Source organism: Toxorhynchites rutilus, chromosome 2, assembly GCF_029784135.1.
Source record: "Toxorhynchites rutilus septentrionalis strain SRP chromosome 2, ASM2978413v1, whole genome shotgun sequence".
NCBI classification, from domain to species: domain Eukaryota; kingdom Metazoa; phylum Arthropoda; class Insecta; order Diptera; family Culicidae; genus Toxorhynchites; species Toxorhynchites rutilus.
The window spans coordinates 145,971,696-146,115,874 of record NC_073745.1 but is presented as its reverse complement, the minus strand read 5'-3'; the positions used below and the strand labels follow the sequence as shown (position 1 = coordinate 146,115,874).

At 40.6% G+C, this 144,179-nt stretch overlaps 7 protein-coding genes and 1 long non-coding RNA gene across 9 annotated transcripts; 4 read left to right on the top strand and 4 right to left on the bottom strand.

The window, feature by feature from the left end:
- Positions 1-1,239: 1,239 nt before the first annotated feature.
- On the bottom strand, positions 1,240-3,366 carry LOC129767233 (T-complex protein 1 subunit theta). The gene is made up of 2 exons (XM_055767913.1): positions 3,174-3,366; positions 1,240-3,055 (listed from the first exon to the last, which is right to left on the bottom strand). The coding sequence occupies exons 1-2, from the start codon at positions 3,231-3,233 to the stop codon at positions 1,475-1,477; spliced, it is 1,641 nt and encodes a 546-aa protein (XP_055623888.1). The 5' UTR covers positions 3,234-3,366; the 3' UTR covers positions 1,240-1,474.
- Positions 3,367-29,427: 26,061 nt separating this feature from the next.
- On the top strand, positions 29,428-30,444 carry LOC129768240 (guanine nucleotide-binding protein subunit gamma-1). Its single transcript, XM_055769739.1, has one exon. The coding sequence runs from the start codon at positions 29,716-29,718 to the stop codon at positions 29,926-29,928; it is 213 nt and encodes a 70-aa protein (XP_055625714.1). The 5' UTR covers positions 29,428-29,715; the 3' UTR covers positions 29,929-30,444.
- A 23,087-nt stretch (positions 30,445-53,531) lies between these two features.
- Positions 53,532-61,180, bottom strand: LOC129771186 (uncharacterized). Its single transcript, XR_008742307.1, has 3 exons — positions 60,771-61,180; positions 60,499-60,713; positions 53,532-53,736 (listed from the first exon to the last, which is right to left on the bottom strand). It is a non-coding gene; the product is annotated as an uncharacterized LOC129771186 (long non-coding RNA).
- On the top strand, positions 57,019-89,489 carry LOC129771165 (zinc finger protein ZFP2-like). The gene is made up of 6 exons (XM_055774576.1): positions 57,019-57,359; positions 57,722-57,860; positions 57,930-58,932; positions 73,281-73,843; positions 87,477-87,675; positions 87,741-89,489. Exons 1-6 carry the CDS (start codon positions 57,325-57,327, stop codon positions 87,947-87,949), a joined length of 2,148 nt encoding a protein of 715 aa, XP_055630551.1. The 5' UTR covers positions 57,019-57,324; the 3' UTR covers positions 87,950-89,489.
- Positions 85,365-86,915, bottom strand: LOC129771168 (uncharacterized). The gene is made up of 2 exons (XM_055774582.1): positions 86,725-86,915; positions 85,365-86,666 (listed from the first exon to the last, which is right to left on the bottom strand). Exon 2 carries the CDS (start codon positions 86,620-86,622, stop codon positions 85,366-85,368), a length of 1,257 nt encoding a protein of 418 aa, XP_055630557.1. The 5' UTR covers positions 86,623-86,666; positions 86,725-86,915; the 3' UTR covers position 85,365.
- A 9,974-nt stretch (positions 89,490-99,463) lies between the features above and the next one.
- On the bottom strand, positions 99,464-100,354 carry LOC129766209 (uncharacterized). Its single transcript, XM_055766721.1, has one exon. The coding sequence runs from the start codon at positions 100,352-100,354 to the stop codon at positions 99,464-99,466; it is 891 nt and encodes a 296-aa protein (XP_055622696.1).
- Positions 100,355-111,135: 10,781 nt separating this feature from the next.
- On the top strand, positions 111,136-112,155 carry LOC129771178 (protein krueppel-like). Of its 2 annotated transcripts, XM_055774592.1 has the most exons (3): positions 111,136-111,345; positions 111,415-111,641; positions 111,707-112,155. In XM_055774592.1, exons 2-3 carry the CDS (start codon positions 111,512-111,514, stop codon positions 111,913-111,915), a joined length of 339 nt encoding a protein of 112 aa, XP_055630567.1. In that variant the 5' UTR covers positions 111,136-111,345; positions 111,415-111,511; the 3' UTR covers positions 111,916-112,155. The 2 variants fall into 2 exon arrangements, with proteins under 2 accessions (XP_055630567.1, XP_055630568.1); XM_055774593.1 differs by having other exon boundaries at positions 111,136-111,641.
- Positions 112,156-112,854: 699 nt separating this feature from the next.
- Positions 112,855-113,981, top strand: LOC129766208 (uncharacterized). Its single transcript, XM_055766720.1, has 4 exons — positions 112,855-113,006; positions 113,067-113,408; positions 113,477-113,751; positions 113,811-113,981. Exons 1-4 carry the CDS (start codon positions 112,997-112,999, stop codon positions 113,979-113,981), a joined length of 798 nt encoding a protein of 265 aa, XP_055622695.1. The 5' UTR covers positions 112,855-112,996.
- Positions 113,982-144,179: the final 30,198 nt, after the last annotated feature.

Sequence of the window (144,179 nt, the reverse complement as noted above, 5' to 3'; positions counted from 1 at the left end):
ACAAAAGCGCAACTCTTTTCGTTTGGTGGTTATCGAGTTAACATTAACCACCGGCGGGCATCGAGAAGAATCCCGAAAAAGATATCACCGTTGCTGAAAAATAATCTGCCACTTTCCCTTGGAATCTAAAATTACATTCAAGCGAAAGAGTTTATTTTAATGTTTTCTATTCATGTAATACTGCGATCAAATCAATTTCCTTTTCTGAATTTTCAATCAAGTGCAATTAACAGGAAAGCTTCTGAAGATTATTCTTCCCTATCAGTAGGTTCGTAACGTTCTCGTTTTCGAATTCCCTCAAACCCCCCTCGCTTATAAAATCCTTAAACATTTCCCAGTTTACTGATGGAAAATGAATAGGATTTTTCGAAAAACACAGATTCACGCTGCTTAGAATGTCGTAATGCGCTAAAACACATACAGTCACATTTTAGAGCGCCGAAAAAAACATTGAACAAAAAAATTCCGACTTCGTGAAGCAATTCCCGACCTTTTTCCGATGGATTTTGATTCCCCACATTTCCCGAATGGGTGGCCACCCTGAATACGATACCCCTACCTTCTCTAAAATGGAGAGAGAGGGTTCCATAGAAATAATAAACATACTCCAACCAAACGTGACATTTAAAAATTTTCGGAAAACTGAAGGAAAATGAGAAAATTCGAAAAATTCAATTCGCAAATAACATATTGACAAGCGTTGTTAGTCTATTTGATGTGTGCGGTAACGAAATTGATCATCGTTCGAAAGTTGAATTGAATTTTAATGTGAAAAAACGCTCTCCTATGTCGTCTTCTATCTATATAAATAAAAATGGATCGCCGAATGTGTTGATAGAGCAAAACTCGAGAAAAAAAATTGTCCGATTTAGGGCTGTCTTCATTCTATCATATTATCTGTATCAAACATTTATTCCATGTAACGGAGAAACATGTTATTTGCAAGTGGATGAAAAATCTTGCACGAGAATTGTGTCTGAAAATAATCTGATATTAGAATGTCAAGTTTTGGTAGAAGTACTGAAATTTTATAGGGTAGATTAGAAGATCAATCAATGAACAGTTCTGCGATTGGACCCATGAACATGTGCTTAGTAAGAAAACATGGATGTGATAACGAAAAATAAATTTTGGGTGGAACGAAGTTTGTCGGGTCGGCTAGTTATGAATCAAAGAAAAACAATTTACATTCAATCGTCATGAAATTTCGGATGATAACAAAATCATTCGACATCTATATTAAATGATTCCCAACACAATGAAAAAACGTGTATTTCTTATACAACTGGTTGGTACGAGAAGCAGTAAGAAATGTGCTAATTAGGTTTTCAGATGTTAGATAAAATTAATCTTAAAAATTTCAGCGTTTGTTCTTGCTTAGTTTTGATGATAGCGTGAAAATGTGAATATTATTACAAAAAATCGTAATGTAAGATCGTTCGTTATACTAACATGTAGTGATTATATTTCAAGCTTATGATTCATCATCGCTATTCGCACCACCCTGCCGAGGCTTAGGTCCACCGGCTCTCTTTGCCATGATGATTTGATCCACCTTTAGGATCGTGCAAGCAGCTCCAACGGCGTATTTCAAGGCCCAGTATTTGGTCTGGAACAAGTCGAAGATTTTAGAGCTCGTGACATCGATCGTCGATGGCAACTCAGCATCAATATCGAATCCTTCATTTTTCTTGCCCTCTTTGTGAGCTAGATAGAGTTTATTCAATACGTCAGTAGCATTGACACCACTGTTCTCAGCCAGAGCCTTGGGGAAAGCCTCCAATGCCACAGCAAATTTGCGGACGGCATATTGCTCCAAGCCTGGTAATGTATCGGCATACTCGGCCAATTGTTGTGCAAGTTCGACTTCGGTAGCACCTGCTCCAGGCAGGAAACGACCGTCACGGGAGAGTCCCTTAAAGGTGTTGACACCATCATCGATTGCACGTTCAATATCATCCATGTAATTGTCGGTCGACCCGCGGATTACAATTGTAGCGATTCTACTATCGGCACCTTCAGATTTGAAAATACAAACCGAAGTATCTCCAACCTCGTTAACAAATACTTTGTCACAATATCCAAGTTCCTCCGAGCTTGGTGGGGTTAGACGCGGCAGGACGGTTCCGTTGACAGCTTTGCTCAAACGTCGCAAATCAAATTTAGAATTCAGTCGAACTGCCATCAGACCGTATTTGTTCATGTAGTGAAGAGCCATATCGCCAAATTTTCCTCCAGCTACAATTACCTTTGCACCAGTATCAGCGATAGCTTTAATCTGGGTTTCCAGTAGATTCTCCTCACCTTGGCTGAAACTCTTCAACTCCTCAGCAGACTTAATCAACACAGTTCCTTTGGTTTCAGTTTGGATAATGTCCACCGGGCATGAGTACAGAGCAATCTTTGCATCATTTGCGGAAGAAACCTCTCCCTCAACAAATCTTTTGAACACCATTCCGTGAACGACTTCTGAGGTGTGTAGTCCACTGCCCAAAATCTTGCAGACACGAACGTTATCAACGTTGAAAGTGGTCTTCTCCGGCAGAATTGATACACAAGCCTTTGTGATTAATTCTGAGATAAAATCTTCGAAGCCCAATTGCTTCGACATGACCGATGCTCTGATCGTTTCCTTCACTTGTTCCTCGTTTCTGAAATCTTTGACCTCGTGACAAACGAGTTTCGGCAGGATCTCTAGAGCTTTGTCCAAGGCTTTTTCATAACCTTCAGTTATGTCACTGGTGGTTACTCCGAGTCGCAGAAGTTCCTCTGCAACCTCCAGTAAAGCACCACAGAACACAACAACGAAGTTTGTGCCATCACCTACTTCTGCTTCTTGCATTTGACTTGCCTGAATCATAAGTTTTGCTGCCGGGTGTTCTACATCAAGCTCACGCATGATGGTTCCCGCATCAGATGTGACAAATTGTTTTTCAATGTGGTTTATGATCATCTTATTCATGCCGTTTGGTCCGTAAGCAGATCGCACAGAACTGGCAAACTCTTTACATGCGTTAATATTACGGTAAACCGCCTCCTCAAGACCGGAATATGCCTAAAAAGGAGCATACCCAAAAACTTCACGTGAGTCATTGACTGTGTATCTTAATGTAAAAAATGTGTTTTTTCCCAAAGTCAAAACTTTTTACGTTGCTGTCATTATTTATACTTACACGAGCTCCTTCCTTGAGCATGGAAGCAAAACCGGGTGCTTTTGGTACGTGGAGGGCCATTTTTCTACACAGATTTAGATTCGGGAAACCGCAAAGGTACACAACCTCAAAAACAGGAAAAACTTAAACGATGAAACAAGTCTTGCTTGAGCGATCGCTGGTTTCGTTCTGCTCCCACATTGGTGTGTGGAAATCACATCTTCCTTTTTTGACAATTATGGACATTTGTAGTTGTAAAATAAATGTTCTATTTTATCGTTTTTATGTCAAATATATGTAAACAAAATGATAGGAATATTCCAGATCTGGTAATAGAGTTTTAGTGCGATTCACATACACATCCACGACACGTTACGTTACGTCAATTATAGTGCTCTTGCTACCAGGGCCCGAAATCTTCGAAGGTAAAAAATTAAGACCGACTCTACTCTCAGTAGCTTCGCTCCGACTAGAACTGCTTCGGCAGTCGTCGTCAACAAAATATAAATTGACGAGAAAATGAATTGACTAGCGTTGACTAGCGAGGATGACTGATGAACTAGTCCAGTTAGTGATGAACTACCCAGCTAACATTAAATCGTATAATTTTGCACGTGCCAAGTCTTACAAGAAATCCGAATAAATCATAATCGCATATAATATCAATCAAAGTATGTATCGTGTATATTTGAAATCGCATAAAATGTGAAAAGTCGATTTTATGTACCATTATCAAATTAAGTCGCAATTAGGTATAATAAACATCAATTTTATGATGTACATTGTCGTAAAATATATTTAATCCGCATCATATGCGTATATTACGCTGATGCAGTTTGTGTGTAGTATAAGCGTATAATTTAAATCGATTCAGTACTGTAGTGAATCGGGTTGCATGCTGAAGAAAATCATGTAACAGTGAATCATATTAGATCCTAATAAAGAACATATTACATCATATTGAAATGTCAATGAAATGCTGATGCACTCGAAAGTTTTAACCGCTGTTGAATTAAATATCAGATAGCCGCGCGAGATAGCTGGTGGATGATAATCCAGACGACCGGAGTTCGAACCCACATCGGAGCAGTTTTCACCAAACATCAATCTGTGCCATTTTAAACATTCATATTCCACTCCCAACACAAGTCAATCAAACAATTATTATTTCTGCAAACATAAATACTCATATATAAAAATGGCGATTCGTGAGGCTATAATAAACATTTCACGAAAATATTTTGCGCCATTTGTTTTTTTTTTCTATGTCTGTAATAAATCGTATATGAGTATGGCAAAAGTCGCTATTATAGCCGGTCAAAGTTGCATATTCATCCAAACAAATTCGGTAAGCATTTGCCATGTATGTATATGGCCTCCACTTTTGCATGCATATGCCAGTTAGGTGCATTATATGCCAACTAAATTTTAGGGCATATGATGTTATATACACGCTTGTTATGCGATTTAATGTTTGCTGGGTAGTATCATCTTCGTGAACTCAAACCAACGAACTTAGATATTTATCAAGTATGCTGAAACGGTACTGGCGTTAATATTAGTAAATAGCGTGCAAAATAGCGCACACACACTGGATGCTATTTTATACGTGTGAGTAATTTTCGTGTAGAATACAAAAAAATCTAGCTCACCTGTAGCGTATATCAAACCAAGTTGAACTCAAACATCGATGCATGCATACATGACACATGGGGGAGAGAGAGGAACGAATTCTCGCGTAACTTTTGAAAACGTCCTAAGTAACAAATGTAAACAAATCGAGTTAATGGATGCACACTATTAGTTATGCATTGCATGCATGCATGCATGCATTGAGAAAACACTCGTTCAAGTATCTATCCTTTTCACCTTTTTATCGCCGATACAAAAAATGAGCAATGTACAGATTCGAATTTTAAGCACTCGACTGTTACTTCGGACACCACTTTCCTCTGACGCTCGATACATCCGAAGTAACAAAGCAACCAATACAACACGAAATCGCACTTCGGTCATTTTGAGTTTTTGTTATTATCGGGTGTTGATATCGTTTTTAGTTCAATTCAACGAGTTATAACAATAATGATCTGCTTTTAGCACGAAATGCAAGTATTTTGATCGTTGTTTAGTAGTTATTTTCAGATTCTCATCGTGCAACGTTATTTGTCCAATGTACAAAGCGGGCAGTCAAAACGTCCAATGTAACATTTTTCGCTCGAAGGCTTGAATTTCTAACTAAAATCACATAACAACAGCTACGATTGGTTTTTCAGAGTTATTATTGACTGCTAGTGGTAAAAGTAGTGATAAAGATCGATTCCTTTTGAAACAATTCGCGGAACAATATTCCGATCTTCAACTCCGTTTTTCTCGAGTTGATGTGAATGTTACATAGGACCTTTTCAAAAGTTACGCGAGAATTCATCTTGGGGGATTTTTTTCTCTATTATAGTGACTTTCAACACATTTCGGCTGGTTTGTCACTTTTACTTCCATTTTTTGGAAGAATGTTGGGAGTGAGAATTGAACTCGCGATCTCTGCGTGAAAATTATGGATGTTACCATTTCGACAGATCGCCTCCACATTTTGGGGCTTCCCCCCACTTCAAAATGCAATGAAGACAATTTGACTGGGAAGAATGAAATGATTAGTCGAGTTGGTAGAGGGAGATAGCGACAAAACGCCAGACTGTTTAGTCGTTTGGGTGGAGAAACTGCGTGAAGAAGCCAAAAGTCATTTCCGACTGAATACGGATATAGTCAGGTAGTCTATCCTCAGTAACTATGACTATGCCGAGCCCTACTTGCTACACATACATGAAGAGCATCTGTTGGGCAAACATCGCTCGTTTACATTTGTATTTTTTTTTTCAGCAGGAGCGGAGTTATCATTAATAATTAATGTTTTTGATTTAAATATAAATACGGTATTTTTACTAACGAATTTTTTAGCAAAACTAACATTAACTTTGTGAAATAGCTATTACCTAAACAAGAGTCTTTGTGTGATGCATAATACTCAATTTACTAGCACGCATTTCGCATTGAGTGACTTTACAGGCAGATAAGAATTATCAACATGTTCGGATCAAGATCAAAGTCATAGATGCTCACGTTCGAATGCTTCCTTGTATATATGTATTGCGGAACTAACTCCGATTAAGGATGACTACACGACTACACGATTGTTCATTATAGTCTACCTCTTCACGAGACCAGCATTCCAGGGCAAAAAACACAAAACCTACACGGGAACATATTCACCTAATCCGACTATACAATCACAATATGAAGTTTGCATTGTTCTTTTGGTTTTTTCTTAAATAATCAATCTGCTTCCATTGATGTGGATTTTTCTCCGTGTATATTGCTTTGACGCTAAAGATATATTTTTTAATGTAAAGACACACATGCTCGCATGTTAGTAATATAGAGTTGCACGTATTTTTGTAACTATTTCGCTAAAATGAAAGAAAGCTGAATCTTGTCGATCCATATAAATCCTATGCATTGATCACTTTTGCCTGCCCAACAGATTACTAATACATATGCACGCTGCAAGTGCTCCATTCTCTCATGCATTTCTTATGGAAGCATTCACATACACCAGCAACGGTAAGTTCGTCGTCGGCAAAATAAATCCAAGAAAATAGTTGATATAACGGTGTAGAGTTTTTTTATCTGTATTATAGTGATTTTCAACTCATTTGTCACTTTTACTTCCATTTTTGGAAGAATGTCGGAAGTGAGAATTTAACTCGTGACCTTTAGCGTGAGAGGCATGGATGTTACCACTACGCCAGATCGCCTCTGGTGTTGATTTTCCCCTAATTTTTTCTTTCTATTTTGCAACATGATCTTTCATGGAACCTACATCTAGTTCTAACAGAAAAATTGCACATATTCTGAGCGAATCAAATTACATATACATATACTATTGTCGGCTGATAAACATTTTTTGACGTAGGATTGCGTCTTTCGGGAACATATTGGGGTACAAATTGAAAATCGAAAATCGAGCACATCATGAAAATTGTCCAATTTCAAACGCTTATTGCTCAGTCATTTCACGATGGATTGATGAAATTTTTGCGTCAATTGATTTCGGCACTCCGTAACAATTTTTTATATTGAAGAAAATAATATATGTCATGAAACTAACTATCGGACGAGTGAAAAATCTCGACCCTATCCTAACGGAAATATCCACTTCTGATTGGTCGAAATTGACGACACATGCTCCGGGTCCTTAACAGAGACATCATAACCAAGCTGCCTCGGGGAAATCAGCATTGAAAATACATGAATGTAGGAGGAGTTTTTGTTCCTACAGAAATGTGTTCCCTAACAGATACATCAGAACCAAGCTGCCTAGGGGAAATCGGCATTGCAAATACATGCAAGTCGGGGGCATTTTTTATTGCAAGTAAGGTGAGTGATACGATTGATTCTAGCTAACAAAATTGAAATTTGGAACTTTCATGTTGGTTGCTTCGTGAAATTTCATATCAATGACCGATCATGCATTGTGAAAAAAATAGCACAAGTGTAGGTGTAAAATTGTATATGGTAGCAGTTGTGTTAAAAATGACATGATATATGAAACGATTTATTTCAATTTTCATAAATAAAAACCAAGGTGTGTTCCCGCTTGAGAACGGGTCGTTTGGTTTAAGCTGTCTGTTTTGTTGTGTTTATTTTCACCCAAGGAAAGTTTATACGGCGAGAAAAATTGGAAAAGTGAAGAAATATTAGAAAAAGTGATTTCCCATTTGCTCTACATATAGTTTTACGTGTTGTTAGTCCAATTAAAATTAAAACTGGGTTGAATAAACACTCAAAAAGTATAAATTATAAAAGAAAATTACCTTTTCCATTTCAAATATGTTTTCTGTATATTAAAGTAACAAATATAACATCCCAAATCGGCCATGATTAGTTCTCGAGTTATGCAGAAGTTCGTGTTTCGTTTCTATGGCAGCCCCCCTTAGAGTGGGGGAAATGAGTGTATTCACCATAGAAACGTTTCGTGCCCCGTAAAATCTTCACATGCCAAATTTGGATCCATTTGCTTAATTAGTTTTCAAGTTATGAAGAAATTTGTATTTCATTTGTATGACAGCTCACCCTTAGAGAGCGGGTGGAGTGTCTCACTACCGTAAAAACATTTATTGCACCCTAAAACCTCCACATGCCAAATTTGGTTTTATTTGCTTGATTAATTCTCGTGTAATGCAGAAATTTGTGTTTCATTTGTATGGCATCCCCCCCTAAGAGAGAGGGGAGGGGTATCTAACCATCATAAAAACATTTATTGCACTCTAATACCTCAATATGCCTAATTTGGTTTCATTTGCTTGAATAATTCTCGAGTAATGCAGAAATTTGTGATTCATTTGTATGGTAGCCGCCCCCCTTAGAGAGGGGACAGGGGTTTCAAACTATCACGAAAACCTTCCCCGGCCCCAAAAACCCTTACATACCAATTTTCATGTTGATCAGTTCAGTAGTTTCCGAGTCCATAAAAATCAGACAGACAGACAGACAGACAGAAATTCATTTATATATAGATTGGTTTTTTCTTTATTTCATCCATACATAACACAGGAGGCATCTCGTCTAGGATCACAGAGGGCGGTTTTCTCAATCTCGTTCCACTTCGGTATCTTTTATCTGATTCGCACCATCCAACGACTGTTTACCATCTTTATGTCATCATCAGTCGGTAAACATTGTTGGAGTGAACAAAATACCCAACAACAAAACGGCCCTTTTCAGGATCACCAAATCATTATCAAAGAGTTTAACGATGCAGTTCTTCAAACATATCCATAATCAACAGACAGCCTAACGGAATCCCACGTTCAGAGGCGAACCAGCCCAGGAGGCTGAAAGCCTCTCAAAAAAAAGAATAAAATTAAAAAAAAAAAAAATCCCACGTCAACTATGCGGTTCATTCAGCTCGCGCAGTCCGAAGACATCGGTCGCAAATTTGTTCGCGTCTATTATAAAGTGGAGATTATACCGTTATCAGTTCGTGGCTGGTGAAGTTATTTCGCCCTAACGGGGTTCTCTTTATTGCGCGAGTGAGGAGAGCAGCAATCACTACCAGCGTGAGGAAGAAGTCCTCCACGGCGGACGCGGTGCGTGTGCCGTATCATCGCTGTGTGTGCTTTAGCATCGTCATCGATTCAATCATCGTGTTGTGGTGCGATATACCGTTGCATCTGTGCCGAGCGATTGCCACGCGGTTCGATTGGGACACCGTTTCATTTCATTCGCATTGGTGTGAGATTTAGGTATAATATATATATTAGGTTTAGAAATACAAAAAAAATAAGAATTATATTATTTTATATCTGCCGTAATGGCAGAAGGTCATGTTGACATGGAGATTGAAACTACTGTTTCCTCCTCACTAGCTACAACGAGGGCTGGGAAGTCGCTTAAACGCGTTCCCCCCTCAGAAGATGTCTCTTCAGAGAAAGAGGTAATCTACCTTAACAAGCCCCCCTCAAGAAAATTGGCAAACTTTTCCTCTTCGCCCCCTCAATCTCCCGCTCCCGCTTCCGCTCTACTACCGAACTTGCCTCCCAGCCCTACTGATACCGCTCCCGTTCAACAATCGACCTCGTCCTCCCCCTCAGTTGTTTCCTCTCCTCGTGTCAAGGTCTATCCAGACGATGCACTTGGAGCTGGTCCATGGGTTGTTTTTTTCCGGCCTAAACCAAAAGGAAAGGCAATTAATGTCATTCAGGTTTCGAAAGATCTGGCAAGATTATATTCCTCCGTGGTCGAAATCTCTAAGGTTAGACCGAACAAACTGCGTGTTGTCGTGAGTGATCGGAAACACGCGAATGCAATTGTGATCGACGAGAGATTCTCCCTAGAGTATCGCGTCTACGTGCCCTCCCATGACGTAGAAATCTCGGGGGTGGTAACTGAAACTGGTCTGACGTGCGAAATGATAAAAGAAGGAGTTGGTAAATTTAAAAGACTCCCGTTGGTGGGTGTTAAAATTTTGGACAGCCGCCAACTAGGAAAAGTATCCCAAGAAGAGGGAAAAACTAAATTCACGCCGTCAGACTCGTTTCGAGAAACTTTTGCTGGTTCCGCTCTACCTGACTACGTCATGGTGGGCAAATTGAGATTGCCTGTGTGACTCTTCGTGCCAAAGCCCATGACTTGCCAAAAATGCAAGTCAGTTGGTCACACTTCAGATTATTGTGCCAACAAGGAGCGCTGTGCCACTTGCGGAGAGCAACATGAGGGGAAATCCTGCAGTGCGACTGAGCATAAATGTCCATATTGCGGGGGATCCCCACACGAGCTCTCAGTTTGTGAAACTTACAAGAGTCGCTGGGAGAAACAGAAGCGCTCTTTGAAGGAACGCTCGAAACGCACTTTTGCGGATATTTTAAAGGGCGCTTCGCCACTGGCCCAACAACAACAACCAATCAACACACAAAATGTTTTCGCCACGTTGCCCGTTGACGAAATAGAAGCGGACACAGCTAACGGGGGCACACCGTTCATTTTCCAAGGGAATCCCCGGCGCAAAAATGTGACCACTCCCAAAGTTCAAGGACAAGCCCCTCCGGTGATACCCCCTGTTAGCATGCCTAAAAAATCGAGTGCAGCGGACAAGCAAAATCAGGTTCCTCCTGGTTTCCGTGGGAATAATTCACCTTCGAATGGCCCAGCACTCGAGGGGACATCAAAAACCCCAACTGTCCCTGTTTTTCCGTCCAGTTCAACTTCCCAATCGGGATTTATAAAGTTGTCTGACCTTTTGGACCAAATCTTCAAGTGTTTTAATGTTTCCGACTCCATCAGAACCATTGTCATTTCAATGCTTCCAGTATTAAAGACAATTTTGCAACAATTGATGCAAACATGGCCCCTCCTTGCAATGATTATCTCTCTTGATGTCTAATTTAAATAGAGAGGTCGGAGATATCACTGTTTTACAGTGGAATTGTCGTAGTCTTATCCCTAAATTGGATACATTCAAATTTTTAATTCATAAGTTCAATTGTGATGTTTTTGCTCTGTCCGAAACTTGGCTTTCTTCGCGAGATGATCTCTCTTTCCACAATTTTAATATCATACGCTTGGACCGTGATGACAGATACGGAGGGGTGCTATTGGGTATCAATAAGTGCCACTCATTTTTTCGAATTGACCTTCCACCTATTGGAGGGATCGAAGCTGTTGCTTGTCATGCAAACATCAGAGGCAAAGACCTCTGTATTGTCAGCTTGTATTGACCTCCGAGAGCTGCGGTTAGCCGCAATCAACTTGTTGACATGTGCTCACTCCTTCCTGAGCCACGATTGATCTTGGGAGACTTCAACTCTCACGGAACTGCCTGGGGGGAACAGTACGACGACAATCGTTCATTGTTGATATATGACCTTTGTAACAGCTTCAATATGACCGTTTTGAACACTGGGGAAACAACACGTGTACCTAAACCTCCTGCTAACCCAAGTGCTCTTGACCTCTCGCTTTGCTCGAATTCACTATCGTTAGATTGCAAGTGGAATGTAATCCAGGACCCCAACGGCAGTGACCACTTGCCAATCAAAATTTCCATCACCATTGGTTTGAATTCTTCTGAATCTATAAACATGGCATATGACCTCACAAGACACATTGACTGGAAAAAATATGCGGACGCAATTGCTCTAGCCATCAATTCCAGAGATGGTTTGCCTCCATTGGAGGAGTATAACTTCCTTTCTCGTTTGATATATGACAGTGCGGTTCGCGCTCAAACGAAACCCATCCCAGGCTCCACTTTTCGTCAAAGGCCTCCCAATCCATGGTGGGATAGCCAATGTTCCAAGCTTTATCAGGATAAATCGAACGCATTTAAAGCTTTTCGGAAACGTGGAACCATTGAGAGTTTTCAAACGTATTTGCACCTTGAAAATCAGTTCAAAAATTTGATCAAAGGGAAAAAACGTGCTTATTGGCGAAATTTCGTGGGAGGTTTGTCACGAGAAACGTCAATGAAAAAATTATGGAAAGTGGCTCGAAACATGAGAAATCGCTCTTCAACGAATGAAAGCGAAGAATATTCACATCGATGGATTTTTAATTTTGCACGGAAGGTTTGTCCCGATTCCGCTCCCGTGCAGAAAATTGTTCGAGATATACCACGAGATAGGTGCGATCTTGATTCTGAGTTTTCGATGGTAGAATTCTCTCTTGCTCTCCTTTCATGTAACAATTCTGCTCCAGGAACGGATAGAATTAAGTTCAACTTGTTAAAAAAACCTCCCTGATGTGGCGAAACATCGCTTGTTTAATTTATTCAATCGGTTTCTGGAGCATAATATTGTTCCAGATGATTGGAGACAAGTGCGAATTATAGCTATTCAAAAACCCGGAAAACCCGCGTCCGACTTCAATTCGTACCGCCCAATAGCAATGCTGTCTTGTATACGGAAATTGTTGGAGAAAATGATCTTGTTTCGCCTTGATCATTGGGTTGAAACGAATGGCTTACTCTCAGATACACAATATGGGTTCCGCAGGGGCAAGGGGACGAATGATTGTCTTGCGTTGCTTTCTTCAGAAATTCAAATGGCTTACGCCGAAAAAAAACAAATGGCTTCAGTATTCTTGGACATAAAGGGGGCCTTTGATTCTGTTTCAATAGAGGTTTTGTCAGACAAATTACACTCTCGGGGTCTGCCGCCTCTGTTGAATAATATGTTATATAACTTGCTTTGTGAGAAACAGTTGAATTTTTCTCACGGGGATTCGACAGTAAATCGGGTCTCCTACATGGGCCTCCCCCAGGGCTCATGTTTAAGCCCCCTTTTGTACAACTTCTATGTAAGCGACATCGACAATTGCCTTACACAAAATTGCAGCCTAAGACAACTTGCAGATGATGGAGTGGTGTCTGTCGTAGGATCAAACGAATCCGACCTGCAAGGACCCTTACAAGATACTTTGAACAATTTTTCAACCTGGGCCATTGGGCTAGGGATCGAATTCTCCACGGAGAAAACAGAGATGGTGGTTTTTTCTAGGAAGCATAGACCAGCAAAACCAAAGCTTCAACTTTTGGGTAAACCGATCACTCATGCTATGTCATTCAAGTATCTTGGGGTCTGGTTCGACTCCAAATGTACTTGGGGGGCCCATATTAGGTATCTGAGTTAAAAATTCCAACAAAGAATAAACTTTCTCCGTACAATTACCGGCACATGGTGGGGAGCCCATCCCGAAGATCTTATAATGTTGTATCGAACAACTATTCTCTCAGTGATGGAGTATGGCAGTTTCTGTTTTCAATCAGCTGCCAAAACACATCTCATTAAACTCGAGCGAATTCAGTATCTTTGTCTCCGTATTGCGTTGGGATGTATGCCCTCAACGCATACCATGAGTCTCGAGGTTTTGGCAGGCGTACTCCCACTAAAAGATCGCTTCAATTTATTATCTCTTCGGTTCCTCATCCGGTGTAAGGTTATGAACCCATTGGTGATCGGAAATTTTGAGCAGCTTATCGAGCTAAATTTTCATTCAGGATTCATGAGCTCATATCATGAATTCATCTCCATGCAGGTTGATCCTTCTACGTATACTCCCAATCGTATTTGTTTTCCTGACTACATCAATTCCTCTGTACATTTTGATCTGTTCATGAAGGAGAAAATCCATGGAATTCCAGATTATCATCGATCGGGGATCATTCCTACGATCTTCAATGCAAAGTATGGGCGTGTCAATTGTGATAATATGTACTTTACTGATGGGTCCTCTATGAATGAGTCCACAGGATTTGGAGTGTTCAACGAAATTTTTAGCACCTCCCACAGTCTTCAGAATCCTTGCTCTGTGTATATTGCTGAATTGGCAGCAATACATTGGGCGCTGGACAGCGTCGCCTCACGACCTGTTGAACACTATTACATTGTAACGGATAGTCTTAGCTCTGTCGAAGCTATCCGTTCAGTGAGGCCGGAAAAGCACTCGCCGTACTTCCTTGAGAGAATACGAGAAATTTTGAGTGCTTTATCCAGACGCTGTTATGTCATTACCTTTGTCTGGGTCCCTTCACATTGCTCAATTCCGGGTAACGAGAGGGCTGACTCATTGGCAAAGGTAGGTGCAATTGAAGGCGATATTTATCAGCGTCAAATCGCTTTCAATGAATTTTATTCTTTAGTCCGTAAAAATACCATCGCTAACTGGCAACGTAAATGGAACGAAGATGAATTGGGCCGGTGGTTTCACTCGATTATCCCTAAGGTTAGCCTCAAACCATGGTTCAAAAGTCTGGACTTAAGTCGGGACTTTATTCGCACCTTCTCTCGACTCATGTCCAATCACTGTTCGTTAGACGCGCTACTCTTTCGTTTTAATCTTGCCGATGGCAATATCTGTGCTTGTGGCCAAGGTTACCACGACATCGAACACGTTGTTTGGTCGTGCGAGGAGTATCTTGTTGACAGATCGAATTTAGAAAACTCTCTTCGGGCTAGAGGAAGGCAGCCCAATGTGCCGGTGAGAGATGTGTTAGCTGGTTTAGACCTTGATTACATGTCCCAAATATATGTCTTCCTAAAAGCTATCAATCTTCGTGTGTGATTGTCCTTATATCCTTATATTCTCCTTTTCCTTTCCCTTCGCGAGAAATCAAATCCCTTCTTACTAACAATAGAATAAGGTGAAATGTAAATACATGTTAGATATAAGATAGGCTTAAGAATTGAGTATGATGAATGTGAGTGCGAATGTGAGTGTGAACATTGTCAACATATCCTTATATCCCATCCTTTTCCTGAAACAAAATGTCACCCTTCTAAACTCGAGCAATCCGCGAGTAATCGGTTCTCTACTTCATTAACATTAGAATTAATAAAAAATGTTTATATATACTTGTAACTATACAAATAGGAGTTTGGCTCCTTTAAACTTATGTAACTGAGCCTGTAAAAATAAACAATTTAATTAAAAAAAAAAAACTATGCGGTTGTGTCTCGGATACAACCCTCCTGTGACTTTTTACAAACAGTTTACGACTTCTAAGGAAGAAGCACTGTGGGGGCACTACATCACTGCCAGCACTTTCATTCTTTCAAAACACAACTGAGCGCACTTTCCTTCAGGCCCCACATTGGGCACCATATTCAGGATTTAATATTACTTCGAAGACCAAAATGTAAGTTTGTTACCAACATCATTACTGTAATTTGTTCAAATAAATTTAAATTACAGCTTTTGAGCTACGCCACTAAAAACGGTTTGCTGAAAAGGGGTCCGAAAATTGTACACCTGTCCCAACAAGCACCTTTCTCCCGTGATTTAAAAAAAAATTCCATAGAAATCAAAAAAATTATATGAGGTTGTGTCCAAGATACGACCACATTGTTGACGTAGAACTACACTGTTATTTTATATAAGTCGCTTGTTCATACTGTTCCGTCTGCTGGGAACTAGGGGTGGACTGTATTTAGAAGGTTGCTCCCCTCGTGGAGACAACCGGGGCGTGGAAGGAACCCTTGTGTTCCTCACGCCTTGTTCAATGGGTGGGAGCCCCTTGTGGCTCCGCTCCAATGCTCTGAAAAGAGCATGTAACTCTTTTGGAATGTGCGAATGCGCCACTCTTCTGCTGCTGCTTATGTTGTTGTTGCTTGCGGCTGCTCCTATTATCGCACTCTTGCGATGATTAGTTGGCGGCTTCTTGAGTTTGTTCGTTCCTTTTATTGTTTGTTGTTGCACTCTTGCACTTGTTGCTTGTTGGATGGTTGGATGAAAACTAATCCTCCGCACAATCGGGTGGCTCGTTTTATACCCTCGCACCTCCTTGTCGAAAGAGGAGGGGAAGTGCTAAAGACGTCATTTATTTTCCCCTTCCGTACGCTTCGCGGACGGAACACATACCTTCGGATATTATTCTATGATGTTGTGAAATTTTAGAAACAACTGCTTAGTAGTATAATCTCTGAAATGAATTTTTCATTGTAGAATCAGTTGACGATAATTGATTGATGATTCATCCATGCCCTCGCAAAACAATATACTAGCTGATCGTATGTCGCAATTTATTTCATACCTCGAACGCTATTCTGGTGGCCTTTTTCGCAATTGAAATAGACTCGATTATATACATGTTGCACCAGCACCATTATTCCACATCTCATGAATACATCAATATATCTTTGGCACCGCATGGAAACAACAACAATGACAACACTTGCAAGTATCAAATATCATCCTACATGTTATTTAGTATTGCCTCAAAGGAATCGCACCTCTATCATCGTTCGTACAACGTAAACCAAGCGCCAAACAAGCGTTTGCCATAGCATGCATACAGAGCCATACATTGGTGGCTTGAAACTTATAGGAATATAAATACTTCTCATCATTTTACGCTATTCTCAAAAGAATATTACTATTAATATTACTGGCATCGAAAAAAGTTGCATTACTTTCTCATGCTCGAGAGAAGCGCAGCTGTCACCCTTAGTGGAGGAAGTTTTGCTACTGGCATGCGGAACCTAATCACATACAAAATTCCAAAACGTCATTCACTTTCTTGGTGACTAAACAAGTGAAATAAACTCTGTTTGTTAATAACAACCTTTCCGAGTAGTAGCAGTAGCAATGCTTCATTATGGTCAATATTAGCACAAATGCAATCCTAGTTGAAGGCTGTTTTGCGACTGGCACGTGAACCCAAATAAAGGCTGATTTAGACGATGCCAGTCAGCGCTCTAGTTGAAGTATCCAGTGAACAGAGAACAGACACTCTGTTCAAGTTACTTTTACCAGTATCGAACAATTAATTGGCCTCTAACTTGAACAGAGTGTCTGTTCTCTATTCACTGGATGATTCAACTAGAGCGCTGACTGGCATCGTCTAAATCAGCGTAACCTATAACATTCCAGTAAGACATTCAAGATGCTTGGTATTCCCCAAATAATTTTTCGTCACACAACTTTAACGCTTGCTTCGCCATAACGCGAACATTCTGCGCACCTTCATGAACAATCCTTCCAACATTTTTTCGTCAAGTTCTTGACAGTAACTTTGATCAATATTTTACCACCTAATTTGACGCATTAGGTGGTAAAATATTGATCAACAAAATAATACTGAACAAATTTCGGCGTTCGCCTTTTAAATAAGGAACGTTAGAGCAAAATATCCATATGGACGACGCGCACTTTTTCCAACTCAACGCTTTTGATATGATTTCCTTTTATAATTTATCTGTTGAATTTGTCTCAATCTCCTCTAATGAAAATAAAGTCAACCTGGATGGTATCGCTTTATACTGGACCCCCTTATCATTTTTAATTTTTCAACTCACAACATCAAAGAGGATGTTTTATTACTTGAAGAGAATTCTATCAAAGTGGACTGGCGCAGATTGCTTTTCCATAGTCACGAGTGAATAGCCAGAATAACATTAAAGTTCTTGAAAATAATTTTCTGACTTTTTGCACTTTTTGCACCATCTTGATGATTGCGCATTGAAATAACTCCGAATAGGTTGTTCGAATTGATTGAGAACGCAGGACTTTCTTCTCATTTCAGGGCCTTGAACCACTGCGGCCATTGGTATGGTCTATTATAGTGAAAGAAGGACATACACATTATAAACTATTTGTTATTCATTGATGGTATTTTTTGTAAATAAGTGTAAAATTTCCGCTTGGTTCTGTAGTTATGAAAGTTTATAAAGCTAAATTTATATTTTTTATTCTTTATTGGAGAGGTTTTCAGCCACCTGGACTGATTTGTCTCTTCTTCTTCTGTAGGAGCATTGTACCACTGCAACCAATAGTTGATCTATTGTAGTGCACTCCAGTTTGCTATGTATGCAGTGTCAGTTGGTTCCATCACTCAGGGAATAAGTGATAGTTGCACCAGGACTATGCATATCCCCCCACGAAGGTATGACTTCCTTTATGAAGTTCCTTACCTTTTTTGGTTCAGCGGACCAAATCTCGTTAGACATAGAAATGCCTTTTCCAAGAATGCGCAGTCATCGCTGAATTAGTGTGCTAAATTGACACAGTAAATGTTCCGAAGTTTCAGCTTCGATATTGCAGAAACGACAGTTATCATCTGTCACTTTTCCGATATTTTTAGGGTGATACCGATATTTTTAGGGTGATTGAGATTTTTAAATCTGTGACGTCACAGATTTTGTTTATGTGTGTTACTTTTCTTATAATAGTGCACTGCATAGGAAAAGTATTGTTATTAAAAGTAAAAATAATCAGATGAAATGAACGAACTAGTTTTTTTTCTAAAATTATTGTAGCGTTCAAAATTATTAGGGCCCAACTGACATTTTAGCAAACTGAAACTTCTGTACTATTGAGATGTTTTAAACTTAATTACAATTCAGTTTACTTCTAGTCAAATTTTAACTCTAGAATTATATTATTTGAACTTCTTCTTTCATTAAACAGCTAAAATACAAATTACACAAACTACAGCGTTAATTTTTTTGAAGTTCATTCAAAAGAGAAAGAAGTCACAGGAGGGCTGTGTCCGAGACACGACCGCATAGTTGACGTAGGATTCCGTTAGGCTATCTGTTGATTTTGGAAATGTTTGAAGAATTATGTCGTTAATCTCTTCGATAGTGATTTGGTTTGAATGTCTCTGTTAAGGAACACATTTCGGCACGAACAAAAATTCCTCCTACTTCCATGTATTTGCAATCTTCTTCTTTTTTTCCTTCGTTTACGGAGACTTTAAATCTAGTGATTCATTCGTCTCCGGATTTGCAATGTTGATTTCCCCCAGGCAGCTTGGTTTTGAAGCCTCTGTTAGGGAACATATTTCGGTGGGAACAAAAGCTCCTCCTACTTTCATGTATTTGCAATGCCGATTTCCCCCAGGCAGCTTGATTTTGATGTCTCTGTTTGGGACCCGCCGCATGTGTCGTCAATTTCGACCAATCAGAAGTGGGTACTTCCGTTAGGATAGGGGTGGAGATTTTTCAATTGTTCGATAGTTAGTTTCATGACATATATTATTTTCTTCAATATAAAAAATTGTTACGGAGTGCCAAGATCGATTGACGCAAAATTTTTATCAATCCATCATGAAATGACTGAGCAATAAGCGTTTGAAATTGGACAATTTTCACGATGTGCTCGGTTTTCGATTTTCAATTTGTACCCCAATTTGTTCCCGAAAGACGTAAACCTACGTCAAAAAACAAGAAACCGACAAGGATTTTTAATATTTTGGATAACATTTCCTGAATTTTCGATAACTTCGTCTCTCAGCTGCATGTAGGAAGATTCTAACGTCACAAAGTAATGCGACAATTCTGCAGAAAAATAAATGTAAATGAACAAAGTCACAGAATCGTTTGTTGTGACGGAGAAATATTTGACTGGTATGCCCGGTAGGTGAACTTCCGATCTTCCTGGCTACTAACACAATCAAAGTTTAACACAACCAAAACCGGTGAATCTTCCCACCTTCTATGCTTCATCTCGCGGTAAATGTACTCAAATCTGCCTTGTTCAAGCCAAGGCGTTGTACTATAGGTGGACCGCAATGTCAAAATTGCTGTTCGGCCATTGCTCGTGAAAAAACAAATTTGTTTACAAAACAAGTCGTATCTTTTGGTGACAAATGCATTCGTTGGCAAAATAGCTGCTCGCGCTTTAAGGCCCATTTATACGTTGCTAGTAGCTGACTTCACAACGAGCAGCTACTGACCCGGTGAACTCGCTTGACAAATGGTTGACTCGCCTTGTCCGTTCACACAATGTGAGCTGCTGACAAGAAACTAGATACTAAGTACGGGTTTACCAGAGATGCCAGACGATTTTTCAAATGTCCATCAAATAGTCAGAAACAGCAATCAGGTCCGAATTTGACAGATGATTGATCCGAAATCAACTTATTTATTGGCTGTTTTCGGCTTAGGTTTTCAGTTGAATTTATCATTACACAATTTTAAATTTTATCGCGAGACACACGCTGGCCGTGTTTACAAATACTTTGTGCTGAATTTCTTTGAACTGAGGGTACTATCCGAAAAAAGCAGAAAGAAAAAAGGATTCGGGCCAGGAATTGGATGCAAAGAAAAGGAGTAACATATACAATACTGGAGTAACTCCACGATGATGATCCCCGAGAGTACAGAGCAGTGTTGGAAATAACACCTGAAAAAGTGAAAAAACTGTTGGATTTAATTGCTCCACAAATACAACGCCAATATACACTCATGAGTGAAACTAGAAATGATGTGCCTTTCTTCTGGAATATGGAATATATATCAGATTATTGTCGCTATTTTTTAGAACCTCGAAAGCATCCATAGCTTAATTAATTCCGAAAGTATGTGGTGCTACAAATGGCAGTCTAAAAGATTTTTCAAAATTTGATTTACTTCGCGTTGACAGCAGCTTCGTGTACCAATTTGTGAAATGAAAATGATAGTAGATTCGCCGGAGGAATAAATACGTCTCAAAAACTAAAATAATGAATGAAAATATACTTTTTTCAAATCGAATATGTATTCTGTTTCTTAGAACAATACTTTTTTTTGCAAGTTGTGAGTGAATTTTGAATGAAAATTGTGCCCGATGATGATTTTATATTTAGATTCCCAATAAAACTGTCTCAATAAGAAAACGTGCCCCGCCAGTGTGCCAAACAAAATAACAACGATTCCGTTTAGAAACTATTAGGGTTTTATTTGTTTTTCCAATATTTTTCAAGTCTATAAATATCTTCGCATATTTTCAAATATCTTAAAAATAGAGACATTTGTTTACATTTGGCATCCCTGATTCGAACGCTAAATTCTGTTTTTTGACGTTTTGAGGGATGCGAGTGCGAGTAAATTCAAAAAACTTTGAAGTAGCTCGCACGCCGAATCACACATGACACTAACTGGCATGATGTGTTCACACGGTGTGAGTAGCTGCACTGCAGTAACTGACTAGATCGACTCGTATGCTTACTCGCACCGTCTGAACCCGGCTTTATTGTCGAATCATAACAGTGCAGAAGGATGTTTTAATCTAGGTAGTGCGGACTGAATCAAAACGGCTGTCAAAAAAGATCCAATTGAAATGTCAAAAGAGATATCAACGATCAGGAGTGTTATTTTTCTTATGATAATCAACACTATAAAAGAGGTATTGTTGTCAGGGGCAAAAATAATTCAAACAATAAAATGAACGAACTACATTTTTCCGTAAATTGTTTAATTAACCATTGCATCTCTGGAAGAGCATCTCAGCCTTTCACTGAGCTACGCCTTTTTAATGTCCCCTCTCTTTGACATAACGTTTTTCCGAACGAAATAAAAACAAACGAAGTTAGAGTCACGTAAATGTTTACTCGTGCTATTTGAAAATATTCCATAAAAAGTGGAAGGAAGAGATGCCAGATGATTTTTAAAAAAAGTCTGTAAAAACATGTGAATGTCTGTTAAAAATGTGGAAAAGTCTGTAAAAGTGTGCAGATCTATAGAAATGTCTTTTAACGTTAATTTTCACATATTCATTAATACTTTGTACATCGTGATGCACGTAAGATTGTATTTTGTATATATATACAGCCATTCCATGCCAAACCAATATAGTGGTTCTCAGATCTTCGTCAAAAGTGGTAATGTTGTACTTTATCGCAAAACATTAGACTCGTATTTTTTTATTTTTTCATTGGGGTGCCCATTTCCATTTTAGGGTGATCCAAAAAATCATTTTTTTCCACTTTTTCCCAAAATGACTTTTTTTTAAAAATTTATAACTTTCGATCCACTTAACCGATTTAGATGATCGACATATCAAATTGAAGCCAATGAGCTTTAATTGAGAAATATTGAACTTGCAGATAACATGGATTCTATTTTCGTAATTATTGATTGTACTCGTTTTTTAATGTTTTCATGGCTTTGGACTAGGGGCGCTATTTTTTTTTATATTTTTTCTTGAAACGTGAGAATTTTTTACATAAAATATCTCGATATCAGAGATGCTATTTTTTTCGTTTTTGAAATATGATTTTTCAAAACTAATCGATGGTTTGAAAAACAAATTTTACCCATTTTTCCCACTACAAAAACATAACTCTTGAACTATTGGACCGACATGATCAAATTGAAGCTTACGAGCTATTTTTCTTTGGAAAAATGTTACTTTTGCGAAAAAAATTAATTCTTGTTTTTGTAATTATTGATTGAGTTATTTTTTCATAGTTTTCTCGTTTAAAGATAGGAGCGCTATATTTTTTTTATATTTTTTATGGAAAGCTGAGGATTATTTACCTAACATATCTCGATATCGGAGATGTTATAATTATCGCTTTTAAGTTATAAATTTGTAAATTTAACATGTTTTAAGTCTTCGATCAATATTCATATGTGACTAAACTAGAACTATGCTACTAATATCCGTCCCGCAAGTGTGATATTTTTTCAAATTTTGCTTATTGGCTTCCATTTAATACATCGATCATCAAAACCGGTTCAGTAGTTCAAATGTTATGATTTTTTGCAGAAAGTTATTTTTGGATAAAGGGGAAAAATGATTTTTCGAACCACCGGATTACTTTGAAACATCATATCTAAAAAAAACAAAAAATAGCATCTCTGATATCGAGATATGTTATGTAAAAAATCCTCAGTTTTCAAGGAAAAATATAAAAATATAGCGCCCTCTAGTCCAAAGTCACAAAAAAAAATAAAAAACGACTACGATCAATAATTACTAAAATATAATTATTTTTTTCGCAAGTTAAATATTTTTTAATAAAAGGCTAAGTCATTAGTTTCAATTTTATATGTCGATCATCTAAATCGATTCAGTGATTCAAAAGTTTTTAATTTTCATTTGTCATTTTTGGGAAAAAGTGGAAAAAATTTATTTTTCGGACCACTTAATAACTTATGTGTTGTAAGTGTGTTTAAATGTTTCAACGATCTACACATACATACATACACATACATACGCGTTGTTAATTTTTATAAAAATCGGTATTTCTTCGTTGATATATTGGACATCCACCAAGGTTTGCGGTCTTGTCGTTGATGAAACTTATAAGAAAATACAGTGTATATTTTCCATCCGCCATGCAAGGCTATACAAGTTTTAGATCCCCACTTAGCCATGAACTATGTCTGTGGTAACAATATCGAACAGTAACCCATTTTTCGTCATAAGCAGGCCCGAAAGCGAATGTAAATTGTTGAGAATAGAATGAAAATTTCTATTCGATTTTGTTTTAATACTAAGAAGACATAGTCCTGACCCTAGCCTTACTATTTTTCAATAAATCTCCTTGCATTTCAGCAAAACAATCTTATCTAGAACAAAAAATTATTATCAGAGACAATTTTCGTTCAAGATTTTTCGTTACCTGCAGAGAATGCAATTTTTCATTAATTGTGAATAACCGTATCCTCTCTTTCGTCTGCAATGATGTCAGGGCAAAAGTACGGGTTCCAAACTTCATACACACCAGATGGGCTAACCAGAAAGACTGCCGGGCCGCAGGTTGAGAATAGCTGGTCTAACGTCATGTGTATTGATATAAACTAAATATAATAACTTTTCTGTATTAAAACTGTGGAAAATGTCATATGGTGAGTCGAATATTTTTGATGTGATGAATAAAGCCCTTTTATTTTTCAAAAACCTGTGAAATATTGTTATATCCAAAAAGTCTACAACAAAAACAAAAAGTGTTTTACAGACATGTCTGTAAATTTACAAACATATTTGTAAATCTGGCATCTCTGGTGGTCTAAGAATTTATTGCAAGAAATCGCTTGAAAACATGCATGAATTTGCTTGAAAATGAAGTGGATTGAGTCTGCACCACTTAGGTTTTAATATATCTTTTCGCCTTTCTTTCCAAGCAAAATGTACTTCTGTTTGGCTCCCATCGGCGGGGAAAAGAGTACTATCAGTTTACGGCGATGGTGACAAAAAATAACGCTGATTGTGGCTCCACAGATTTCGCTCAGGGAGGAGAATGCTGTGCATATACCGGGAAGGAGATCCGGAGAGGGCCGTTACAAGTAATTGGCTAGAGCAAAAGGAGGTTGTGCACTATATTCCACGAATATATATTTGCTCATTTTTTCCTTCAATTATTTTCCTTAGCGAGTTGACATTGAAATCATTCGTTTTCAACATATTTGGTTTAAATTGGCGATCTAACGCAAAACGTAAACGATCGGTGAGACATCTGGATTTTGTTTTTGAACTAAGAAAATGATGCAAAGATAACCTAAAGCTCGAAAACAAATCACGTATATTTTACATCCGGCCTTTCCAAGGTAGTTCTCACATGCAGGAATCGTGCATTTTTCTACTTGTATTTGATTGTGCTCTCGAATTTCGTTCTTTAATTCAACCATTGTCAAAAATTTTATAGTTTTCACTACTGAAAGAGGTAAATAAATAACATGTTATATATAAAATTGCGCAGAATTAAATTTCTTCCAAACTCATCGCAATCAAATAATCTTTTATGATTATAAAATTGTAATTTATGGAAAAAATACAAACCTTCCATAAGCTCACATAGCAAAATTTAAAACCATCATCACTTTCACAGCAGCGCCGCCTAGGTGTAGATTTGTACGTTAGAGCCAATAAGCCGTCCACGATTTGAGCCACATCACTTTTCGTCTGGTGGTCATCGAAACAACATGGTTGCCGCAGAGCGTCGAGTGGGAAAGAATTGTTTTCTTGACGGGTGAAGGAGGAGTATGAAATAGAGCTTTTTTTTCCACAAGGGCCCTTCTCAGGGCTAGAGGCGGAAACCAAAAATAGAATAGTATGAAAACACAGATGCGAATGAGCTAGCATAACACAACGAGCGGATATCATTCAATGCTGATTTCACACACATGCACACACAGCTCGATACAAGGAGAGGAAGCCCTCTGTATCGAGGTGTGCTACGACAAAGAAGAGCAGCATACGAGAATTTTTGACGTGGGACTACGTCTAACCGGAATATATGGGGGGTGAAATGAAACCCGAAACACAGAACATGCAGGAAAAAATGAAAGATTCCGAATGCTTAAACTCGAACATTTCTTACTGGATCGGAAAGATGTTTGCATCAATTGGTACGGGATATTTCTACGCTTCTATCGCAATTAATAAAATGTTATTTTTCATTAGATAAACAATTGAATTACTGTAAAATGTTAAGCGTTTAACGCCCTAACTACCTCGTTTTGATTGGCCCGATATACGGTTTCCCCAACACAGCCATCAAAACCAAGCAGCCTTGGGGAAATCGGCATTGCAAATACATGAAAGTATGGGGACTTTTGTACTCACCGAAATGTGTTCCCTAACACAGACTTCAAAACCAAGCAGCGTTAGAGAAATCGGCATTGCGAACACATGAAGGTCGGGGGTATTTTTGTTCCGATTGTAATGAGTTTCCGTAACACAGACTTCATATCCATGGAGCGTAGGGAAATTGCAAATTCATGCAGGTTGGGGATATTTTTGTTCCGACTGAAATGTGTTTCCCTAACACAGACTTCAAATCCATGGAGCGTAAGGAAATTGGCATTACAAATTCATGCAAATCGGGGGCATTTTTGTTCCGGCTGAAATGTGTTTCCCCAACACAGACTTCGGAACCAAGGTGTCTGAGGAAATTTACATTGCAAATTCATGCAGGCCGGGGATATTTTTGTTCCAACTGAAATGTGTTTACCTGATACAGACTTATAAACCAAAGTGTCTGCGGAAATTGACATTGCAAATACATGCAAACGACTGAATTATACAATCTTTTTACTCACAAAGCCAATATATTGAATTTAATTTAATTCGGAAATTGTTTCATTCAAACGAAAATTTAATCACAAATGATTGCTAAGCTAAGGTAGTCCCACGTCAACCTTGCGGTTATGTCAAAGATATAACCCACCCATTTTTTGTCCTAGTATATTTTATGAAAGTATGCTTCCAAATTCTAGCAGGGTAATCTTACTGTTGCATGTTGTGGGGTTCGATCACATCTCAAGCGGAATATAGGAGCAAAAAGGTTCATAATTTGTGATCGATATCTGAGTGGGAAGGAGAAAGTATGATGCGATTTGAACCAAATAAACGATAAGTGCTGATAGCTTTCGACTCGACTCTTTCGAGTCTACTGAAGTAATAAAAAATTAAATAACTAAAAAGATATTACAAAAATTTCGATGCATTCTAAAATAATATCCAAAGTGATGAATGGATTGAATAATAAAATTCCGTAGTTCTACGTCGAAAACTGCGGTCGTGTCCTAGATGCAACCCATTACATTTTTTTGTTCCACCAAGATGCATCCTTACTTGAAGTTTTTTTGCTTCAGTGGACAGTTTTCTTCGAAGTTGGATTCAATATTGGTTTCAAATTCTGATGAAACTATTTCAAGCTGTTCTGAAGAAATACTTTCCACTGATATCAAAATTTTCTCCTGAAGTTTGAAATGATAACTATTCCAATTTGTTTTTTCTCGGATCTCTGAATTGTTCGATTAAAAGATCACCAGAATTATAATTGAACATTATATGTTCTTCATTTGACACATGCCAATTTTTATCTTATCTGATAGTTTAGAACTAGTTGTTAGTTGTTTCCTTGGTTACATATGTTAATATAATTTGACATTAAATATTCAAGCAAACATTCACCTCTAACATTGATGTCGCTACTGCCCCAGACCGTATGGTGGGCATTGGCGTCACATCCTATGATGAATTGTTTGTTATTTAATTTGCAGTGTTGTATCAGCATAGCAACTTCAAATGGAGGAACTTCAACGTTGTCTCTTGGGAAAAAAGCCAAAGCGACGATGATAACGGTTTCCCCTCGGGTCGTTGAAACCTCCAATTGTATTGCCACGATGTCACGGCTGATAAAGTCTGTAATCGGTACATACCTAATGGTATCCCGTATAAAAATTGCTGCTCTTGGTGCAGTTTGTGTGCTGTCATAGAGAAGCTTACATTTTTGTGTAGAGATTCCTCGAATTCTAGAATTAAAGAACCAAGGTTCTTGAATAAGAGCCATATCCAAAGTTTCGTGAATGAACCTTCTGCATAGGACGCTGCTTGCTCCCTTGACGTGATGAAGGTTCACCTGAATAAACTTAATTGTGTCCAGTATTTTGTTCGTCTCCATTTTTCAGGGAGAGGCTGCCGGAACCCGCTCGTTAGGATTGTTCATGTGAGTCCCACGAGTTGCGCGATAAAGAAGGTCAGATACATCAGTGACCCGCTTAATGAAGTAAGGGCGGAAAATACTGTGGGTGGCACCCCGGTGCTCCACAGACTCCGTTATAAGCAACCCCCCCTACCATTCAACCCTCGGCACGGGTCGCGTATCACCTTGGCTTAGGTGTTTACCCATTACTTTCTTTCTATGATAACCATGGATAACAGCCTCCTTCTTTTTTTTGGGCTTTGGATCCACTGCTGTGGTTCTCTATAGTTTCAGGTTCTTTTTCGGACATGCTTCTATAGAGATCCGTCATTCGTAGGCGAAGTTGATTTGTCTGTTTATGGATATGATATGTTTAGAAATTTTCAAATTTTCAATGAAAATTTTGATATGGATGCAATTTCATTCAATCGGATCTCTGCGCGGGTTGAAAAACTTCGTTGCTTCGAGTTGATTCGTGAACAACTGTATATTTTATCCGAATAACTTTATTGAAGATCAGTGTTTATTTACTTCACGTTTACTGCCGAACTTGTAATATGAACGTGAACGAAATTATTCTTTTTTTTCCAATTCATTTATTTGTAAGGCTCAATCGCATGAGCTTTGCGGAGCCACTAATTCATGATTTGTTTTTACAGAATTTCAACTTAAATGTATGTTTAGTAGGTTTTGTTTCCACACCGATAGACATTGCTTTGATCAAGATTTATTCTGTGGAGATGCACATCTAGCGAGTAGTGGTTGGACATACGTCTACTCATTACACGAATGAAGTCACGACTTACGTCCAAACCTTTGAACCACGCTCTCAAAGAAACATTTGGAATAATTGAATATAACCACCGCCCAAGACTTCCAGTGTCCCAATCGGTTTGCAAACTCAAGAGGGAACTCTGACGCAGTAATTGGAAAAATTCATCGTATGAAATCTGTCTATCAAACTATTCGCCTTCCTGGGCATCCACCTTTGCGAGAGTGTCCGCTTTCTCATTGCCAGGAATTGAGCAATGAGAGGGGACCCATACAAAGGTAAACTTATAAGATCTTTCGATCAGTGCACTCATCTGCTGCCTCACTTTTGTGAGGAAATAAGATGGGTGCCTACTAGTTTTCATCGACTGGAGAGCCTCAAGCGAACTGACAAAGTCATTCTATTCACCACGATTTTTTGAGTTGTTTGATCGCAATGTAGTTCACCGTGAAATGATCGTACTATTTCACCACCTGTTCAAGTTCACGTTCACGGGAACTCTAAACCAGGCTTAAGATGAGAGATGGGGTCGATTCCGGACCATTTTTCCGTCAAACTCAGATCAACTGCTGATTGGTCCATTTCAAATGGTTGCCAATGATTTTTAAAAATACACCTCTACATAACATATTCTCAAATGTAACTATTCACAGAATATATGATACGCAAGCATATGTTACGGGCGAGGAAAAATAATTTTTCACAAATCTTATGTCAGTTGGAAACTTGACATCTTGTCTGGTTCAGCATCCCTGTTGTTCGTGCTTGGTCGAAGAAAAAGCAAAAAAAAAAGAGTAAAAACCCATTCGTAATGTTTTTCTTGTCTCAGGTTTTAAGATATAAGTTTTAGAAGCAGAGGCAACGTGAAAACAATCATGCTCCATTACCAACAGTATTGCAGTTTTGTACTGGTTTATGGATTCTCTCCATTATTACAGTTTACGTTTCGTCTACTGCTCCAGAATTTTAACGTTATCGTACAAGTGTTTTGAATGATAAACACCCCGAATGATCACAAAAGGCGGCAGCGTTTGCTTGGAAATAATTGAAAACGGATGGAACGTCTAAAATATGAAAAAGTTGATCTAGATGCAATATACAGAACATAAAAGTTGTTGAAGTATAAATAAAAAAAAATCCCAAAAAGTGAAGTTTTGTTGCCAAAAAAGAAAACTTTTCAATCTATGTGGCCTCACAAATAAATGGATGGGATAAAAAAAGTTTGTTTTATTATTCTAGTACAGCTTAATTTTTATTCTTTTTTGTATATTTTTTTTTATTTGAACATCCCTCTGGCGAAACGATAACTTGCATCCATCTTCTTTTTTCATCCGTCAGTATTAATTAATTGGCTAATTTTTTCATCAGTTGCACAGGAATATTCCAGGTTTCCAGCAATTTTTTGAAGAAAATAATTCGTATTCTGTCTCAGTTGACTAAGATTTGTGGACCAGTTCAATTACTATTGAAGCCACACCATAAGAACAACTCGTTTTAGTTCAACGCTATTTTAACCAAAGGAAACGCCCGTTGCCAATCCTGAAATTTTTATTGTGATAAAGGTCACGTAAACCTTCAACATAGGGTTATCAGAGACAGCCGTTATGGACATCATGGCTTCGAATCTACAGCAGCAACGAGCCATCACAGAGCAGTTGAGACGAGAGGCCTCAATTCAGCGTGTTCCGGTGACACAAGCAGTGGCGGAAATTGTCAAGTATGTAACGGAGCACGAAGCTGAGGACTGTTTGTTGGTTGGATTCTCCAGCCAGAAGGTCAATCCTTTCCGGGAGAAGAGCTCTTGCCAGATTCTGTAAGATGTACCTGATCTCTCACCCTGTAAGTAGAACGGTCGACACAGATGTACCAATCGAATAATTGGACAAAATAAGCTGGGAAAACATGACGTCATCGCCATCTGCTTCATTAGATGTATTTCGTGTATTGGTAGGGAGGAACGCAAGCAGCATTAAATGAACTAATATTTCTCATATATAGAAATTGTTGTATCGCGGTAGAATATGAACTTATGTCGTCGATAATACGGAAAAAACACCCACCCCTCAACATATACAATCATTCAACGCGTAGATAGAATCTCGCTAGGCTCGAATGCAACAGTTTGATCGATAAAGTAGATCATACCAATCAGATGGAACTAAAACGATGCTTTCTAGGAATTGTACTATTTATTGAATGTTACTAACAAAATCTACTCCAATGTATACAACCGTTCGTCAATCTTACAGCCGAATTCTGAAGGTAAATGTTAAGAAAAGATGTACTGATTGTGCGATGGAGTAATAAATCGTATACTATTTATGTGTAGAAAACGTTTCATTCCTTTGTATTCCGAATTTCACCATCTAATCAGTCACTCTAGTTCAAACAGCATTTGTAGTTCTATTTTACGACACATATTTTGTAATCAGATTCAATGCAATTTTTTTCGCTGTTGAAAGGAACAGTCTGGTCGAAACGGCCATTAAGAAGATTTTATTAGAATCCAACGATTAGATTTTTTGACCGTTCTTGTGATTCCCGATGAAAATGGCCAATGCACTCCAACATTCCCTTTTAAAACCGCAAATTTTTAATCGTTGGACCGTTTCGACTAAACTGTTCCTTTCAAAGCGAAAAAAATACCAGTGCATTGAGTCTGATCTCGACATTACTTAGAGATGATCCTTTGGTTTGAAAATATTCTGCGCTAGATCTACTTCATGTGCAGGAACAAGGAAGGAGGTATATTGACAAACGAACACGAGGTGATCGAAAGGCGAAGGCAGCACTACGATGAACACCTGAACAGTGCGCAGACAGGAGACCAAGACGGCGTCGAGGAGGACTACACCGGTGCAATGAACAACGACGACGTACCACCCTCGACGATGGGTGAAGTTGAGGAGGGCCTCAATCAGCTAAAGAACCACAAAGCAGCTGGTAAAGATGCCTTGGAGCGGAGCTCTTCAAGGGAAGTCCGGGAAAACTTGTAGAGAGTATGCACCGGTTGATAGTCAGGATCTGGGACACACAACAGGCACCGGAGGATTGGAAGGACGGGGTAATCTGCCCCATCTATAAAAAAGGTGACAAGCTGGATTGTGGTAACTATCGTGCCATCACGATCCTGAATGGTGCCTACAAAATTCTGTCTCAGATCCTCTTTCGCCGTCTATCGCCAATAGTAAGTAGATTTGTGGGAAGTCATCAGGCCGGATTCATACCCTGTTGCTCGACGACGGACGAGATTTTTACACTGCGGTAGATGCTCCAAAAGTGCCGCGAGTATCAGGTCCCTACGCACCACATCTTCGTTGACTTCAAGGCCGCATATGATACAATTGACCGACGACAGCTATGAACGATCATGGACGAACACGGCTTTCCCCGAAAGCTGACAAGACTGCTTCAGGCAACAATGAACGGTGTGCGGTGCAGTGTGCGGATCTCAGGTGAGCTGTCGGAATCATTTGAGACTCACAGGGGACTTCGGCAAGTCGATGGACTCTCCTGTCTGCTATTCAACGTGGCGCTGAAATGTGTTATGCGGAGAGCGGGCTTCAACGTGCGGTTCACGATTTTCAACAAATCTAGTAAGTTTATCTGCTTCGCCGACGACGTGGACATAATCGGAAGAACACATGCGACGGTAGCCGACTTGTATACCCGACTGAAACACGAAGCAGGATGGTTGGGCTTGGGATCAATGCGCATTAGACTAAATACATACTAGCAGGATGGGCTGATTGTAAGAGAATCTTGATAGTGGTATTGTGATCGACGGCGACGAGCTCGAGGTGGTAGAGGAATTAGTCTACCTTGGCTCGTTGATAACAACTGACAACAACAGCCGTGAAATTCTAAGACGCATAGTTAATGGAAGTCGTGCCTACTATGGGTTCCACAAATCCTTGAGGTCCAACAAACTCCGACCCCGTATGAAGTGTACCATGTAAAAATCACTAATTCGAACGGTTGTTCTCTATGGACACGAAGCATGGACGATGCTTGAAGAGGACTCACAAGCGCTTGGTGTTTCCGAACGCCGAGTGCTCAGAACAATATACGGTGGTGTACAGGAAAACGGAGTGTGGAGAAGGAGAATGAACCACGAACTGGCGCAACTCTACGGCGAACACAGCATCCAGAAAATCGCCAAGGCTAGACGAGTGCGATGGGCAGGACATGTTGTGAGATTGCCGAACGGCAGCCCTGCAAAGGTGATTTTCGCATCGCATCCGATAGGAACAAAATGGAGAGGAGCCCAGCGAGCGAGGTGGTTGGACTAGTACTTGGCATGAATCGGTGCAGCCGGGAGTTGGAGAACTTCAGCCGTGGATCGGGTTTATTGGCAAAAAGTTGTGAATCAGATCTAATCTCAATGGGATGTAGAATCAGAGTAAATAAATTAAAATTTATTTCATGTAGTACAATGCACCAGATGTACAGACGTATCAAATCATAAACTGCTGGTAGGAGGAACTGTGCACTTGATTCAGTATTTGAGACGCGCAATACTCCAGTGGCTGTGATCAGCCCAAAAATTGGTTTCACAGCATTATGATCAGCACTTCATTGAATTTGCGAAAATCTTTTAACAACACACCTGTGTGGCTCAGAAAATTCTTCAGCGATCAGTTGAAACTGCGAAAAACGAGTAAAGAGTAAAGTTCTAAAAATGTCACACACTGTAGATTCTTAGCAAAGTCATGTTGTCCTCATAAGCCCAAAGAGCTGTCTACAAACCCTATAGATACAGTTTTCTTGTTTGGCTTCCTCAACAAAATCTGAACTCTTTCATTTAATCCTGACAAGGTTGGAGCGGTCGATAGCCTGCGAACGGGAATTCATGAAAACTAAACCCTGACGTTCCAGTCGTTGACAGATATCGTTATTCAAATCTGCAGCTTTTCCCACCCAAAACGAAAAAATCAGGAGTGGGTTATATCTGTGATATAAACGCAAGGTAACGTAGGACTACCGTTGAATAAGTAATCATTTGTTTGAAGTTGCATCTAAATCAATTTTCAATAAATGGATGAATGGATATATTGTTTTCCCTTGGCATTGTCTTGTGATCGGTTCAAATATATACGAAATAATAGTCCTTCGCTTGTGATCTCTTTTTGACGATCGACACTCAGTTCATCAAGACAAATATATTCAATCCGTATACTCGTATATCCGAAAAATCTTTTCAGTGATTTAAAAAATCATCACGGGAAAACCTAGTTAACTGACCAAATTTGTGCGAAATCATATTTTACTCCTTGGGTACATTCACAAGCAAACGATTTTGCATGTCCGTTCATCACGGCAGCAACAGAGAAACGGACAGAGGTTGGCCAGCCGAGGCCTTGCACTTCGAACTAGAGATGGACAAAACAGTTCACTTTGATGAATGGTTCAGTCATTAACCGTTCATCTTAGTGGACCAGTTCTTTTGAACCGTTCTTTCGCTCTTCCCTTCAGCTGTATTAAACACAACATCGAATGTTAGCTGGAGTGCTCACGTGGCAGAGTGGATAGTCTCACACCTAATATGCCGGGGGTTTGGGTTCGATTCCCGTTCTGGTCGGGGGAATTCAAAGTCAAAGAAATTTCGTCCGACTTGCACTGTGGTCACGCGTATTCTAGAGCTTGCTACTCAAGAATGCATTCTAGGCGTGTTATTTGGCATAGAAATCACAACCAGTAAAAATTACGCAAGTAACACTACGTTGAGAAGGCGAAGTTCCTCTGGGAACATTAGTGCCATTCAAGAAGAAGAAGAATGTTAGCTGGAACCCAACATCAATAGACAGTTAGTTATTGATATTGTTGAATTGAATAGGAGATTTTTTGATTCGTATGGGATTTATATTTTTGAAATTTAGTGGGGAAAACTAAGGTGCTTCTTCTTTAAAAGTCGTAAACTGTATGTGAAAATATGTTTTTCGGCCGACAATAGTATATGTATGTATAGTACATAGTATAATTTGATGCGCGCAAAATATGTGCAATTTTTCATATTTTTGTCAGCACAAAACACAGGTTCCATGAAAGATCATAATTAATTTGTAATGGTTCATTCAGAGAAAAAATCCGGCAGCGATTTTTTATCAATTTTCACTAACAATCAATCGTGTAAACAATCACGATAAAACGTACACGCAATACGCCAAACAATGGATTGAAAGAAACGGAAAAACTTTTTTCTCAACTTGCCCTCACTAAAAGATTTTATGTTTACCTAATTCATGAATCGCCCCAGCTCCCCCAGATTTTTTTTCTGATAATCAGGGAGTATATTAATGTTACACGGAAATGAAAAATATATGAAATTGAAAATATATAGCTTTGCTTTTTAAAATACGAAAATCTGATTTAATTTTTAATCCAAAATCGAGTCAACAAAAGAAACCCTGCTTTACATGAATTTTGCTCGTGTATGACAATATCGTTTTATTTTTCTTACAAGCGATCTCGTTATATTTATCTATTCCGTCCAGCGCAAATCAGTTCAGCTGCACTCGTTCGTTCTCAAACATTTCTTTCTCATACAGTTCACTCTCAATCAGTTCGTTCTCAAACAGTTCTTTCCTATGCAGTTCACTCGCAAACAGTTCGTTCTGAACCAGTTCGTTCACAAACAGTTCACTCTCAATCAAATCGCTCGCAAACCGTTCTTTCCGAGTCAGTTCGTGGGGATAACTACCGTTCTTTGAAAAAAAAAAAGACGGGTTGGTAATGTCGGGGACATAACCGGAGTGACGTAGGACTATACAAAGGGGACAGCTTTTGTTAAATATATATTTTAAACATATTGTTTTATTTTTTTCTCACTATCTTTTAGTTGATTTTTGATTTTTTTTTTCTGAAACCTTTGTACTTATCAACGCCGGGCAACTTTTGGCGTATGCACATATCGTACAATCAAAATGATGGCTGTGATAGGGAATGCATAGGTGGTCATCAGCGCGCGTTTTGTACTCTAGCGGTACACACTCACAGGATAGAGACAAATCGGCAGACTCAGCCAAAGGGGCGAGTCCAACGAGACGAACGAATGAGCGTTAAAATGGAACGATGGCAAAAAAATACATCAACAAGGTGCTACTGACATTCAACCGATTCGGACGTGTTTTTAGCGCCCTTGTAAAAGAGTACGGAAAAATAGGAGTTTTCTCGCACAACTAATCAAATGCTTAGATCAGCCTTTCTGAAGGCTTGATTAGTCCTAAATACAAATTGATTTTCAGCATCGCAACCCGAGGATAGCAGAAGAGGATATCAACAAACGTTCACTGCGGTGGCGGTGCTCACCGGTTCGCCGGAAAAAGCGCGCGCTTTTTCAGCATCACGCCCCTTTCTGGATCGGCGGAAGCCGTTCGAAAGGCATAAGCTGTGTGATAGTGACTAGTTTTTGGTAGTGATAATTATTAATAATATTTTAAAAATATATCCGCATACTGACGGTGAAGTGAAGAAAAATTCTAAAACGAAAATTTTATAGTGAATCGCTCGCGTTCTTTCGAGCACATTGGTGGTTCTTATAAGTGCTTTCAAAAAAATAGTGTGAATTTCTTGGTACATATCCGCAAGTGATTAGCCCAATATTCAATTTTTTCATAAAGTGCTCTGCAAAAGAAAAATCTTTTCGCCGGCTACACCTAAGGTGTAGCCGACAATCAACATGGGTTCCAGTAGCTCAGGGCCTCCGAGAGGCCGGGCTTCAAACTTCTATGAAGGTAAGCCAACCGAAGCCACCGCTCCACTTTGGGCGGACCCATCGAATGGCAACCTGCAGAAACTGCTCTTGAGGGCTACAGGAGAGAAGGCTCTCCCATCCAACCCCTTCGTAGTCAGCAAGACTATAACGTCGGCAATCAAAAATTTCATTAACTTCAACAGTGCCGAACCACAGAGAGACTAAAAAAAGAACCTTCAATATATTCTTACCACCAGGGACGAGGAATCAGTAGGTGAGCTTCTCCAAATTAACAAACTTATTGACAACACACCTGTAGAGATTATTTTCCACCCCACCCTAAACCAACGCAAATGCGTGGTTACATGCAGAGACGTGATTAATATCACCGAAACCGAATTGCTGAAAGAGCTTTCCGATCAGAAAGTGATCGATGTCAAGCGAATCACCAGAAAGGTAGGAGAAGAAATTATCCCCACAGCTACACTAATCATTACGCTTCGTGGAACCGTTGTTCCCGAATTCATTTATTTCGGTTTCATTCGCGCTGGGACTCGGAATTACTATCCGAATCCAATGCAGTGCTTCAAATGTTTCAACTTCGGACACACCAGCAAAAGATGCAAGCGTGAGAATCCGCTTTGCAGAAATTGCAGCAAAGAGCACCCCAAAGATTTTGATTTTAAATTGTGTAATACACCAGCACTATACATTAATTGTCAAGGGAACCACTCCTCTTCCAGCAGGAAGTGCCCCGTATGGCTAAAGGAAAATGAAATCACAAAAATAAGAATCGATCGTGGTATCTCTTACAAAGAAGCAAAAATCATTTCCAACACCCAAAATGGTCCAACTTATTCGAGCGTCTTGCAAGACAGGCTCAACATTCGGGAACCAGTAGCTGGCTGCAAGTGCAAATGCAGCTGCGCCTCGGCCGTTTCGGCCGCTTCTAGTCGCGAAAGCACCCCCTCAATCATAGACACAACCATGACAGAATCGTCTACTGAAAGTTCAACAACCGAATCCGATAGTGAATCGGTAATTTCAATGGATACTTCTGAAGGCCTGAAAAAAAACAAAAGAAAAATTTCGAAAGGTTCATCCTCAGATTCAGATCCAAAATCTGAAGATGACACCCAAACTAACAAAGACAAGAAAAGAACAAAAAACGATCTAAGAACTACATCACCAACAAATAACAACTTTACAACACCAACAACAACACACATCAAACAAAAAACAACAACAACAAGGCACATTCCACAAAAAACAACACACACACAACAAACTCTCCAAATACCTCTACACCAAACAAGAACGACATCAATACCTCGAAGAAAGCTTCTCTTTCCAAGGGTAAAGGACCATCGAACTAATCCTCTTTGGATAGTTCAAGCATACACACAATTAAGACTTAGGAATTAGAGTTAAAAACACCAACACATTCACTCCAACACAGAAATTCGGGATAAAATGGAACATCAGAAGTATCCGACGAAATATTCTAGAATTGAAAATGCTTATTTCAAACTCTAATCCCACAGTCATAGCCCTTCAAGAAACTATGACTCCAAACAACTTCGATAAAAATTTTATTTCAAAGTACATCACATACTTTAAAGAGGGTCCCAACCAGGGGTACCAAATGTACCGCACCACGACTGTATTCTGACGACTGTCACCATCATTGGCCCGTAACAGTCGATAGATCAATCTATTAACGACAATCACACAGTGAAAATGTCGTGCGACATTTATATTTACTGTCGTGTGCTGTACACGGCTGCATTTCCATATGTGAGTATTTTGTTCATTCGTCTGCGACAGACCTGGTTGCTAACTAGTCATGTTGTTTGTAGATTCGGAATGCAATCGTAAATGCATTGCTACTGTCGTGAATGATTTTTTTTCCCTCGTGCTGATGATGTCGGGTGTCTTTGTATATATTATGCAACGTCGTTCGCTTACAAAAGTGTGTTCTTTATTCACCAGTATTTTATTCATTTTCTCATTCGCAAACTATAGGTTGTAGGCTTTGAAACGGAAGATAATTTTCAGTTTCTGGTGAATTCTGCAGCATATTCCGAAATGGAAAAAAAATATTTGTTGGTCGATGACGCGGCTATCATATGTGGAGAGCAAGTGAGCAGTGTGAGCAACAGGGAAGAATCTGTTGAAAAAGAAATGCGAGAGGAACTGTTGTTGGTGGAATTAGCGTAGATGAATGTTTCGCGGGTGCAAATGCATGGCCAGATGAGAGTGAAGCTGGGGGTAGTGGTGCGAGTAGGAGCAACGATAGAGTGGATCGTTCGGATGGAATTTCTATCCCGAACGGAAATCGAACTCGAAGCCCCCGTGGCAAGCGCCACGCAAACCACTAGGTCATGAGGACCATACATAATAAAAAATATGTCCTTTTTTTAATTCTTTATTGAAGAGACTTTCAGCCTCCTGAGCTGGGTCGCCTCTAAAAAAAATTGTACTGAGCCTGTTTGAAATCCATCGGTTTTCGAACGTTTAAAGTTGGCTTCATTTGTGTTTATTGAGGCGATTTGAAATTGATTTGATCGAAATAAGGCCAAAAATGCATTGTTATATATTAATCTGTCACCACAATTATTAGTTTCCTACTTGGAGGAAAAATCTAAACATTCCCAACACTGAGTATTTCCCGATGTCATCAATATATTAACAAAGAAACTCTCGCCTAGAATCATTAAGGAATCCGTGCTTTGTTCTCCTATGAATTGCTGCTCATTTGTGTACCTATCTTGATTCGGCCATCCCAACAGTACATCATTCTCGATACAGCCGATCTAAAATTGAATCGGCTGTCTCTGTATATACGTAACTTGTGCTCACAACCACATCCCAGAGCGTACTGGTGAAAAAGCACAAACGCATAAAAATAAAGGCTTGTTTTACGACCGCGATTTCTTGGTCATGACATTTTTCTTGCGACAGTCAAATTTGACAGTAACTCGGGTAAACCGATGATATTCATCGCATCGTGAGCGACTGTTACAGCGACAGAATTAATGGAGTAGCAGACACGAAAAAATGGAAAATGAACAGTACGTTTGGCTCACTACGATCGGGCCCGACAAATCAGCCAAATTCGACGAAGCACCGTCTGCTATAGTACAGGTTTATTTTATTCATTCGTGCTCTGTCGCTTGTATGCGAATGTAGCGCGCACACAGTGAGTCTCGATTTTATTTCATACCGACGGTAATGAAAATGTAGTACTTTTGGGACGCCTGGTCCCAACCCCTCAAAAAACGGAGTTGCAATCGCAATCAAAGATGGCACTCCACATGATCTTCTTCCCATTACCACTGATCTTCAGGCAGTGGTAGTGCGCATTAAACACCCCTTTCCAATCACCGTCGTTAGCATCTACATCACTAATGATTCCGATCCGAACACTCTACGCGGACAACTGGACCATCTGTTCGCCCAACTTCCCGCCCCAATCATGCTTATGGGTGATTTCAACGCCCATTCATACGCCTGGGGAGGTGCATACCTCGATCGAAAAGGATCCATCATTGAGGATTTCATATCCGACCATTCTCTTCTCCTTCTTAACAACGGCCAACACACCAGAACCCATTATTCTGGTACTACTTCAGCCATCGATCTCACTATAGTATCAGACAAACTATCTTCAAAACTTTCTTGGAACATCCACGATGATACTTGCGGAAGCGATCATTTTCCAATCTTCACTTCCTTCGGCCAAACTTCTCCAGAGTTTTCAACAAGGCCAAGATGGAAATTTGAATACGCTGACTGGGCTGGCTATCAGTTTGACATTGAAAACCGCCTCTCCGCTAAACGAGATTGGACAGCCGAGGAATTCTCCAAAGTTGTCCTAGAAGTTGCAATGGTGCACATCCCCAGAACCAGTGGCATCCCTGGCAGGAAATGTGTCCCATGGTGGTCGCCTGAGCTGAAGGCAGCGATCAAAGGTCGACGTAAGGCCCTACGCAAATTAAGAAAGGCCCATCCGGACAGCCCACTGAGACCCACTCTGCTTACAGAGTTCCAAAGGGCTCGCAAAGGAGCTAAGACTGCTATCAACACAGCCAAGCACAACAGTTGGGTTAAATTCGTCAGCGAAATTAATCCCAACGCGTCAACAAAGGAGTTATGGAGTAAGATTGGCAGGCTTCATGGAAAGAAAAGAAGCAAAGAATATAATCTTCTAATTAACGGTCAATACACCAATGACCGGAAAATCATCGCCGAGGCGTTTGGAGATTTCTTTGCTTCCGCCTCCTCCAATCAAAACTACGACAAAACCTTTCTAACCCACAAAACGGAATGCGAAAGAATTCCCATCGATTTTCATACCGATGTGGAATTTGTCTTCAACAAAAACCTCTCCCTCAAAGAGCTCGATTGGGTACTGAACAAAGTCAAACAAGGATCCACAGGACCCGATGACATCAGCTACCCTATGCTTAAGAATCTACCCCATCTCGGGAAAAAAGCACTTCTGAAGCTCCTCAACAAAGTCTGGGACAGTGGAACCCTCCCCAGTTGCTGGAAAGAGGGTTTAATGATCTGTATCCCGAAACCAGACATGAACAATCATCTTCTTGACAATTTCCGCCCCATCACTCTCCTAAGTTGTGTTGGGAAAGTCTTGGAAAAAATGATCAATCGACGCTTAACGACTTTTCTAGAGTCAAATAAGCTGATTGATCCCAGACAATTCGCCTTCCGTGCGGGAAAAGGTACAGAAGATTGCCTTGTAGCAATCGAAAAAATCCTAGACGACGCAACTGAAAAATTACACCACATTGATATTGTTTCCCTGGATTTATCCAAGGCCTTTGATCGGGCATGGAGGTACCCAGTGCTGAAAAGCCTTTTCGACTGGGGGATTCGTGGGAGATTAGGTCTCTTCATTAAAAGTTTTCTAGAAAACCGGTCTTTCAAAACCGTTATTAACAACCACCAATCTTCTCTAAAAATCCCAGAAAACGGCTTCCCACAAGGCTCAGCACTTTCACCAACCCTCTTCAACATTGCCATGCAATCTCTATTCGAGATTATCCCGGACCATATAAAGATCATAGTCTATGCAGATGACATCACTCTTATCTCTACGAGCTGCTTCGGCTTAATTCAGAGAAAGAGGCTTCAAAAAACCTTAGACTCCATCCAAAACTGGGCTCTAAAAACAGGTTTTAAAATTTCCCCGGAGAAATCCAAACACATACATATCGGAAAAGCTCTCAGAAGGAGAACCTATCTTCAGCTCAACAAAATCCCGATCCCTACAATGAGGACATTGAAAATACTAGGGGTTACTTTCGACAAGAAACTCAACTTCCTATCACATTCCCAAAAGACCAAAATAGCCACCAGAAAGAAACTGAACATCATCAAGGCTATCGCAGGCAACCTAGCCTCTGGTCATAGAAAGACGCTGCTAAATGTTGTAAATGTTTGGTTGGTCCCACAAATCCTTTACGGAATAGGCACCTTCAGCCGTGGAGGGGACAGGGTGTTAAACACCATTCAACCAATTTACAATAAAGCAATTAGGCTCGCAATTGGCGCTTTTCCCTCCAGTCCTACTCTTGCTGTAATGGCAGAAAGTGGGCAACTTCCCTTCACCCACCTGGTAACAAAAGCCATCACCAATAAAGCCATCCGTCACTTGTCACTCCCCGAAAGCGACCACAATGTCCCATTAATACATAGGGCTAAAACATGGTTCAAAAATCTCACGAACAAAGATCTTCCCGATATATGTGAACGTTCATCTGCGACGGGAAGAAATTGGAACGTCAAACCGTCAAACATTAACCTTGAACTTTTCAAGGCAGTTCGAGCGGGAGACCCTTCTCCAAAAGTCAAAGCCTGCTTCAATAACCTCGTTGCATCCAATTTTCAAATTAATCACCAGGTATACACAGATGGTTCAGTCAGTGCCGATGGAGTTGGATGTGGAATCTTTGAGAGTAGATACACTGGTAGCTTTTCTCTTCCACCGCAATGCTCCATCTTCAGTGCGGAAGCTTTCGCCCTTTTAATAGCTATCCAAGAATGCACCCATGAGTTTCTTCCTACCACAATATTCTCAGACTCAGCTAGCTGTCTCCACGATCTTCTAAGTGGAAACAGCAAACACCCATGGATTAAGCAAACAGAAGAGGCTGCTTCAAATAAAAACATCTCCTTCTGCTGGGTTCCTGGTCACTCAGGAATCCGCGGAAACACAGCCGCCGACATACTGGCCGGCAAGGGCAGCAAAATAGAACCCCCAGACATGCCCTGTCCTCCATCTGACATTGTCCGCTGGGTAAAACAGCAAGTCCGTGAAAGTTGGGACATAGGTTGGATAAACAGCCGTCCCACTCATCTTCATAAAATCAAAAATTCCACTCTCCCTTGGGAGGACCGTCTCAATAGTAGGGAAAGGCAAGTCCTTACCCGTCTTCGAATTGGGCACACTAACTTCACCCACTCACACTTGTTCTGCAGAGCCGAAAAACCCCAATGTGCTTGCAACGAAGCTCCGGTTTCCGTTAGCCATCTTTTACTTGAATGTCAACATACCAAAGATGCTCGAGTCCGACACAACATAGGTCAGAGTCTCCGAGATATCCTCAGTAGAGACGAGACCCAAGAAACCAATTTAATTGCGTTTCTGAAAGAAACCGACTTCTTTGGTAAAATCTAAACCGAAATACTAAATACCTTGGAAATTGCTTATTAAAGTTCGCCGCTTCACAGTCATGTATGCGTGTTTATGTGTGTATACACATGTATGTACGGGTCGGAAGGAAGGTATTCATACATGTATATACACGCATTCAATAATAATAAATAACAAATAATATAATATATACTTTCATACCCACATCTATCTTCTATCCATTACATTATACTTTAATCAACTTCCTATTCCTACAGCCACACTCACCAAGGAGGATAAATTCATTAAATAAACCTCTCCATTTTTCAGCTATACTATATACCATTAAATTCAAAACCACTATATTTTATTATCTATTCAAACTGTATTTCATTTCATTTCACCCCACCCCACACCCACTCCTCCCCTCTTTCCTTCCCATACCACTCCCACCCCCTTCTACTCCACTAATCCCACCCAAATCCTTTCCACTCCTTTCCTTCCTATCCTCCTGAGAAGGGCCTTTTTGTTTTTTGGCTTTGGAGCACGCCTTTCGCTGGGTCACTTGTGCTTCGTTACTGCTTTGGTCCTCGGATCAGTAAATTTTTACTTTTCTTTACAGCATATATTAAATATCTTATGAAGCATAGGATCCCTTCCTACCTTCTTCTTTAACCGAGAGTCGAGCGGACAGATCTGATGAGTGATTTTTTTTGGTTTCCCTTTCGCCAGTCCCCTCTGGGCTGGTTTTATTGTGGCTCTTCACTGGGCTAGAGGCGAATGAACTGCACAGTTTAAAGCCTCTTAAAAAACAAAGAAAGAAGAAAGAAAATACATTCATTACGATTTTTTCGCTCGTTGGATTCACATGCAGGCTAAAAAGGGTACTTTTCAGGATCACAAAATTATCTTCAATCTAAAGAGTTTATTGTTTTGTTATCACTCGATATCCCCATCTTGTTCGGCTAAACCTTTCTGTTTAGCGATTGCATTTGCCACTCGCCACAGCTTTCACAGTTGGAAAATTTCTTCCCATCCAGCTTGTGACATATTTTACAGTAAATTACATTCAATTGCACGTCGCATTACCACCACTCAGTGTCGGATTGGAGGTAATTTTAACCTGTAATTGAACATTTGCGATGACAGTGGTACAGTGTCGACTTTCAATGTGGGGTCATAACTTGGATCTTTATGTTTACAAAAATGTCCAACTAAATAAGTCGCATTGCATGTCCGTCCAATTAGCTAAATGTCGAACTAATTATAAATTACTGTACTTTCAATCTGGAAACAATTTAAGAATTGGTGAAAATTGAATAATCAGGAAAGTCCCCAACTATCAATAAGCTCAGAAAAACTGCCAAATTCGCATACTCATCATATCCTGGCAAACAAATTATGAAAAAATCAATTTGTGTTTTATTATTATTTTGGATATTGTTTTAGAAAGCATTGAACTGTATTTCCTAAACTCTTTTTTGGAAGGTTTAATGGCCCTGAAAAGCGCCTTGTTCTATGGAATGGTTCCAATATAGAAAAATTAGTACTCGTGGTTTTGAAAAAAACCATTTCGAACGCCCACGATACCGCCTTGTTCTGGATTTGCCACCAAAGCAGTTTGTATAAAGAACAAATTTTTTTCTTCTGCTACTTGATGCCGTTTTGCGATTGCGTTTGCCACTCGTCACTCACTGCAACTGCCTGTTGTCTTGATGTCCACCGAACCTAATGTGTTCTGTTCCGAATGCGGGTTTTCTTATCGTCGCGAGCAGCTTTGCCAGCTAACTCGATCACTTCGGCGGCCGAAACTATATAACGCCGGCTAGGTGGACTGGTGCATTGGTACTAACGCACTCGGCTTAGCTACCCTTGCGGGGAACTCCAGATCAACACGGTTCGAGCGGGATTTTGCCTTTCCCTTCACTTTTCCTCCTTTACCATGTCCAGACATGGCTGCTTGGGTTGGTTTGTTGATGTGTTGTGATGCGAACCGATGTGGTTCGGTTGTACGGTTTGAATGAGAATGATCGTTACGGCAGCGGAGCGGGGATTTTTAAACTGACTGGCTGGCTCGAGAATTACGCATGTGTCAGACTGCGACCAATGTTTCCCTCATTTTTTTTCTTTTTCCTTTCCAATCGTGCTTCATTCTATTTCGCTGCTGCTCTGATTGCCCGTTTTGGTCGGTACGATTTGAGGAGCACAAAATGGACCAATCAAATATGGGCACATAGTGCATTTGGATAATGCTTGATATTTCACAATTATTCAATTATTAATCTCAAGAAAAATGAAATGTTATTCGTTATGATAGATGCGTAGATATATTTCCTATCAATTGTTGCAAAAACCTTTGCGATCTATTGAGAAATGCTCGAGTTATAAGTGTTCCAAATCTTGCGTTTTTTCCTACTTGTTCAGTGCCTAGATTTCCATTTCACCCCCTATATCTTCCGGTTAGACGTAGTCCTACGTCAAAAGTCACAGAAGGGTTGTGTCCGAGACACGACCGCATAGTTGACGTAGGATTCCGTTAGGCTATGTGTTGATTTTGGTTATGTTTGAAGAATTACATCGTTAAACTTTTTGATAATGATTTGGTGGTCCTGAAAAGGGCAACTATGTTTGGTTGTTGGGTATTGTTTGTTTACTCCACCAGTGTTTACCGAGTGTTGATGACAGAAGGATGATAAACAGTCGTTGAATGGTGCGTATCAGATAGAAGATACCGAAGTGGAACGAGATATGATGAAAACTCTGTGATCCTAGACGAGATGCTTCCTGTGTTATTTATGCATGAAATAAAGACAAAAACTCACCAATGCAATATAAGATAATTACCAATACCGAACACAATTATCAATTTTTCTCATCAGTAAAAACATGTTACTTTAATATAGAGAAAACATATTTGAAATGGAAAAGGTAATTTTCTTTTATAATTTTTACTTTCTGAGTGTTTATTCAACCCAATGCGACTAACAACACGTAATACTATATGTAGAGCAATCACTTTTTCTAATATTTCTTTACTTTTCCAATTTTTCTCGCCGTATAAACATTCCTTGAGTGGAAATGAAAACAGCAAAACAGACAGCTTAAAACGACCCGTTCTCGAGCGGGAACACACCTTGGTTTTTATTTATGAAAATTGAAATAAATTGAATTTGAATTTTTAACACAACTGCTACCATATACAATTTTACACTTACACTTGTGCTAAATTTCTTACAATTAACGATCGATCATTGATATGAAATTTCACGAAGCAATCAACATTTCAACAAGTTCCAAATTTAAATTTTATCTGATAGAATCAATCGTATCACTCACCTTACTTGCAAAATAAAAATGTCCCCGACTTTCAAATATTTGCAATGCCGATTTCCCCCGGGTACCTTGGTTTTGATGTTTCTGTTAGGGAACACATTTCGGTAGGAACAGAAGTTCCCCCTACTCTCATGTATTTGCAATGTTGATTTCCCCCAGGCAGCTTGGTTTTGATGTCTCTGTTAGGGAATACATTTCGGTAGGAACAAAAGCTCCCCTACTTTTATATATTTGCAATGCCGAATTTCCCCAGGCAGCTTGGTTTTGATGACTCTGTTAGGGACCAGCCGCATGTGTCGTCAATTTCGACTAATCAGAAGAGGGTATTTCCGTTAGCGTTTGAAATTGGACAATTTTCACGATGTGCTCGATTTTCGATTTTCAATTTGCACCCCAATATGTTCCCGAAAGACGTAATCCTACGTCAAAAGACCTCACTCTTTTCTGTGAAATAGTTCTTTCGTACCGCTCGTGAACGGTTTGCCCATCTCTACTTCGAACATAACCCCTCGTTTTCGAGACTTCCAATTTACACCGCAGGATAGAAATGGAACATGTAGTATGACGAAATAATGAACATAAAAAACCAAGAAAGATTCTATAACATTTACATTTGTTATGGTTTGGGGAGCATTTTCTCAAAAAGGCCTGGTTTAGATAGCTTACCATCAACATGAATGAACAATCGGAAGTGCAACGAAGTTCTTCAGAATTATTTACTGTTGTTTTTGCATCAAAAAAAATGTGATGATTGTGTAATTTGGTATCAGTTCATCAAATCCGGAAGGTCATGGCATGGTTTAATGAATAGGGGCTTCTGATTCTGGACAGGTCTGCTTATTTACCTAATCAAAACCCTGTCAGGAACTAGTGAGGAGTGATCGGACGAATAGTAGGTGCAGCTTACAAGCAGAATGAGTGATTTGAAGAGCTTTAACGAGCAGTATCCTCTGCGTAGAACGAGATATACTCTACAACATGGTGCAGCTTCGTCGAAACCACCCCAAATGTATTATTTTAACTGATTGAGAACTAAAGATGGCCTACGAATTAGAAACTTATAGTAATTCTTGTTAAATTGACGTTAGTTTTGTAAAGCAGTGAGAGTTTTTCATTTAGTTCTATAGTTATGAAACACTGGATTTTTAGTTTTTTGAATGTTTCGCGCCTGGACACAACAATAAGGCTGAAATGGCCAGTCTTATAAATGAAGATAGTTATTGTATTCTACACTATATACTTCGATTCAATCGACTTCTTCCATATCTCTGGAAACTCAGAAAAAATGGCTGGTTCTATAGTTGTGAAACTCAGTGTATAATATACTTGTCATGGTCATGGGTGTCACCTTTCTAAGGGTGACACCTGGGGTGGACCGCCACCTCCGCCCCCTACACTACGCCACTGGACACATGCATACGTGATACATGAGAGAGAAATAAATTCAGTCTGGAAGGAGTCACTTCAAAATGCAAAGAAGCCCATTTGACGGAGAAGAATGAAATGAGATAGTCGGGTCGTAGAGGGAGATAGCGACTAAACGCCCGACCTCGATAAATACAATACAGTACCGCGACTTAGGCCTTTCAGCCATCTTGGTCATCAGCCGCAGTGTTTGTAAACAATCAGCATTTTTTTGCAATATTTTGTGTTTGGAATTGTTTTGGTGGCAATAAGAGCATTGAAAAGTTGAAAGGTAAGTCTTTTACGGTTAAAGCTCGGTTTGTAATATACTATATCTTATTTTATGTTTCAGTTCAAGAGAACAAATCGACTCTCGATGTCGGTTGGTGATGAAAATATTTTTCCGCATTTTGCAGTCAAATCCCTTTCCACAGTCCTCTGCATATTTATACCGTTTCCCATCGCGCACTTATTGACGACACGGTCACACCTTTAGTATATATATATTAGGGTGGCAGCGAAAATGGTCATGTCAAAATTCAAAAACCGACCATGTACATTTTGTTTATTGGCCCAATAAAAATGATCCGTGCAAAGTTTCAGCTCAATCGGACATGATTTAGAGGTGACTCAAAGCGCTCAAAGTTTTGATTTTTATGTCCTCGATCAAAAATTTGGAAATTTGGAAAATCCAAATTTTTATTTCGATACCAATTTACTTAAAAATGCATGAAATGTCGAGATCTGGTGTCATCCCGAAAAAAAAATTTATCCGAAAATCGACCTTTTGAGACTTTTGAGAAAATCAAAACTTTGAGTGCTTTGAAGCACCCCTAAATCATGTCTGATTGAGCTGAAATTTTTCACATGTAATTTTTTTGGGCCAATAAATATGTACATGGTCGGTTCTTTAAAATAAGTCCCAAAAATTTTTGAGTGCACTGATCGAAAGATGTCATAAGATAACCTTTGTATGGGTCCCCTCTCATTGCTCAATTCCTGGCAATGAGAAGGCGGACACTCTCTCAAAAGTGGGTGCCCAGGAAGGCGAATTGTTTGATAGACAGATTCTATGCGATGATTTTTTCCAATTACTGCGTCAGAGTCCCCTCTTGAGTTGGCAAATCGATTGGGACACTGGAAGTCCTGGGCGGTGATTATATTCAATTATTCAAAATGTTTCTTCGAGAGTGTGGTTCAAAGGTTTGGAAGTTGTGACTTCATTCGTGTAATGAGTTAACTTATGTTCAACCATTACTCGCTAGATGTGCATCTCCACAGAATAAATCTTGTTTAAAGTCATGTCTGTTGGTTTGGAAACGGTTACGATGACATCGATCACGCAGTTTGGCAATGTACGGATAATTACGCAGCAAGAGAGTACCTTTTGAATGCCCTTGAGGCCCATGGAAGACAAACCTATGTTCCTGCTAGAGACGTGTTGGGAACTCGCGACATCTGCTATATGCAGTTGATCTATATGTTTGCGAAACGGTCTAGTATAAGAATTTAATGCTTTTGTGTTTTTTATTTTTCGTTATTAGTTGTTTGTCTTGTCCCCTCATCTCACCGTCGCCCATCCTCGACAGACAGTCGAACACCAGATGCTATCTCTGGTCATTATGCACAATGCTACAGTGCGTGCGGCAACCCTCGGTTGAAACAATGATACCTCATATCAATATCCCTAACCTGACCCGTCCCACAAAAATTGTCGAGTAAACCGCGAGTAATCGGTAGAAATTTACTGAACATAGATTTAAGCTGAAATTTTGCTAATGCGATTGAGCCTTACAAATAAATGAATTGGAGAAAAATAAATTTAAAATAAAAATCATCATAGAAATTTCGTTATCATAATTCAAAACCATTATCAGAAAAAAACTGTTCCAACTTCCTTGTAGAAAACTTGATACACTATTAAGCTTGATACACTAGTATGTTTATTCTAACCGAAAAACAGGAAGTGGGTTATATCTATGGTATAACCGCAAGGGTGACGTAGGACTATCGTTGATTTAGAGATCATTTGTTTGAAGTTGAATCTAAATCCATCCTGAATGAATGAATAAATAAATATTTGGGTGACTTCAAAAACGAGAGTGTTACTTTGAAGACTCAAGGTTTTATGCATCCAATATTGGATAATAAAAACCTTGTTCTGAAGAATAATCTTCAGAAGCTTTCCTGTTAACTGCACTTGATTGACAAATCACAAAACCAAATGTATGTGGTCGCAGTATTATATGGATAGAAAACATTAAAATAAACTCGCTTGAATGTAATTTTCAATTCCAAGGGGAACTGGCAGATTATTTTTCAGCAACGATCATTTCTTTCCAGGTTTCCTCTCGATAACCAGCAAACGAAAAGAGTTGCGCGCGTGTATGTGTGTGTGTGTGTGGCGGCTGCTTCTATGTCTTCCCGAGGAACCGTATTTCGATGCTGATACTCTCTTGGTCACCTTCTCTTCTCCTTCTGATCGATCGGCTTTTCTGCGCTCCCTCACAGTTAAAACAAACTGATTGCATTTCAGGTCAGGTCAAGCCAGGTAATGAATACCTCGATCCCTCGCCGTTCAGCTCGTTCAGTAACGATGTTGTCTTGTCGATGTCCTCAGGCGTCGTGCACAAATTACGTAACGCAAAAATCCGGATTTTGAACCTCCCCCCCCCTTTCGTAACGCAATTTCCTATCTCTAATAAACAGAAAGTAACGCAACATCTAATCCCTCCCCCCTTATCGCGTTACGTAATTTGTGCACGACGCCTCACGAAAAATGAATGGGTTTCACCACCAGAATATCATTTCAGTATGCTTTTCGTGCGTGATTGAATCGAGAGAAGGTGTAGTTTACGATGGCAATTTGGAAGGCAAACTAGAGGAGAATGAACTCTCTGAGTATGAAAATTTCGGCGACTGAGCAATAATCGATTGAAAATTATATAATTTTGGCGATACGAAACATTTTCCGTTTTTCATGTTATGCATCCATTATTGGATACGAAAATATCCTACTGATGGGAAAGAATAATCTTCAGAAGCTTTCCAGCTAATTTCACTTGATTGAAAAATTACGAAATCAAATGTATTTGGTCGCTGTGTTCGCCATATCAACTGTGTTAGCCACATCGCTATCGACCGGGAACTTTGCGTGAAATTCATCGCTATCAGAAGTCGACCGAATTGCTGATCCGCAGCTACCTTTGCAGCATTTGGATCGTGGAATTGCTCAGGACTTCAAAACCGACTTGCGCTTCCAAAGTTCCGCGGCTATGACGCTGCAGGAGGCTTATTCGAAGATACCAATTTGTGTGCTATCCATGCAAAACGCGTCACATCATGCCCAAGGACATCCAGCTGGCCCATCGTATCCGAGGAGAGTGTGCTATATTAGCTTAGCATATAATCAACGGCCCTTTTCAGGGCTCCAAATTTGATGGATTAGAGTACAGAAAAGTTTTTTACAGGCCGAACTGAAAGGAGCATTTAGCGAAAATCGTGGTTTCGATAATAATTCGTTACCGATAGGTGCCATGGATATGGATTTCTTAATGAAGAATATGAAATACATGACATGATGTAGTGAATATATCCGAAGAAATCACTTTGGTGAAACTGCATTATAAAATTATTTGTGTACGAATGCCGCAATCGATAGTCGACTCTAATTTGCGCTGGGTAATTTCCTCGGAGGACTCGATTCCTCCTTTGAACATTAATAATCTCTTTCTGGCAAAACGATGTGGTATGAATCACATTATTTGAATGATAGAATGAAGAAGTTTTCTGCCAATTTCCTTCAACCTCCAAACGTATCTTTCTCCCGTTTGTCGTTTTCGCGTTCGCTAATCCTTTCTCACAACACCCATTTCTCGTTTGAGAAATTGTTGAGTAAACATTGTTTGCCAGTGCGCGTAGAGCGGGAATTCCTAAAGATTCATTGCACCTCTAATAAATTGCCGAAAGACGTGGTCTTACGTTGATCGCACTTGATTGAAAAAATCCAAAACGAAATGTATTTGGTCGCAGCATTATATGAGTAGAAAGCAAATAATCGCTCGAAAATGACTTGATTTTCGCGATGTGAAACATTTTTCGTTTTTCATGTTATGCATCCAATATTGGATACGAAAATTTCCACTGATGGGGAAAAAAATATTCAGAAGCTTTCCTGTTCATTGCGATTGATTGAAAAATAACAAAACCAAATGTATTTGGTTGCAGTGTTATATGGATAGAAAACATTAAAATAAACTCTTTCGCATGAATGTATTTTTCAATTCCCAGGGGAACTGGCAGATTATTTTTCAGCAACGATGATAGCAACGAGAATTCCGCGCGTGTATGTGTGTGTGTGTGTGTGTGTGGCGGCTGCTCCGATGTTTCAAGCGGAACCGTGGCATCACTCTCCTCCTGATGGATTCCCTTTTGGCCTTAGGTGCACAAACAGACTCTTGGTGACACCGTTCATCAGCGTTTTCATGATAAACGAAATTAGCTTCACAACAACAGCGACAACATGCTCCAATCGCTGTTCAATCATAACTGAGTGGGTTTACGAGCGGCGCTCGCTTATATACCGATTGGTGATTTCAATAGCCTGTTTTGAAAGCAATTTTAAGACTATTGAAACAAGTTTTTGGATGAAAAAGTAACAAGTATATGACGCGTAGACATTTTATCTTTCAAATGAAGTGTTTATCATACCATTTCGTTCAGTTGTTTAAGAGCTATTAACGCTCAAAATCTCGGTCTCCAGCGTAACGCTTTCGTTCTCGAAACTTTGGTTTTACACCCCGGTATAGAAATGAAAGACGTAGTCCTACGTCAAAAAATAATATTCGTTCATAATTTTTATTTGAAAATGTGTTTATTTCTTTCAAAAATTTAACGCCTTGTTTGCTATTTGTATTCGCTAATGAAGAGCTGAATACCCGGCCGCCGGATATCCTCGAAGCTGGACGGATATCCATTATCCGGTATCCGGCGAAACCACTATCCGTTTCATCACTAGTATAGATAATGGGCCTGATCACGAACGCCACTTCACGGTGAAAGCGAAATGATGTGTATATAACCTTGCGTACAGTTCATTTCGTTTTCACCGTGAAGTTACGTTCGCGATCAGGCCTTGTCCATGGACGTGGAGGGGGTGTCTAAAATCGTGATATTTCACGTACCACGTGGACAGCTCCTACCCAGCAAACATTAAATCGTATAATTTTGCACGTGCCAAGTCTTACAAGAAATCCGAATAAATCATAATCGCATATAATGTTAATCAAAGTATGTATCGTGTATATTTGAAATCGCATAAAATGTAAAAACTCGATTTTATATACCATTATCAAATTAAGTCGCAATTCGGTATAATAAACATCAGTTTTATGATGTACATTGTCGTAAAATATATTTAATCCGCATCATATGCGTATATTACGCTGATGAAGTTTGTGTGTCGTATAAGCGTATAATTTAAATCGATTCAGTACTGTAGTAAATCGTGTTGCATGCTGAAGAAAATCATGAAACAGTAAATCATATTAGATCCTAATAAAGAACATATTTCATCATATTGAAATGTCAATGATGCACTCGAAAGTTTTAACCGCTGTTGAATTAAATTTCAGATAGCCGCGCGAGATAGCTGGTGGATGATATTCCAGACGACCGGAGTTCGAACCCACATCGGAGCAGTTTTCACCAAACATCAATCTGTGGCATTTTAAACATTCATATTCCACTCCCAACACAAGTCAATCAAACAATTATTTTTTCTACGAACATAAATACTCATATATAAAAATGGCGATTCATGAGGTTGTAATAAACATTTCACGAAAATATTTTGCGCCATTTGTTTTTTTCTATGTCTGTAATAAATCGTATATAAGTATGGCAAAAGTCGTATTTAGTGCTTTGACAATTCATGAATATATTCATATTAGATCGCAATTCAATTTCAACATAATCGCTATTATAGCCGGTCAAAGTTGCATATTCATCCAAACAAATTCGGTAAGCATTTGCCATGTATGTATATGGCCTCCACTTTTGCATGCATATGCCAGTTAGGCGCATTATATGCCAACCAAATTTTAGGGCATATGATGTTATATATACGCTTGTTATGCGATTTAATGTTTGCTGGGTATACATACATGGCAAATGGATGAATATGCAACTTTGACCGGCTATAATGAATTGAGTTGCGATCTAATATGAATGTATTCATGAATTGTCAAAGCACTAAATACGACTTTTGCCATACTCATATACGATTTATTACAGACATAGAAAAAAACAAATGGCGCAAAATATTTTCTTGAAATGTTTATTATAGCCTCATGAATCGCCATTTTTATATATGAGTATTTATGTTTGTAGAAATAGTAATTGTTTGATTGACTTGTGTTGGGAGTAGAATATGAATGTTTAAAATGGCACAGATTGATATTTGGTGAAAACTGCTGCGATGTGGGTTCGAACTCCGGTCGTCTGGATTATCATCCACCAGCTATCTCGCGCGGCTATCTGAAATTTAATTCAACAGCAGTTAAAACTTTCGAGTGCATCAGCATTTCATTGACATTTCAATATGATGTAATATGTTCTTTATTAGGATCTAATATGATTTACTGTTTCATGATTTTTGACGTAGAACGTCTTTCATTAAGGGTGCCAAATCAGAGAACAGGTCACGTTTTTATGAAATAAAATTAACGTTAATAACTATTTTTGTCGCGAACGGATTTTGGCGATTTACATACTAAACGAATCGGAAATTACGTAAGATTTGTTTAATATGCTATACACTAGAATCCCCTGGTTTGTAAATGGTTAAAATTCATGAAAACTTGAGGCGTTTCCATTTTCCCATACATTTGTTCTGTCCATTTGTGTGCTTTCCCGAACAGACATGTCAATAACGAGCAACTTATCGACGACCAACGGAGGGGAAATCGTAGGATTCAAAGTCCCCATGAACCAAGGAAAAGTAGAAGAATGAAGGGGAATACTAGCCTAGAGTATAAACAGTGGATCTCGCTGAGGCAAACTATCATTCAGCATCGGACTGTTGAGCAGTCCAGTTCACTTTGCTTTCGCTGCGCTTCGATCTAAGATTGGACCCCACCAGTGGTAATCCATCTTGGATATCGTCGTTTGGTTTTTCTGTTCGTTTTTCACGTTATTCGTATCGTGTGTTTTTCTTTCCGCGTCATAAATTGGACGCTTCGCGTAGTGTATGATGAGCAAGAAGAAGAGGAAGGCAGGCTCGAGCCCTGCAAACAACGAACGCATTGCCAGGGGCAATAATATTTCGAGGCAAGTGTCATCCAATGATGCACGCGATGTTGGTGCAGTGAAAAGCGCTCGCACTGAACCGATCCTTCGTGAGTGTGACACCGCATCGCACAACAGCGAAGTAGGCGATTTCGGCGCGTCGGTCGAAAATGTAAACGCCGTTACCCAGACAGCAACCAAAATCAAGCTCCCCCCGTTGGTGGTGAAGGCGGTCGCTCTTGACAAACTCATCAGCGAATTCGCATCGATGGGTGTTACAGCAGAGTACAAGCTGTGTGGCATAATTCAGTCTTTTTCCAAGCAGTTAACATTGTTTGTTTTCCGTCATCATAAGGGCTTCGTTGGTGCCTTTGAGAATGCATCAATGCTTTAAACTGACGTTATGGCGAAGCAGGCGTTAAGGTTGTGCGTCAAAAAAATATTTGGGGAATACTAAGCATCTTGAATGTCTTACTGGAATGTTATAAGTTATTTGGGTTCGCGTGCCAGTTGCAAAATTGCCTTCAGCTAGGATTGCATTAGCGCTATGAAGCATTGCTACTGTTTTCGAGGTTGTTGTTAACAAAAAGAGTTTATTTCGCTTGTTTAGTCACCGAGAAAGTAAATGTCGTTCTGGAATATTGTATGTGTTTTCGCTTGCCAGTAGCAAAACTTCCTTCACTAAGGGTGATAGCTGCGCTTCTCTCGAGCATGAGAAAGAAATACAACTTTTTTTCGAGGCCAGTAATATTAACAGAAGCGTTTCTTTTGAGAATAGCGTAAAATGATGAGAAGTGTTTTATATTCCTAGTAGTTTCAAGCCACCAATGTATGGCTCTGTATGCATGCTATGGCGAACGCTTGTTTGGCGCTTGCTTTATGTTGTACGAACGATGCCTAGAGGTGTCATTCCTTTAAGGCAATACAAATAACATGTAGCATGATATTTGATACTTACAAGTGTTGTCATTGTTGTTGTTTCCATGCGGTGCCAAAGATATATTGATGTAGTTATGGGATGTGGAATAATGGTGCTGGTGCAACATGTATATGTCAATTGCGAAAAAAGCAAAAAAAAAAAAAGAAAAGCGTTCGAGGTAAATTTTCATTGCATTGACATGAAATAAATTGCGACTTACGATCAGCTAGTGTATTGTTTTGCGAGGGCAAGAATGAATCATCAATCAATTATCGTCAACAAATTCTACAATGAAAAAACCATTTCAGAGATTATTCTACTAAGCAGTTGTTTCTAAAATTTCACAGCATTATAGAATAATATCCGAAGGTATAAATAAGCGACTTATATAGAATAACAGCGTAGTTCTACGTCAACAATGCGGTCGTATCTTGGACACAACCTCCTATAATTTTTTTCAACATGCAACACGATTTACTACAGTACTGAATCGATTTAAATTATACGCTTATACGACACACAAACTGCATCAGCGTAATATACGCATATGATGCGGATTAAATATATTTTACGACAATGTACATCATAAAATTGCGTCAATTATTCTTCCAAGGTGGGGGGGTCTTCGTAGCCACTTGGTTACGCGTTCGCTTACCAAGCGATCGATCGTGAGTTCAAACTCAGGGCCCTCAATTGACCATCTTTGTGTTGTTATAGAATAACTACGTCCACGCAACCATCATCAGCGATGGAAATCGATCCACGGTGGAACAAAGATCGATTCATCCATACAACTGCTCTGCTCTGCAAGAAACATCGGGCTGCTGTTCTATAAATAACTCAACAATGATCAATATCAACTGTCTCCGCTGTCCGGTCTGCTGAACAATGGATGAACAGAAAGAATACCCTTACGCCTAAATGGCTACTACTGTGTAATTTACCATAATGTAATGGAACAGAAAACTTAACGCCTAAATGGCTACTACCAACTACTGTATAATTCACAATTCATAGAAACATAAACATATGTACATGTACACGATTAAACCCGGCTCTGTTACAGCTAAATGATAAGGAGCCTAATAAATAAATGGGATAAAAAAAAAAAAATTCTTCCAAGCAGTTCTTATGCAAACATTCACATACACCGGCAACGGGAACTTCGACTCGCCGTTGCTGGTGTATTGAATGCTTCAATAGGAATTCCATGGAAGAATAATTCACGCAACTTGACGTGAAGGAACGTGAATGTGACGTGGATGTTGTATGTGAATCGCACTTTAATGTTTGCTGGGTAAGATAAGTGTCAGAATTTACCTTTGAATTGTTCTTCCCATTTCGGAGATTTAATGCCCATTCGAGAAATGAGAAGCTTATTTATCTCGTCTATAAAAGGGTCTCAATAATTATTGTTATTATTACCAGCAAATAGATGATGACCTTTGAAGGAAAAACGAATCACATTTTTGTATCAATTTGTATTGTTTAAATTTTCGCGCCAACAGTACCGTCCACTAAAAACAGGAGCACCCTTGTCCACGTTCTGTTCTACATCACCCACACATGCGCTTGCAACGGCACTTCGGCTGTTCGGTTATCAACAAACCTTCGGTGAAATCGTCATTCGGTCGCACGACTTTGCGAAAGTAGGATTGCAATCGCCGTCGGTTTGTTTATATTAGTCAGAACAGTACTAGAGCACATAGGCGTACGGAAGCAGCAACAGTGATAGCGAGAAGAGGAAGAACAAAACGTGCAAACTTTCTTCGCAAACCAAATTGCTGAAAATGTGAACTAATAATATTGGTTAAACCAGCGACAATTTTTCCTCTCGCGGTTGGTTTACGTAAGTGGGGACCTGTCTGGAAGAATTTTCAACTCGGAAGGAAATTTTTTCCCAACAGACGTACAAGAACATGGCAGAAGATTTATCGATCAATAAAAACAAGATGTGAGTATAGACATAAATAAGTGCGCCTTCACTTCTCAAGATAATTGCTGCCAGCGGCATAAAGCGCAAGTTTTATTTTTTTTTCTGGCGGAGGAAGAGCGCAAGGAGAGAGTAGGATCAAAGATGGATGCCAATGTTCTAATGTTATTTTAATTAGTTAATGGTGATAAAAGTTTTTAATCGGCTATCGTTAGAATTTTGGTTTGTTTACATTTCATACTTGAATAACTGGAAAAATAAATCCCATTGGATACATTAATTCTAGCTGATTATGTATCATATGAATTTAACGGAGAAAAAATACAATCAAATATGTTATTTCAATGATAATTTACTCATACAGACACTTTAATAATTTTCAGAAGCTGTTCGCGTTACAATAACAATGATATCTGTCGTTTGTGTTTAAAAAATGAAACCCATATGGAGCCGTTGTTTTATGCAAATTTGTTTCCAAACATTCTCCTCACCAAGAAGATTTACGATTGTACTTCCATACAGGTATAGAGGTTTGCAGTAGTATTATCAGTTGAATCGTAACGACTAATGAGTATTGTTTTTATTTTTTAGATAATCTATGAGCGCAATCTTCCCATGTTCGTTTGCAAACTTTGCGCCAATAAGCTGGACGAATACGTTCGCTTTCGAGAGCGATGTGCTGCTAATGACGATTTTTTGCGGAATGCATTGGCATTTTTCGATGCAGGGAAAAGTTGTATTAAAACGGAACCCGGCGGTGTCAAACAGGAGCAAACACAATTTAGTTCGGTGCACCATCATGCGGCACCAATTGATTTCCGACAAATCAAGGCGTGTCCAGAAAGTGGATCATCGGAACAAGCCGATGATGAGGAACAATTGGAACCAGAACGGTTCAGTTGCAATAAATGTGATATCGTAGCTGAGGACGAAAAGTCTTTGCGTGATCATCAGAAAGAGCACGAGGAAAGTCCTTTCGTTTGTGTAATTTGTTCGAAAGCGTTCAAAATTCGGCAGCACCTGTTGATTCACAGTCACACGCATGTAGAGCTATTGCAGCGCAAGGAGCAAACTGTTGATGCAAAGCCGACCTACGGTTGTACCAAATGTACCAAAGTTTTTGTGAATAGAGGAAACCTGATCAATCATACAGCTGAGTGCCACGGTAATGTCAAGAATTTCAGCTGTGAGATATGTTCCAAATCCTTCAAGTACAACGTTCAACTGAGGATCCATTTGCGGACCCATTCGGGTGAGCGTCCACATAAATGCGAGATTTGTCATCGTGGATTCTCGCAGCTGTCGAATCTGCGGTCTCATCGAAAGGTCCATTCCAAGGTTAAGCCGTACAAATGCCAGTTATGTCTGAAAAGCTTCACGATGTTGGACAATCTGACGGTTCACAGTTTGAAGTGCGTTAAGGACAAGTACCGGTGTACCTTGTGTTCGAAATCTTTCGCCAAAGAGGGCAATTTGATTTCGCATCTCCAGTGCCATAGTGAGGGAGTAGTTGAGAAAAATTTCAAATGTGAGATGTGTCCAAAAAGTTTTAAAAACAAAGAAGACTGGAAGAGACACGTTCGGGTTCATACAGGTAGGAACTACAGCACTTGTTCACTAACTATGCGTTCTTTAACTGGGCGCTCGCTAACTGGGCTATTGCTCAGTTAAAATACAGGGCCCTATTCCAGAAAACGAGACGAGCAATTCGTCTCGTCTCGTCTCGGCTTCAGTCACTGTCGAGACGAGCAAAATATCCTATTCCAGTACACGAGTTTCATTGAAATGTTTTATTAGGTAGAGTGGTAGAGCTCTTTCATTTTTGACGGATATCAATATAAATATTTACATTTGGTTGTGATCAAGGTGTGTATATATATGTATACCAGATGAAGCATCATCTTCACTTTTAGAAGAAGGGAAATACGGTTTGAGGAGCAGGGGTTGTTTGATTTGTTATTGCTTCGAAACGTCACTTGCATTCTCAAATGCAAGAATAGTGTGTGTTAAACAAATGAAATTGAACCAGGAAAAAGGGCTTGAGAAGCACTTTGTTTTACAAATTTAAGATCAAATGTTTGTTAAGCATATGAAATCGAGCATTCAGGAGTGGTCCGCCCCCTCCGCATCCTCTGTCGACGTCACTGGTAGCAACAATTAGAAAATCGTATGAAATAGCTTATCGTATATAAAACATATAGGTAGATCGCTAACCTGTTTCTGTGTAAAGTAAAAATTGGCCATCAGAAAGTTCTAGCAAATTGTTAATGCTCAAGAAGTGTTGATAATCAACAGATAATGACTACAGAGTGCAACGACGACACCTTGTGTGACCATAAAGGGATATATAGTATGACAAATATTATGGTTTCTTGATACCCAAACTGCTCGATGTTTGTTTCTGAAACTTTTACTTACTGTTGTACAAGACATTCTATGTAGGGTTTATGTATATCATAATACATCTACATAAATATAATTTTTTGAACCAAAAGTGAATTTTTTTGTTTAACGTGTAGAGTTTTAGTAGTAGCGGCAACAAACAACGCATACTGTTGCCTTTTCACGTAAAAATTTGTTAGTCACAAAAATAGTTATATATTTATCTTGTTTAAGTGCGCGCTTAGAACATATTTTTTTGTAGTTACACCGAAACAGCCACATAAGTCCTGTACAGTCACACAAATTACTAGTTAAATATATTTTTAATTTCACTTGTTCTGCATTTCTGCTTAAATTTAGTTCACTTTCTATTAATTGAATAATATGGCGATTCATTTTCGCGATCCAAAGTCTTATTCATATATCGTTGGAAGTGAAGAGTGCGGCTTATGAGATTTATGTGTTGTGTTGTTATTTCCATTTTATTCTCAGTATTTTCTATTTCCAGTATGAGTTTGAATGTGCTTTTAGAGGGCTGAAGCACTTACAAACGCTATTGGACATCGTGAACTAGAATAGGGCCGTTTACCTGCAAATCGATGACTCTGCTGAATGGTTCATTATAGTAACACATTTTATCAACTAGTATTGGTTCAAATGTGCCTTTGAAGCAATGCAGAGCTCACTAACATTTTTGGGCACTGTGAACATGAAATTTACGTTCCCCTGCAAAAATGATCCTACTGAATGGTTAATTTTAGTAACATGTTTTACCAACCCTTATGAGTTCGAATGTGTTCTTCGAGCGTTGTAAGACGATTAAGTGCTTTCGGACAATATGGACAAGGATAGGAATCTGCAATGGGATTATCCAGCTGAATAAATTATTGAATAGACCTCGTTTTCATCAATTCGTATGAGTTCCAACTTGCAATTAGAGTTCGTATTTCGACCTAATTTTTTTACGTTTTTGATGTTTTAATGGTTTTGTTCCTGAAATAGATTATCTGTCAATGTTTAAAAAATAAAAAAAAAACATAATATTCTCACCTGTGTGTAACCAAATGGGGTCTTTCATCAAATATTCGTCCGCGAGACTTTTCTACTACTATGACGGATTTTTTCTGCGGAGTATCCAAACTACATTTTCTGGCAGCCGGAATTATTCAAGTGTTGTTTTCTTCTTCGTCTATTTTGCTGATCGGAGTTCTTCATTTTGTCCCTTGATTAGTGTTTCGGGTTCCTGTTGGATTGTATTCGTCTCGAAAATGTTATCGTTATTTGACCGCTGGTGGCCATTAATAACTCTGGCTCCATCTTGATGAGCGATGTGTAAAATTAGGAAGCAGCTCTCGGAAATGTTGACGATTATGAGTGGCATTTGTCGCACGTAGGATAACTGCTTAACTGAGGAGTGAAACTGCTCAAATTCTGCATGATAATTTTTAGAGTTTATTCTTGATGGTCACTGTTGAATATGCATACGAATTAAAAATACGGCTTGTAATGAAACGGTTTTTCAATAAACTTACATGTTGTAGCTCACAAACGCCACCCCACTCTTCCGACGCAGTTTTATATATCCGAATAACATCTTTTTTAATAGCTTTGCTGGCAGCTATTTTGTTCATTTGATTAACAGTTTACCCTTGCCGCTTGCATCTAACCAATCCCAGATTTTTCTGGTTCCATTCACATTCGTCACATCGGACCATAACGATACTTTGCTAACATTCTCGGTTCGTAACAGTAATTCATTAATTTACAAACTAAAAGCTTAGATGTCGTACTAGATTGTGTCGCATCTCTTATCTGTATATTCTATGGGTGACATCGTCGACAATAGTCTGTTTGTAAACAATACCGACATCAATTCCAGCATGGCTGAAAGCAAGATGGTGGAGTTAACAGGTGGCTCATAATTTACACTATTTAGAAAAGACGTTTGAGGAATGGCAAGACGAAAAGTTTGGATTTGTTTATGTTAGAACTTACGTTGGTATGGTTACATTTGATTTCGTCAAAGGTATTTGAAGCAGTATAATAAATAAACATTTTTCGTTGAAAATAGTAACCTAGTAACCTTTATGCATATGCTTCCGCCAGCTGGTTCGGCTAATGAGATTCAGGGAGTGCTTTGATCGTGGTACCGTGGTACCTGTTTTTTGCCTATAAGCCTAACCATTCAAATATCCGATGAATTGATCTGTCCAGTTGAAGGATATTATAGGCAAAAAGAGGGCCTAGGTGATTTTGCGGATTATAACAATTTTTTTTCCATTTGGAAAACGCTTGCGTCTATTTATGCGGACAATCAATCGTTTCAATGAACATTTGTCCGCAGAGCTAGACGTAATCACCAGGTTGCTCTGTTTGTAGCGTTAGTATTTACAAATTCGATAATAGTCAAAACGTCTCCGTCGGTAGTTTGAGTTGTTATCGGATAAATCAAAAAGGTTTGGATGAAATTTAGTTAAATGTCTGGAGAAGGTGCTCTGGATTTGTTGCGAGTTTAGAATAGTACTTTATTCCTGAATACTCTATATATATACACAGCAGGTTCGTGTTTTTTCAATTAATTGAATTTGTAGGGGCAATCTGCAATGTTGGTGAATTTTAGCAACATGATTTATCGATATCACGATCAATCGCATAAAGATGGTGGAGTGACTCACACCAACGGTATGAGTAAATGCTGAGTATGTGGAATAATTCGATGTCGAATTCGGGGAGTTATAATGCTAAGAACCAATATTATTTTAGTTTTACTACTGATCTGATCGTTTCATTATCTACTTGAAGATTCAAATGTAGAAATTTAGGTAATTATAACATTAAAAAACACCTATGCTTCTCTTTGTTCATCGTGTACAGAAAATAGTAATTATATGATCAGCGGTTCAATGGTTTCTTATATTCATCTATTAGGAAACACTAAGTGATAAAACACTATCGTGACAGACATGTTTGGACTCTACAAATAATGTGATTCAAATGTAGATTTAGCTTATAGCACATAACACTGATAATTGTTGATTTTCGAACGACGTTTGAAAGCTGTATGGAACTACGTCTGATATGCGAACAAACAGTGATTTTTCGGAAACGATTTTTCAAAATTGCTCAAATGTTTTCGAACAAAAAATGTTTGTGTGCATGTTGAGCAAACGTATTACATTGTGTAGAATGCGAAACAGCGAAAAAGTCGATTTTGTTCATTTTGTCGTTTACGTCTCCTATACAAACATGGGAAGTGCGGCTTCATTCCCGTTTCCATTCTACGGTGAAAACAAAATGAAGTGAATCCCCGATGACAACGGTGCGGTGTCGACATCTGGATTCGAAATGAGTTTCCCACTAAAGCTTATCATTATAATATAAAATTATCAGCATTGTATCTTTCGTAAGTATTATTTTACCACATGAAGAAAACAAAGTTCTATTCACATTGAACACTAATTTGATACGGAGAACTTAATTTTGATTCATAATTTCTATTTGAAAGGTGTTCTGCCTGAAAACCCATTATTATCTTTGACACTTCACTAACTCGTAAAACGTAGTTCAGTGGCGTTCCGTTCATTTCGTTTTCACCGTGAAGTGGAAACGGGAATAGAATCGCTGGTATTTATATATTCACACCTTATTTATATATATATACACCTCATTCATATATACACACCTTGATCAAAACAAACTCAGCTCCAAGATGATGAACTAGGTGTTTCGTTCTTGACACTTTCAGGACATGACGTGAGACGAGTAGCGAGACGTAACTTTCAGAATTATTTACTTTTTGTTTGGGTGTGTGGTTATGATTTCAATGTCAACTCGCTAAGGAAAATAATTGAAGGAAAAAATAAGCAAATATATATTCGTGGAATATAGTGCACAATCTCCTTTTGCTCTAGCCAATTACTTGTAACGGCCCTTTCCGGATCTCCTTCTCGGTATATGCACAGCATTCTCCTCCTCCCTGAGCGAAATCAGTGGAGCCACAATCAGCGTTATTTTTTGTCACCATCGCCGTAAGCTGATAGTACTCTTTTCCCCGCCGATGGGAGCGAAACAGAAGTACATTTTGCTTGGAAAGAAAGGCGAAAAGATATACTAAAACATCCTTCTGCACTGTTATGATTCAACAATAAAGCGCGAGCAGCTATTTTGCCAACGAATGCATTTGTCACCAAAAGATACGGCTTTTTTTAAACAAATTTGTTTTTTCACGAGCAATGGCCGAACAGCAATTTTTACATTGCGGTGCACCTATAGTACAACGCCTTGCTCAGCTCCAAAGCGCCTCTATATATACCAGGTGAAACAATCATATGAAATGCACTTTCAGCCATATTGGAATTGCTGTCGGTATTGTTTACAAACAGCATCAGAACGCTGCCGGCGGCTCTCTACAAACTGCTGGGACGCTTGATCGAACGATGCCTACTTTATTCGGCTTTCGCGAATTTATGTGAAGAAGACGGGATGATTTTGTAGAATTTCATTCTCATCCAGTTCATCCACTCTCGCATGTGAAAATGCAAAAATGGCGTATCCTAGCAATAACAAAACAAACAACCCCCGCTCTACAAACCGTAATCCCCTTCTCATTGAAGTGATGATGTTGCTTCACCTGTTATACATTTATACAAGCGCCTTGCTCAGCTCGTCGGGCTGACAGTTCAGACACTGGCTTTTAATCCGTCGAGCCCGACGAGTTAAGGGCGATTCACATACAACATCCACGTCACGTTCACGTTCCGTCCCGTCACGTTGCGTCAATTATTCTTCCAAGCAGTTCTTATGCAAACATTCACATACACCGGCAACGGGAACTTCGACTTGCCGTTGCTGGTGTGTGTCAATGCTGCAATAGGAATTCCAAGGAAGAATAATTGACGCAACGTGACGTGACGGAACGTGAACTGTTTGGGAACGTCCCATACAGTTCACTCGCAAACCGTTCTTTCGGAATCAGTTCGTCCGCTCGCAATCAGTTCGTGGGGAGAACTACCGTTCTTTGAAAAAGAACGACCGTTTGTTCACTCTTTTCGGCGAACTAGTTTTTTCGTACCGTTCGTGAACGGTTTGCCAGTCTACATTAGCTTAGCTATCATCCTTTGTGGAGAGAGTTTTCCTACTGTCTTGCGAAACCAAATCACTGACACAATTCCAGAACATTTATTTCTTGGTGAGCTGACGATTGCCTAGCTTGATGATTCGCCATACAATTGTGTAGTTCAGAACTTTAATGCAATGGCGTCAGTTTGATGCAATGATTGCAATGCTAGAGACATCAGCGAGTGAGTAATTTGGTCGCGTCCACAGCTCAATCCGAAACGAAGATATGTGATGACGCAAAACAAGGAAGAACAAGCGATTGCCATTGCTTTGAATACAGAACGATATTGAAAGTTTGCCTTCCTTCCTTGCTTGAGACTTTAAACTTCTTCAGTTCATTCGTCTCTAATCTTCAAAAAGGCCCTTGGAAAACTTTACTTTATCCATCATATTACTCCTCCATCCCCATTGCCTTGAGAAAGGCATTCGATCCCTCGCCGTTCAGCTCGTCCAGCAACGATGTTGTTCAGTCGATTTCCTCACGAAGAATGAAAGTTTGCCTCAGCGAGATCCACTGTTTATACTCTATGCAAATATTCCCCCTCGTTCTTCTTCTTTTCCTTTGTTCACTTTACACCTTACGATTTCCCCTTCGTTGCTCGTCGATAAGCTGCTCGTTATTGACAGCTCTATTCAGGAAAGCATACAAATGGACAGAACAAATGTATGAGGAAATGGGAATGCTTCCAATTTTCATCAATTTAAACCATATACAGACTATGGGATTGTAATGTATATCATATCAAACACATCTTAGGGAATTTCCGATTCGTTTGGTATATAATTCGCCAAAATCTGTTCGTGACCTGTTTTCTGATTTGGCACCCTTTATGAGAGACGTAGTTCTACGTCAAAATCGAGATAATTATTTTTATTGGCACTTAAAACCAATATACTAGTAATACCAGGATGACCGTGTGCTCCCTTGGCCGAGTGGTTAGCGTCATAACTAACATGCCGGGTGTTCGGGTTCGATTCCCGTTCTGGTCGGGGGAATTTTTCGTCAAAGAAATTTCCTCCGACTTGCACTGTGATCACGCGTATTCTAGAGCTTGCCACTCAGAATGCATTCAAGGCGTGTTATTTGGCATAGAAATCTCAACTAAGTACTAATAAAAATGACGCAAGTAATACTACGTTGAGACGGCGAAGTTCCTCTAGGAACGTTAGTGCCATTGAAGAAGAAGAAGAAGGATGACCGTTATGCCGATATACGACTCCATCAATGATATAGGAAATCGTGTTTTGGCATTTTATACGATTTCGGATATACATGATGCATCCTTTGATTGATATTTTATACGATTGTTATTTGATACTAATTTAAATTCGACCTAGCGTATGCAAAAGTTATACGATTTTATATTTGCTAAGGGTAATATAATTTTTACGCAGTACTGCATTGATTTAATGAATGTGTTCATGCGAATTACAAATTGCATCAGCCTGATATGCATAAATGATTTCGTATAGATCGTTTTCACGGTAGTGTGGTAGTGTATATCGTAAAACCGATGATTGTTACACCGAATTAAGACTTACTCTGTAGTGATAAATAAAATAGTGGTTTTTACCTTTTATAAGACTTTAAATTTACACAATGTATCCTTTGATCTACATTGTATATGATTTTGATTCGATCTCACTTTATATACGACTTCTAATATGCCAAGTTAAGCGATTTAATGTTTGCTGTGGTATGTAAAATGAATGTCAGATTCAATCCCTACCAGAGGTTAGTCTATTTTACTCGATCGCATACGTAAACTTGAATGTGTCATATCTGAAGGTGGTTTGAGAAAAACCCGCGCATAAAATGCATTTTTCAAAAAGTTTGTTATATTTACTAATTACCAACCAACTTTTAAAAAGAGCGACTTCAAAAAACTGCATAATTATATTTAAAATGAAGAACCGTAGACCAGTTAAAATGTTACCAATGTACGAGAAAATTCTAGAAATAGTGATCAAAGAACAACTTTTGGAACATGTAACGAAAAATGGAATTCTGGTTGAAGAACAATCTGGGTTCAGAAGACACCATCCATGTGAAACGTCACTCAATTCGTTGCTACTGAAATGGAAACAGGCTATAGAGGAAAAGAAAGTACTTCTGGCTGTATTTATTGATTTGAAAACAGCTTTCGAAACAATTGATCGGGGAAAAACTATTTTCCAATTGTTAGGATCTGTAATAGAATGGTTTGAAAGTTACCTCTACGGGCGAAGACAGATAACTCTCTACAGAGACTGTATATCTTCAGCGGAACCAGTGAATCTGGGTGTGCTTCAAGGAAGTGTTTTGGGGCCATTGTGGTTCTTGCTGTATATTAATGATATCAAACAGGTGTTAAATTATAGTGATGTGATATTGTTCGCTAACGACACAGTGATATTCATTGTAGCAGATACCTTGCAAAACTGTTACAGAAATATGAACCATGAACTACAGCATCTAGATGACTGACTGGAATTGAAAAGACTAAAGCTGAACATAAACAAAACAAAATACATGGTAGTATCGACACGTATTATAGACAGTAGCGGTTTTGATATAAATATAGATGGACAATCTGTGGAGAGGGCATCATCAATCAAATAACTTGGCGTTGTTTTGGACACTGCATTTTAACGAACATGTAAATTACACCATAAAGAAAGAAGCTCAAAAATATGGAGTGCTTTGTAGGATAAATCTATTTTTGGCCTTTGAGAGTAAGCTGACGATCTATAAAACATTGATTGCTCCACATTTTGATTATTGTGCATACGTGTTGTTCAAAGCAAACAAGAGGCAATTGCAACGGATGCAAATTTTACAGAACAAAGCCATGCACTTGATATTGAGATGCGATGAGCTAACTCCACGAAGATTTATGTTAGAATACCTACAATGGATGTCAGTCTGCCAGCGTATGAAATACTGCACTCTCACGTTAATGTTCAAGATGACCAACGGTTTGACACCGAATTATTTACGAAACACAATAGTTCATGGAAGAGATATACACCAGTATGACACAAGGCAAGCAAGTGACCTTAGAACTATGAACTTCCGGATGTCCTGTACCCAAAATTCTATTTTTTACAAAGGTTATAAACTTTACAACTCACTGCCAAATGAAGCAAAGACAGCATGTAAAGAATTTTTGAAGGACGATCCGGATTTGTGAACTGTTTGTTAACGTTAACGTTAACGTTAGTATAAATGTATGCATGTTGACGAAGTTATGACCAATATATATTTGTCTTTTTATGTTGAATGTTTGCTGTTCTTTCTTTTTGTCTAAAGACAATAATAATGATGGTATTTAGTTTGTTTTCAGGGTTTTTAGATAGTAAGTTTGTCGATTTTAGATTTAAAAAAAAATTACGAAGTCTACAAAAGTTTGAGCGTCGCGCGCGTAAACAGACATGAACAACTTCGGATGAACCTCATTACAAGAGATTACTAATTGAGGGGCTTAGAATACAAGGGGTGTAAGTGACTTGATCGATTTCTCTTCATCAACTTTTTCTTCAGTTAATAACTCAACTGCAAAAACGTTCCAATTTGAGTTTGCTATAGAATCCGATAGATGAGGTTCTGACCTATCTTCCGCATTGTCAAATACAGCTGGGAATGTATTTGCAGCTAAGTTATGACCAAAAGAGAAAGTCGATGTAGAGAAATCGATCAAATCACTTACAGCCCTTTCATTCTAAGCCCCTCAATTGGAAGTGGAGTGAAGCTGGAAAGGCCCTACCGGAATACTCGTAAACACATTTGTTTTTTTCCAATTCATTTATTTGTAAGGCTCAATCGTATAAGCTTTGCGGAGCCGCTAATTCAAGATTTGTTTATACAAAATCTCAACTTAAATCTATGTTTAGTAGGTTTCGACCGATTACTCGCGGTTTACTCGAGGTTAGAGGGACAATTTTTTGTGGGACGGGTCAGGTTAGGGATATGAATATGAGGTATCGTTGTCTCAACCGATGGTTGCGGCATGCACTGTACCATTGTGCATAATGACCAGGGATAGCATCTGGTGTTCGACTATCTGTCGAGGATGGGGGACGTTGAGATGAGGGGACAAGATAAACAAACTAATAACGAAAAAGAAAAAAAACACAAAAACATTAAATTCTTATACTAGACCGTTTCACAAACATATAGATTAACTGCATATAGCAGATGTCGAGAGTTCCCAACACGCATCTAACAGGAACATAGGGTTGTCTTCCTTGGACCTCAAGGGCATTCAAAAGGTACTCTCTGTCGTAATTATCCGTACATTGCCAAACCGCGTGATTGATGTCATCGTAACCGGTTCCACACCGACAGACATTGCTTTGAACAATATTTATTCTGTGGAGATGCACATCTAGCGAGTAGTGGTTGGTCATAAGTCTACTCATTACACGAATGATGTCACGACTTACGTTTAAACAAACTCATTTGTTAAATATATGGTTATAACAAGATTTTTCTGAGTTGAGGCAGATCTGATTGCGAGTTCCAACGGCCATGTGTATATCTCAAGTTATGAAGGGCATATCAGCTCTCGAATTATCAATTTTGAAATAAGCTAACATCGTTTAGAGGGGTTTGAAAAGGAAATATTTCTACGCGTCTATCACAATTGATAAAATATTATTTTTCATGAATGAACAATTGAATAACTGTAAAATGTCAAGCGTTATTTAAACGCCATAACTGCCAAGTTTTGATTGGCCCGATTTACGGTTTCCCCAACACAGACTTCAAAATCGATGTACGTGTGGAAATCCGCTCTGCAAATATACATGCAAGTCGGAAGTTTCCCCAACACGAACTTCAAAATAATGTACCTGGGGGAATTCGCTTTGCGAATACATGCAAGTCGGGGGTATTTTTTGGTGTTGAGTACTTTTGTACTCGCTGGTCGTTGTGCAGACCGGAATATGTTTCCCCAAAACGTTCTTTTGAACTGAGAAGCCTGGGATCGTCATTTCCGATACAAGAGGTGAATGCACCTTCGCGAGAACTACGTAAACATGAGATGTGCAATATTTTCAGAGGAATTCTCAAATACAATGATCGTTTGAAAATCCTTCCGTTCACATATTTTGGTAATCCTAGGCATCATATCAAACATAAAAGTACGTTCAGCAAAATTTATTTGTAACGAAGAACATAATCTATTACAAATTGCATTGCATAATATAATTGCGTAGTTCTACGTCGAAAATATGCGGTCGTGTCCTAGATACAACCCCTTACAATTTTTTTACTGGTTCAGATTGATAATACAAAAGTAATTTTTTATAACTAATTATCTTAAAGATAACTCGTCTGGCTCAAACCCTTGTAGGGGAATGAGGTGGAACCACCATCATTATTATTATAAAATACTTTAGGTTTTCACTATTTGTATGTCCCTTGAGATATCTCTGCACTTGCTTAAACAAACAAACTTAAACAAACTTGAATTTATAATTCAATATTTGTTTGAAGAGCAGTGGGTGGACCTAGGTTTCATTATGTAATTTATGAGAAACAAACATTTGAAAAACAGGTATTATGGAGCGTTGTCACAAGAATAGAGCATTTTTTAATTCATCAGATGAACTTAAGTTCCAACATTTTTATACTTGGGTTTCTTTTAGCAAACAATGAGGGTCAACAAATCCCAAAATTTGGTTGAGATAATTTTTTTCAGTAAAAGGATGGGATATAAGGATTGCAACAATGTTGATGTTCACAATCAGTTCTTAAATCTATTCGTATATCGATAGTTCTACAGTAGAACCCCGCTTATCCGCGGAATACACTCTGTCCAACTTCTATAAGACCACCCTGACCACCTTATTTTTCGTTGCAACAAAGACAGTTAGAATTTCAACAAGATACATTCATACATTGGAGAATGCTCAGAATAAAGCATATTTAAAGTCAATTTCGTTCAAAAGAGTCTTTTGTTTATTTAGCGTACTTAAATATGATAATTTCGGTTGTCCAGTTTTTAGAAGACCATTTCAAAATTCATAAGTATTATCAATGAAAAATTCAAAACGATAGGCTGACTTACATGACAATAATTGGTAACCTTGCTATCCGACTAATAACTTGGAAAATTCATGTTGGCATACTATTTGCCAAATTCTGCAGAACGGATTTCTCGATATTTTTCCATGTCTCCGGAATTGCGAACTTGAGCTCTTCAATCGTGGCGTGCCGCTTTCTCTCAGTGTAGATTCTGCGACCAAAGGTCCCCCAAAGATTTTCAACAGGATTAAAGTCTGGAGAGCGAGCCGACCAGTCTAAAAAAAATAAGTTTTTGGTCCCTAATCCATTACTTAGTTTCCTCGCTGGTATGAATAGTAGCATTGTTTTGCTGGAATGTGATTTTTTTTGCAACGATATCTACGCTGAAGCGATAGGAGAGAGGATTCCAGTAATCTTTGCTATTCATTTAGAATGTTGCGAGAGCTATCTTGCGCGAGCCTCCACCAAAATTCATGGTTGAAAAATACTCCTTCCTCCTTCCGTAAATTACGTAATTTGCCACATGGAATTATTAAAATATCTCAAATCACATATGCTCGGATTGTAAAATCACGGATCGGCAAATTGTCATCACTTCTGATAAAACATCAATTGGAGAGCACGTGTAATATGGAAGTAAAAATAATCTGGAGTTCATTGTCGAAACGCAACGTTCATACAACATTCTCCATCTTCTTCTTCAATGGCACTAACGTTCGCCTTCTCAATGTATTATTATTTGCATCATTTTTATTGATACTTTGTTGAGATGCCAAGCAACACGCCTTAAATGTATTCTAAGTGACAAGCTCTAGAATATGTGTGACTACAGTGCAAGTCAGAAGAAATTTCTTCGACGAAAAAAACCCCGACCGTTCTGAAAGGACAAGACGGATATTGTATAAACATTAAACAACGAGATCCCGCCTCAGGTGTTTCATTCATTATGAAAATCATTTCCCATTTTGAATTATTTTTTATGAACATGTGGTTAGAGAAGACGAAACAAACAAGAGAGCGGAGAGACCTCGATAGATTTTTGTGTGTATAGTATGAAGATCCGACGTGGCCAATACAACGTCATTCTACGATGTCGTGAACTGTGCCAACAATTAATGCTCAAGATGAAGCGAACGAGAGAGCCATACACATGAAACACAAATTTCTGCATTACTCGAGAATTAATCAAGCAAATGGAACCAAATTTTGCATGTGAAGGTTTTAGGGTTTAGGGCTCCTCCCGCTCTCTAAGGGTGGGCTGTCATACAAATGAAACACAAAATTCTGCATAACTCGAAAACTAATCAAGCACAATTTGGGATGTGAGGGTTTTTGGGTATTAGAAATGTTTCTATAATATATGACACCTCCTCTGGAATGGAGAGGGGGTCCCATAAAAATATTACACATATTTCAACCAACAATATTCCAACCAAACATGAAAAAGGGAAAATTCGGAAAATTAAATTCCCATATGTTCTACATTTACATAGTGACAAATGCTGTTAGTCCATTGTATGTTTGCGCTCGGGAAATTGATCTTTGTTCGAAACTGGAAATGGATTTTAATGTGATGAAACGCACTCCTATATCTTCTTCTATGTATACAAAAAAAAAAGGATCGCCGGAAAAAGGAAGAGTAGAACTCGAGAAAGGAATTGTCCGATTTAGGGCATATCATATATCATATTTTCTGTATAAAGCATTTATTCCATGTAACGGAGAAACATGTTATTTTCAAGAGGTTGAAAAATCTTGAACGAGAACTGTGTCTGAAAATAATCTGATATTATAATGATGAGTTTTGTTAGAAATACTAGGAATTTTATAGTAAGAGGTAAATTAAACGGGGTCGAATAGAAGATCAATCAATGAACAGTTCTGCGATTGGACCCATGAACTTGCTCATAGTAAAACGTGAATGTTTGAAGGTATTAATAACAAAAAACAAATTTAGGGTGCGACGAAGTTTGCCGAGTCTGCTAGTATAACATAAATAGTAAGGAAGTTAAAAAAAAATAGTTAAGTTAGTGTCAGAGCTATGTCCTTAAAGTATACAGTAACAGTAACAATTTAATTTGTTTTTAACATTCCATTTTACATTTTTCTATTCTTTGATTTAAGAAAATTAATGGTATATTTTAATATTTTGTCAGCGGTCAGTGGTCATCGTCTCTAGCACTCCATTCCTCTGTATGTCATAGATCCTTCCCCAAGATATTCGTTCGATCTGCATCAAAGAATGGACCGTAGTCATTCTCGGGTGCGGGAAGATATGCCATGAAATGCTTGAACAACGTCTGCCGGGTCAGCTAGTTTTATAAAAATAATCACTCAATCTGAATTCACATTATCTTAAATCTCTCTTTTTTAATTGTGTACCGGTTTTGTACTAGAAGCTCTCAAATATTTTTGTTTCTATTCTCTCATAGGTGAAAAACCATACATCTGCGATATCTGCAACAAAGGTTTCGCGCAGAAAGCAAATCTTCTATCGCACAGAAAGACACACCTCAAGCCCGATATAGTTTTCAAGTGTGAAAAGTGTGATAAAGTATGTCGCACTCAGAAGCTCCTGGAAATGCACCTTCAAAAGTGTGGAACGACTGAAAGATTCATGCAAGGTCCCATGGCTACGCCGACGTCAACGCCACCAATGACAACCCCATCACCCGCACCAGTCACTCCCACATTGGAAGCTTTATCGGACTTATTGCGATACGAGATTGCCCTGCGGGCACCGAACGAGCTGCAGGAGATTTTGTTCGCTACGATGGAGAAAAAACCAGCGATGCCGGTCGTTTCTGGTGCGGGTAACCGGCAGTATCGATGTGAGATATGTTTCAAAGTGTACTCACAATATCCGAGCTTGGTCAAGCATCGAAAGCTACATCTCAAGATGCCAAGAATGCGGACCAAATCAACCGAGGCAGATGATCGGCCGTACTATTGTGATATATGCGGGAAAAATTTTAAATTCAACCGTAACTTGAAGGTATTGTTCTGGACTTTTTATTATTAGAATTTTGATTTCTTATAAAATCAGATTTTTTATTATTTTGAGAAGAGGAGTCTTCTAATCAAACTTTCTTAGTTAATATGTGAAGACAAACTATGTTATTTTTTTTTGAGTACGCGCATCTTCTGTCGAAACCATGTTTTCTTTTTACATATCTGTACACGGGCGTTTTCTGTCTTTTATAAAATGCTTTTAGGGCGGATTTCTACTTAATTTTTAATAGAAAACCTGTGTGGCGGACGGATTCAGAGGGAAATGAAAAGTCACGGTTAGACTAACAATAAAACTAACTTTATTCGGTAAAAATATATTTCGTTGTTGACGACACCGCGCGTTGTAAAAAACTGACTATCGTCGTTCTCTCTCCTTCTCTTCGTTTCTCGACAAAGAGTGATTCTCTCTCTGGGAAATTAACAGGGTGTGCCTAGACGGTAACCCATAGGGCCCCCTCCAGTTACACTAAAAATCGGACCCGATGACCGGATTGTGTAACTAACGTTTGTCTATCCTCAGTTGGGTGATTCCTGATATTGTCGTCGTATCCAAACACTGGTTTGAGTCGGTCTATAGATACTCTTTGCTCTCTTCCTGCTATGATGATATCGAAATATTTTCCGCTTCGTCTCACGTCTCATATGGTCCTTCATAAGGCTGTTGTAGCGATCTCTTGACAGCATCGACGCGTAAAAAGACATGAGAGCATGTGTTCAATTTACTGTGCACAAACACGGATTGCTTGGCATGATGAGTAGTTTCAGGAGGACGCAGTTTAGACAATGCATCATGCAATTGCTTAGCAAATTCGGAACGGTCAACACTTGTAACGGGTGAGTCGAAAAATTCCCCTGGAACTCGCAGTGGCTGACCATAAACTAGTTCAGCTGCAGAACATTTTAACTCGTCACGATATGCACTTCTCAACCCCAAAAGTACAATTGGTAATTCGTTGCTCCAATGATTTCCGCTTCTACACATCAAGCCTGCCTTCAACGTTCGATGGAATCTCTCCACCATTTCGTTTGCTTGTGGGTGATATGAAGTAGTACGAATGTGGTGTGATCCTAAAATATAAGTCAGCTCACGAAACAACTCCGACTCACACTGACGACCTTGATTGGTGGTAATTGTCTCCGGTGTACCGAATCGAGAAATCCATCCCGATGTTAATGATTTTGCCACAGTTGGAGCCATAATATCCGATAATGGAAAGGCCTCTGGCCAGCGTGTGAAACGATCAACAACTGTCAGAAGGTATCGATGTCCATCAGACGGAGGTAAGGGACCCACTAAATCGATGTGTACGTGTCGAAATCTGGATTTAGGTAGGTCGATTGAACCGAACGGTGACACAGTGTGTCGATTTACTTTGGAACGTTGACAGCTTATGCATTCTCGAACAAAACGATTGATATCGCTATTCATTGCAGGCCATTTAAACCTCTCGGAAATGAGTTTTCTAGTAGCCCGTGCACCAGTGTGCGCCAAACCGTGTAGTTGTGCAGCACGGTAGCGCGATGCTTCGCTGGAACGAAAGGACTTCGATTTTTTATGGAAACATCACAGAATATTGGCTGAGACAAATTCGGAATACGTATTTGTTCAAATTTCAACAACGGAGACGACATAAGCCTTTTTAGCTTTATATCTGTTTTTTGATTGTTTGCAATAGCATGTAAGTCAATTGCCGACACAGCCTCTGGACAGAGTATCAGCAACAGTATTGCCGACACCACTGATGTGACCTATATCCGTAGTAAACTGCGAAATATATCGCAGATATCGTTCTTCGTGGGGCAACCTGCTGGCTGAATTACTAGTCAATGCGTTTGTTAATGGCTTATGATCAGTGAATATTATGAAATTGCGGCCTTCTAGGAAGTGCCGAAAATATTTGACAGCCATGAACGTTAATTCACGCCCGAATGTTGAGTATTTCTTCTGCGTGTCTCCAAATTTCTCAGAATAAAAACCAAGCGGCTGCCATGACGTACCAGAAAGCTGTTGAAGCACCGCTCCTGCTGCGGTACTGGAAGTATTTATCAACAAAGCAAGTGGTTTTGACGAGGCTGGATAATGTAGAAGTGCTGCATTAGCTAAATAATTTTTGCAACATTCAAATGATATTTTAGATTCGCTGTCCCATTGGATTTTCCGTGTGTCGTTCTTTCTATTGTCTGGAATCAATTTACGAAGTTCAAGTTGAACATCGACAGCTTTAGGAGTGAATCTTTTGTAAACGTTAATCAATGCTAGGAATCTTCGAAGCTCTTTCACAGTTGTCGTCGGACGTGGATAGTGAATGACAGCTTGTACACGGGATGGCAATGGTTCAATCCCTTCTTGATCTACTAAATACCCTAAAATTTCAACTTGTTTGCTGTGCGAATTTGCTTTTATCTACATTAATTACCAGGCCATTTTCTTTCAGCCGTTTAAAAACAACATGTACATGTTCCATGTGTTCTTCATGTGAAGTTGACGCAATGCAGATATCATCGATGAATACAATTACAAAATCGAGATCTCCAAAAACTTTGTGCATGAAACGTTAAAAGGTTTGGCTCGCAATGCACAAACCAGACTGCATTCGTGTAAATTCGAACAAGCCGAATGGTGTAATTACGGCTGTTTTTGGAATGTCTGCTTCTTCAACTGGTATCTGATGATACGCTCTCTCCAAGTCAAGCGTTGTGAAAATATTCTTATCTTGTACAGAGTTGAGTAGATCGTGAACATGAGGCACTGGATAACGGTCCGGAATCGTTACTTGATTTAGCTGCCGATAGTCGCCGACGAATCTCCATTGACCATTCTTTTCGGGAACGCAGTGTAGAGGACTAGCCCAGCTGCTGCATGATGGGCGGCAAATACCCAGTTCATTCATTAAGGCAAATTCCTCTTTTGCAGCCTTTAATCTGTCTGGGTGCATTCTTCTCACTTTGCTTACTTTTGGTGGACCTTTGGTAAGAATATGATGCGTGACGTCATGCTGAACCTCAGTATGTAGACTTCCCGGAAGTGTAACTCGACGATACTCAAGCCAGCGCTACACGATGCTACGAACACCCTCGAATGCTGGACGCTCGATGATTCGACGCATCGTGTAGTCGACTAACGAGCTACGAACCTCCAATGTCGAGTGTCGAATATTCGCGTTGGAAGGTAATCCGTTCGTTGTTGATTACCTTCCAACGCGAGTGGTACAAGTCAAAGGATTTTTGTCATCCGTTGATTCGACACTCGATGACATTCGATACACCGCTACACGATTCGTCCGAATCTATCTTTGACAATTGGTTTGTTTACAAGTTTTAGATGAAGAAACAATGAAATTGATTTATAAAACTCAAAATATTCGGCAAAATATTGCACTTTAATAATGTTGATTTCAAGCATTTTTAATTTACAGCCCTATATCAGTACAATTGCTACGACAGCAATTTCAATACTCGTATCGTCATCCAGTTCCCTAATGTTTTTGATGGTAAATAAAAACAATAAACATTTGATCCAAATACTCGCCGATTGTTTGGACCGATTGCATTGAATCAAACATTCACTTCACCGTGTAGCAGCACATTCGTCACAACAATTGTCGATTCATCGAGTCAAACGTTTGAGTCCAACATTCGAGTGAAACGTTGGACGAATCGTGTAGCGCCCGCACCAGATAGAAGTTGATGAAACGGGCGATTTAAATTAATGCTAGTTATGCTGTGAATTCGGCTAGTCATCACGGTGCCAGAAGATTGCATCATTGTTTTCGAATCAATTAGAACTTTGTTTGTTAAATCGACTAGAAGCCCGAAATGCGCCAAAAAATCTGCTCCGATAATTGCATGATTGACATTCGCCACCAAAAAATTCCAAGTAAATTTCCGTCTTAATCCAAGGTCTGTTGACATAATTCTCGTCGTGTACGTTTTGATGCCCGTACCGTTTGCTGCGTGTAGAGTAAATAATGTTTTTTTTATTAATCCGACTATTTTTACAGGCTCAGTTACATAAGTTTAATGGAGCCAAACTCTTAACTATATTTCAACTAGCATATATCAACATGTTGTTTCCTTAATTCTATGGTTAATGAAATAGGAAACCGATTACTCGCGGTCGACTCGAGTTTAGAAGGGTGACACATTTTCATTAGGAAAAGGATGGGATGTAAGGAGATGTGTGTTTACACTCGCACTCACATTCACATTCACATTCACATTCTCATTCACACTGACACTTCACACTCAAATCTTACATTTAATATGTGTTTACAATTTAACTTATTCTAATGTTAGTATAGCACCGATAGCTCGCGAAGGACGAAAAGGAGGGGAAAAGGATGTATGAACAATCACACTCGAAGATCGATAGCTTTAAGGAAAACATATATTTGGGACATGTAATCAAGGTCTAACCGAGCCAACACATCTCTCACCGGCACATTGGACTGCTTTCCTCCAGCCCGAAGGGAGTTTTCTAAATTCGATCTGGCGACAAGATACAACTCGCACGACCAAACAACGTGTTCGATGTCGTGGTAACCATGGCCACAACCGCAGAGATTGCTGTCGGCAAGATTAAAACGAAAAAGCAGCGCGTCTAAAAATAATGTTTTTGTTGTCGATAATTTTTCTTTTCTCGTTGCTGGAATTAACGATACGTCGGAACCCGTGTCAATGAGGAATCGGTAATTACTCGTTCTGTCTGATAACAGGAGGCGCCGGCTCGTAAATGCTCCGCCCACTTCGGCCGACTCGTGCGAGCAGAGATAGTTTTTTTTTGTTTTTTATATTGGCAAGGTGGTTTGCGGTGCTGTGCTTGCTGTCCATACTTTTGATGATACCAGCAAAATTCATTGTTTGTTCTTGTTCGGGACGAAGAACGATTGCGGAGAGGTGAGGGATTGAACTTGAGATGACGAATCTCCGCACTGAGAACTTCCAGCTGCTCTTGTAAAGATACAATTTGATTTGAAGTTTCGCTTGAAGATGGAACCGTCGTTATTCCTGCAACTTGAGGTGATTCTGCCATTTTATCGGCCATTTCTGCTAACTTGGGTAAAGTTCCATCGCTGATAGTTAAAATCGGACGAATGTGTGCTGGCATACGCTGTAGAAACAACATCTTGAGTAAATTTTCACTAACGTTCAGACCAGCTGCCAGTTCCTGCATTTTGGCTAGCAAATGTGTCGGTCGCATATCTCCAAGGTCAGACGCACTAAGCAGCCGCTCCAAACGAGCCTCTGATGACAAGGCAAAACGTGAAATTAGCCTCTCTTTATCGCTTTATATTTTTCTTGTGGAGGGGGGTTCGATACTAAATCCGCAATGTGACATATTACTGATTGGTCCACTTTCGCTACGATGTGATAAAATTTGGTTTCATCCTTCCTTGAGCATCAACCTGTGCAAACCACATTTCTGGATCTGATTTCCAAAATTCTGGAAGTTTTACAGATACGGCTGCTTCGCCGCGAATCTCTTTATTGACATGTTGCTCGTCATTCGCCATTTTGTTCGCAAGCAACTTTCAACGAACTGCAAACTTTCCCGATTCCGATGCCAACTACTATCGTCGTTCTCTCTCCTTCTCTTCGTTTCTCGACATAGAGTGATTCTCTCTCTGGGAAATTAACAGGGTGTGCCTAAACTTTAACCCATATCTGTATCGGTGACTGAAAATTCGTTTTGTATTGAGTTCAAAAACGAATGAACCGTATGATTCAAAGTCTCAGTGAAAAGTATTTAGTTGCGACATTATTTTGAAGCTCGAAGAATGATACTTATTTTTTTCCGCCACGTGGGAGGGTGAACATCAATTACTTATTCACTTATTTACTTACTTACTTACTTACTTACTTACTTACTTACTTACTTACTTACTTACTTACTTACTTATTTATTTACTTACTTACTTACTTACTTACTTACTTACTTACTTACCTACTTACTTACTTACTTACCTACTTACTTACTTACTTACTTACTTGCTTACTTGCTTACTTACTTACTTACTTACTTACTTACTTACTTACTTACTTACTTACTTACTTACTTACTTACTTACTTACTTACTTACTTACTTACTTACTTACTCACTTACTTACTCACTTACTTACTTACTTACTTACTTACTTACTTACTTACCTACTTACTTACTTACTTACTTACTTACTTACCTACTTACTTACTTACTTACTTACTTACTTACTTACTTACTTACTTACTTACTTACTTACTTACTTACGTTCTTACTTACTTATCCCACGCAAATCGAGCCGATTTTGACGCTACCCGGTTCGATTTTTTTCGAGCCTTGAACATAAGGTGGCATCTAGCCAAAGATTCGCAGTTTTCATCATTATATGATCAATTTTAATTATGACCGATACAGTGGCGTAAACTGGGGTTTGCGGGCCGTTTTAGGGGTGCAAAAACGGTTGTGTCCCATTCACCCGAAACACATTTTCCCGAAGTACATTCACCCGAATGTAACACATACCCGAATGACATTCTCCCGAATGTAGCAAATACCCGAATGCAACATATACCGGAATGCAATAAACACCCAAATGCGACATTTATCTGTATGAAACATTTGCCCGAATAGAACAAATACCTGAATGTGACAATTACCCGAATGCAACATTTACTCGAATGAAACGTTTACCTGAATGAAGAGGAAAAAATTCCAACAAATCAGATTATGAGTTTTGTCGAATCTCCTGTTGATAAATAAGATTAAATCAGAACAACATGGAAGAGCAACAAAAATGCGAACTGAAATAAGATATTGTAATGAGGTAATTCGAACATGATGTTGAAGATTTCGCTGTGTCATGTTTAGAAATTAGTGTAGGCACAACTGACATGCCGTCATTTTTCCTTTCCGCATAGCTTTTAAAGGCCAAGAGATCATTTAGAAATGAGCACGGGCTATGGAATATTTCGAAAACTAAGCAGGTAATTTTAGCATAAAAAATATAAAGCATAATACCATGAGAATGTGAAAAGAGTTTTTACAAATAGCTTGCAATGTCTGCATCAATCCTCTGTGTGACCCGAGGACCACTGTGCACAGTTCTGTTCAGAGTCCAACGCTGGCACGAGGACAATAATCAGCAGCCTTTGACATGGGGAACAGAAACTGTTTGAGCCGCATCATCAAGTAAACAGACGCTCAGATAGGCCCTCTTCCCTGTTAGCATACGACCAAGATCCCACCGGGGTTGGTGAGGTTCATCACGGTTAGTCGTACCCCAGTCGGCACCGATAGGAGGTAGGGACAGGAGTTACTGGACAAGAAGCTAAAGGACCACGCATATAGATCCCATGCCTTATGCCTGCGGGTACACGAAGTACCGATGACACACTTTGTTCAGTCGTTTATCAACCAAAACAATCGTAAAACAGTTGAATATCGCCAAAACTACCATGTGTGATGCGATTCATACGATTCCGTAAGCGGAACAGCGTAGCTCGAGTGGCTCAAACGAAAAGTCGTAGGTGAACTTACAAACGTCAGCTCAATTGGAAAGCTTGAGAAACATCAAAGCCAGATGCCGGTACCGCTCGTAGTACTATTCGAAGGATCCGTTTGCGAGCAGGCTTTCGTTCTTAGCGAGCAAGCAAGCAAGCAACTAATCAGAACGTTGAAGCATAGTCTAGAGTCCAAAGCTGGTGCTTGTAGATTGTATGAGCAGGGTCTGTTGAGCCATGGATATCTGCTAGGAATGCATTTCGGACAGCTGACCAGGAGAACATTGAACTTAGCCACGGTACTAGAAAATGTTCCTGACTTTGAACTCTCTAAATCCTATTCTCTATTCTCTACTCTTTACTTTCTACTTTACTCCCTAATACATATTCCTCACCCTCTACACTCAAGAACGATAGAAAAAATCATTTAAAAACTCAATAAATGTGTGGTACACCTCATCTTGAATGGCATGGTTCTCAGAGGAACTTTTACCGTCTCAACGTAGTACTACTTGCCTCATTTTATGTAGTACTTAGTTGGGATTTCTTATGTCAAATAACACGCTTTGAATGTATTATATGTGGCAAGCTCTGGAATATGCGCGATCACAGTGCAAATCAGAATAAATTTCTTTGACGAACTGGAAACGAACACGAACCACCGGCAAGATGTATTTGAGGCTAACCTCTCGACCACGGGAACATGATGTCTTACTCCTACTCTTAGCAAATTCAGAAAAAAAATTGGAGGTGGATTATGCTGTACTGTTCATTTTCAAAGAAAAACACTGTCCATGTATATTTTGAAACATTTTATTTGAAATCAGCTGAATTTATTTCATTCAACAAATATTGAAGCAGCATAGAATATATCTTTTTTTTTTTTTTTTTTTTTATAAATCAAAATTTAGTTTATTTCAATGTTTTGTCAAAGCTATTTACATAAAATATTGTATCATTAAAATCCAAATCTTAGGTGGAACTCCAATTCATTTACATCTACCACATTGTCAGAATTCATTATGAATATTACGTAATTGATAAAAATTTTCATTATTTTTGTTTTCGTTTCTCCATTCACGCCACTTAAAGTTGGATGTATCAAATCGTCATATGAAAGCCTCCTGCGAACGTCAAGTGTTGTTGCTATTATCCTCTGTAGAAGCGTCCATGCCATTGTTATTCGTTGGCACTCACTGAGTTTGTGTTTGAGAGTTTCACGTGCAGCATTGCAGTGTAGGCATTGCTCATTGTCTACTCGTCCTATCGTACACCATAAAACTCGATGCTCCATTTTCTCGTTAATCAGCAGGTACCAATTACTACGTTGGGCTGAAGTCAGCTTGTGACTTCCGATGTTGTGCCACACACTCCTCCAATTTACAGCAGGATGACGCAACTCCACTCTCGGTTTGGCTGTCTGGTCGATAAAAATCGATGAATTTGATCGGAAGAAGGACGTTGTTGTATTTGGGGAGGCAAACGGGAACGTGTTTGCAGGATTATTTTGAGGCAGGGAATATTTGCTGGAGTAGGATGAGGAGTAGTTTGGGTGAGGAAGTAGGAATAGTAGGGAATGGAATCGATCTCTTGAAGATGTCGATTAGTAAATAGTGACTTTGATTTCAGCGCCGGAAGCTGTAGATTCAGGCCTCCTTGCTTTCGGGGTTTTGCCAACTGTTGCATCGGCACACGTGCTGGTTGTCTGTTCCACAGGAGCAGCCCCATGATAGCAGTTATTTTGGCGGTGTGCATACTGTATGGTGGAAGAATCGACGACAGATACCACACTTTTGATGTAATGAAGATGTTGAGTAGTATCACCTTTTGATGAAGTGTGATGGTGCGCATACTATGTATTCGCACCTGATGTGCAATTTTGCCAATCAACGCATTCCAATTAAGAGTGATCATTAGTCGTATCGAATTGGTAAATATTACACCCAGAATTTTAATATCGTCCTCCGTCCGTAACCAGTCCACTTGAATCGGATTCCCATTCATAAACCCGACATCAATCGATGTTGTTTTGTTCAGGTTCAGCACAGCCCCTGACACTCGCCCTAAGTGATGAAACAAGTCACGCATTGTTCCAATTTTTCTCCCAGTTGTGACGATGACGCTGATATCATCCGCATATGCCACGACCAGGTCAGTTTCGCACACACGTTCAATCGAAACCAACAGAGGGTGTAGATATAACACAAACAAATGCATTGAAATTGGGTCTCCTTGTCTCACCGATCGTTCGATAGGAAACGATGCTGTCATGTGGCCGTTTATCAACAGGCGGGAAGAGGATAGAGCAGCGATTCGTCTGAGGAGATCTACGAGCTGGCTGTTTATACCGAGTGATCGCATGTTCCCGAAGAGAAATGAGTGCCTTACTCGGCCAAATGCATGGTCCAAGTCGAAAGACACTAGCTTGCCGGTCTGTTTTCGTGCGGTCAACATAGCGATCCTATCTTTGAGGGCCAACGTGGCTTGGAAGATGTTGTTCTGTGCGTTAGAACATTTCTGAGCGCTTGTGAGAATGTGATGTTCTCTCATTACGTTCTCCAGCCGCATCTTCAAAATACGGGAAAGAAGCTTGTAATCAAAGTTAAGAAGCGAGATCGGCCTGTACGAGCCAACAGTGTCTCCAGATCCTCTTTTTTTAACCAGGACAATTACACCATCAACAAACTTCGACGGGAAATTGGACGCTAGTGCTTCATTCAAAATTAGGTTCAGCTCGCGATGGATAACGTCAAAAGCTCGTAGATAAAATTCCTTCGGAATTCCGTCTGGCCCCGGTGATTTCTTAGAGGCGCTTGTTTTAATAGCACCCCAAATATCAGTTGTTGTGATTGCATTCATACACGACTCGTTTGACGCATCATTTTCGGGAATTATTTGGGCACACTGAAAGTTATCGGGTTGTACTTCTCTGCCTGTTTCCTTATATAAGTCGGAGAAATATTGGAGCACGTGGTGTTGTATGTTTTGTGAGTCATCGATGATCTCACCACGATCGACAGCTAGTCGTGTAATCGTCGTCCGTTTTCTTCTTCTTTCCCCAAGTTGAAATATGGATAGAGGTTCTCCCGCTACAATTTGCTCATGAATACGAACGAAAGCTTGTGTGAATCTTCGTTGCAGGGCAAGCATTTCTCCCTTGAGGCGGTTGATGGTTGTGAGCATTCCCGGGTTCTAGTAGTAGCTGTCGTAAGCCCGTCGCAGCTGCATATACAGCGTTTGTTGTGCATGATGAAACTCGTCATACACTTGCTTCGATTTCCATCGGAAGAAACTGATTATCTTAGGCTTTCCGTACATAAGCCACCATTCCATCCAGCTACGATAGTTACGCCTTTGACGTGTCCAAAATTGCCATCGTGTCTGGAGCTCTGTTATGTTCTCGTTGGTGAGGAGATGGGGTCGAAGTGGCCAAAAACCACGCCCGTAGGGTTGTCCGAGGTTGGGTAAACACATTCGTGATGTTAATGCCATGTGATCAGAAAACGAGCATGCATGGGTTTGTGCGTTTCGTAACTGTTCACACAATCCCCTGCTTACATAAATGCGATCTAAACGCGTGGATGAGTTAGCCGTAATATAAGTATGTCCGACATCATTTCTGCGTAGCTTAAGCCACACATCATGCAGTTGCAGCTGTTGGACTGTAGTCTGGAGAGAGGGACTCATATTGTATCCCGTCGAATCACACTGTCGTATCACGCAGTTGAAATCACCGGCCAGAATTGTATGTTCGGTACGATGACGTAAATAGAAGGCGATCGTATCATTAAAAAAGCGTTCTCTTTGAGCACGATGTGCCGTGCCGGACGGTGCGTATACGCAACAAAGTATTGTGAATACGCAAAGCGACCAATCGACCATCCAAACTTTTCTCCACATGAGAAAATTGAATGTGATCTCTCAGAGCGATGGCGGTGCCTCTTCTCGTGTGGTCAACATTAGCTATGACGTTGAAGCCAGGGAGAGTGAGTTGCTCATTTTCTAATTCTTGAATGAACACGATATCAAGATCCATGGTTCGGATAAATGTTCGAAATGCGTTGATTTTGGTGGTGTTCGTGGTCGTGTTTACGTTTATGGTCGCAATATTGTAGCTGGTGAAGATGCTTAAATAAGGAGAGGTCGTTGTCCTGCGGGTCATCGCCATCATCGCAACGCATTTTTTTGGTACTACGTGTCGAGCGTCTACTACAAGTAGATGAGTCTGTATCATTGCCGTTTGTTTTCCTTTGTAAAATTGATTTGCGCAAAACTTTTGTCCATGTGTCGTTTTCATTTTCGTGTTCCTGTTGCACGTTCGTTGGTATAGCGAAGTCATCGAACCTCTCGAGCTGAACTAGAACAGTAGGAGCAGGCATTGTGCTGCTTGTAGACGCTTCTGTATCTATTGGTATCGCTTTTGGTATTTCGGCTGCTTTTGAGCCGCTCGGCTTCGCAGCTCGGGATTGCTGAGCAAGTGGTTTCGTACGTGGAGGATTTGTATTCTTAGCAACGTCTGCGTATGAGAAGCTGTTCGCTGCCAGTTTTTGGACCAGCAACTTCTTGTTTTGCACACACGAGACGCCGTTGTGAATGAATTCACTGCAATGTCGGCAAGTCTGTTGCTGGCCGTAGTACGATAAAAGTGTCGTTTCACCATCAATGGTGACGTAAGATGGAATATTTTTTTTGACCGTCATCCTCAAGATGCGGACACCGGTCGGTAGACCAGAGAAAAAATGCTTCTCGTTCCATACCTCCTCTCGAATGGTTAGAACCTCTCCGTAAGCACTGAGAAATTTATCGATCTTTTGGTTGGATACATCTTCGGAATGATTGTAGATCCTCACTTCCACCGCTCCATCCTCCATTTTCAGACGTAGAACGTATGACTTTCCGTTCACCTTAATTTCGTGAGTATTGTCGTTTTCCTCGACGACTTTTCGTGCAACTTCAAGAGAAGTAGTTTTGATAAAAGCGATTCCGAGGTTGCGGCTGTATTGAATCCGCTTTATATCCTCACGCTTCATAGCGAGCGTCTCACCAACAAAACGGTGAACCTCCTCGGACGATGGTTTTTTCGGCACATTCGCATAATCAATGCGAAATGTGTTTTCGCGGCGTTTCATCGCGGACATCGGCTCGCGATAGCACACGAAAACTCTCGCAACTTTCGTATTATATATAGCCGGCGAAGGACTTCCGTAGATGATAGCAGAAACAAAACGCGTCTGTTCAACTCGGAAGTTGAGCGCTAACTCATAAAAAAAATCATAAAGCATCCAGGTTTGTCCATTTTCATACGTCCCTCGTTGTAGTCTTGCATCTATAAGAAATAGTTTTGTTATAATTTTGCAAATAGTATACATGAAATGAATACTTACATCAAATATCAATTGTGTTGCTTCATCCTACGCTTCTCAGGATTCGCTGTTTTGCAGGCGTCAACTTGCTTGAACAGGAACTCAAAACATTTCGTGCAAAAAAATAAAAATAAAACAATAATTAAATCTTCAACAAATAAGTTCTATTAATAAATTGTATGCGATTTACGGTCCTAACTAAATATAACAACCTAACAAACAATTGAAAAAAAAAATTTATATAATATTATATTTGGAACAGCTACACTCTCTGAAATGATTTTCATTACCTTCTTCGAAGAACGATCCTTTCCCTTCCTTCCTCCAGTCTCCTGATTGGCCCAAGAGCATTTGGGAATCTTTGATGCTGTGGGAATCCTTGATTGAATTGGTCCTCGCTCCATTTTCGCTTCTGGTGATGATTATAGCTGCTTCTCTCATGTAACTATAATCCTCAGTGAGCAAAATCGTCGCATCAACAGAATGCTCCTTCGATTGAAAATTAAAATTCGGAAAAACTATCCTGGCTTACTTTTGCATCCATTTTCATTCTGACATTGTGTTGTGCTTCACGATATGATTTTTCACGCAGCTCGCAAATATCTTTCTCCCAGAAATTGTGAGTGAATTCTCATCGGAATATTGTTTTCAAACGTAGGACTACATTGAACAGAAATACATAGGGCGTACAGTTATTTTTCTAGGTTTGCAACCAATCTTGTTTTTAAAGAGAACAAATGTTTCCAATACATACGACACTTAACATTTTTCAGGTACACATGAAGCTGCACACCAAAGCTAACGGGTTCTTCAAGTGTGACAAGTGCAGCAATACGTTCGAAATGGCGGATCAGCTCAAATCCCACTTGCTGGAACATCCGATCGATGTGGAGAAGATTTTCAACTGTGAGTTCTGCTCGAACACCTTCAAATCGAATGAAGATCTGAAGCGCCATCGCAGATCGCACACTGGTAAGTTTGGATTGGTCAGGGCCTGCCAGAACACCTTGGGAGCTTTAAAAACGTTTTTGTTTCAGGTGAACGCCCGTTCAAGTGTGACACCTGTCCGAAAGCGTTTACCCAGCTTTCGAATCTACGTGCCCATACAAAGATTCACGAGAAGAAGCGAACCGCGTATGGGTGTAATATTTGTCTGTTGGAGCTTGATTCGCTGGAAGCGCTTAGTTTGCATCTCAAAACACATCAGTTCCAGCTTTTTGAGTTATGTAAAGAAATGAGACAATAGTTTGTGATTGGACGAAAGTGTCTCGATAAGAATCTGTGTTAACCCGTATCCGTACTATATACATATGCCAATATACACAAGTGTTATTTGATGTTTGAAACATGTATTATTGTGATCGTATTAGCGAAATAAATGCTGTTGTACATAATAACGATAATACATAAAACAAGTTTTCTTCAATTGATTTAATTATAACAAGGGTTTTTCAGATTAAACGCTCACGCAACGAATTTTAATAACTTCTACAAAAGTGAACCGAATTTTATTTTTGAAAATCGAAAATAAAGCTAATTTTAGGACATTTTCGATGTTACCACCCCTTTTTTCGATAACGCGTTTTAAACGGCGAACAAAATTCTTCATGCACAACATTACGACTTCGATGCTGTTGAAAATCCGAGTTATTTCTTCTCCAAATTTTGTGGCTTATTAACATAGCAACGGTCCTTCACGTATCCCCAGAGGAAGTAATCGACGAGAAATGTTAGAATTCTTACCATAAGAGGACAAAGTTTCATTAAGGCTTCGGTTGCTCGAGTAATACGATTTCACAAAAATACACGTTCTTGTAAATTGTATATCTTGACACTAAAAACCATCCGATCAGACTGAACGAGTTGCCGATTATAATCGTCCCGAAGTGGGGAATGCAGTGCTGCCATCGAATGAGCGAAAAATTTTTTTTTATAAGGAGCTATTCGATTTTTCAGCCTGGGCGTTTAATCTGAAAGACCCTGTATCAAATACATATTCGGCAAACCACTATTGCATACAAAAGTTCAACCTATTGTATGTACAAAATTTTTTTGGTATCGGCAAGCCAGTAACTTTCTTTTCTCTATTGATATCGAATGGTTAAGACTAGAGGAGGATTCACAGATTCAAAACATTTGACTGGTAAACCTTTTCTAACTTATCACAATTATTTATAGTTTCTCAAACAAAAAATATAAGCATTGAAATCCCATCGTAATATACCATATAACAGCATCTTTCGATAGGAAAAGGCACGATTGAATTGTTGTTCAAAATTTTTATCATTATGTGATCAATTTTAATTACCACGTGGACAGAAATAGCATGATTTAAGTTTAGTTTGTCCAGTTTTAGGAATTACCATTTTTGAATGAAAAAATTCAAATTTTCAAGTAGATGTTGCATTTATCATTGTTTGAGTTTACTGTCATCATATTGATCCATGCGTAATTCAGGCTCTCTTCAGAATATTGCCTTTTCTTGGGCATTGCAAAAGTGTGCACCTCGACACATTCAACACAGAGAAACTTTATTTCTGATATGTACGAAGGACACAATAAACAAACTGCAGCGCGACCAGCAGGTTGCCATAGAAATCATGTGAACAAAACAACATTAATTAATCGGACAACTCATGATCAGAATTGAGGTCATCAAAATGCGTTAATTTAATGGTTTAGCTATGTAAATCTGATACAAATGGTGTGCAAGCATGATGTTTACAATATTTGTATGTGTTATAATCTGAATATTTGGTCTGAATTCATCTGGTAATTGATTAAAAATTAGCTCAAATGAGGGGCGTATTGACATCAATAGAATGTGTATTTTATAAGCCTTTAAAATATGTGAATCCGTAAAAAAGTACTATAAAACTACTGCAAATCATGAAAAAGACAATTTTATTTATATGTTTTGGAACATTCGAATACCTGATTTGACAGAGGTGTGCTGAATTAGAGCATTCAAAAAAGTGGACAAACCATGAAAATATTTCGGCTGGACAAACCAAAATCATTAATTTTATATAAAAAAACGATGCTGATATCATTGCGCTTTTCAAACTGCAAAAATGTTGTAATGTATTGTTAGTTTTGGATCGTTGGACACACCCTTCGTGTACCGTTTTTGCGAAGGGATAATGACAAAGGATTGGTGGATTGAACACACATTGAAAATTAAAAAATATCAACTAAAATTTGCTTTTCCTCACCGATCATGTATTCTATGTAATTGAGAATTATATGAATTTTCGAGTGGTGAAAAAATTTGAAGAAAAATTATGTCTAATAATGATTGTATAGTATGATGATCAATTTTAGCGGGAATATTACGTATCATTGTGATCGATGATCTCGTTGCCTATAACCTTTAGTTCTAATTAATTAAATTAAAATCGTGCCGATTCTATGAAAGAAATCGAAAGCATAATTTTTATAGATATACATTTATTCGATTGTATATGCCCCGTTTTGTTCAACAATATTTTAGCATCATTCACGTACCTTGAGAATTAAATCCTATCAGAACGTTTTTGTTTTCTCGTCGAAAAACTGGCCGAGGCGCTTCTTATGATATACAGTGAGTTGAAGTTCTTACAGGAATGTTGATCCTTTAGCGTATGAGAGACTACAATATCTGACGAGTAAGGCGGGAGTCTTAAGAGCGCACTAGAAGCCTTCTGGGGCGTTGATTTTTATATGTTCAGCAGCGAGCAGTACTTGTTGGAATTCAACGAGACTAGTTGCTTGGTAGAAGCTCATAATACAGATTGTCTTTCAGTCTCACCTGACTCAGACCATGACTTCCTTCGGGCGAAAACCTGTTTCAGGGTTCTATTCACTTGCCCAAGATTTTTTAAACTCAAAATTATTGTGAATGATTTGCTCTTTACAATTCACAACAAATATGTATTATCGTTGGGTTTATGAAACAAATTGCAGATTGAGATAAGGAACGCAATGTTTTTTTCTGTAAAATAAACCTTTATTCCGGAATCCGACTAGATTTGAAATTAGCACAATGTTGCATTCTTTAATCTGATCGAGCCAAATCCTATCAAGTTGTGCATATGTTGCAACCTTGGATTGCAGAATGCAAAAATTTATATCGCTCCTATTGTAATATGTCAAATCCGATCGGGTTAATAGGTGGTCCATACATTGAAGCGTTTTTCGTACCCATGCTTCATCAGGTGCTCATGAACGGTGGTTTTATACAAGGAATCTACTAATTCATTTGTCATGTACCGAGGATTAATCTTGAGAAGTGTTTCGATTTGATTGTCATTAGAAGCTGCATGGACTTTTCAGACAACCCAATAGAATCGCATTATAAAAATTACCAGATATCAATAAGGAAAACATCATTGCAAGAAACCGATCTCCAGAGATACAATCCGTATATCTATGGAAGACTTTTTTGTTCGTTTCATTTCAACCTTGAGAGATTTCGAAAAATAAAAACGAAACACTTTTGGGAGACCCGCACTTAAGTCGAGATTTTCAATACTAAAAACTTTTTTTGTGTCTTTGGGAGTATTTATCCTGACGGAATCCATGGTCCTCTATTACCGATTGGACCGGTTCCAGTTCATGTGCGTTTCTTTAAGAATATCCATTTCAAGGAAGATGTTTATATAGTAACTTGAAATCAAAAGAATTCCAATTGACTTTCACGTCTGTTCCTCGCCTGCAACACACCGTATCTGTCCGTTCGTCCGATCGGTATCAACTCTCCGTCTTTTCTCTCTCTCGACTATTTTCAGTTCTGTTAGCTCATGGCACACTTTTTCGAGCAGTGGTGCCATAGCGCCAGACACTACAGTTTGGTCTCATGAAGAAATATGGTTGTTAGGACCTGGCCGCATCGATAGCATCAATGGCACTCGTCGAATTGGAGACGATCAACAGCGGCTTTGAAAATGAAATTGTGGTTGCCTCGAAGATGCAGACCACCTCGGCTGACAAGACCTAGCAGCGAGTTTCTTGCTGAAAATCAGATTGTTATTACCATCGCTTATCCCTAATCCAACTCCTGATGATTCATTTGAGTCGTTGCAGGATCGTTTTGTAAGAGCAGTTAAGTGGGTCTCCTCCCTACCGCTGGTTTTCGACAAGAATCTGGCAGTCCTGGATACGATCACTGAGCCGATGATGAGGTCGAAAGGAGATTCTCCCATTTCAGTGCAGACAGAGGTAACTGGTGTTGACGGTAGGATGCCGAAGACAGTCCGTAGTGCCTTGTTGTAGATCGGTGCCAGAGTGTTTGGGAGTTTGTCTCCAGTCAAACACGTCAACTCGAAGCGTTGGATGAGGCGGCTGTTTTTCAACAGATTCAACCGGATGACACAGCTCTCCTTAATGGAGGAAGCTAAGTTTGTTGTCAACCAACATTCCAAGGATCATTAGCATTTTTCGGCGAAGGATGTACTTTATGTATAGTCGGACCCTGGATTCCTGCATATCACTATATGTCTGATCTTCTGCACTGGAAGTCTAAGTCCTCTTCCGGCCGCTAATCGGCTGATGGCATTGGTAGCTGCCTGTATCCTGATGCGTGGAATCATGTTGGTGTTACCCACTGCCATCAGTAGAATGTCGTCCGGGTAGGCGATCACTAAGACCTGGAACAGGCTATTCATGGCGACGAGAAAGAGAGAAACAGAACCTTGGGCTCAAAGGTTCGGCGTGCGGCGAAGTTCTTGATGAAGTTAAGTAGTTTACCGCCAGCGCTCAAAATCCCTGAGTTTTCAACATTAACGGGACCCATGTTCTGTTGTACACATTTTCTAGGTCCAGAGCTGGCTTCGGTTATCACATCTCCAGAGGTCGCGAAGTAGTTGTTAGTGCCCATACTCGGCCGGAAGGCGAACTGCGATAGTCAGATTTTCTGTTTTCGGACAGAAAGGTTCCAGTATCTTGAATGAGCACGAGGCCAACGAAATTGGGCAGTAACCTTTCACATTGTTGCAGCTTCGGCTGACCTTAGGTATGAGCAGTGGCGTCGAATGTGGGGGGAGAGGGTGCGATGTTTGCGGATCACCCCCCGGTACACGATTTTAGGGGTGCAGAATGGACCGGATTTATATGAATAAATGGAATAAATATGGCGGGGAATGGGAGTGCAAATCAACTCGTCCACCCCGAGTACGAAAGCTTCACTCGACGCCACTGGGTATGGGTATTACTAGACGGTGTTGTAGCGGTCAGCAGTTTGAATATTCTAGGGCAAAACGTACCCTTATGTGTATTTGCCCTAAGGTAGATAATAAGTATGTTGGTTGAGCTGATCTTAAAAGCTGTGTAAAGCTTATTCACCTCACTGTGTTATTATTCAGATCTGAAAGCCCGGGAGAGATTACTTAGCCTGATTTCACTTTCCCTGAGCTTAGTTTTTCAACGCTTGTACAGTACATTCTACTGCTGATAGCTTAAAACAGTGGATGTACACGATGTTGTTCGTCGTTTGTGAATTTTGTGAACTATTTAGAAACTAAATTACGTTGAGAATTTCCAGGTGTTTAATTTTATAATTTATAATAGTTCATTCGTGTGTAGTGTCCGAAGAAATAGCGTTGAAATTGTGTGTCTGTGCCACTGATCAGAAGGTAATAATACTAAGCATTTCAAATTGAATGTGAACGGTGCTCATACGAACGCAATAGCCGAAGGCTACGCAATTTCCTCGCAGGCAGCGCATCCATCGTACACCAGCGCCACCATATCCCGTACTCGCCACATCGCACCAGGAAGTGCAGAACCGCAGAAGGAACATTCGACATTCAACATACTTATTATCTACCTTAGGGCAAATACATATAAAGGTATGTTTTGCCCTAGAATATTCAAACTGCTGATCAACCCTTCGGGGCATTCGTGTGTGCCTCACAGATTGTTAAAGATGCTGAGAATGACGTTCTGTCCGAGCAGGGATAGCTGTTTTAGCATCTTATAGCCGGTACTGTCAGGGCCTGTTGACTCACCTTTTGGAGAACGTAGGGCGACGGAAAGATCCTCGATGGTGAAGTTCCGTCTGAGAGGATTATTGGGCCGACTCACCGAGACCACTAAGTTGCTGGCCGAAGTGGTCCGCTCCCTGTCGACGAATGAAATCCCCGAGCGTGTTCAAACTGTCTGCCAGATCGCTGAGGATTATACTGTCCACTTGAAGAATGGGGTTGTGTGGCCTTTTCTTCCATTCAGCGTGTTTACTGTGGGCTAAAAGTCCGCAGAGAATTGGTTCTTTGATAGATCGGATGATTGATAGGATTTAGGATTGACAGACTCCAGAATCGATTCGATTAATGGTCGTTGCCAAGAAAATCGGCTTTGTTCCATCCATCGTTCTACGAAGCCAAAAATAAACAGGCGATCATTTCAAATAACGACGGTCATAAGCAAGAACTTTTTGCACACTTCGGAGAGAAAACAAACATGCCCTGTTTCAGAACGGAACTACGGAATTATATTATTCAATCCGCTTGTTTTTTACTTCGGATATTCACCCTCATTCTAGTTTTTGAACTGGACTTTCTTCAACTGAACTTATCGATGAAATTTGGGTTAATTTTCCAACCCAATTAACGAACGATCAATGTATGGGTGACACTTTTCTCGTTGCTTTAATGGAATCTTGCATGAATTTCAAATGATGCATGAAATCTTGCATCTGATAGCTTACACATTTTTACTGTATTTGATTCGTGTATCACGTATACGTTTGCATCTTTAGAATCCTCTACAACAAATTACTGATGAAGAGAATCTTCGAAAGCTATCAGCGCTTTCATTCATTTGGTTCTTCTCTTTACGATTGAACTGTGCTGTCAACTCGCACCAGACTTTCTCCTTCTCACTGAGATTTCGATCACGCTTGAGGTGTGATCGAACTCCAGAACATGCAGCAGTAAGGTTTTTAAGTAAGGTAGGTATCTAAATAGATGCAGCGTGGGCCAATATCCCAACATTTTGGGTACTCTACCATATCCGCACTGGTGTGAAGATTTGCCGTATGTTGCAGGCATCTTCGTATTCGTAGCACACTTTGATACAGAGGCTTCCTCTTCTTCCAGGGAGTATATGTGTAGTGAATGTGTTTCGCACTATCTTCCATTTATTCCTTTGTTGTATCGAACTGTGTGTATATGTGTATGAAATCAACATTAGGCATGACGAATATCTGCTCGTTATGTTCGATATTTGCGTATAAATTCTTCAGTTCATTCGCCTCTAGCCGTGAGAAGCCGTTGTGCATCTGTGCTATTTCTCGCAAATAAGAGGCAAATGAATAGAATGCAAATTGTCCAAAACAAGGCCATGCGCTTGATATTGAGATGCGATCGACTTACTCCACGAAGATTTATGCTTGAATGCCTACAATGGATCTCAGTGGGACAGCGTATCAAATATTGCACTCTTACGTTCATATATAAGATGGTTAGCGGCATGACTCCGAACTATTTACAAAACACGATAACGTATGGAAGAGATATGCACCGATATAACACAAGGCAAGCAAGTGACCTCAGAACCATGAACTTTCGAATGTCATGTACCCAAAACTCACTTTTATATAAAGGATATCGCCTGTATAACACATTACCAAATGAAGCAAAGACAGCAACAAGCCTTCGAATATTCCGTAGTATTTGTAAAGAGTTTTTGAAGCATGATTTAGATTTTTGACCCTGCATATAATTAATGTTAGTGTGTAAGATGACGAAGTTTAACGGATATTTGTATTTTCTTATCTTTAGACTATAATGATGATGGTTAACTTAAACAATATTTGTGAAATCTTCAATAGCTTGAGCCCGCGCGCGTTAGCACACATAGACAACTTGAGATAGAACATATGCAAAAACAATTCTTTTTAATGAAAGCATTCAAATGGGTTTAATGTGGAAACCTGAGGTAAGTTAGGGATAGCTCAATCGGAATACTTGTAAATTCATCTTCTCAACAGATAATTATATCAAGATTTTTCTGTGTTGTGGCGGATCTCATTGCAGATTCAGGTTGACACGTTTATACCCCAGATTGAATGTAGGGCCTGAAGTATCGGCTGGAATTAGGCTTAGGTTTGCTCAGCTGTCTGGTCTCGAAAACGATTAACAGACCGTTGTCGGGTATCCAGTGAAGCGGGAATTCCTTTGTAAATTCTAGGCTAATGCTGACATAGGTATTGGGTTCAATTCCTGATCGGTCAAGAATTTTTTCGGGTTGGAAATTTTCTTGACATGCCTTGGGATATGTAAAGTGATGGGCCTGAAGTGTCGGCTAGAATAAGGCTTGGGTTTGCTCAGCTACTAGAACTCGGAAACGATCGCAATTGCAGGCCGTGGCCGGGGATCTGATAAAGCGGGATTTCCCCTGAAAATTCATGGCTAATACTGACATAGGCATTGGGTTCAATTCCCGATCGGTCTAGGGTCTTCCCGGGTTGGAAATTCTCTCGACATGCCATGGAATGAATACTTTAGACAAAGGCTTAAATTGTTCTATCGATTAGTAATCTATGTCTGCGGGATAACCAGTCCGTTTTCTTTTCAATTTAATGTGCTCACTGGTTAGTATGATGTAATAAACTCAGTAACTCAATTATTATCAATAAGATAACTCGTCCCGCTCAAGCCTTTGTAGGGGAAAGAGGTGGGACCATCATCATCATTAAAAAAAAAAAATCCGTGAGTAGGGCCTTTGGGGAAAGAAACTCTACTCCATACTCTCCCTTCACTTGTCTTGAGAAAAACAATCCACTCCCGATCGACGCCCACGGGCAACGATGCTGCTTCGATGACCACCAAACGAGAAGTGGTTTGAATTCAGGTCAGGTCAGGTATTGAATTATAGAGACTTTAAACTTTTTCAGTTCATTCGTCTCTAGCCTTGAAAAAGGCCCTTGGAAAACATTACTACTCCAGCGCGACACCTCCAGCCTCACTGCCTTGAGAAAGGCACTCGAACCCTCGTAGTCCAGCTCGTTCAGCAACGATTTTGTCCAGTCGGTATCCTCACGAAGAATGTGGGAATTCTAATCTCGGATGGCTTATTTATACAAAACAAGTTGAAAATGGACAGAATCGAATGTATTAATTGCTCGTTATTGATGGTACGGGTAGGGTTAGCACACAAATCGACGGAACAAATGTATGGGAAAAAGGGAATTCGTACAGTTTTTATTCATTTAAACCGTATAGGGAACGGGGAATCGTAATGTATAGCATATCAAACAAATCTTAGAGAATTTCCGATTCGATTGGTAAGCAAATCATCAGAATTCGTTCGCTGTGAAAATAGTTATTAACGTTAACTTTATTTCATAAAAACGTGACCTGTTTTCTAATTTGGCACCCTTCCTGAAAGACGTAGTTGTACGTCAAATGATGCCGTGATTTTGTCTATTATCCGGCGAACATAGTAATGATATTAAACACTGTCAGTCGGTGGTCTACAGTGTTAAGGATCTGAAGCTTCCTTCACAATCTTTACAGAGTGTTCAATAAGTTCGAATACAACTTTTCGTCGTTGTGTAGGTGCTGCATGTGCATGTGCATAGGTATTGGTGTTAGTTTTAGCCTCATATATAGACTAGCCGAGGCGCACGGTGTCGACTTGCTGTCATTTGTGTCATTGCCACGCACGATGAAGGAGTACCGTTAAGTCGTAGCAAAGTTGCTTGCGAGAGATGGGCGACCCTGCGATTGAAATCCCACGGGGTGAAGCGGAATTTCATCTATACCACCATCCGTCGGTACCGGGAGACGGGCTCGGCCATGGACCGTGCGATATCCGGGCGGGCGCGTTCGGCGAGGACACCAGCAGCCATCACGGTGACAAGGGAGCAAGTTCGTCGAAAAATGAATCGCTCGATCCGGAAGACCGTAGCTGACCTGGATATGTCAATCGGGATTTCATCATGACGTAGGACTTGGGACACATGGGGTAACGAAGGCTACAACGAAGAAGAGGCTGGACAGAGCCAAGCTGATACTTTCGCGGCACGCAGGTCAGAAGTTGATATTTTCTGATGAGAAACTCTTTGTCTTGCAACAGCAGTTTAAAAAAAAATCAAAAGTGTATTCGAACTTATTGAACATCCATTGCAGGAAGGCTGACTAAGAAGTATACCCAACTAAAGGCATTGTCAATAGAACCGCACAACAATGTTTGACCAAAATTGTTGACAATTTTTCAGGGTTGTGAGCCCGCTACGGAAAATCTACGATGTACGTTTGCCAAACAACCGTTTCATAGAATTGAAACGTCGTTACTTCTCAGTCAAGAGGATGGAACGTAAGCTAGAGTTATAAGACGCTGTACGGACAAAGATAGATCATAACAAGCGCAAGTTGTATATTCGCTAGTCTACCCACGAAAAGAGCAAGAACAATAGAGTTTGAACCTGGTACTTACTGTTTTTCGGTATCCAATCCCAATGAACCAGGGAAAATTCGTATGGCCACCGATGCGGCTGCTTCTTTCGGAGGTACCACTCCTGAAATTCGGAATAATGAAAGGACCGTATCAACTGAACGTTTACCTATAGCGATTTACAGGTTTCGAGAACGACAACAGTTTTTGGAGACGACGTAACAATCCCAACTAAAATAGCAATTATGCTACTTAGAAGAGAGTGAAAATTCCACGATTCAGAGCGGCCCAGTGCCGCGTGCGAGGCGAAATTTTGAAAAATTCCATACTTCTTTGGTCCAAGGACCATGCCAAATGTACAAAATTATACCACGAACCGAATGAGGGATCAATCAATTGATAGAAAATTAGACGTTCATTCCATAGCATACATTTTATAATTAGCAAAATTTAGAAAGTAAAATAAGTTTTACATTATTTTTAGCATCTATCGATTTAGCAGATAAAAATTCCTTCTTTGCTTAGCGGCGGTTGAAATTGAACTCCAACTCTATGCTTGCGTATACAATCCCCTCTCCTTTCCGTGTGGCGCTCTCATTGGCCCACGGGTGGGGCATATGTTTGTGTGGTGTTTCTCTTGATCGTTTTCTTGCGTTCATCCTCTCGTTGTTTTCCTTCCTCCATCATCCTGTCAGTCGTACCATCTGTGGGATACAATCTCGAGACAATTCTAGATCAACATGTCAAAAGGGTCTATCTTCTTTGATCGATTCTCTTCACCGTCTTTCTCTTTCGATAACCACGACCTTTCAGACAGATTTTGCTCCAGTTTTGCCATGTAGTTTGATAAACGAGGTCCCCTTTCACACTCCTTGTTGTCGAACACATCATGAAATCCTGTTACTGCTGAGTTATTAATGAAAGAGAATGTAGATGGAGAGAATCGATCGAAGAAGATACCCTTTTGACATGTTGATCTAGAATTGCGCGATTCTTGTTTTTTTTGTCTTTATTTAAGAGACTTTCAGCCGTAGGCTGGTTCGTCTCTGTGAAGTACGACGAAGAGTCCTTAAGGAGTTCATCCAAGTGGCGGGGAATATGGTACCCTTTTATTATTACACCCTACGCATGGGGGCTCAGGGAGCCGCCCAAGTGTAGGGGACTTCGAGTCCTAGATTTCCTTGTTTTGTTTATTCAGTTTCAGTTTTCATTGTCCTTGTCCGTGCTTGGTCTATGCTTGGTGAGTCAGTTGTTGTTGGTTCCATGTCCGTGTCCATGTGGGTTGCCTAGTCTTCAGTGGTTTCGTTGTTAAGTTCATTTGTCTGGTTTCCGTTTCCGATTTGCTGGTCAGTGGTGGTTTCTCCTTGTCGTTACTGTTCCTTGGTTATATTTTGTTATACAGTCCGATGTCCTTCATGAATATGATCACTTTGGTCATTGTCGTGACATCGTCTCCAAGGGCGCCCCTGATGCTTCCAGGGATGTCATAAGTTGTCCTCGGATTTTCGTACTGGGGACAGTGGATAAGTACGTGTTCCACTGTTTGGTGGACACGGCATATGTCACACTGCCTCTTAAATTCCCCTCTACCCATATTGTAAGCGAAGGCTGTATGACCCGTTCGCAATCTAGAGACCACCTGTTGATCTCGGTGACCTCTAGGGTCTTCCCATTTTTTGGTATCGGCCTTTATTTTACGCAGAACATACTCACGTGAGTTTTCTTGTCCGGTTGTGTACCATTCTTTAGCCCACCTGTCTTTGAGCATTTTGGTAGTCCATGCTTTGATGTCATCTGCTGGGACCCTTTTGGTGTAGAACTCCATCAGTCGACCAGACCCAGCGAGTTGATCTGCCTTTTCGTTCCCGGGTATACCGGAGTGGCCTGGGATCCAAACGAAAGCAGCATCCGGACGGGCATCCTCGAATATTTGTTGTATCCAAGGATGCATCGGCTTCTCCGACTCCAGTGCGGCGACAACGCTGGCTGAGTCAGTTAACACGGCTATGGGATGGTTTGATTGGTGTGTCGCGGCGATATATGCGGCAGCCGCCTCTGCTGAGAAAATATTACACGCATCTGGGAGGCGGTAACAGGTGTTGAGGTCGGGACCCGAAATACCTATCCCTACTCTCCCTAACGCGAGTGATCCATCCGAGTATCGAACGGTGTGATTTGCGTACTTAGTCCTCAGTAGCTCCACGACGGTTTTCCGGATGGCTGTGGGGTTCGAACCTGCTTTGTTTTTGCTTTTCACTGTCGAATCTATTTTCATTGGTGTTCGATTCCAGTCCCTCTGGTTCCGCACCAGTGGATTTTGGAGATAGGTGGGAGCTCCAGGTCAATCGTTTCACGGAGAAGGCGATTGGCTTCGACGAGGAGAAAGCCTTCCCTGTCCGACCCTGCTGTCCTGTTGGCGAAACCGATCACTCTATGGCAAATTGTGTTTTTGATGTAAAAACGGAATGGGAGCTTTCCACTCTCGGCGCAGGCTGCATCCGCGGGAGTGGACGGAAGGAGACCCGATGTGGTTCGAATAGCACGATGGTATGTGGGGGCGAATTTATCTAGTAGAGTCCGGATGCCTAGTGTGGTGAGTTCCAGTCCGTATGTGAGGCGAGAGTTCACAATGGCGTTACATACATTCATTTATACGTCCCGGTTGGCGTTAGCGTGCCGGCCAGCAATGCATTTGAGGAGGTTAATGTGACTGAGACAGTCCCTCTTGACACCGTCGCAGTGTTGGTTGAAAGACAGCTTCCGGTCGATGGTGACTCCGAGGATCCGTATAGTTTTTCGTTTTGGAATTCGTTTATCATCGATGTAGATCGAGGTTGTGACCACAAATGTGGGTAAACTCGCTTTTGAAAGGTGATAACTGGAAACCCGCTGAGGAGGCCCATTTAGCTACCCATGAAACGGCTTGGATGAGCTTTTTCCTGACCAGCTTGACAGAGGCACCCACTACCATTAGCATCACGTCATCCGCGTATACGAAGATACGAATGCCCCTTGGTAGGTTCTCGAAGATGCTGTTCATTTTTATGAGGAACAATGTCACGGCTAGTACGGAGCCTTGAGGGACTCCAGTTTCCTCGGCGAATTCCCTTGATTTTTCGTTCCCAATCATCACTCGGAAAGAGCGAAGGCTCAAGAAGCCCTTCACAAAGTGGAGCATGTGACCCGCGATACCCCAACTGTTGAGTTGCTGCAGGACCGCCGGTGTCTAAGATCGGTTGTATGCTTTGGAGATGTCCAGCGCAGCTAACTCAGTGTGAAGGTTTTCCGTCCTTGCCTCATTCAGAGCATGACTCAGAGTGGCCAGATAAGTGGTCGTCCCGTAGCCTGGCCGGAACGCGTGTTGACGGAAGTCCAGTAGATGGTTCTCGGAAAGATGCTGCATCAGCCGTCGATTCACCATTCTCTCCATGACCTTGGAGGCGCAACAGGTTAGTGATATCGGGCGGTAGTCTTCTGATGAGTGTCCAGTTTTGTCTGCTTTTTTAATTGGGACAACCAGGCTTTGGGACCATTCTCTAGGGAAGTCATGCTCAGTCCAGATCCTGTTGAAAATTTCCAGCAATTTCGTTTTACCTGCTGGGGTAAGCTTTGCGAGAAGCGGATACCCAATCTCGTCCGGTCCCGCTGATTTACCCTTGGCGACAGATAGTGCCAAGTTGAGTTCGCGTAGATTGAAGAGTTGATTGATGTACGGGTTGGGATCATGATCAGGAATCTTATACCGTTGTATAGCGTTTATTGTAACTTGGTTTCGTTTTGTGAATTCTATGGTGTAGCCTTCCAGTGCCGATAGTGATTGGAAATGGTGCCCCAGAGCGTTCGCGACTGCGAGTGGGTCGGAAACCATACCGTTTGCCGTGGACAGGGTTATTCCCTGACATTTCCTTTTTCCAGAGAGAGCATTGACTCGCCGCCACAACTCGGTCGAGGTGTTGTCGTTGGATATGCCGTCGATGAATTCTCGCCAGCTGTCAGCTTTCGCGCTACGTATTTTGTCCCTACCTTCATTTCGAGCCGTCCGGTAGGCTTCCACTGCTCTCATTTTGTCCGGGTGTTCAGCGGGTAGTCGCCTGGCCGCACGTAAGGCCTTCCTTCTCGATTTTATGGCTGCTTTCACTTCAGGGGACCACCACCGGGTTGCCCTCCTACCAGGTGTAGAGCTGCTTCTTGGTATGGAGGTGAGAGCTGCGTTGAAGAGGCCTTCTGAGAATTGGCCCATGGTTGCTGACCTGGGGTACCGGTTGAGATTATCTAGTAATTTCTTGACATTTGCTTGGTACCCTGTCCAGTCCGCTAGGTCGTATTGCCATCGTGGTCGTCTGGAGAGTGTTGAGGGTTTGTCGTCTGTTCGGATGATGATCGGATAGTGATCACTACCTAACAAATCGGAGTGTGTCCGCCACAGCAGACGGGGCAGCAGGTTGCGACTAGAAAAACTTAAGTCTATCGCCGTTTCGATGCGGCCTCGTATGAAGGTGGGAGACCCGTCATTCAATACTACGAGTGTTGGACTGAGGTTCCAGTGGAATGAAAGGCCAAGTTTAAATAATCAAACAGATGAATTAAAATTTTATTAATAACTAGATGTGTTCACTGCGCGTTCTAATTTTTGAATGAACATGATTGTTCAAGCACACAGCAGAAGGCTGATGGTGTGCTCTCGCTTTGCTATGATGCCACCGTGCGCATACACAAGATGTTCAAATGCACAAGGTGGGTCGTTCGTTGTTCTACCAACAACGAGATCCACCTCCTCTATAGCTTCTGTGATGACAACTCCACGCCCGTTGTCGCTGGGACTACCCCACGTCTGGTGGTGCGCGTTGAAATCTCCTAGGACGAGGGTTGGACCACTGAAACTGCGAAAAGCGCAAATCAACTCGTTCTGTAGGTTGGGGATCCTCGGATTCGGCAAGTAAAGCGAGATTATTGTCACCGGAGTGGGATTAACTTCAGTGAACTTAAATGGCAGGCGAACCCCTACTGCGACAGAATGGTAGAAATTGGAGTGTGTTCTCAGTACCCATCTGTATCGGCCGCCCAATGATCTATTCAGTTTTGTGGTGTCAACCTTGTGAACTTCCTGGATAGCCAACACAATCGGGGAGTATTTTCGGACGAGGAGTTCAAGATCGCCGTAGTTGTTGAAGTAGCCGTTCATGTTCCATTGGATGGCCAGCGTTGAATCCGTACAACGGCTGTTGTGGGGGGTCTCGCCGTGTGTGTGATGCTGAGATGTACGTTGATGAGGGCCTATCGGTACCAGAATAAAGGGTGTGTCACATCAAATTGCATCACGGAAAAAACGCTGTAGAAATTCGCCCAGTAGACCGATCCTTTTGAAAATTTTAGACAGTAAAATAAAAACTATTAAACCACTTTTGGCATTTTCTTTTTATTCATACTTCGAGCCCAAGCCCGTATGCTCGCACCTTCCTCTTTACCCCGTCCATACGGTTCTGTACAACGTCAGGTTGTAGTTTTTTTGAACAGTAATCCATTTTCTCTTGAAGTCCGCCTCCGATTTGACAACTTTTGGGTTCTTCCGGAGGGCCTGCTTCATAATCGCTCAATATTTCTCTATTGAGCTCCGGCGCGTTGGGCGGGTTCATTTCCTTTGGCACGAAGGTGACCCCGTTGGCTTCGTACCGCTCCAACACGTCCTTTGAATAGTGGCATGAAGTGAGATCCGGCCAGAAGATGGTCGGGCCCTCGTGCTGCTTCAATAGTGGTAGTAAGCGCTTCTGTAGGCACTCCTTAAGGTAAACCTGCCCGTTTACCGTGCCGGTCATCACGAAGGGGGCGCTCCGCTTTCCGCAAGAGCAGATCGCTTGCCACACCATGTACTTTTTGGCAAACTTGGATAGTTTCTGCTTGCGAATCTCCTCCGGAACGCTGAATTTGTCCTCTGCGGAGAAGAACAACAGGCCCGGCAACTGACGAAAGTCCGCTTTGACGTAGGTTTCGTCGTCCATTAGCAGGCAATGCGGCTTCGTCAGCATTTCGGTGTACAGCTTCCGGGCTCGCGTCTTCCCCACCATGTTTTGCCTTTCGTCGCGGTTATGAGCCTTCTGAACCTTGTATGTACGCAGGCCCTCCCGCTGCTTGGTCCGCTGGACGAATGAACTTGACAAATTCAGCTTATTGGCGACATCCCGGACCGAACTTCTCGGATCACGTCTAAACTGCTTAACTACGCGCTTGTGATCTTTTTCACTGACAGAGCATCCATTTTTGCCGTTCTTCACCTTCCGGTCGATGGTTAGGTTCTTGAAGTATCGTTTCAGTACTCTGCTGACCGTGAATTGGACGATTCCCAGCATCTTACCGATGTCCCGATGTGACAACTCCGGATTCTCGAAATGAGTGCACAGGATTAATTCACGACGCTCTTTTTCGTTCGACGACATTTTTCCAAATTTACGAAAAATTGACAGTGAAGCATGGCCAACGTGATCTACAACGTGACACTCTTATCTGATTATAAGCGAAAGCTGAAGATATAATTCCTAAAAATTAAATTTCTACAGCGTTTTTTCCGTGATGCAATTTGATGTGACACACCCTTTATAGGGTTTGATACGTGTTGTCGTTATTGGGTTGTTGTTTTTGTAGTTGGGCGTTTAGGTTGGATGGATGCGTTGCGGACCCCGACAGAGCTCCACCGGCAGAAGCAGCCTGATGTAGCCCCGCTGTCGGCAGAGATGAGGGAGCTGCGGAAAAAATTTTGGATGCTTTCGGGTTTCTAGTTTCTAGTGTTGCAGGATTTTTGGTTTCCGTTATAAGGTGCCGTCCTGCTATTCTTGCGGAACGACGAGGGGGATTATTTTGTAGCGATGGTTCGGGAAAAACGTCCGGGTGCCGAGGGGGAGTCTCTAGTTCCGGTCGGCCTGTAACTTCCGCAATAGGGGGGCCCCGACTATCCGGCGTTATGTCCATCTTCGTATGTCCTACGTTGTCCTGCGAGGGATACGGGAGAGAAACCCGCTTGTCCGTCTCACTATTCACACGGTAGCGAAAGTGTCGTTTCGCTGGGTCTGATCGAGCGTTCCTGTTTGTTGAGCATGTTGCAGACCCCAACAGGGGTCTATCGGTGGAGGCGGTCCAAGAAGACCCCGAAGTCGGTGGAATTGAGAAATCCAGGGAAATAGCTCGTGAGGGTCCTGGGACTGGTATTGGGTAATTACCGGTTTCTGCTCTCCACCGGTCGTATACGTAAGCGTTCGTGGTTGCGTCCGGAGGCATGGTAGCTCGTCCCGCAATCCTCGACGACCGTCGGACTTTTCTTATCGGTGGTTTGGGGGAGCACACCGGGCGCCGGAGGGTGTTCTCTAGTTCCGGTTGATCAGTAACTTCCGCACCAGGGGGGCCCGGCTGCCCGGAGCTCCGTCTGTCTCCATCTGTCCCTCGTTGTCCTGCGAGGAATACGGGGGTAGTACCCGCTTGTCCGTCTCGCTGTTGTTCGATAGTCCCTCGTTGTCCTGCGAGGAATGCGGGGGTTGTACCCGCTTGTCCGTCTCGCTTTTGTTCGAAATTCCCTCGTTGTCCTACGAGGAATACGGGGGTTGTACCCGCTTGTCCGTCTCGCTTTTTTCTAATGGGTGTCGGAGGTTGTCTGCCAGTTCCGGTCCTCCAAAGACTTCCGCACTGACAGGGCCCCGGCTACCCAATAGGATGTTGTCGATGGTGAATTCGCGGTTGATTTTGTTGTTTTGGTTGTTCGAATGATCCTTTCTGTCTTGTTGAATGTGAGTGTTCTCTTGGTTGTGTTTGTGAGCCATTGAGGCTTGGTTCGGTGGTTGTCGGGCTTGTGCTGACGGACTAGAGAGGAGGTTTGTGCATGCAACTTACGACGAAAACTCGCTCGGTTCCAGTTCGTCATAGTTTTCTGGATCATCGGTCGAGACATTGAACTCCATATTTATTTCTTCGATCGGTAGGGAAATGTTTCCCTCATCATCGGAAATCTGTATGGTTTGGTGATGAGGACTGGTAGAGGATTTTTTTGTGTTTTTTGGCCGCTGTTTCTCCATTCGGTGTTTTATGTTTTGCCCTTGTTGCACCAGTGACGGGTTTGTTGAAAGGTGGATGGGTATCGGTATTGCAGAAAGTTAGCTCAGGAAGTCTTTCCACACTGGAGTTTTTGTTGGTCCGACATCCGTCCTTGCTACGCTTCTGCAAATTCGATCTATGGGGAAATCGTGAAAGTGATCTTCGATTTAGTGGTATATTGCTGGTCGCAGTCTCTTTTTCCGATTCATTTGTCGTCGGCGTCTGGGGTGTGGTGAATGTGGCAGTGGTCCTAGGTGTTGGAGGGAGATTACTCGTAGCGAATAGAGCGGCTTCTAATTCGGCGATTCGAGCGTCTTTTTCAACGATTACTTTGAATTTATTTTTCATCGCGTTGATTAGGGCGTCTATTTTCTTGTCCCGTTTTGCAGCTTCCTGTTGAAGGAGTGTTATGGCTTGGTCTTTCTTCGTGTTTTCAGTCAGTAGTTGTTCGAGCTTTCCGTTGAGTTGCTTTAAATGAGTGGCGTTGCTTTCAATAACTAGGGCAGCGGTGGTTTTGTTTCGATGTGCTGCGTCGTATAATCGTTTGGCGGCGGGGTAACCAATGCCCTGGTCTACCATTAGATGTTGCACTTCGGTCTCCTTGACGTATACCGGACATTTTTTGCTGCTGACAGCATGTAGGTTGTTGGAACAATGCTTGCAGTAGGCACTCGCTGTGCATGGTGTCTCGGGTGAGTACGGGTGGTTGCCGCTGCATGTGCCGCACACCGGAGATTTGACGGGGCAGCGCTTCCGCGGGTGGCCGTATTCGTAGCACCCATAACACAGTAACGGTGTTGGGTAATATGCCCGGGTTCTCACTCTTATCCAACCGAAATCTGCGGTACCACGGTCCCATTGATGGTAAGAATCAAGGTGGGTGTGGGAATTACTTTGCTGGCTTCTTTTCTCGTTATTCTACGGACATCTATCACTTTCTGTTCTTTCAATTCCTTCTTAATATCTTCTATTTCATATTTCCGGACAGTAGACAACGCATCTACACTGATTCAACGTGGGGTGTTCAGTGATTTTAATTTCCGTTCCGTCTGATAGTTTGGTCATAGTTTTTAGTTTGTCGATCAACTCCTGGTTCCTCATCTTTATTATGTAGGACGCACCTCTGTTTTCAGGCCTCGCATCGGCGATCTTGGTCCTCAAAAACGACTCAACAGATTTACGGATCTCGAAAGGTCTTTTGGGAAGTTCTTTCGAAACCCCTTCCAAACGTAGAATTTGTAGCTCTCCATAATCCCCGTTAGCATCACCCCATTCGGGAAAACTCCTCGTATTTACACCATCTCTTCTGTTTGGGGGTCCATCATTTTCAGGGTCCCCGGGCAGGATCAGCGGGGGAAAGAAACCCCCCGTTGCCATAACGGGAGGTTTATCGGTGGTTTATTCACCAATATTCACTATATTGTGGTGTAAAACAAAACAAAAAGCACTTTCCCCCGCGGGGGATTTCACGCGAATCGACTATTTAGGGACACCGGATCAGTTCGTTAACACCTTCCAGGTAAGTTTTTCGTGATATTCCGCGGATTCACTCCGAAGTAACCGATGAAAATTTTATCAACAGGGAACGCGTATGGTCGCAACGAATGTTTCCAAGGCGAGGGCGATTCTTGTTCATAGCGCTAGTCAACTGAACTAAATACAGTAGAACCCCGATTATCCGATTATTGACGACTGAAAATGGGGCGCAACCACGAAATAAAGATATTTCAGCATGAAAACTATGCTTTATCTATACAGAAATCGTTAAACTATCCATCTATGAGGTCGTGTACATTAGTGATCAGATAATTTGATCAAAACAAAAAAGCAAGTGCCTACTTTTCACTGACAAAATTTTACTATGGAACTCGTTTTCGCGGAAAACCCGTCCCGCGGATAATCGAAGTACCACTGTAGGTAAAAAATAACTGTTAGATAAAAATACTCAGGTCGACCAAGAAGGGGAGTTCAGAACGGCAAACGCAGTTGCAGTGCCCATCTGCGGACCAACGAAAATGTCCTAAAACTTGTGGACTTCGCTGCCTTAAGAACATGGGCATACGTAGCAGTTTTTTTTTCCAGCTTAGCGTCCAATACCGTTACACCTAGAGATCACTTCAGCAAACGAAAACACAAATTGACTGAAATTGCGGGCTCTCAATGCTTCCGAATGAATTCGGATACTCGCAAGAAAGTTGAGAGACTTGCAGTTTCAAGTCTCAGGTTTCCAATCTCTAGTCCGTGTTCTTTACTTGGGTCTAGTCTGATTGTCCTGTCTCAAATTTTTTGTCAATTTTCCTATGCGCTTTATTTTTACGAATGGCTTCTAATGCCTGCCTGCGTGGCCCGAGGACCACCGTGCACAGTTCTGTTCAGAGTCCCAATGATCAGCAGCCTTTGACATGGGGAACAGAAACTGTTTGAGCCGCATCATCAAGTAAACAGACGCTCAAATAGGCCCCCTTCCCTGTTAGCATACGACCAAGATCCCACCGGGGTTGGTGGGGTTCATCACGGTTAGTCGTACCCCAGTCGGCACCGCGAGGAGGTAGGGACAGGAGTTACTGGACAAGAAGCTAAAGGATCACGCATGGGATCTACCTTATGCCTGCGGGTACACTTTGTCCAGTCGTTTACCAACCAAAACAATCGTAAAACAGTTGAATATTGCCAAAACCACTATACGATTCCGTGAGCGGAACAGCGTAGCCCGAGTGGCTCAAACGAAAAGTCGTAGGTGAACTTACAAACGTCAGCTCAATTGGGAACCGTTGAGAAACATCAAAGCCCGATGCCGGTACCGCTCGTAGTACTATTCGAAGGATCCGTTGGCGAGCAGGCTTTCGTTCTTACCGAGCAAGCAAGCAACTAATCAGAACGTTGAAGCATAGTCTAGAGTCCAAAACTGGTGCTTGTAGATTGTATGAGCAGGTTCTGTTGAGGTATCATGGATACCTGCTAGGAATGCATTTCGGACAGTTTCCTGGTCAAACATTGAACTTAACCACGGTACTAGGAAATGTTCCTGACTTTGAACTCTCTAAATCCCATTCTCTATTCTCTACTTTTTACTTTCTACTCTACTCTCTACACTCTACTCCCTACTCTATATTCCTCACTCTCTACACTCAAGAACGATAGAAAAAATGGTTCTCAGAGGAACTTTTACCGTCTCAACTAATGTACTAAAATGTACTAATTGCCTCATTTTATGTAGTACTTCGTTGAGATTTCTTATGTCAAATAACACGCCTTGAATGTATTCGAAGTGGCAAGCTCTGGAATACGCGTGATCACAGTGCAAATCGGAAGAAATTTCATTGACGAACAGGAAACGAACAGGAACCACCGGCAAGATGTATTTGAGGCTAACCTCTCGACCACGGGAACACAATGTATTACTCCTACTCTCATCAAATCCAGAAAAAAATTGGAGATGGATTATGCCGGACTGTACACGTTCAAAGAAAAACACTGTCCATGAATATTTTGAAATATTTTATTTGAAATCATATAAATTTGTTTCATTCAACAGAGACGAATGAACTCTCAGAGTTTAAAGTCTCTCTAATTCAATACCTTCCTTCCTTCCTTCATTCAACAAATATTGAAGCAGCATAGAATATATCTTGAACAAAAACATTAACATCCAGGTTTGTCCATATCCATACGTCCCTCGTTGTAGTCTTGCATCTATAAGGAATAGTTTTGTTACAATTTTGCAAATAGTATACTTGAAATAAATACTTACATCAAATATCAATTGTGTTGCTTCATCCTACGCTCCTCAGGATTCGCTGTTTTTCAGGCGTCAACTTGCTTGAAAGGAACTCAAAACATTTCATGCAAAAAAAAAATAAATAAATAAAACAATAATTAAATCTTCTACGAAGAATTCTATAAATGAATTGTATGAATTGTATTACGACCAAAGCTAAATACAACAAACTAACAAACAATTGAAAAAGCATAAAAAGTCTGACATGAAAATATAACATTAAACACAACAACTAAATATTGAAGGGAAACAAAGCATGAAACAAAACAGAAATGAAAACAATAAAATATATACAATATCAACTAAACTCATGACAAAAGCTAAAGTACAATTAGCAACGTGGAATGATATTACAAAAACAGGATCAAACAACAACTCGCAACAACAACAGGGAACAAACAAAAAATACACAAAACAATGCAACACAACAAACATTCACCACCTAATTCAGTTGATACAATTGATTCAAAATGAGTTAAAAACCGATTCCGCCACCTCGCCCACCATGAATAGCATGAATCGGAAACATAATCGGTTTATTAGGCTTACGCCTTTTTTACCCTTCAATCGCTGGTTCTCTTGCCGAAGTTTCTCGTTCTCTGCTTTTATTTTCAAGAGATCTCTTTCAGCTTTTATCTTCATAAAAACTGGATAGTCTATCTCCGAAATATTTCCTGGTTCCCAGTCAAATACCTCTTCGTCATCATCCTCCAGATGCGCGTCACTGGGAACCGACTCCGGAGGAGTTATATCCTCGATCCTCTCTATTTTAGGTTCATTGAAGTTCGCATACGATACCTTGATGTCACTTGGGACAAGCTGCGGCGATGTTTCTTCTTCAATCCACATCCACCATCCACTGTAGTTGAAAAACCATATTTGATGTTTTTTCTCCATTAGTTGATCGCCTACATGTTCAACACCCTAGAAAAAAAGATTTGTTGAAACAGCTACACTCTCTGAAATGATTTTCCTTACCTTCTTCGAAGAACGATCCGTTTCCTTCCTAACTCCAGTCTCCTGACTGGCCCAAGAGCATATGGGAATCTTTGGTATTGACGGAATTCGTGAAGTAACTGGTCCTCGCTCCATTTTGGCTTCTGGTGAGAATTATAGTTGCTTCTCTCATGTAACTATAATCCTCAGTGAGCAAAATCGTCGCATCAACAAAATGCTTGCTTCGATTGAAAATTAAAATTCGGAAAAAGGATCCCGGCCTACTTTTGCATCGATTTTCATTCTGACATTGTGTCTTGTTTTATTGTTGTGTTTTGCGATGTGATTTTTCACGCAGCTCAAAAATAACATTCTTCCAGAAATTGTAAGTGAATTCTCATCGAAATATTGTTCAAACTGTTTTCAAACGTAGGACTACATTGAACAGAAATACATAGGGCGTACAGTTACTTTCCCAGGTTTGCAACCAACCTTATTTTTAAAGAGAACAAATGAATCCAATACATACGACACTTAACATTTTTCAGGTACTGCACACTGCTTAACATTTTTTGAAGCTGCACACCAACGGGTTCTGCAGCCAAAGGGTTCTTCAAGTGTGACAAGTGCAGCAAAACGTTCGAAATGGCGGATCAGCTCAAATCCCACTTGCTGGAACACCCGATCGATGTGGAGAAGATTTTCAACTATGAGTTCTGCTCGAACACCTTCAAATCGAATGAAGATCTAAAGCGCCATCGCAGATCGCACACAGGTAAGCTAGGATTGGTCGACTCCCGCAAGGACACCTCGGGTAACTTCAAAACGTTTTTGTTTCAGGTGAACGCCCGTTCAAGTGTGACACCTGTCCAAAACCGTTTACCCAGCTTTCGAATCTACGTGCCCATACAAAAATTCACGAGAAGAAGCGAACCGCGTATGGGTGTAATATTTGTCTGTTGGAGCTTGATTCGCTGGAAGCGCATAGTTTGCATCTCAAAACACATCAGTTCCAGCTTTTTGAGTTATGTAAAGAAATGAGACAATAGTTTGTGATTGGACGAAAGTGTCTCGATAAGAATCTGTGTTAACCCGTATCCGTACTATATACATATGCCAATATACACAAGTGTTTTTAGATTTTTGAAACACCCAACTAACAATTCCCCATCAGTGTGACGTTTTGATAATAGTTTTGTTCTGCACTATGTTTGATAATGCCTGAACTATTTGCAATCAAAATGTCTATTCAAACCTTGTTCACGCAAATTAGGAGAAATTATTAAGCTGTTGCCTATATTGTTCGTTAAATGCAAATTAAAAACGATTATCCAACTCCATTGTGTAGCGGAAACGTTTACTCGATCATATTTGGATTCGTTTAGCTCAAATCAGATGATCGTTGTCTGATTTCATTAGTTTTATGAGGTCGATAGAAATTATACGTTACGTTTATTCGACCTGACACAAATGCGAACCAGCAACCAGCAACGTTCACAAAAATTCTATAAATAGAATTCTGTTTTAGCATCTTGACATACGCTTGTTAGAGTCTGTTACAGCTACCAGATAAAATTTGTTCAGCTTTTGATGAGCTATAAAAAAAAAGTTAAATAAAGTGGCCGATTGCTTTACTCTTATTCAATCAGCCCTTCCCTTTGCCATTTGCTATGAATCTCATTCGCATGTATTTTGCTGTGAAAATAGGAATTAGAATTATTTTATACAACACACATACCTTCTTCACTGCCGAGATTCAAACCCATGACATTTGCATCGATAATCCTCCATCGAACCATTTGCTCCGTTAGACCACTTAAACGTTCAATCTAAATCTCTCCTACTACTACAGCAGGGCATTCGCAACGGAATCATTGGTTAACGCAGCTGTATAAATAACGGAGTCGAACACGAGCCTCGAAAACGCTTGCAGCTTGCTTATTTCAGTAGTACGTCATGTGTTGTACAAAAACTGCTTTACAGTTGAAGACACGTTATGAGATATCATCTGGGTACACTGCTCCACGGTACTCGGAATACTGCACACAAACCGTCAAAATCGTTTTTGTTTACAATCTGCTACCAAAGTGGTTCTCTCCGTTTTTCTTGTCCGTGTTAATACGTGTAAAAATGAACAAAGGTTAGCAACTGTTTATAATAAATTCAATAGTATTGTCCAATCTTATCAAATTCATTTTAGGAGATTACTTCAACGTTGTGCAAACATTAGAGGCAGGGACTCCGATGCTGTCGGTGGTTCCGCATCAATGGATAGAAGGGAAGTTTCTGTTATGGCCTGGGAAGAATGCTAGCGTTATATGTAAAGATGTTTCTTCGAAACCTACTGCTTCTTGGACAAAAATTCCCTGTATAGTTAAGAGGAAGTACATTCCAACATACGCTGAAGCGGAACAGGAGGCCGCTGATTTATCGGGAATGTCCACAGATGTATCAGACTACATACCGAAGATAAAACATGCAAAAAACGCCAAGACTGTTGCATCCAGAAAGAGTTATGATTTTAATCACCTCATGGGTAAATGTATGTGTCTCTTTACAAAAAAAAATGTGTTGCAGAGCTTATTTTATCTGTGTTTTTTCACAATTCAGCCGGCTCATGCTCTCCATATTTTCATCAAGATGCATCCACACAAAATCAACTAAATCCTCCAGCTGCTGTCTCTCAGCCATTAGACAGGCTTCGCCTCCAATCTGAACCTACAAAACCGCCGCAGGACTTTCAAGAAGAAGTGAACCGACGATCTTCTCAACAATATCAACAACCTCAGCCAATCTTCGATGTTATCAATCAAGATAACCTTTTGCAGCAGAGCGCAATGGAAGACAACCTTATTTCCGGAGGATACGTGCTGAATATTGAGCAGGTATGGGAGTGCCAAAATACCGATTGATCATTAGTGAAACTTTTTGCTTTAATTTTTAGCCTGTGATTAATGACGATATAATCGTACAGCAGATTTCAAAAAAAATTGAAGACGAATGCAAGAAAACTAAAAACGAAATGATCAGTACGTTTGAATCTATGCTGGCGAAGACTGTAGCCGCATTGAAAAGCGATTTTGATATGAAATTGGCAGCCGCGTTCCGTCTTTGAGAGAACCAGGATAGAGTATGTCATGAAACGAAATTGGCGAAACCTTTATCAACAATTTTGTAAGTGTAACGTGTATCAAATTTACTTAAAATATGTTTTAATTTATGTAATTTCAAGGTCATCTTCATGCAAAAAATCATTGGTCATACTGGAGACAACTGTAATGGATATAACACATGTTACTCTTTGATTGACCAATTCTTCGACCGCAAGATCATGTTGCATTGCTCGTGGAGTGGGGGTAGCAAGAGCGATACCCCTAAATTTGCAATAAAAGAATGCAAAAACATCCTGAACGTATTTTTTAGAATTGTTCATAATGTGAATCCCAACTTTTCTAAAAAATTGCTGGAGGATTTTTTTAAACAAGTTTTGCGGAATTCGAAAGCACGGAGTTAAGCAAAAGGCTTGTGTCAGTCATCGATCCATCGCCGTGGCAAGCGGATGGCGGAAAGGTCCATTAAAAGTAAGATGACTTTGCTTTTACAACTTGTGTCTATAATAATTTATTGAATACTTTTTAGGTTCAAGCGATCTTGATAAATCCAGCCTATCAGAAGGCCATTATCCTAGTACAAATAGAACAAAAGAAGAAAACGTCGAACAGGAATCTGGGAACGTGAAATATGAAGATGATGGAGACACTGATGACAACAATTATGGTGACGATGAAAATGACGGCAACGATGATAGTGAAGTTGACTGATGACAAGATGACAACGATATCGCTTCTCGGCCTAAAGGCTAAGATCAAAGATAAGATGACAAGGATGAAAATAAAGAATATAACGCTGCACGTTACGAACTGCCTAGGTATTTTATTTCTTTCCATAATTTACATATTATTTGAAGCGCTTTTTTTATTTATCGTACATATATATAACTGTTTTTCCTTGTTTTATGTAATAAAAATGTTTGCAGACTGTCTCACGAAAAAGTATATGAATGTAATAAGATTGTGATTTTTGATATATTTCATGATATTATCCTGCACAAATTGTATGGAGAAGTGGAAGTAATACAATGGTGTTTTGTGTGTAAGGAACCGCTACGAATTTGCAAGTAATATCGTTTATGTTATATGTTTTACCTGATTTCAAAAATAATTTTGACGTAGGACTACGTCTAACCGGAAGATATAGGGAGTGAAATGAAAATCTAGGCACTGAACAAGTAGGAAAAAATGCAAGATTTGGAACGCTTATTACTCGAGCATTTCTCAATAGATCGCAAAGGTATTTGCATCAATTGATAGGAAATATATCTACGCATCTATCATAACGAATAACATTTAATTTTTCTTGAGATAAACAATTGAATAATTGTGAAATATCAAGCATTGTCCAAATGCACTATGTGCCCATTTTTGATTGGTCCATTTTGTGCTCCTCAAATCGTACCGACCAAAACGGGCAATCAGAGCAGCAGCGAAATACAACGAAGCACAATTGGAAAGGAAGAAGAAAAAAATATGAACGAAACATTGGTCGCAGTCTCACACATGCGTAATTCTCGAGCCAGCCATTCAGCTTAAAAATCCCCGCTCCGCTGCCGTAACGATCATTCTCATCCAAACCGTACACCACATCGTTTCGCATCACAACACATCAACAAACCAACACAAGCAGCCATGTTTGGACATGACAAAGGAGGAAAAGTGAAGGGAAAGGCAAAATCCCGCTCGAACAGTGTTGGTCTCCAGTTCCCCGTAGGTGTATCCGCCAATTGCTCCGCAAGGGCAGCTAGGCCGAGCGCGTTAGTACCAGGGCACCAGTCCACCTAGCCGCCGTTATACAGTTTCGGCCGCCGAAGTGATCGAGTTGGCTGGCAAAGCTGCTCGCGACGATAAGAAAACCCGCATTCAGAACAGACCACATTCGGTTCGGTGGACATCAAGACAACAACGGGCAGTTGCAGCGAGTGGCGAGTGGCAAACGCAATCACAAAACAGCAGCAGGTAGCAGAAGAAAAAAGTTTGTTCTTTATACAAACTGCTCTGGTGGCAAATCCAGAACAAGGCGGCATCGAGGGCGAGGGCTAATTGGACAGACCTGTAATGTGACATATTTAGTTGGACATTTTTGTAAACATAAAGTTGGGAGCCTAATTATGACCCAACATGTCCCAAGCTGGATGGGAAGAAATTTTGCAACTGTGGAAGCTGTACCACTGTCATCGCAAATGTTCAATTACAGGTTAAAATCGTCTTCAATGCGACACTGAGTGGTGCTTCGGCATATCGCATTAAATGTAATTTACAGTACAACATGTCCCAAGCTGGATGGGAAGAAATTTTCCAACTGTGAATCCTGTGGCGAGTGGCAAACGAAATCGCTAAACACGTTTAGCCGAACAAGATGAGGATATCGAGTGATAACAAAACAATAAACTCTTTAGATTAAAGATGATTTTGTGGTCCTGAAAAGGGCCCTTTTTTGGGTTTGCTCCGAATCTTTATTTGGTGCTAGTATACTTTTTCACCGCTTTGGTACCTTCGGAAACGGCATGCAAGTTCACCGGGCAGCAACAGACTGATTGCGATCTGAATTTCCCACGCCGTAATGGTTAACCGCTTATTGTAGTGGGTCAGACGTGAGGCTTCCGCTACGATACGCTCAAGGATGCATTGACGAAGCTCATGACGCTCATCGCCTTCGATGAGAAACCGATGTCGGAATGATCCTAATTCAGCACCTTATGATGTAGATAGCATATGATCCCTTCTCCTTCTTTTTGTCGGTTTCCGAGATATTCTTCTGCGCCGTACCGAACTTTTTGGCGGCTTTTCCACTATTCCACTAGTCTTCGGTGCCTTTGTGTTTGAACAAATTTTTTTGCCATCGCTGCCTTTTAACGCTCATTCGTTCGTCTCGTTGGACTCGTCCCTTTGGCTGAGTCTGCTGATTTGTCTCTATCCTGTGAGCGTGTACCGCTAAAGTACAAAACGCGCGGACCCGGATCGCATAACATCAACAAAGCAACACAAGCAGCAACGTGGACGTGACAAAGGAGGACAAGTTAAGGGAAAGGCAAAGTCCCACTTGAATCGTGCAGGTTTGCAATTCCCTGTTGGTCGCATTCACTGACTGCTCCGCAAGGGTAACAAGGCCGAACGGATTGGTGCCGGAGCACCAGTATACCTAAAAGCGATTACAGAGTTTCGGCCGCCGGAGTGCTTGAGTTGGCTTGCAAAGCTGCTCACGACAATAAGAAAACCATCCTACAGAACATACCACATTCGGTTCGGTGGCAACAACTAGTTCCAGCGAGTGACAAACGTAATCGCAAAACGGCAGCAGGTAGAAGAAGGAAAAAGTTTGTTTATACAGACTGCTTTGGTGGCAAAACCAGCCACCGTAAAACACGGCGCTTTTCAGGGCCATTGACCTTTTCAAAGAAGAGTTATTAAAAGTTATTCACAATACCAATGCATTCTAAAGGGACATAATATGACATGTAATTTTTTTTTCCAAAATATATATTTTTATAAAGGCTCATATGGCGTTAGCCTCACGGGGCCGGGAGTTCAATACAATTTTTCTTATTATCTATGTTAGTAATATGTAACCGATTACTCGCGGTTGGCTCGAGGTTAGTATTACAAGTGTTTTCGTAATTGGGATGTTGTTGTCTCCAATGCTCTGTACGTGTGCCCGACACGGGATACTTCCTATTGGGATGCAGCTGACCATTAATCAGCAACGCCCCCCTAGTCTGTACCTCATATCTAGCGTGGTACGTCTTTCTCGACTCGAGGAATCCAGGATAGAATGGTCACTAGCCGGCGCAATCATCAGTTCGTGTAGAGTTGTCATGAGCGGTACAACCTTTGGCTCTTGTTGAATGATCAGTGGACTGCACAACCTTTGGCCCGTGTATCTGTAAAGAGTGTGTGTATGTATTGCCGCGACTAAGTAAAAGTTTATCGATCGGGTAGGAGGGATATGAAACGGGGACACAACGAAGGAAACATCATTAAACGTTGACATCGGCGTTTCTGAGGAACAGGTATAGATGAAGCAGAAGATCAGGATCACGGCTACCTAAGATATCCCGGACGGGGATATCCGATTGTCTGCCTTGTGCTCTTAGTGCTCTAGAGAGCTGAGAGCTGAATTATTTTGTTTATGCTTGTTTTTGAGCTTATCGGTGGTTAGTGTTTTTTAAATTGATCATTCAGCTTTCACAAACCCATATATGGTTTCCGGATGAAAAATGGGTTCAAATTACAACACATTGTATGCAGGATGGCATTAACGAATTTTCTCAATAGCAAGGACTGCTTTCTTTGGTTGATAACTGATGTTGAAAATTGACTGACGTTACATCTGCATTGTATAGAAAAATAACTAAGGAGCAACATGATGAGCTATGTATTTCCTGCTGCTCTGTTCTTATTTTAAAGGACTTTAATCCGAAGGTCATCCGTCCCTGTATTTACTGTTGGTTTTTCAGAACGCTTATAGCTCGTTTATTTCTCGACAGATCGTAGAGTTCGCCTCCAAAACCTCAGTTCTTTTTCATTTTTATTTACTTTGTTTGCGGAGACTACAAATCTTACAATTCATTCGTCTCCGAAACCACAGTTAAGGTACGGTAATGTGCTCAATAGTGAAATATATGATAGTGAATGAGCTGATGACTACCTATGCATTCCCTATCACAGCCATCATTTTGATTGTACGATATGTGTATACGCCAAAAGATGCCCGGCGTTGAACATTGAATAAGGACAAAGCCTTCAGAAAAAACAATGTATTTAAAATATATATTTAGAAAAAGCTGTCCCCTTTGTATAGTCCTACGTCACTCCGGTTATGTCCCTGACATTACCCACCCGTCTTTTTTACTAGAAAAATATACAAATATGATGAACGAATGGGGAGCTCGAAAAAGTTGCAGTAGTTCTGTACGGGACAGCCATGCAAAGTAATACAAAGTTACAATCAGTCGTAGCATCTATCATTTTTACAATCTCTAAATTTTTCGTTAAGAACCAAGCATCTTTAAATGAATTGCTAATCATAAATTCGTTTTTAATTTCACAGCGAACATAAGATCCTCGTCTGATTATTTTCGGACATTTTGTCTCCTCTCTCGTGTATCGCGTTCCTCTCGAGCATCCTGTTTACAACTTGCTCTAAACAATTGTTACCCTGCCGGACGAGGTTTTTGATTTGGAATAAGTAGCTTTCGAATGGGTATGCTGATATAGTATATAAGGAATCAAATTGGTTCACATCTCCAACAATATGTTCTAGATTGTGAATGTTGCTGGTTATGTACTGTTCTCCATAAATTCTAATGAATTCCTCAATAAATTTTTCAAAAAGAGCTTGTGCCAAAGGTCGAAGAGCTACATGAATATCAGTAGAACAAATTGTTACTGCCGTAAATAAAAGTAAGAAATGATTATATAATGTTTCATCCAACACATCCTTTAACACTACAATCCCTAGATAGTTCAGAAATGTGCGCCACTCTGTGCCTTTCCAAAAAAATAGGCAATCGGTACCTCGCATTTTGCGATGGATTTCTTTCGGTAATTTTATGCTTTCTATTGCAGCTGACAACCGTTGTATATGATGACTACTGAATTTTCCTGTATAACCTAGATTACCCACTTGCCATCCTGTTAATAAGCGTTTCATGACTCCTAACTCTAATAGATGCAATGGATCGGCAACCACGAAATCCTTGATCATATCGAGGCCTGGAATTCTTTGTAAAGGTGATTCCTGAGTGGTGTGATGCTTCCCATAACCTTTCCTACGGAATATCGCATCAGTGCGCAATGGACAATGGAGAGAAGGAAACACTACCGTGCGAGACAAATAAGAATACTCTCCATTTATTGTACACTTCAGGCATCCATCTTTTCCGTTGAAGTTCACGACTCCTGAAAATGAAGAGTTCAATATCAGTTGTGCAGTACATTCTTCATACACAGGACATTATTTCATGGGTTAGCGTGATTATATAGCCCATACATAATTTAAGATAATTACTTTATTCACCTTTGACGAAAGCTCGCGCTGGAGAATCGCAAATGAAGCATCTCAATTTTATGCTGATAGTGTGATCATTAACGACAATGCCATTTTCTAGACAAGGAATGATTTCATCTACGAAAGGTGTTAGGAACTCGTTGACGTCTGTAGGTTTGCTCTTCCCATAGAATATTCCTATTGGCAATGCTTGCAAGTAAGGAAATTCATGAACGTTGCATAAAATTGGCCAAAGTTGAAACTTAGAGCTTTTATGTACGGGTAAACCATCAATGTTAATATTGATACTAATCATAATATTAGTAGATAAATTTTAGAACCATTTCTCCAAACATGCTTTAAATCCGTGATGCCAATATTTACCACCCCCTATCGGTATGCACAGTTTACCGGTACTTTGTGGAGTTTCAAGAAGGGTTCTTGGATCCAAAGGCAGGTTGTCGTCATGGTATTGTTGTTTGATCAATATAAGTAAATCTTTTAAAGCATGATGAGTTATATTATGACGAAGCGCCCACATTCGTAGGGCTTCATCTGAATTACTGCTGTGCTGAGGATTATGAAAGTCACTTAAATCTTTAGACGATTCGTTTGGTGGTTCACAAAATGTTTCGTTCGTTGTTCGTTGTTTATGTTTGTTGTCATCATTAGATACTTCAGAGACGAGGTTAATGCAAATATCATTAATACTTGCTGGTGTATTCTTGTCTAGAATAGATATATAAATTTATAATTTGAAACATGTATTCAAGTTTCGTCAATGTATGCTTGTGTTCAATGAATTATACATACGTGTTTCAACATTTTGCCGAATGGAAGAATTTTCTGGTACTGAATCGGAATCTGAGCCATAATTGCTGTTTCCCGAGTAAGTTTGGGAATATAAATGCCTTAGAGTGTTTTCATATTGCTTACGTGTTTTTATCAATTTTCGGTGATACGCTCCACTTTTTTTATACTTTTTATATATTTTATCCATATCGAGGTAAACAAATAGCAGAACAGCGCGAGTAATGAACGTCTTTATACCGTGGGCAAACAGCGAAACAGAAGCAAAATTTTCAGCAAATCTTGACAGAACATTAAAAAACTGTAAAACGTTTATTAAGCATTTGTTAAGTATTCCAATGAGCAAAATGTAAATAGTTGAGTAAAAGCTATATTTCAGAATAAAAATTTCGTTTGTTCAGCTCTTTTCGTGAGTTGTTGAACAAAAACTTTATTTTGGCCTGAACAATCTTTTATGCAATGTATAGTTCAGCATATCGTTTTATTAAGCACTCTTTACTATTGTTCGATCATAATTCAACTGACTAGTTTAATTGCAGCTAGCGATTGTTTGTTGGGCATGTACTATTGTGATCGTATTAGCGAAATAAATGTTGTTGCAACGATAATACATAAAACAATTTTTCTTCAATTGATTAAATTATAACAAAATTTCATTATTTTCATTATTATTTCATTCGGCTAACCACTGTTGCATACAAAAGTTCAACTTTTTGTATGTATAACTTTTTTTTTGTATCGGCAAGCCAACGTAACGTTCTTTTCTCTATCGATATCGAACGGTTAAGACTAGAAGAGGATTCATAGATTCAAAAAATTTGGAAGGTTGACCAAGTTGTCCAACTTATCACAATCATTTATAGTTTCTCAAACAAAAAAGATTAGTATTGAAATCCCACCTGAGAACGCTATCGTAACTTACCATATATAATAATTCATCATTATGTGATCAAACTCGAAATCCAGTTATCTGATTAAAATATGATGTACCGCAAAGTTGTTGTAAAAAATTACAATTTAAATATATTGTTGAAATATCTCTTTCAAAAATTCAATTTCATATCAAAAACTTTTATCTCAAAACACCCCCCCTTTAAAATATTTTTAATATATTTTTATTGTAATACCGCTTTAAATTAAAAAGTGTAGAAATTAACAAAATGTTGATTTAATTTTTTAGGAATTGAAGAAATATCGATATTTTGCGAAATTGTAATCATTTATGAAAAATGGAATCTACTTGCGATGCTCGATGTTAGTGCAAACATGGCTCCATGGCTCCTCGGGCCACTAAAGATACCAAAATGGTGTTATTCCCTTTTATCGTGGATGGGAAGGAACAAGGATCTTCTTGGCTGATCCATTGCTCAGAGTCTGAACTTCAGACATTAGATCCTGAAGAATAGTGCGGTTCTTCTAAGTAGCAGAAAAGCGCTGCTAGTCTCGTTGAATCATCGTTCAAGATATTTCGTACATTCCCGCTGTGTCCATAGAGCTTTCGTAGATCATCGTATTTCGGACAACCACACAGGAAGTGTTCGACGGAGTTGTGTAAAAAAGGTTCTCTGTTGATTCCGTGTGAGACCGAGCTATGACCGGTGCTCAGTCTGAACAGGACTCGTTGTTCTCTCATTCTTTTTACATCATCGAACTTGGCAATCGAGGCCTTGACTTTTCTGAGGAACTGCCATCTCTGCAACCCACCTCTCGATCTAAAAGGTGCGAAAAGAGTTGATGATCCACAACTTCACGTCGTCAAGTGGCACCTACCGAGTGAAAAATGGTCCACTGTGATGCCACTCTGACCGGGGACCCACATGAGCCTAGTGTCGGGCAATAGGTACTTCCTGATGGCATGTACCCATGGTTGTTAGGACCTGGCCGCACCGGTAGCATCAATGGCACTCGTCGAATTGGAGACGATCAACAGCGGCTTGGAAGATGAAATTGCGGTTGCCTCGAAGATGCAAACCACCTCGGCTGACAAGACGAGTTTCTTGCTGAAAATCAGATTGTTATTACCATCGCTTACCCCGAATTCAACTCCTGATGATCCTTTTGAGCCATTGCAGGATCGTTTTGTAAAAGCAGTTAGGTGGGTCTCCTCCCTACCGCTGGTTTTCGACGAGAATCTGGCAGTCCTGGATACTATCGCTGAGCCGATGATGAGGTCGAAAGGAGACTTTCCAATTTCAGTGCAGACAAAGGTAGCTGGTGTTGACGGCAGGATGCCGGAGACAGTCTGTTCGGGCTAGAGCCAAGGAGGAACTCAAAAAAAAACACACTTTATTATCTTCACATCACTTTATTTTTATTATTTTCAAAAAACACAAATAATTTTAAATTACACTATAACTAAAAACTCTAAACTCTAAACTAAAACACAAAAACACAGAAGGCTCACCTGAAACAAAAGAATATGGATTAATTTGTTAATCGAATTGTTACTTACCTCATTTTATTGTGCAGGAGCTCCAAAGGGCACACAATTACCTGAAATGTAAATTGAAGTCAAAGGTATTATTGGAAACAATCAACTTACCTCAAAAGGCGATATCCAAACAATAACAATTCACCAGAGAACAAACTGGTGAAACAGGGACAGAAAAAATCTATTGCTATAATATAAGGTCTATTGTTTATAGCGAACATTCTAGAACAACCCGAGCAAAGATACCATCCACAATAGAATTCACTAGAGCGTGTATCATATAAATAGGGCACGTAATGTACAGAGCATCATTCGTTAATAAACCATCGTAGAGTTAGTCTGACTGACTTCTGCAAATTTAAATTCGGAAGAAGGAAATTCTATACGCTGTCCGGTTAACATTTTCTCCGTCTAAAAGTGAAATTTGGCATAGCCAGAAGTACTGGCGAAAACATTTGGCGCTGTAGACAGGATCCGTGGACACTGAGGACAACACTAAGATGGAGAAACTGTAACTGCGGCGTTCAGCTATCGAAGGACGTCTAGGCTACGTCACTTCTCGAGTCCAAGCAATGCAAATTGCAACTTGTGTGGAAGACCTAGACGTAGAACTGGTTAGCCTACGAGAGCTCTGGCAGGACTTCAGGACAGTCCACGACAAAATTCTCGAACATTGCGTAGACGAGGAATTAGATTATAAGTCATCACATTGAACGATTCCTCGATATTCCTTCTTCCACCGTTGCTTCTGCAAGCAATCTAGCACGCTTGAAGTGAGGAACCACCTATCGTACAACGACGCATTCTGTTCTGTCTTCCTCGCAACCGCTATCGTGAATGTGCTGGATGCTTCAGGAAATCTCTGTCCAGCTAGGGCTCTACTGGATTCCGGTTCACAAGCGTGCTTCATAACCACCGACTTGTCCAAGAAGTTGGGCCTAGACAGACGTCACATCAATCTACCACTTAGAGGAATCTCTGGACTAGCGACCAGAATCCACGAAGCCGTATCGGTGACAATCCAGTCACGTAATTCCGACTTCCGGCAGCAGACGGAGTGTGCTATCCTCGACAAAATCTCCGAACCTATCCCACATCAAGCGGTGAACATCACTCAATGGGGTAGTATAGCAGTTCTCGCGCTTGCGGACGAGCGATTCCACATTCCCGAGAACATCGACCTACTCATTGGTGTCAGCATGTATTACTACCTGTTTGAACCGGAACGGATTTCACTGGGACCATCACAACCAATCCTGCAAAGAACCAAACTAGGCTGGATCGTAGCAGGATTTCATATACCAGAGGAAAGATTAACTCCTACCTCATCCAACTGTTCTACACGAGTAGAAGTGCCAAAAGAACCTGAAAACCTTAATCAGCTACTCGCCAAATTCTGGGAGCTGGAGGATTTCAAGCCGACCACACGCTTAACCGTCGAAGAGCAGTTGTGTGAAGATCACTTCCAAGCACATACTACGCGAGACTCAAGTGGACGCTACGTGGTGAAGCTGCCATTTCGCACAGATCCATCCAGCATAGGCGACACTAGATATTCGGCGTTGCGACAATATCACGCATTGAAAAAGAGACTGAACAACAATCCAGAACATCAACAGCTGAATGAAGACTACGTCGGGGAACTCATTGCTGCTCGACATATCGAACCAATGCCAGCGGGGCCGAGCCTACCATCTTCTTGCCTCATCACGCAGTGTTGAAGGAAGAAAGCAGCACGACAAAGCTTAGAGTGGTATTCAACGGGTCACTTAAGTCATCGAACGATTTCACCCTGAACGATTTGCTAATGACAAGTCCAGTGGTACAAGAAAGTTTGTACAACATCCTGCTGAACTTTCGACTACATCGAAATGCAATTATTGGAGATATCGAGAAAATGTATCTCCAAGTTCGAGTAACAGAAGAGGACTCTTAGCTCATCCGAATGCTGTGGCGAGAACCAGGTCGCCCAATGACAGAGTTCGGGATGCGAACGGTAATTTTCGGCTTGTCTTGCGCACCGTTCTTGGCAACTAGAGCACTGAAACAACTTGCAGTGGACGACGGCGACTCGTTTCCACTGGCCAAGAAGGGAATCAGCGATTTTTACGTTAATGATCTTCTGTGCATCCTCAGTCTCAGAAGGTATCGAGATGCGCAGACAGATGACACGTTTGTTGATGCGAGATGGTTTTACCATGCGAAAATGGGCGACGAACGATCTGGCAGTACTTAAAGACATCCCGGTTGCAGAACGAGCTTCGTTGTCTACACATCACTTCGCCCCAGAAGCATCGCTGAAGACTCTTGGAGTGAGATGGCACGTCAGCGAAGATCTATTTTCTTTCTCTGTAAACTGCAACGCATACTACATGAAACGCGAAGTGCTGTCGACTATTGCGAAAATATCCGACCCATTAGGTCTGATAGCACCTATTGTGATCGTTGCCAAAACCTTCATGTAGGAGCTCTGGAAACTCGACATCGACTGGTCGGATCCATTACCAGAACGATACAATGTCCGTTGGCGTTCTTACCTGGCACATCTGCAAGAGACATGGCACATCAAAATCCCTCGTCGCAGCCTATCCATCGATTTTCTACGGCGTGTGTACCTCCATGGATACTGCGACGCATCGGAGACAGCATATGGTGCAGTGTTATACCTGAGAGCCGTGGACGAAGTAGGTAACGTCAGCTCGCGCCTGCTTTGCTCCAAATCAAAGGTGACACCTATCAATCGCCCAACCATACCGAGGTTAGAACTATGCGCAGCTACGCTACTAGCACGACTCATCAAGACGGTAAAGTCAACGTTACGAACGACCATCCATCAGACGACGGCCTGGAGCGACTCAATGACAACGTTAGCGTGGATAGCAGGAGATCCAGCCAGATGGAAGACATTTGTGGCCAACCGCGTAGCAGAGACCAACTCGACATTATCCGCTGTAAACTGGAGACACATTCCCACGGACGAAAACCCAGCCGATCTACTAAGTCGTGGGCCCACCCCTGTGTCACTAGCGAGCAATAATTTATGGTGGAGTGGTCCTACCTGGAGGCCCGAGGACTCCAGCGATTTCCAGCCTGAAAATCTGTCCTCGACAGTGCAGCACCTCATCGACAAGGAAAGGAGGCAGTCAGCAGTGACTCCAATACACATCATCAACTTCAATTCATCGCTAGATGGATTGCTCAGCCGGTACTCCTCTTACATACGGTTGATACGAGTAACTGCCTGGATACTTCGCTTCGGCACCAACTGCCGTCGAAACCGAACAGACAGGAGAATCGGGCCGCTGCATCCAACTGAATTGTACACAGCACGAGATATACTTGTTCACCATGTCCAGCATCAATACTATCCAGCCGAAATTGCATCATTAGCAGCTGGAAAAGCACTTCCAAATAGCAGCAAACTATGGCCACTAACTCCATTCGTAGGTGGCAACTTTCTCAGGGTGGGCGGCAGACTGGCACGGTCAAACATCAATTACGACTGTATGCATCCAATACTGTTGCCAGAAAAAGGTACTTTGACCGAATTGATCCTGCGGCACAAACATCTCAGCAATCACCATCTTGGACCGGAGGCACTGTTAGCAAGCATTCGAAGGTGCTTTTGGATTTCACAAGGACGTAGAGCAGCACGAAATATAGTATGGAAATGCATTACTTGCTTTAAGGCTAATCCAAACCGGGGCATGCTGGTACAAATAATGGGTCAGCTCCCACCACAGCGTCTGGAAGCTGCGCCACCATTCTATATAAGTATGCGGATTGGATTACGATGGACCCATCACCCTGATACAGAGACGTGGACCTCACCAACAACCAAAGGCTACATCTGCGTTTTTGTATGCTTTACGACGCGAGCAGTCCACTTAGAAGCTGTCAGCAGCTTATCTACGAGAGCATTTTTGGCTGCGCTTCGGAGATTCATCGCTCGTGGAGGTCACTGTGGACACATCCACAGTGACAACGGAACAAACTTTGTGGGTGCTGCAAGAGAAATTAGAGAATGGTACAAAAGGAGAACTTCGAACGAACACAACACACAGGTCGCCAACTGTGTGATATCGAATAAAAGTGCAACCAATTTAAACATGTGTTTTCTGAAATATATAAACGCCGCAGACGTACCTTTAGTTGAGTCGACATAACGACGGTGTAAGAGTCCGACGCCGCACACACTGTTGCTTAGCAACCGTTGGCCCTCGACTTCACATTAACCATCAACCAGCACGAGGTAAGACGTCCCTGCATTAATAAAGTTAAGCTGGGTGATTCCCGAATAATATCTTACTCGAGAAACGATCTGTCGATGGGTGGTACGCAATGGCATTTCAACGCGCCAGCATCGCCACACATGGGTGGTCGATCCGGGTAGACGATCACGAAGACCTGGAACAGGCTTTTCATGGCGACGAGAAAGAGAGCAACAGAACCTTGAGCTCAAAGGTTCGGCGTACGGTGAAGTTCTTGATGAAGTTAAGTAGTTTACCGCCAGCGCCCAAACTCCCAGAGTTTTCAACATTAACGGGGCCCATGTTCTGTTGTACATATTTTCTAGGTCCAGAGCTCTATATGCAGACGATTTCTGTTGGCTTCGGCTATCACGTTTCTAGGGGTCGCGAAGTAGTTGTTAGTGCCCATACTCGGCCGGAAGGCGAACTGCGATAGTCAGATTTTCTGTTTTCGTATAGAAAGGTTCCAGTATCTTGAATGAGCACGAGGCCAACGAAATTTGGCAGTAACCTTTCACATTGTTGCAGCTTCGGCTGACCTTAGGTGTGAGCAGTGGTGTCGAATGTGGGGGGAGGGGGTGCGATGTTTGCGGATCACCCCCCGGTACACGATTTCAGGGGTGCAGAATGGACCGGATTTATAAGAATAAATGGAATAAATATGGCGGGGAATGGGGGTGCTAATCAACTCGTCCGCCCCGAGTGCGAAAGCTTCAGTCGACGCCACTGGGTATGGGTATTATTAGACTGTGTTGTAGCGGTCAGCAGTTTGAATATTCTAGGGCAAAATATACCCTTATGTGTATTTGCCCTAAGGTAGATAATAAATATGTTGGTTGAGCCGATCTTAAAAGCTGTGTAAAGCTTATTCGCCTCACTGTGTTATTATTCAGATCTGAAAGTCCGGGATTATTGTGTATTGTGTATTGGCGTATTGTGTATTGTTTACAAACAAAACACAGTAGACTTCCAAGATGGCTGAAGAGTCGTTTTAGCAAGTTGGCCCACCATAGGATATACTTCTAGGCGCCTTGTTTTGCATTTTCACATGCGAGAGTAGTGGAAATGAGAATGAAATTCTACAAAATCATCCCTTCTTTTTCACATAAATTCGCGAAAGCCGAACATAGTAGGCATCGTTCGAATAAGCGTCGTAGTTGTTTGTAGAGAACCGCCGGCAGCGTTCTGATGCTGTTTGTAAACAATACCGACAGCAATTCCAATATGGCTGAAAGTCCATTTCATATGATTGTTTCACCTGGTATATATAGAGGCGCCTTGGTTGGAAGTATGTGAAGCCATCGAATGCAGGGTTTTGCTCTGTCGGCTCCAGTTGTTGCTCGATTCATCGGAAAATAAAAATTCTATGGCACAAAAACAACCACAACAGCATGTCTCGGCCAAGTCATTCTATGATGATGACCAAGTTCAGTGATTGACTGTATAACGAAGCGGTAGCGACGAGTGCGATAACATTGACGCAGTTTCCAAGTCTCGTCATAGGCTGAAGGATTCTTACGGACCCAAAGATAAACAGGCGATCATTCCAAATAACGACGGTCATAAGCAAGAACTTTTTGCACACATCGGAGAGAAAACAAACATGCCCTGTTTCAGAACGGAACTACGGAATTATATTATTCAATCCGCTTGTTTTTCACTTCGGATATTCACCCTCATTCTAGTTTTTGAACTGGACTTTCTTCAACTGAACTTATCGATGAAATTTGGGTTAATTTTCCAGCCCAATTAACGAACGATCAATGTATGGGTGACACTTTTCTCGTTGCTTTAATGAAATCTTGCATGAATTTTAAATGATGCATGAAATCTTGCATCTGATAGCTTACACATTTTTACGTTCGAAAAAGTTTTTGCTCGAACGGATTCGTACGAAAACAAGAATATATTTTTCGAAATTGTTCGAGTCGAGTCGTTCGAACGAAAGTCAGATATAGCCGTACAACGAACGCTGTATTTGATTCGTGTATCACGTATACGTTTGCATCTTTAGAATCTTCTACAACAAATTACTGATGAAGAGAATCGTTGAAAGCTATCAACGCTTTTATTCATTTGGTTTCTAAATTTATGATTGAACTGTGCTGCCAACTCGCACCAGACTTTCTCCTTCTCACTCAGATTTCGATCACGCTTGAGGTGTGATCGAACTCCAGAACATGCAACAGTAAGGTTTTTAAGTAAGGTAGGTATCTAAATAAATGCAGCGCGGGCCAATATCCCAACATTCTGGGTACTCTACCATATCCGCACTGGTGTGAAGATTTGCCGTATGTTGCAGGCATCTTCGTATTCGTAGCACACTTTGATACAGAGGCTTCCTCTTCTTTATTCTTTATTTCTTCAGTTCATTCGCCTCTAGCGATGGGCCCTTGAGGAAAGAAATGGGCCCTTAGGGAAAAAAAACTCTACTCCATACTCTCCGTTCACTTGTCTTGAGAAAAACAATCCACACAAAACAATGACCACCGAACGAGAAGTGGTGTGAATTCAGGTCAGGTCAGGTAATGAATTATAGAGACTATAAACTTTTTCAGTTCATTCGTCTCTAGCCTTGAAAAAGGCCCTTGGAAAACATTACTCTTCCAGTCCGACACTTCCACCCTCACGGGGTAAAGCGGAATTTCATCTATACCACCATCCGTCGGTACCGGGAGACGGGCTCTGTCATGGACCGTGCGAGATCCGGGCGGGCGCGTTCGGCGAGAAAACCAACAGCCATCAAGGTGACGAGGGAGCAAGTTCGTCGAAAAATGAACCGCTCGATCCGGAAGACCGTAGCAGACCTGGATGTGTCAATCGGGATTTCATCATGACGAAGGACTTGGGATATATGGGGTAACGAAGGCTGTAGCGCTGCACTGATTTTAGTATTGTTGAGCCCCTCGTTTCTATGAGTATGAACGTCAGTTTCAACACAACTCCCGTGTGTAGAATCTGAGTGTCTTTTCATATGTGTATGTTTCGGATGAACTGCAAAGCGAATGCTTTTCCCCTTTCCGATTTCACTGCTAGCTATAATTGAGTGCCAGATGTAACTCGACGGCTCAATTTAGCCAAGACACGTCTCAGAAAATGTCTTAGACACTCGTGTGAGTTTTTTCTAAGAAATTCACGTTTCCTTAACCGGGAGAGTTTTTGGCGGGTTTTCTTGGTATTTGAATTCGGAATCCGGCGAGCGACTCGATTTAAGCTGCGCTCGGGAGATTAAAGATAATCGCCCGAAAATGTTTGAAAAGTGGACAGATGTAGGCAAGGGGGTTGAGGGTAAGACTACGTATTATTAATTGCGTAGTTCCGGTCCTTTTGATCATTGCGCTGATCTGAGGACTTCGAAGAAATATTCTTCCATTTCAACTTGGCCCGTGGAAGAGGCAGCAGTGTGTAGTTCCGTTTGTGAAATCGCGAGTAGTTCAAAAGGTAGTTGGTACTTTTCACGCCATAGTTAGTGTAGCTCATTTGTGTTTTTTTGACGTAGGACTACGTCTAACCGGAAGATATAGGGGGTGAAATGGAAATCTAGGCACTGAACAAGTAGGAAAAAATGCAAGATTTGGAACGCTTATAACTCGAGCATTTCTCAATAGATCGCAAAGGTTTTTGCATCAATTGATAGGAAATATATCTACGCATCTATCATAACGAATAACATTTCATTTTTCTTGAGATAAATAATTGAATAATTGTGAAATATCAAGCATTGTCAAAATGCACTATGTGCCCATTTTTGATTGGTCCATTTTGTGCTCCTCAAATCGTACCGACCAAAACGGGTAACCAGAGCAGCAGCGAAATAGAATGAAGCACGATTGGAAAGGAAAAAGAAAAAAATGAACGAAACATTGGTCGCAGTCTCACACATGCGTAATTCTCGAGCCAGCCAGTCAGCTTAAAAATCCCCGCTCCGCTGCCGTAACGATCATTCTCATTCAAACCGTACACCACATCGGTTCGCATCACAACACATCAACAAACCAACCCAAGCAGCCATGTCTGGACATGGTAAAGGAGGAAAAGTGAAGGGAAAGGCAAAATCCCGCTCGAACCGTGTTGATCTGGAGTTCCCCGCAAGGGTAGCTAGGCCGAGCGCGTTAGTACCAGTGCACCAGTCCACCTAGCCGGCGTTATATAGTTTCGGCCGCCGAAGTGATCGAGTTAGCTGGCAAAGCTGCTCGCGACGATAAGAAAACCCGCATTCGGAACAGAACACATTCGGTTCGGTGGACATCAAGACAACAGGCAGTTGCAGCGAGTGGCGAGTGGCAAACGCAATCGCAAAACGGCATCAGGTAGCAGAAGAAAAAAGTTTGTTCTTTATACAAACTGCTTTGGTGGCAAATCCAGAACAAGGCAGCATCGAGGGCGTTCGAAATGGTTTTTTTCAAAACCACGAGTACTAAGTTTTCTAAATTGGAACCATTCCATAAAACAAGGCGCTTTTCAGGGCCATTAAACCTTTCAAAAAAGAGTTTACGAAATACAGTTCAATGCTTTCTAAAACATCATCCAAAATAATAATAAAACACAAATTGATTTTTTCATAATTTGTTTGCCAGGATCTGATGAGTATGTGAATTTGGCAGTTGTTCTGAGCTTATTAATAGTTGGGGACTGTCCAGATTATTCAATTTTCACCAATTCTTAAATTGTTTCCAGATTGAAAGTACAGTAATTTACAATTAGTTCGACATTTAGCTAATTGGATGGACATGTAATGCGACTTATTTAGTTGGACATTTTTGTAAACATAGAGATCCAAATTATGATCCCACATTGAAAGTCGACACTGTACCACTGTTATCACAAATGTTCAATTACAGGTTAAAATCGCCTCCAATGCGACACTGAGTGGCGCTTCGGCACGTCGCATTGAATGTAATTTACTGTACAACATGTCACAAAGCTGGATGGGAAGAAATTTTCCAATTGTGAAAGCTGTGGCGAGTGGCAACAAATCGCTAAACAGGAAGGTTTAGCCGAACAAGATGGGGATATCGAGTGACAAGAAAACAATAAACTCTTTAGATTGAAGATAATTTTGTGATCCTGAAAAGGACCCTTTTTAGCCTGCATGTGAATCCAACGAGCGAACAAATCGTAATGAATGTATTTTTTTGCCATCGGTCCCTTTTAACGCTCATTCGTTCGTCTCGTTGGACTCGCCCCTCTGGCTGAGTCTGCCGATTTGTCTCTATCCTGTGAGTGTGTACCGCTAGAGTATAAAACACGCGGACCCCAAAAAAATATCTTATTTTCTTTCAAACCGTAAACCCGTGTGGTTGTACGGCATCGGCATCGTGGACGTAACAAAGGAGGACAAGTTAAGGGAAAGGCAAAGTCTCACTCGAACCGTGCAGGTCTCCAGTTCCCTGTTGGTCGCATTCACTGATTGCTCCACAAGGGTAACTAGACCGAACGGATTGGTGCCGGAGCACCAGTATACCTAACAGCGATTATAGAGTTTCGGCCGTCGGAGTGCTCGAGTTGGCTTGCAAAGCTGCTCACGACAATCAGAAAACCCAACAGAACAGAGCAGCTTCGGTTCGGCGCTCATCAAGGCAACAATTAGTTTCAGTGAGTGGCAAAGTATTTCTCCGGCACGTCACATTAAATGTAATTTACTGAACAATATGTCACAAGCTGGATGGGAAGAAATTTTCCAACTGTGAAAGCTGTGGCGAGTGGCAAACGCAATAGCTAAACAGGAAGGTTTAACCGAACAAGATGGGAATATCGAGTGATAACAAAAACACAACACCAAAGGTTCTTTTCAGAACCATCAACATATTCATAAAGAGTAAACAGTAAACTAATCCATTTTTCAGGTAGATAGGTAGGTATTCACGTAGGAGAAGAAAATAAAACAATATATTTAAAATATATATTTAACAAAAGCTGTCCCCTTTGTATAGTCCTACGTCACTCCGGTTATGTCCCCGACATTACCCATCCGTCTTTTTTTCTTTGTTTGTTCTTTTTCTTTTGTTTTTTAGTGAGCGCAGTTAGCTCAATTTTAAATTTAAAATTTACTCCTCCAGTGCGTAAAAGTTCAAATTCAATTGGAGGTAAGCATTGGCTTTTTTTTTTGCAAAATGTGGCTTTATGGTAAATGGCTTGTGTGTGCGCTTTTTTATGTGTTGTTTCTAGGTGGCACCACTTCTGACCCCACGGCTACGTTGGAATTGGCCCTCTCCGTCAACACGAGGGCCCCAGCAAAATTCTCGCGCTCCCGGCGGCTCGTCATCAGCGTAAGTTCATCGCTCTTCGCCGCCGTACCACGTAAATCCATGGTAGTGAGTACCCATTTTTATTTTCCTTTTAACATGCGCATGTAGGGAAATAATACTCAACACGCTAATAATGAGAGGTGCGCTATAGAGCGCAAGAACAGAAGCAACACCACACAAAAGTACACACACAATAGCCATTGAATGTGAGTGAATGGAGAAGCCATAGCAGTATGACTAGAAAGTCAACCGCCATTACCAAATCTTTTTGAATGTGCCTTTAGTGTAGTGAGCTAATTGCTATGTCTGCAAATCCAATGATTTGATGTTCGAGTCTGGAGTTAGATAAAATTTTTCTGTTATGTTATAAATGAGTTGAATTAGTTTTTTGTCGTCACGCTGTTTTCCTGTAATAAATGTTGAGTTGAATATTTTATAGTCTGAGTTATTTACTGGCTAGCGGTGTGGCCTAAGTACCGGCAACTGATTTTGTTGTTGTTGTAAAGGTCTTGAGTCTGCAAAGAGACTCCTTTTTGTTGCAGTTAGTTGAACTCCTACGCTCCGAAGCGAGCTTCGTTGTGGACAATATTTTCGCTAATTGGTCCAGTGAGGAAAATTTGCTGAAATTTGTGGTCTGGGGATCGGCCCACGCACTCTCGGGCTTTAATCTTGTCCTCTGGACAAGCGGTGTTCGGGTTCACTTTACAGCGCAGCTCAAATTGAGAAACAAACCGGGTTTTGGGGGAAGAAAGAAAAACCCGCCCTGGGAGTTCGATTCTCATTGGCCGGGCAACCAAAAACACGGCGGTTGGCCTCCCTTACGGGAGTGGCGCTTAAGCCAACTGCTTGACTGCGCAGAGCCCCGGTTAGGAAGGACTCACACGCCTAGAAGGCGTGTCGGGTTACATTTGGCGCCCAACGTGGTTTTTAGGGGTAGTTTTTTTTACTTTAGTTCTTTAGTACTTAATACAATATTTTCATCATAAAATTTGAATATTATTTCGCATATTTTATATAACCTATTTTCTAAGTATATTAATCACCCGCAAAAATAAAAAATTGATAAAACGAAATTGGGCAATTATTGTTTTCTTCGTACATAATTTTATCTTAAGTATTGTAATTTGCTATTCACGTTCAGATAAGGCTTGTTTTTTTATAATTTTTTTTCTGATCTCTGTATTTTTTTTTATGATTATATATTTCAAAATTCTTATAAACGTTCGTATTGATTGGCAGTTACGGCTCATCTAACCTGAAAATATAAAATACATGTTATTGGTGGTATTGTCTAAATCATTTATTTAAAATGGAAAAATTCCCATTTGCTGAGCACCTCAGTTTAGACGAGGTAGATTATGAACTGAGTATTCGGGGTAAACTCGATGAAGAGACAGTTGGTTTGGGTCTTTCTGGAAAGCAACGGTATTTGAGGAATTTATTCAAAGCAGATGCGAAAGCAGGGCGGAATTATCGTTCCTACTTGAATATTCGGGACGGGTTTCCAGTGCTAGAGAGAAAAATTGACGAAATTAAAAGGATGATTTGGCGAAATGGAGTGGAGGCAAAATTAGAGTCGGCCCTCTTACATTGTTACTACAGGGCAAAGAGAAGTTCAGCCGAAAACGAGGAACAGAAAATTTTGAGAAGGGATTGTGTGTGTACCATTGGAGATCTGATGAGAAAGTACAAGGTTGGTCCACCAGCATCACCGGTAATAAGCAAGATAAACGATATAATTACCGAAGCAGAACAGGCTAAAGCATTGAGCCCGCCTCAAAATCAGAGTGTACAACACCAGTTAGAACCTTCAGATCTAGTAACTCCCATACGACACACTAGCATGGTCAGAAACACGGGTGCAATTCCAAAAGCACGACAAACAGGGGAGAATGAATTACAGAGAGAGAATCAAGAACTGCGTGAAAAGTTGGCACAATTGGAAAAAACGTTAAAGAGCGTCCTGGAAATCTCTAATGGGAAGATATTGACGGGAGTCGGAGAAACTAGGCGTACTGATACAGTAACGCAACAACGGGCGAGTAACGAAGGCAGAGCAGGAGGAGCCCAAATCGACATACCGCGACCTATTTTCAGCGAGAGCATAAACCCAGATGGGACGCATCAGAGGATGCAACCCGGATCATTACCAGGACAAACCCAACAAAACCGATTGAACTCGAGGGGGCGTAGATCGCATAACCCGAGCGAGTCCTCAGACGATTCGTATCCAGAAAGTAACTCGCAAAATGGGCACGGAAGAGCTCTCGAAGGAAGAGAGCGTCGGCGTCGAGATCGGACACTTCAAACCGGAAGAGACTTCTACAGAGTCGAGAAGTGGAAACTCAGGTTTACGGGTGAAATGAGATCGGGGAGTGTGGAGAATTTTTTGTATAAACTCAAAAAAATCGCGGAGCGGGAAGGCGTATCCAAAACACAACTGTTACGAGATGTACACTTGTTACTGGATGGACCAGCTTCGGATTGGTTCTTTACATTCGTCGATCAATTTGATGACTGGCAAACGTTCGAAAATCTGATAAAATATCGTTTCGGTAACCCTAATCAGGATCAGGGCATACGACAGCGGATTCATGAGCGGAAACAACAAAGAGGCGAGACGTTTATAGCGTTTATAACGGATATTGAGAAGTTGATAAAAATGCTCTCCAAACCCCTATCCGAGAGCAGGAAGTTTGAAGTAGTGTGGGATAACATGCGCCAACACTACCGCTCGAGACTCGCGACGATAGAGGTCAAAGACTTGCGGCATCTACTGATGCTCAACTACCGTATCGATGCGGCAGATCCGAGTCTACAAATAGGCTTCCAAGAACCGGCAAGAAGATCGGTAAATAATTTACAAATCAACAAAACCGAATACACAAGTGATGAAGCGGAGTCTATTCAAATGGTACAAATTCGACAAAACCGAGAACGTCAACCTAGCCGAACAGGAATGGGAAATAACAGAGAGAATCAAAACCATAACAGGCAAGTGGAGCAACAGGGAACAGCTACGGGATCAATAAGAAACTGTTGGAATTGCCAACAGCCCGGGCATACATGGCGAGAATGTCCGAGGCCCAAAGCAATATTTTGCTATGGGTGTGGGAGTCTAGGTCGGACAATCCGATCATGCGAGCGATGTTCCTCGACGAATGCATTTCGGAACAGAGTGAATGAATCGGGAAACTAAGAACAGGATGTAAGAAAGGGAATCCTTCCGTCCTTGGTGAGTCTGAGATTCCCAATGACCGATTCAATAATTTTGACCCACTAACAGCAGTTCATCACATAGTAATAAACGCAAGAAAATGTCCACACATAAGAGTGAAAATATTTAATACAGAAATGGAGGCCCTGTTGGACTCAGGAGCAGGCGTAAGTGTGGTGAATTCATCAGAATTTTCACGGAAATATGGACTGAAAATACTTCCAGCAGCGGTACGGGTTAGCACAGCCGATGGTACGGAATATAAATGTTTAGGGTATTTTAACGTACCGTATACTTATAAAAATATTACTCGGGTCATCCCGACAATAATAGTACCACAAATAAGCAGGGAGTTAATTTTGGGGACAAATTTCTGGGAAAGTTTCGGGATACAACCAATGATTGATGTGGGGAATGGTCCAGAAAAGATTGAAACCCTCGAGATTAAACAGACGCAAATCTGTTTCACGGTGGAACCAACAGTAGAGATTCCAAAAATAATGGAAAAAGAGGATGATACGCTGGATTTTCCATCATTCGATCCTCCTACAGAACCGATACCAGAAGAGATTCAAACGGAACATAATCTGACTACAGAGGAGCGGAAGAAACTGGTGGAGACGGTGAAGGAGTTTGCATTTACAGCTCCAGGAAAACTTGGCCGTACAAAATTAATAGAACATGAAATAATATTGAAAGAAGGCGCTCAACCACGAAACCAACCAGTGTACAAATGTTCTCCATACATTCAAAAGGAAATCGATGAGGAAATAGAAAGATTCAAAAGCTTAGATGCAATAGAGGAGTGCTATAGTGAGTGGACAAACCCTTTGGTTGCGGTACGGAAAGCAAACGGAAAAATTCGAGTCTGCTTGGATTCAAGAAGGATTAATGCAATGACAGTGAAGGATGCATACCCGATGCAAAACATGCAGGACATCTTCCATCGACTGGAGAATGCTAAATTCTACTCAGTAATCGATCTAAAAGACGCATACTTTCAAATCCCATTAAAAAAAGATTGTAGAAACTACACGGCTTTCCGGACGTCGAAGGGCCTTTTCCGATTTAAAGTGTGCCCCTTCGGACTCACTAACGCACCATTCACAATGTGTCGGTTAATGAACAAAGTGATCGGGTTCGATCTTCAGCCCAACGTTTTTTGTTACCTCGATGATGTGGTAGTTGCGACTAGAACACTTAGGGAACACCTCAGGTTACTCCGAGTAATAGCGGAACGGTTGAAAAGAGCAGAACTGACGATTTCATTGGAAAAATCGAAGTTTTGTCAGAAGAAAGTGATGTATTTAGGGTACTTGCGGTCGGAGCACGGAGTGTCCATCGATGAATCACGAATACAACCTATTTTAGATTATGCGAGGCCAAAAACGGCGAAAGATGTCCGCCGTCTAATGGGACTAGCGGGGTTCTATCACAAATTTATAAATAACTATAGTGAGATAACTGCACCAATAACGAACCTTCTCAAGAAGGACAAGAAAAAAATATTGTGGAATGAAGAGGCCGAAGATGCATTCAATAAGTTAAAAGCTGCACTCATCTCAGCCCCAATCCTGGGCAATCCCGATTTTTCGAAACAGTTTACAATAGAATCCGATGCCTCCGACAACGCGATCGGTGCCGCCTTAGTACAAGAGCAAGAGGGGGAAACCAGAATAATCAGTTACTTTAGCATAAAGTTAAGTACTACCCAAAGGAAATACGCAGCGGTCGAAAAGGAATGCTTAGCGGTTCTGTTAGCGATAGACCACTTCCGCCATTATGTAGAAGGAACTAGATTTAAAATAGTAACGGATGCTCGAAGCCTTCTATGGCTATTTAAAATAGGAACTGAATCAGGGAATTCCAAATTACTGCGATGGGCTCTACGCATACAGTCGTATGACGTGGAACTCGTCTACCGGAAAGGAAAAAATAACATCACAGCGGATTGTCTATCACGCTCAATAGAGGCAATAGCTGTAATGCCACTCGATCCACAATACGGAGAGCTAATATCTTGAATCGAAACGGACCCTATTCGGTTCAAAGATTATAAAATCATAGATGGGAAAGTGTATAAGTATTGTAAGTCCAACAACACACAATCCGACCCCCGATTCGCGTGGAAATGGGTTGCTCCAGAATCGATGCGGGCTGATGTGATCCGAACGGAACACGGAAAGGCTCATTTCGGGTTTGAGAAAACGCTGGAGGCAATTAAGGAAAGGCATTTTTGGCCTGGTATGGCAAGAGAAATCAAGAAATTTTGCAAAGAATGCCTACAATGCCAAACGAGCAAGGCAGTGAATGTGAATACTACACCTCCGATGGGGTCTCAGAAACCGGTGGAATACCCGTGGCAGTTCATCACATTGGATTACATTGGACCACTGCCAGCTTCGGGAAGAAATCGTAGCACCTGTCTTCTTGTGGCCACGGATGTATTTAGCAAATTCGTACTCGTGCAACCCTTCCGGGAAGCAAAGGCCGAATCGCTTGTAGAGTTTGTGGAAAATATGATTTTTCGACTGTTCGGAGTTCCAGAAATTGTACTCACGGATAACGGTACACAATTCCTTTCAAAAATATTCTGCCAGCTACTAGCCAAGTACAATGTTAATCATTGGTTAACACCGGCCTACCATCCCCAAGTCAATAACACCGAAAGAGTCAACCGAGTGGTGACCACAGCGATACGAGCCACGCTGAAAAAAGATCATAAACATTGGACTGATAATTTACAGGAAATTGCCAGTGCAATAAGAAATGCAGTACATGATTCTACGAAATATAGTCCCTACTTCATCGTGTTTGGACGAAACCAAATCTCAGATGGGCGAGAATATTCAATTATTCGAGATAACCACCAAACGAAAGACGACAATCAAGATTTGTCGGAAAAACGAAAAGAACTGTTCAAAGAGGTGAAGGATAACTTGGCAAAAGCATACACCAGGCACGAAAAATGCTACAATCTTCGCTCAAACATAAACTGTCCACGATATGTTGTCGGAGAAAAGATTTTGAAGAAAACGTTCGATTTATCTGACAAAGGCAAAGGATTCTGTAAGAAACTTGCTCCTAAGTATGAACTTGGTTCCCACTCCTACGAGCTAGAGGATCACGCTGGGAAACGCATTGGTGTATTTTTTGCAAACCAGCTTAAGAAATTGAACGTTTCTTCAGATTGGTCAAAAACCTGAGTTCTGCAATAGGTTTTCAAGCTATGTATCTTTTTTAAAGAGACAAAAAAATAACAAAAAATACCTACGGGGAAATTAACATTGAATCCCAACGATTGAGGAATCGTCAATTTTTTAGACGATTGCCTGAAATGCTAGGTTGAGAGCTCGCGATGACTTCAAATTAAGTAGCGGAGCTCATGAAGAAAATGAATGAATCGGAGCTATGACCTGTACAAAGTAGTGGTCATGTCACCGCGAAGCCTAAAGCGAGCCCCGATGATGACTTCTTGAACATCAGTAGTGAGCACCATGAAGAAAAGAGGAAGGGAGCGCCTTAGCACTTAGAGCAGTCTGAAGGAGAAGCGACTAGAGTCCCGTTCGGTTGGTTGATTCCAGAAAACAAGCTATGAAACCGAAGTGACGAAGAAATCCCAACGAGAAACGAGAAAAGAACGAGTCGAGTTTGACCTTCGGAACCGAGAATGGGAAAAATCAACTCGGATTGTAGATAAAATTGTAAATATTAGTATTAGATTAGTAGTTTAGTAAATCCTAGTTCCCTATCACTTAGTTTCTAGTTTTAGTCTTAAATATAGTTAGGTTAGTTTGTTAATTAAATAATTTTAATCACTCACGATTTTTCCTTTGTTCGTCTTTTAATTTATACTCGATTCCGATCTTTATAATTGTTGTTTTTGTAGTGTTGTTTTCGAAGAAATTCGTAATTTAATTATTGTTCAACTATTTTGGTAGTCGTCTTAGTTCCTAAAATAAGAGTAGAAATTAGTATTTAGTTATAAATTTTATACTTAATGTTTCATAGTTATCGTTGTGATTCCTCCGTCCGGTTTTGTCAGTAGTCCTCCAGCTCGTATCCTATCCAGTTCCTTCCCTTGAGATTATTCCGTGTTCTTACTTATGTCCTTCCAGCCATCCTGTCCAATCCGCACAATCCTCGTATTTAGTCAAATATTGTATCCGCTTCCTGTATTTTTTTTCTTTCCTGTATTGTTTTTCCAGTGTGTCATCAGCAATCATCATGTCCGATTTATTTGTAGTTTCCTTGTTTTTGCTGCGATTACTGTTCCATCGGTTGTCCTGATTCCTGATTCTAGTATTAGTGTTCGTCTAGTGGTTGTCCTCCCGATCCTGCTCCATCTTTGTCAGATTCGAATGGGTTTTATCCTTTCGTCTGAGTCTGCTTATTAATTGGATTGTTTATCGCGTTCGGTCGGTGATGCTGCTTGTTGTCGAACCAAACCTGGGGAAGAAACAAAGAGAAAAACTTCACATCCAATAATTGGAACGATATGTAATTTATACTTTCCTTGTTTTCGGTGATGCGTCCAGTCCTCGCCGCATTCCAAATATCCGTTTTACGGAATCATCCGTGGGGAAATTATAAAATGAATACTCACGACACTGCAAAATCAACGCACTGGTTTGTTTACATTTCAAATACTGATTAGTTGGCAATGGAGTGAGTGAATTGTGTGAGTGTATTGAATGAACGAATGAATTTTTGTCGCTTTTATGCAAGGGGTGAGTGAATGTTTAATTGATTGATTGATATATTTGGTGATTATTTTAGAATTTTTATTTGTTTTTTTTGTGTCATTTTAGCGTTGGCATGAGCCATCGGTAAAAAATGACCGGGAAAAGAATTTAAGATTTTTCTTCGACCGGATGCTTGCAATCTTTGGTTATGTCCGAGGTAGAATCGGTTTATTTTAAGGTGATTATTGTTTCATTCCTTAATTTCTCGGATATAGTTCTGGGGTCGGAATGACGATACTCACCAGGTTACTTTTTCGACGGAGGTCGATAGTCAAGTTATTTGTACATCTTCAGTGTAACTTCTACCAATCAGAAGTGGAAGATGTATAGTTTAGTTATAGTTTGGTTAAATCTAAGTAAGTTTTTCTTCATTCAGATGTGAATAAGTTTGCCAACTAATAGTAGTTCTTAAAAGATTAAACGAATTGTATTCTTCAGTTGCTCAGTTCAGTAAATCTCCATAATACCACTTTTTTCGGTGGGCGTTAGGAGTCTACTTTTGCTGAATATTCACACAACATTTCGCTGGAGACCGGAGCGGTGAAGCGTTGATGGTCAGTTACAGACAGATCCACAGATCTGATACTGGAAATAGAGGAAGAGTCAGATTCTGACGATGACAACATATGACCCCGATAATGTTCGTGAACAATTTAGTAGAAGGAAGACTTCAGTTTCGCCTTCGAAAATTTGATTGGTTTAGGCCAATCAAATTTTCGAAAATTTAGCAGGGAATGATGTAGCGCTGCACTGATTTTAGTATTGTTGAGCCCCTCGTTTCTATGAGTATGAACGTCAGTTTCAACACAACTCCCGTGTGTAGAATCTGAGTGTCTTTTCATATGTGTATGTTTCGGATGAACTGCAAAGCGAATGCTTTTCCCCTTTCCGATTTCACTGCTAGCTATAATTGAGTGCCAGATGTAACTCGACGGCTCAATTTAGCCAAGACACGTCTCAGAAAATGTCTTAGACACTCGTGTGAGTTTTTTCTAAGAAATTCACGTTTCCTTAACCGGGAGAGTTTTTGGCGGGTTTTCTTGGTATTTGAATTCGGAATCCGGCGAGCGACTCGATTTAAGCTGCGCTCGGGAGATTAAAGATAATCGCCCGAAAATGTTTGAAAAGTGGACAGATGTAGGCAAGGGGGTTGAGGGTAAGACTACGTATTATTAATATCGTTAATAATTGCGTAGTTCCGGTCCTTTTGATCATTGCGCTGATCTGAGGACTTCGAAGAAATATTCTTCCATTTCAACTTGGCCCGTGGAAGAGGCAGCAGTGTGTAGTTCCGTTTGTGAAATCGCGAATAGTTCAAAAGGTAGTTGGTACTTTTCACGCCATAGTTAGTGTAGCTCATTTGTGTTTTTTTTTCTTTGTTTGTTCTTTTTCTTTTGTTTTTTAGTGAGCGCAGTTAGCTCAATTTTAAATTTAAAATTTACTCCTCCAGTGCGTAAAAGTTCAAATTCAATTAGAGGTAAGCATTGGCTTTTTTTTTTTTGCAAAATGTGGCTTTATGGTAAATGGCTTGTGTGTGCGCTTTTTTATGTGTTGTTTCTAGGTGGCACCACTTCTGACCCCACGGCTACGTTGGGATTGGCCCTCTCCGTCAACACGAGGGCCCCAGCAAAATTCTCGCGCCCCCGGCGGCTCGTCATCAGCGGAAGTTCATCGCTCTTCGCCGCCGTACCACGTAAATCCATGGTAGTGAGTACCCATTTTTATTTTCCTTTTAACATGCGCATGTAGGGAAATAATACTCAACACGCTAATAATGAGAGGTGCGCTATAGAGCGCAAGAACAGAAGCAACACCACACAAAAGTACACACACAATAGCCATTGAATGTGAGTGAATGGAGAAGCCATAGCAGTATGACTAGAAAGTCAACCGCCATTACCAAATCTTTTTGAATGTGCCTTTAGTGTAGTGAGCTAATTGCTATGTCTGCAAATCCAATGATTTGATGTTCGAGTCAGGAGTTAGATAAAATTTTTCTGTTATGTTATAAATGAGTTGAATTAGTTTTTTGTCGTCACGCTGTTTTCCTGTAATAAATGTTGAGTTGAATATTTTATAGTCTGAGTTATTTACTGGCTAGCGGTGTGGCCTAAGTACCGGCAACTGATTTTTGTTGTTGTTGTAAAGGTCTTGAGTCTGCAAAGAGACTCCTTTTTGTTGCAGTTAGTTGAACTCCTACGCTCCGAAGCGAGCTTCGTTGTGGACAATATTTTCGCTAATTGGTCCAGTGAGGAAAATTTGCTGAAATTTGTGGTCTGGGGATCGGCCCACGCACTCTCGGGCTTTAATCTTGTCCTCTGGACAAGCGGTGTTCGGGTTCACTTTACAGCGCAGCTCAAATTGAGAAACAAACCGGGTTTTGGGGGAAGAAAGAAAAACCCGCCCTGGGAGTTCGATTCTCATTGGCCGGGCAACCAAAAACATGGCGGTTGGCCTCCCTTACGGGAGTGGCGCTTAAGCCAACTGCTTGACTGCGCAGAGCCCCGGTT

Coding starts and splice junctions, on each gene's coding strand:
- LOC129767233 (XM_055767913.1), bottom strand. CDS start 3,233: ATGGCCCTCCACGTACCAAAAGCACCCGGTTTTGCTTCCATGCTCAAG. Junction 3,056..3,173: donor TGCTCAAGGAAGGAGCTCGT/GTAAGTATAAAT, acceptor GCTCCTTTTTAG/GCATATTCCGGTCTTGAGGA.
- LOC129768240 (XM_055769739.1), top strand. CDS start 29,716: ATGGACATCATGGCTTCGAATCTACAGCAGCAACGAGCCATCACAGAG.
- LOC129771165 (XM_055774576.1), top strand. CDS start 57,325: ATGGCAGAAGATTTATCGATCAATAAAAACAAGAT. Junction 73,844..87,476: donor AATTCAACCGTAACTTGAAG/GTATTGTTCTGG, acceptor AACATTTTTCAG/GTACACATGAAGCTGCACAC. Junction 87,676..87,740: donor CCATCGCAGATCGCACACTG/GTAAGTTTGGAT, acceptor TTTTTGTTTCAG/GTGAACGCCCGTTCAAGTGT.
- LOC129771168 (XM_055774582.1), bottom strand. CDS start 86,622: ATGCTTTATGATTTTTTTTATGAGTTAGCGCTCAACTTCCGAGTTGAA.
- LOC129766209 (XM_055766721.1), bottom strand. CDS start 100,354: ATGAAAATAGATTCGACAGTGAAAAGCAAAAACAAAGCAGGTTCGAAC.
- LOC129771178 (XM_055774592.1), top strand. CDS start 111,512: ATGGCGGATCAGCTCAAATCCCACTTGCTGGAACACCCGATCGATGTG. Junction 111,642..111,706: donor CCATCGCAGATCGCACACAG/GTAAGCTAGGAT, acceptor TTTTTGTTTCAG/GTGAACGCCCGTTCAAGTGT.
- LOC129766208 (XM_055766720.1), top strand. Junction 113,409..113,476: donor TAATCACCTCATGGGTAAAT/GTATGTGTCTCT, acceptor TTCACAATTCAG/CCGGCTCATGCTCTCCATAT. Junction 113,752..113,810: donor ACGTGCTGAATATTGAGCAG/GTATGGGAGTGC, acceptor TTTAATTTTTAG/CCTGTGATTAATGACGATAT.